The sequence below is a fragment of the Bombina bombina genome, chromosome 4 (assembly GCF_027579735.1).
Source record: "Bombina bombina isolate aBomBom1 chromosome 4, aBomBom1.pri, whole genome shotgun sequence".
In the NCBI taxonomy this organism is placed as follows: Eukaryota; Metazoa; Chordata; class Amphibia; order Anura; family Bombinatoridae; genus Bombina; species Bombina bombina.
Genome location: NC_069502.1, coordinates 347,891,389 through 348,035,567, shown reverse-complemented (window position 1 = coordinate 348,035,567; position 144,179 = coordinate 347,891,389). Strand labels below are relative to the sequence as shown.

General features: G+C 38.3%; 1 protein-coding gene across 1 annotated transcript; it reads right to left on the bottom strand.

Moving 5' to 3' along the window:
- Nucleotides 1–45,214: 45,214 nt before the first annotated feature.
- Nucleotides 45,215–127,312, bottom strand: LOC128656281 (otolin-1-like). Its single transcript, XM_053710108.1, is given in 4 exon segments — nt 45,215–46,229; nt 47,202–47,273; nt 114,449–114,538; nt 126,955–127,312. Coding segments are annotated over 4 exon segments (1,455 nt in total). The 3' UTR covers nt 45,215–45,294.
- Between the last annotated feature and the right edge of the window lie 16,867 nt (nt 127,313–144,179).

The following is a 144,179-nucleotide window of genomic DNA, read 5'->3' as shown; positions in this document are numbered from 1 at the left end:
TCAGTTCAAGTTATACTACAGGAGGGCGTTTATTCAGTGCAGAGCATGTTTTTTTAATTGCTTTATTAAGTTTATTATTAATTTATTTATTTTTTACTTATATGAAATGTATAATTAAAAGTGAAATTCTTCTGGTTTGATTTCATTACTTATAGAAATGGAACAAAGTTTAATTATAACGAAAAAATTTGCATGTTTTCCTAGTTACTTTGCAATTAGAACAACTCACAGTAATTACATGAAAGAGTCGACACCTTTTAAACATCTTTTGTAAATGAGCTGAGAATAGATTATAGCTAAATATACAGATACATGTGCATATAAATACAGGATATTTATTATTTTAAGGAGGAAACATTCTTACTGCACTTTAAAATTGGTTCATATCACAATATATATATTTTCACATACACACACACACACACACACACATATATATATATATATATATATATATATATATATATATATATATATATATATATATATATATATATGTAAAATAGTGTTCCTGGATTATAATCTTGATAATGTTGAGTTGTTAAATTAGTTTTATTTATTATTTAGTTGAGCAGTAAGAGTAAATATCAAACCAGAAGGTTGATCTACTGTATGTTGCAACCTTTTTTTAACCAAAAATAAATAGCATTCCCATGACTAGTTTCAAGGTGATGTATACCTTCAAAATCCTATTTCTAGTATGTTGTCAAAGAAACGGTTATATAATAGTAACTAAACACGTTCACTATGCTATATAGTTTCAATATTTTGTGGAATCCTTAATGTGTAACTAACTACAACATAATAAACAAATATTGCTTGAGATTAATCACATTGCTGTAAGGTTACACACAAATGCCTTAGTTATGTTCTCAAGCAGCAACAATAACAGGGTCTACAGTATTTATGACAAGACAAATGATCAGGTTTCCCAAGACTGACCTATCTGGGCATATATGAATAAATAAATAAATAAATAAATAAATATTGAACATGTGTCTTGCTTGTTTATTGTAAGGTAAGTTTTAAAGTCTGTTAATAAGGTATAGATGTTTTATTCATAAAATTCTATTACGTTTGCTCCTGAAAAGTTAAAACACCTGACTAGTTAGAACACCTGATTAAGAGGAACTAGACAGCATCTTATAAAACAACTATCTGGCTACAGATTGTTTTATTAAACATAAAATGCAGCTTGAAGTTCTATAAAGCTTTAAGCATTAAAGTGATAACAAACTCATAAAGTTAATAAGAGATATTCAAAATTTCCAGTGTAATAGATAGTGTCAAGATGAAACTGTTGCTTCAATTCTGGTCAGACTGGGCTGGGTTTACGTTCCACTGAATACTAAAATTAACTAAACAAAACATTTTAAATTAACATTAAAGGGACATAAAAGTCATATGCTAAATTACTTGAAAGTGATGCAGCATAACTGTAAAAAGCTGACAAGAAAATATCACATGTAAAAATATATTTTCCAAAAAAAATATTCTCAGCTCACCAGAGTAAATGCTGTGTAAACTATTATACTTCAGCTGCTATCCATCTGCAAGTTATAAAAACAAAACAAAAAAAAACAATAGCCAATCAGCATCAGCAGTGCTGAGGCAATGCTTTGCCTTTTCTGTGATCTTATGAGATTTCACTGAAATCTTATGTGATTTCATAGAACTTACTTAAAATGAATAGGCAAATAACATAAATGTGCACACTCCCTAGCTTGTCTTGGGACAAGCATCCTGACTGGCTGCTTAAAGTCTCTTTACAGTGGGGTGTGAATATTTTAGAAATTTGAGGTAAAATATCTTTGTTTTTTACCTAGAGATGTTCAAATTATATTTTCTAGTCAGCTTTTTACAGATATACTGCATCAGTTTCAAGTGCTTCAACATTTGGGTATCATGTCCCTTTACATTTTTATTGTTTAAAAAGATAGAGAATCCCTTTATTACCCATTCCCCAGTTTTGCATAACCAACATAGTTATATTACTATACTTTTTACTTCTGGGATTACCTTGTATCTAGCCTCTGCAGACTGCCCCCTAATTTCAGTTCTTTTGACAGACTTGCATTTTAGCCAATCAGTGCTGACTCATAAATAACTCCAAAGGAGTGAGCACAATGTTATCTATATGGCACACATGAACTAATACCCTCTAGTTGGGAACAAATGTCAAAATGCATTTAGATAAGAGGCGACCTTTAAGGGCTTAGAAATTATCATATGAGCCTACCTAGGTTTAGCTTTCAACTAATACCAATAGAACAAAGCAAATTTAATAATAAAAGTAAATTGGAAAGTTGTTTAAATTTGCTTGCCATATCTGAATCATGAAAGTTTAATTTTGACTAGACTGTCGCTTTAAATAATAATGACCTTAATGATAGTGACTGAAGACATCCAGTGGTGAGGTAATTTGGTTTTGACGTTTCATTTCTTTATTTTAGGGTGGAGTTGTAAGTGACAAAGTGATTAGGGGAACACTAAAAAAATTAATGAAATCTATATTTTATGAGATGCATTGATGGATTTATTATTCCAAGTCTATTTTGTTTAATATAGCAATATATCCTAAGAAATCTAAGCACATAGCATGTATAGATTATAAAGAAGGATAATCCTGAATCTGAAGGTTGAACCCTAATCTTGGTGTGACCATTAGTTTCTATGCTTTCATCAGGATAATGCACTGCATGAGTTCACTCTCTCTGTGATTAATGCATCTTGATAAGAGTTTGACTAAGGGTACCTAAAGAAACCTTGCACAATTTTCTTTATTTTCTACAGTGGGGCATTACCACATCAAACTGTTGTTTTTTTTTACAAGAAATTGATGGCAGGCACATATATTTATGACTTTAATCTTCCCTGTTAGTCATGTCTAATAGATAACTTTAAAAATAAAAAATGGTTTCTTGTTTGGGTGTTTTATCCATGAAACTCTATCACCAGCATGCTTTTTTCCAAGACAAATAGAGCAATCAATGCTTTTATACAGTATCATGGATTTTTTTTCTCTTTTGTAATAATTACAGTACATTTTGTTTCTCTCTGAGTCATGTATATTTGCGAAGCTAAATATATTGCAAATTAGCACGGATTTGTTGGTTTTAGGCAGAAATTAGAGGCACATTACTTTATAAATCAAGAGCCCGATGACCTATAGTTTACTTTATTAGAAAAAGTGATGATTCCAATGAAATGTCTTAACACCGCTGTAGCAATATGGTTTTTTTCTCCAGTCCGCTAACTGTCAGATAAGAATGCATATAATGGAATTTAGCTCTGAAATAAAAGTCGGTGAAATAAATACTCATGATGAAGCTGGCTATCACATTGAAGCATTTCATAGATAAGACATTTGGAAATAACAATGACACATTCAATCCTCGGGTTGAAAAGAAGCAAAAGTGTTTTACAATTTACAATGTGTGATATGTTCAATTTACACGGCTAGAAAGAAAACAAGAATCCGTGAGTTATTTCTTTAGCCAGGCAGTCTAAAGCATTTGCAACTGAGAAATATACTAAAGAAACATTAGAAATGGCTAAACACCATGGTCAGCACATTTAAAAATGCTATACATAGAGTTTAAGAAGCAAATCTTATTTTTTTTTTATTCCAAGATATAACCCAAATGCACTGAAACTCCTGATTTATTAATGGTTAGCAGTTTTCTTATTTGTGTTCAGGGTTTTAACAACAAACAATAGCCATGTAATACCTAATCAAAAAAATTATATTATAGCATTTTCCTACAGGAATATTATTGAAGATAATTGCTCTACAGTGCTATTTAAAGTGGGATTTGCAAAGCAAAGATTCAGTGACATGCTGCTCTTGTATATACAAAGCAATTAACCTACCACTCCCCTATTTTGATTACAGAGACTCTGCAAAACAACATTTTTCATAGTAAGCGGTATGGTCACAGCAAGGAGTCGGTAGACAAGATATACTGCCAAGCAATAGTTATTAATTCTATACTACTCCTTACTTTAAGGTATTATTTATATGTGTGATGAATGACATTACTGCTGATTCCTGTGGGGGCACTACCACAATATTCACAAAAGAGAACAGCGTAAATGTGAGAGTGCAGACAGTGAAATCAAAAGTTAATGTATTATTATATGAAATGACAAGAGAACAAGTGAAGACATCTGGTATTGTAGGTAAAAATTCCATCCCTGTCTGTTTTCTTTCCCATAAACACGCTTCTCTTTCTTAGCTGTAGACTTCTCTTTTTTATCTGTAGAAAGGTGATTCCCCATAGCAGACCCCATGACTTATTGGCAGTGTGAGGAGTCAGGGTGAGTGGAACTAAATTTACAGGAACTGATGAGCAGGACTAAGATCAAAGTCTTTTAAGGGCTTTAATAAAGTAATAGAAAACAGAACTAATGATTGGTCAATTTGATGGTTTAAACAACAGCAAAGTCCAGGAACAGACCAAGGGTCAGGTACCATGAGATTAGTCTAGAAAGGAGGAACCTAGGGAGCAAGAAATATCAGAGTCCAGTAGATTTAGATGGACATGCAGGTACAGGATACCCAGAGGGTACTGCTGGTGAGCATGCCATGGGATACTAAGTAAGTACAGCAGGATGAGGTAGGCTATCAGCAATCACAGAGTTCTAAGCAGGCACAGGATACCCAGCGGATATGTTGGTGAGGCTGACATGGGATGCCAGGTAGGTGCAGCAGGATTAAGGTAAGCTGTCACTGGTAAAGTAAGCACAGGAGACTTAGCAGGCACAGGATACCCAGCAGGTACTATTGGTTAGGCTTCCACGGGATACCAGGTAGGTACAGCAGGATTGAGCTAAGATGACACTGGTATAGCAAGCACTGGAGCAAGGTAAGCAACTAGCTTGGAAATATCAGACACAGAAACAAGGTAAGTATTCACAGAGCACAGGAACAGGTTGAAATAACAATAACTCAGCCCAGAGTGATGGGCTGAGTCGCTTTATATAGGATCTCCCACACCTGTAGCTGCTAGGTGGGAGTTCTTGTAATTAGTCTGTGGCCCCTTAAAATTTGATCTTCAGCTAATTCAGAAAAATTGTTAATCTATCTTCTAGGGACAATGCCATCTGTCACCCAAATGGTAAAGTGGGAAAAATTGCAAACAGGACCCTTGCAGAAATATCTTTCCATGAATCCAAGAACAAATTCCAGGCTTCCAAAGAAATTCCAGTTTCTAATATATCTAAGTACATCTAAGGTAACATTAGATTGGGGAAAAGAAAGACATCTCCCCTTATAAGACTATCCATCATTGTGTCAAGATCAAGGTCAATGGGAAGACTTGCTTCCAAGCTTTCTAACAAAATACTGGAAATAATAGACCTGATACCACAGAATTTCAAGCCCGTTGTTGGAAGGGATATCTGTAACGATTTACTCAGGCAACATGACTGTTGTATCATATCTCCAAATTCAAGGAGAAATATGAAGTATTCCAATGCTTTAAGAAATGCAGTAATATTCTCTTTGGTCCCCATACATCTAGAAAGTTTCAAAGTGGTACACAATCCAGGTTTTCAGAACAGTCAGACAGAATACCTCAGAAGACATTAGGTGTTTTCAACAGAAAGACAGTTTTACAGAACAGCTTTTCTCCAGTTGGTAGAGTTTTGGGGAGTGCCAGAAAAAAACACAATGGCTTCAGACAACTACAGTAAATTCAGCTAATTTTTGCTCCGAAAGGACATATGCTCTTCTCCATAGATGGCATATGGGGCTTGTCTACCATTGTCTTCCAATTGGAATGTTTCCAACATGACTTCAGGAACAGAACTAGAAAGTGATCGTAATCTTTCTATGTTGGCCCAAAAGGCTGTGGTTTTCTCCACTCAGAGGGTTAGCAACAGAACCTTCATAGAGGATTCCTATTTCTTCATTAATTTACATCAGAGAGCCTTTTTAGAGCCGATTCTTAATAATCTGCAGTCTACTGTCTGGCTATTGAATTATCTCTCCATCAGCTAAAAATTCCAGAGATGTTAATTCAGAATATGATTAACGCAAGAAAATATCAACATCTTCCGCTTTACATAGAATTTTGGACATCACTGGTCACAATATGTATCCTTTTCTGGGATACTTATTAAATTTTACTTCTGGGTCCTATTTTTTGGTGTATATATAAACACTAAGGCCCAGATGACAAGTGAAGCACTACTGATAGCACTGGGTATGATATTGATATCACTAGACCATGATAAAATTAGCATGCAAATTAATACTACAAGTCCATGGTAAAACTGAATTACCAGAGAAGGTTTTGTGGGGCCAACATACCTTTAGCACACCCTATACTTTCAATGGATATTGTGACCACGGTAAACATTACTCATATTACAAGTTGAAAGTTATGGGTTGCGCTCGAGCGAAAACCAAAATAACACTAGAAGAATTAGTGAAACATGAGACATGAAGTAAAGTGTTAGGGCTAAAATAAAAGTTTCTAAAAATAAGAAAACACAGGTAAAACATTAAAATAAAGTATTACACTCATATACATATGATATATTTAATAAAAACATATGTTTAATGTTGAGCAAAAATGTTTTACAAGGGTTAAAAAGGGTTATATGTTATACCTGATACAAAGACAATTGGGTGCTTCAAATATTATGGCAACAGTTTAGGGATGGCCCTTTTCTGTTCCAGCATGGCTGTTTGGATTGATGAGTTTGTTGTCGAGGAACTTGTGTGGCCTAAACAGAGTCCTGACCTCAACCTAACTGAAGAAAGAGAGAATTATTTTTTTTTCTATTTTAACTGATACGTTTATATAGAATTTATACATCACAGAAAAGAGGAGGTTCTAGAATGAACACTGCTAAAATCACCTATAAAGGAAGAAGAAAAAATGAGAGCAATATGAGGTGTTTATCACAGACATCTCCCCTTCTGTAATGGAATTTGCCAGTTCCTAAAAGAAAATGAGATAGCAACATTTATGTAGTGGCATATGCAGTGGTAATAAACAGGGTCAGCCCCCCCAAATGGAATGCTGTGCCCCCCAGGGCAAAATAAGTGATTTAAAAAAAAATATATATATTTTTTTAACATTTTAAAAGTGACGGAACGTCCAGGGTCCCAAATGTCGCATCAACCATTTGCAGCCACTGGACCCTGGAGATCCGCCACTGGAGGGCCCAGCTAATCTCTTTACTCTCCTCTATTTACAACCAGATAACAAATAAAGTTGCATTTCTCTGCTGGTGCTCTCACAGATAACCTAGGGCTTGCAATGCCCCTCCTCCTGCTAGCCCACTTACTACAGAGCTGAAGTGAGATGATGACATCATCAGACCTCTGCAGGAAGTGCTGGGAGAAGCTAACAGTCAGTGAGAGGGAAGGCAGAAGTAATTTTGTGAAAACAGCCGTATAACCAATGTGTGTGTGAGAGTAGTATCCCTTCCCTATTGTGCTTTATATCCTGGCAGCCACAGATAAAGAAGCAAATTGTGAATTCCTTGGTTTCCCCACTGCAGGTCACACAAAACAAGTGTGCATTGTGCCTGCTTTATCTGCAGTGATCAGTGTAAAATGTGTGTCAGATTATAGGTGCTCAAATACACACACTTCAAATGTAGCTGTGGGACAATGAGTGAAATAGCCTTATGTTTATTATTTACATGTTTCAAAACATCTCCTATTTGTCCCCAAGGTTGTTTTATTATATATATATATATATATATATATATATATATATATATATATATATATATATATATATATATATATATATATACACACACACAGTACACACACTGTGTGTATATATATATATATATATATATATTGTTTGTGTGTATATATATATATATATATATATATATATATATTTGTATATATATATATACCGTGTGTATGTGTGTATATATATATATAAATATATATATACATATATATATATATAAACACACAGTGTGTGTGTGTGTATATATATATACTGTGTGCATGTGTGTGTATATATGTGTGTGTGTGTATATATATATATATATATATATATATATATATATATATATATATAATTTGTGTGTATATACATACTGTATATACTGTGTGTGTGCTGGTAAATATCATTAATAATATCTGTACAAGTAATGTACTGCTTGGCACTCAAACTTATTGTCACGTAAAAGCTTATTTGATCATTATTAGGGTCATTGGTAGAGCTACACAGGCAAACAGTGTCCACTGGCTGTGTCATATGTGGGAGACATTCCTGAGATATGACAAATGTAACCCCTGCACTGCCATAAATCTGGTAAATTTAACTGCTGCGGCACTACCAGACATCTTATAAATGTAACCCCTATACTCCTTGAGATATGACACATGTAACCACTGCACTTCCAGAAATATAAACAAATCTAACTCCTGCACAGCCAGAGATCTGATAAATGTAACCCCTGGCCTGCCACAGTAGGTCTGCTCTTATTTTGACTCTCATACATGCTTTTTAAATGCGTGTCCCCTTGTGAAAAAAAAAATGCCCCCCCATTTCATTCGTTCTGGAGCCGACCCTGGTAATAAATTAATTGAATCATACAATATAATTTTGTGCTTTCTTCATTTAAGCTAACGGGACTTTTTGCTGCAGCTATGCACACATAGGGCTAGATTACAAGTGTTGTGCTATTGACTGCATGAAGTTAATGCACGTGTACACACCAGTATTACAAGTGGCAGTTAGATTATCGCAAACTAAGCTTTGCAAGCTTTTTAAAAATTACACTTCCAATCTTTTTAATGAACCAAGAAAAATGTTATTAAACAAACATCACAGCCAATATGTCCCAGATGACCAACAGGTCGTTTTTGCCTTTTTGATCACCGTTGTGTAGCACTACTGTTTTGATTGACTAATTGGCTTCGCTATTTGGCTATGCAAATATGGATCCCGAGTTTGCTTCTTTACTTGCTTGTGGACAACTATCTCAAAACAATCATACGTGCCAGACGTTTTGTCCACACGTGTGGGGTGTGTGCACTTACTGATGCTGAAGTTCATGACATCTACAGCATCTACAGTATATGAAGTGTATTATTAGTTTATACCATGTCATAAAGGATGACTTAAGAGCACTTTCACTGTCGTAATCGGGAAGTTTAGGCTGGCCATCCTTAACAAGTGACATCCTGTCATAGAATTCCTTCACACAGAGGATGATTGGCCTGATCTCAAGAGGGACTAATAGAATACAAGGGCCATACATAACGTGTTGGGAACAATACACTGCACCCATATTGCTCTGCGGCCACCGTGAAACCAGAAAATGGCATATCGCATCCACCAACACTTTCATTCTATCAATGTCCACTTTGTATGAAGTGACAACATGCACATTATGAGCGTGTTTGAGGAAAATCCTCGATCCACTCACAACTACCATATCCTCAGGCACTCGTCTATGTGGCCACATTTGGAGGCCACAAAGTGACATAGGATGAATCAGTGTTCAGTACTAATGCACAGCATGAATACATACATTTACAATAAAAAGTAAAGGATTGCAGGTCCCTTTTAAATGCACTCATATGTGTGTACTAAATATGTGCCAACCAAGGTTTATTTTGATCTTTAAAATGTCTCTAATGTTCTCTACGCCGATAAGCACAATGCCATGCAGTGTTCCTTGCTAGGTCCACAGCAGCACAGCTGGGCAGGGATTCTGTGCACTGACAAAAGAAGTCCACGCATGACACACCAAAAGTGCACTCAATCAGTGACAGCACAGAAGGCCGATAGCAGGTTTAGCAGCAACAGTGGCGGGATCTTCACAGGGAAACTCTAAACATAGGACACTAACATTGGCAAACCCGAAGAGTGTTGCTTCATCTTTATGAAACCAAAGACCTTTACAGGGTAAGCATACTCTATTTATGTGTTTCACATGCATGCTACTGTGTTAGTGACATGACAGAGGCAGATATTTGTACAGAGGAACTTAGCCCAGTTTTTTAGGGACTCTGTACTTTGTATTGGAAGATTAGTCATACATTATTTTTTACATGTATTGTGCATGTCTTACTTTACAATTATGGTCAGCCTTTTTGTGTAAATATAGTCACTGAGATCATCTGCAATGGATGGATCATATTACAGAATGAGATGAATCACACCATCTCAAACATTTTCAGCAGTATAATTCACTATCAGTTGTATCACACCATTTCACAAAAAAAACTATTTTTTTTCTCCTACTACATTTCATTTTTTGGCATATCACCCCACGTGGCATATCACATCATCTTACACATCTCATGCACTATATTTCACTATCAGTCACACCACACAATCTTATATAAACAATGCATTTTTCTCCTCTTCTATGTGTCAGTCACAATACCTATCAGACTCCATAGTAGGTATATATATATATATATATATATATATATATATATACTGTATATATACTATTTATATTGATTATGATTTCCAGTTACACTTTAAGTTCCATGATATATATATATATATATATATATATATTGTATATATTATTATTTTTTAATTAATCATTCTGTGGACAAGAGCAGTTTTTCATTGATTGTTAATTTAAAATTTTTTATTAGCTTGCTTTTTTTTTTAAATGTTCTCTATAGAAATGATATGCAAATGGTTTTGAAGTATTAGAGATAAACAAACATATGCACTGCTATACCATTTATATAGAGATTTAATACAAACCTCAATACTATTGGTCAGCATGCATTATTTAAACTCTTTTGAAGTAGGCCTGCTTTATTTCTGAGGAATTTCTGGAAACAGCACGAAACATGTAGGATCCACAGAATTATTTTAGGCTGGTCTTTTGGATGTGATGCTTTGGTCACTATTTACCACTTTAGCATCATAATTGTTCTCAATAAAAGTTTATTCGCATTGGCAATGTAATGAAATTATTGCCCACGTTATGTCTATCAGTAGTTTGTTTGCAAGCTACATAATGCCTCTGCCATGTTTTACACATAATCATAATATGTACACACTTTGGCATCTATTTATCATGCCGTCAACCGCAAATACGCTGGAATTCCGCAGCGTATTTGTGGCGAGCCTGATTCCCCTTAGTTATCAAACCCTACAGACCGGCAAAAGTAGAAATCTGTGACGTAACATACGATCCGCCGGACTCAGTCCGACACGGATCAATGCTTACGTCATTACAGACGTATGTAATGCAATGCAAATTCACAACAATCTGACTACTTTTGCTAGTTATCAATTTTCTACCAGGTACGCTCGCCACTATTCCGGCCCAGCGTACCTGGTTTTCAGATGCCATAGGAATCAATGAGAGTCTGAAAGCAGCGAAAGCTTATGTTCGCTGCTGCCCGATATCCCATTGATTTCCATGGGAACGTTTACACCTAACACCCTAACATGTACCCCGAGTCTAAACACCCCTAATCTGCCCCCCCTACACTGCCGCCACCAACATTATACTTATCAACCCCTAATCTGCCCCCCACTACACCGCCGCCACCTACATTATACTTATTAACCCCTAATCTGCCCCCCTCTACACCGCCGCCACCTACCTACATTTATTTACCCCTAATCTGCGGCCCCCTATACCGCCGCCACTATATTAAATTTATTAACCCCTAAACCTAAGTCTAACCCTAACCCCTAACTTAAATCTAATTTAAATAAATCTAAATAAATATTCCTAGAATTAAATAAATTATTCCTACTTAAAACTAAATACTTACCTATAAAATAAACCCTAAGCTAGCTACAATATAACTAATAGTTACATTGTAGCCATCTTAGGGTTTATTTATATTTTACAGGCAAGTTTGTATTTATTTTAACTAAGTACAATAGTTATTAAATAGTTATTAAATAGTTATTATTTAATAACTTCCTAGTTAAAATAAATACAAATATACCTGTATAATAAATCCTAACCTAATTTACAATTACACCTAACACTACACTATAATTAAATAAATTCCCTAAACTAAATACAATTAAATACAATTAAATAAAATTATCTAAAGTACAAAAAAAAACCCAGTAAATTACAGAAAATAATAAACAAATTACAAGATTTTTAAACTAATTACACCTAATCTAATCCCCCTAACAAAATAAAAAAGCCCCCCTAAAATAAAAAAGCCCTACCCTACACTAAATTACAAATAGCCCTTAAAAGGGCCTTTTGTGGGGCATTGCCCCAAAGTAATCAGCTCTTTTACCTGTAAAAAAAAAATTACAAACCCCCCCCAACATTAAAACCCACCACCCACACAACCAACCCTACTCTAAAACCCACCCAATCCACCTTAAAAAAACCTAGCACTAACCCCTTGAAGATCACCCTACCGTGAGAAGTCTTTACCCAACCTGGCTGAAGTCCTCAACGAAGCCGGCAGAAGTGGTCCTCCAGACGGGCAGAAGTGGTCCTCCAGATGGGCAGAAGTCTTCATCCAGACGACATCTTCTATCTTCATCCATCCGGCGCGGAGCGGCTCCATCTTCAAGACATCCGACGCGGAGCATCCTCTTCATCCGACGTCTTCTTCAACAATGACGGTTCCTTTAAGTGATGTCATCCAGGATGGCGTCCCTTCAATTCTGATTGGCTGATAGAATTCAATCAGCCAATCGGAATTAAGGTAGGAAAAATCCTATTGGCTGATGCAATCAGCCAATAGGATTGACGTTCAATCCTATTGGCTGATCCAATCAGCCAATAGGATTGAGCTCGCATTCTATTGGCTGATTGGAACAGCCAATAGGATTGAACTTCAATCCTATTGGCTGATTGCATCAGCCAATAGGATTTTTCCTACCTTAATTCCGATTGGCTGATAGAATTCTATCAGCCAATCAGAATTGAAGGGACGCCATCTTGGATGATGTCACTTAAATTAACCTTCATTATTAAAGAAGAAGTCATCAGATGAAGATGATGCTCCGCGTCGGATGTCTTGAAGATGGAGCCGCTCCGCTTGATGGATGAAGATAGAAGATGCCGTCTGGATGAAGACTTCTGCCTGTCTGGAGGACCACTTCTGCCGGCTTCGTTGAGGACTTCGGCCCGGTTGGGTGAAGACTTCTCACGGTAGAGTGATCTTCAAGGGGTTAGTGTTAGATTTTTTTAAGGGGGGATTGGGTGGGTTTTAGAGTAGGGTTGGTTGTGTTTAGTGGTGGGTTTTAATGTTGGGGGGGTTGTAATTTTTTTACAGGTAAAAGAGCTGATTACTTTGGGGCTTTGTAATTTAGTGTAGGGTAGGGCTTTTTTTTATTTTGGGGGTCTTTTTTATTTTGTTAGGGGGATTAGATTAGGTGTAATTAGTTTAAAAATCTTGCAATTTGTTTATTATTTTCTGTAATTTAGTGTTTGTTTTTTGTGTACTTTAGATAATTTTATTTAATTGTATTTAATTGTATTTAGTTTAGGGAATTCATTTAATTATAGTGTAGTGTTTGGTGTAATTGTAACGTAGGTTAGGTTTTATTTTGCAGGTATATTTGTATTTATTTTAACTAGGAAGTTATTAAATAGTTAATAACTATTTAATAACTATTGTACCTAGTTAAAATAAATACAAACTTGCCTGTAAAATAAAAATAAACCCTAAGATAGCTACAATGTAACTATTAATTATATTGTAGCTATCTTAGGGTTTATTTTATAGGTAAGTATTTAGTTTTAAATAGGAATAATTTATTTAATGATAGGAATATTTATTTATATTTATTTAAATTATATTTAAGTTAGGGGGTGTTAGGGTTAGGGTTAGACTTAGGTTTAGGGGTTAATAAATGTAATATAGTGGCGGTGACGTTGGGGACGGCAGATTAGGGGTTAATAAATGTAGGTAGGTGGCGGCAGTGTAGGGGGGGCAGATTAGGGGTTAATAAATATAATGTAGGTGGCGGCGGTGTAGGGGCGGCAGATTAGGGGTTAATAAGCATAATGTTGGTGGCGGCAGTGTAGGGGGTGGCAGATTAGGGGTTAATAAGTATAATGTAGGTGGCGGCGGTGTAGGTGGCGGCTGATTAGGGGTTAATAAGTATAATGTAGGTAGCGGTGGACTCTGGCAGCGGCGGTTTAGGGGTTAAACACTTTATTTAGTTGCGGCGGGGTCCGTGAGCGGGCGGTTTAGGGGTTAATACATTTATTAGAGTTGCGGTGGGTTCCGGGAGCGGCGGTATAGGGGGTAAAACAGTATAGTATAGTGTGGGTGTTTAGTGACAGGGTACCAAGAAAGCTGGGAAAAAGCCGAAGAGCAGCGAGATCGATGACTGTTAGTTAACAACAGTCTGCTGCTCATCGCACCGTACTTGGTGCGCGTCTTTTTGACAGCTTTTTTGGTAATTTTGGAGAACGTATTCAGGTCCGTGGCAGCAATGTTAGGCGATCTTAGGCGAGCGTATTGGTGCCGTCGAATGCAAGTAAGTTGACGGCTTGATAAATAGATGCCTTTATGTAGTAGTCTCGAATATGACGTTTGCTAAGTGTACTAGTTTCAGTAGCAGTGTTCTGAGTTACCCATGTTTCAGGGTGTGCATAAGGTAACATGCATTGAGGCCTAGGACAGAACACATATATTGAGGCTGGAGATCACTATTCCTGTTTTCCTCTGCACAACCTGTAGCATGTATAAGTCATAGGTGTCTATAAAATCAATTTCCATTGCTCAGATATTACAAGTCTTGAAAAATCGTGATTGCACACGCACATTCGCCTTTCACGCAACAATCCTTTTCCGCGCTTGAAGAGCTGTAGTTAACAATTTTGCGCAATATAAAAGTTTCACCAACACACTTCAAAAATACACTAGGAAGTACAGCTACACTCATATTAACACTGTTTAACCCCTTAACGACCGAGGACGTGCAGGGTACGTCCTCAAAAAAAAGGCAGTTAATGCCTGAGAACGTACCCTGCACGTCCTCGGTGTGGAAAGCAGCTGGAAGCGATCCTGCTCGCTTCCAGCTGCTTTCCGGTTATTGCAGTGATGCCTCGATATGGAGGCATCCTGCAATAACCCCCCTTGGCCATCCGATGCAGAGAGAGCCACTCTGTGGCCCTCTTTGCACCGGACATCGGTGGCCGGTATCGTTGGTGGGTGGGAGCAAGTCTGGGAGGCGGGTGGGCGGCCATCGATGTACCCAGTGGAGTGGAGGGGGGCTGGATCGGGGGAGGGAGGGGCGGGAGCGCGCACGGGAGCGCGCGCGTGCACGGGGGGCGGCGGGCGCGTGCACGGGGCGGGAGCGGGAGGGAACCGCTACACTACAGAAAAATCAAGTTTAAAAAGTACTTGAATTAAAGTGTAAATAACAGCTAATTGATGTGGAAGGGGTGGGGGGTTGATCTTGGGGGGGGGGGAAGCTACACTGCAGAAAAGGGTTTTTATTTTAAAAAAAAGGCACATTATTCACTAAACTGGGTACTGGCAGACAGCTGCCAGTACCCAAGATGGCGCCCATTAAGGCAGAGGGGGAGGGTTAGAGAGCTCTTTGGTGGGGGATCAGTAAGGCTGGGGGCTAAGGGGGGATCCTACACAGCAGCATATGTAAATATGCTAAAAAAAAAAAAAACCCAAATATAGCTTTTATTTTAGTACTGGCAGAGTTTCTGCCAGTACTTAAGATGGCGGGGACAATTGGGGGGTGGGGGAGGGAAGAGAGCTGTTTGGGAGAGATCAGGGGGTCTCATGTTTCAGGTGGGAGGCTGAGCTCTACACTAAAGCTAAAATTAACCCTGCAAGCTCCCTACAAGCTACATAATTAACCCCTTCACTGCTAGCCATAATACACGTGTGAAATGCAGCGGCATTTGGCGGCCTTCTAATTACCAAAAAGCAACGCCAAAGCCATATATGTCTGCTATTTCTGAACAAAGGGGATCCCAGAGAAGCATTTACAACCATTTGTGCCATAATTGCACAAGCTGTTTGTAAATGATTTCAGTGAGAAACCTAAAATTGTGAAAAATTTAATGTTTTTTTTAATTTGATCGCATTTGGCGGTGAAATGGTGGCATGAAATATACCAAAATGGGCCTAGATCAATACTTGGGGTTGTCTACTACACTACACTAAATCTAAAATTAACCCTAGAAGCTCCCTACATGCTCCATAATTAACCCCTTCACTGCTGGGCATAATATACGTGTAGTGCGCAGTGGCATTTAGCAGCCTTCTAATTACTAAAAAGCAACGCCAAAGCCATATATGTCTGCTATTTCTGAACAAAGGGGATCCCAGAGAAGAATTTACAACCATTTAAGCCATAATTGCACAAGCTGTTTGTAAATAATTTCAGTGAGAAACCAAAAGTTTGTGAAAAAATTTGTAAAAAAGTGAACGATTTTTTGTATTTAATCGCATTTGGCGGTGAAATGGTGGCATGAAATATACCAAAATGGGCCTAGATCAATACTTTGGGATGTCTACTAAAAAAAATTATATACATGTCAATGGATATTCAGAGATTCCTGAAAGATATTAGTGTTCTAATGTAACTAGCGCTAATTTTGAAAATAATGGTTTGGAAATAGCAAAGTGCAACTTGTATTTATGGCCCTATAACTTACAAAAAAAGCAAAGAAGATGTAAACATTGGGTATTTCTAAACTCAGGACAAAATTTAGAAACTATTTAGCACGGGTGTTTTTTGGTGGTTGTAGATGTGTAACAGATTTTGGGGGTCAAAGTTAGAAAAAGTGTGTTTTTTTCAATTTTTTCCTCATATTTTATAATTTTTTTTATAGTAAATTATAAGATATGATGAAAATAATGGTATCTTTAGAAAGTCCATTTAATGGCGAGAAAAACGGTATATAATATGTGTGGGTACAGTAAATGAGTAAGATGAAAATTACAGCTAAACACAAACACCGCAAAAATGTAAAAATAGCCTTGGTCCCAAACGGACAGAAAATGGAAAAGTGCTGTGGTCATTAAGGGGTTAATAAAAATTATATGAAAAAAAATATTGCACACAAAAGATCTTGGGTGTTAGAAAAAAAAATCAGACGCAGGGATTTTACATTGACATACATACACATACATAGAGAAACATGGATTTTCAAAGAGATATTCGCATATAGATCTCAAGATATCTAGACTATATATATTCATATACATATCTCGCTCTAAATAGATATATCAGTCCAAAAATCATTACATACAGTATATAGAGAAATATGTATTTATAAACAAATAGAACATTTTCCGCTGCAAAAACATTTTTTGCAACATGAAATATTCACTTTTCCTTCCTAAGATAGGGAGAGTCCACGGCTTCATTCCTTACTGTTGGGAAATACAACACCTGGCCACCAGGAGGAGGCAAAGACACCCCAGCCAAAGGCTTAAATATCCCTCCCACTTCCACATTACCCCAGTCATTTTTTGCCTTTCGTCACGATAGGAGGTGGCAGAGAAGAGTCAGAAGATTCAGAGAGTCCTGAAAAAGGGTATCTGCCCTTTGAGATAGGACTGGATTTTTAAAAAGTCATGTCAACCTCTCAGTGAGGGTATTGCTGAAAGTTAGAGTCTGGAGATGCAGGGAAAGTTTTTCTGTGAAACTATCCAGACTACTGCTAACAGCTCCTAAGCAATCAGTGTTGACGCGTTTCAATGCCTGCTTTCTCTCACTCAAGTCCATGTCAGGAGTGCTGCTATAAGACTGTTATACTTGAGAGGCTGCATTCTGTTCCACAGCATGGATCCTCGAGGTAAGATTGTGTAACATTTTTACACATAAAATGCTATAACAGGGTCACAGTGTGGCTCCTTTATACCTTGATGGGATCCAGAATTAATATCCTCTGAGGGGGGTTTATTGAACAGTTGGGGTTAATTAATCAGTGTATTAATTATTTACATGCGGCTTCGTGTGATTTATTTCCTGGGGTCATAAACTGTGTGTTTTTGGTTAGAACAAACAGGTTTCACTTTTTTTTTTTTAAAGTGTTGCACAGCTCCTATTAACTTGCTGTACTTTTCATAGCATGTGGTCTATGTTGATTTCCTCCATTCCGACTGAGACTTCAACCTGAAGAGAGTGTTTCCTCTGTTAACTGTCTGGGTCTAGGAGGAGGTGAGTGCCCCAGCCATTGGGAGTATATATAAAAAAAAAACATTTTTATTTGTGTCCTTCTGTGGGTATTACCTGAGCTATGGAGGACTCTGACATGTTAGAAGGTGCTTCTTCTGTACTAAATCATACCTGTTTATATTGTGAGGAGAAAAGGGAGAAAAGCCTGCTAAGGCTATTAGTCCCTCTGAGCCGTCTACCTCTCAGGACTCGGCATCCTGTGAGATTACTACTCTTGCTACATTATCCACTCCACATGCAGTTCCCAATAGCACATCTAATCCTCCCTCTGGAGGGGGCCTTCTTCTTGCAGAGTTTGCTATGCAGTTAAAAACGGCGGTGTCTGCGGCCCTCAGTGCATTACCTCGCTCTATCAAACACAAGAGAAAGGTTAAACATAGCTCTCCTGACCCGGAGTCATCTAAATATTTATCGGATTTAGCTATTATGTCCCAGTTATCCAATGATGAGTTAACCTCTGTAGCTTCAGAGGGTGAACTTTCTGGGTCGGAATCCTTAGTGTCTAAGCCTCCTGCTGTGGAGGAACCGTTCTTTAGATTTAAAATTGAGCATTTGTATTTTTTATTAAAGGAGGTTCTGTCTACATTAGAGGTTCCAGAGGCCGCGCTGCCAGAAGAAACTTGGGCCTAGATTTGGAGTTTGGCGTTAGCCGTGAAAACCAGCATTAGAGGCTCCTAACGCTGGTTTTAGGCTACCGCCGGTATTTGGAGTCACTCAAAATAGGGTCTATCGCTCACTTTTCAGCCGCAACTTTTCCATACCGCAGATCCCCTTACGTAAATTGCGTATCCTATCTTTTCAATGGGATCCGGTATTTAGAGTCGTGTCTGAAGTGAGCGTTAGACATCTAACGACAAAACTCCAGCCGCAGGAAAAAAGTCAGTAGTTAAGAGCTTTCTGGGCTAACGCCGGTTTCTAAAGCTCTTAACTACTGTACTCTAAAGTACACTAACACCCATAAACTACCTATGTACCCCTAAACCGAGGTCCCCCCACATCGCCGACACTCGCATACATTTTTTTAAACCCTAATCTGCCGACCGCCACCTACGTTATCCTTATGTACCCCTAATCTGCTGCCCCTAATACCGCCGACCCCTATATTATATTTATTAACCCCTAATCTGCCCCCCTCAACGTCGCCTCCATCTGCCTACACTTATTAACCCTTAATCTGCCGAGCGGACCGCACCTCTACTATAATAAAGTTATTAACCCCTAATCCGCCTCACTAACCCTATAATAAATAGTATTAACCCCTAATCTGCCCTCCCTAACATCGCCGACACCTAACTTCAATTATTAACCCCTAATCTGCCGACCGGAGCTCACCGCTACTCTAATAAATGTATTAACCCCTAAAGCTAAGTCTAACCCTAACACTAACACCCCCCTAAGTTAAATATAATTTTATTCTAACTAAATAAATTAACTCTTATTAAATAAATTATTCCTATTTAAAGCTAAATACTTACCTGTAAAATAAATCCTAATATAGCTACAATATAAATTATAATTATATTATAGCTATTTTAGGATTTATATTTATTTTACAGGTAACTTTGTATTTATTTTAACCAGGTACAATAGCTATTAAATAGTTAAGAACTAATTAATAGCTAAAATAGTTAAAATAATTACAAAATTACCTGTAAAATAAATACTAACCTAAGTTACAATTAAACCTAACACTACACTATCAATAAATTAATTAAATAAACTACCTACAATTACCTACAATTAACCTAACACTACACTATCAATAAATTAATTAAATACAATTCTTACAAATAAATACAATTAAATAAACTAGTTAAAGTACAAAAAATAAAAAAGAACTAAGTTACAAAAAATAAAAAAATATTTACAAACATAAGAAAAATATTACAACAATTTTAAACTAATTACACCTACTCTAAGCCCCCTAATAAAACAACAAAGCTCCCCAAAATAAAAAAATGCCCTACCCTATTCTAAATTATTAAAGTTAAAAGCTCTTTTACCTTACCAGCCCTGAACAGGGCCCTTTGCGGGGCATGCCCCAAGAAGTTCAGCTCTTTTGCCTGTAAAAAAAAAACATACACTACCCCCCCCAACAGTACAACCCACCACCCACATGCCCCTAATCTAACCCAAACCCCCCTTAAATAAACCTAACACTAAGCCCCTGAAGATCATCCTACCTTGTCTTCACCTCACCAGGTATCACCGATCCGTCCTGGCTCCAAAATCTTCATCCAACCCAAGTGGGGGTTGGCGATCCATCATCCGGTGGCTGAAGAGGTCCAGAAGAGGCTCCAAAGTCTTCATCCTATCCGGGAAGAAGAGGCGATCCGGACCGGCAACCATCTTGATCCAAGCGGCATCTTCTATCTTCATCCGATGACGACCGGCTCCATCCTGAAGACCTCCACCGCGGACCCATCTTCAGCCAATCAGATTGAGCTCGCATTCTATTGGCTGTTCCGATCAGCCAATAGAATGCGAGCTCAATCTGATTGGCTGATTGGATCAGCCAATTGGATTGAACTTGATTCTGATTGGCTGATTCCATCAGCCAATCAGAATATTCCTACCTTAATTCCGATTGGCTGATAGAATCCTATCAGCCAATCGGAATTCGAGGGACGCCATCTTGGATGACGTCCCTTAAAGGAACCGTCATTCTTCAGTTGGACGTCACCGGAAGAAGATGGGTCCGCGGTGGAGGTATTCAGGATGGAGCCGGTCGTCATTGGATGAAGATAGAAGATGCCGCTTGGATCAAGATGGTTGCCGGTCCGGATCGCCTCTTCTTCCCGGATAGGATGAAGACTTTGGAGCCTCTTCTGCACCTCTTCAGCCACCGGATGATGGATCGCCAACCCCCGCTTGGGTTGGATGAAGATTTTGGAGCCAGGACGGATCGGTGATACCTGGTGAGGTGAAGAAAAGGTAGGATGATCTTCAGGGGCTTAGTGTTAGGTTTATTTAAGGGGGGTTTGGGTTAGATTAGGGGTATGTGGGTGGTGGGTTGTAATGTTGGGGGGGGTATTGTATGGTTTTTTTTTACAGGCAAAAGAGCTGAACTTCTTGGGGCATGCCCCGCAAAGGGCCCTGTTCAGGGCTGGTAAGGTAAAAGAGCTTTTAACTTTATTCATTTAGAATAGGGTAGGGCATTTTTTATTTTGGGGGGCTTTGTTGTTTTATTAGGGGGCTTAGAGTAGGTGTAATTAGTTTAAAATTGTTGTAATATTTTTCTTATGTTTGTAAATATTTTTTTATTTTTTGTAACTTAGTTCTTTTTTATTTTTTGTACTTTAGCTAGTTTATTTAATTGTATTTATTTGTAGGAATTGTATTTAATTAATTTATTGATAGTGTAGTGTTAGGTTAATTGTAGGTAATTGTAGGTAGTTTATTTAATTAATTTATTGATAGTGTAGTGTTAGGTTTAATTGTAACTTAGGTTAGTATTTATTTTACAGGTAATTTTGTAATTATTTTAACTATTTTAGCTATTAAATAGTTCTTAACTATTTAATAGCTATTGTACCTGGTTAAAATAAATACAAAGTTACCTGTAAAATAAATATAAATCCTAAAATAGCTATAATATGAATATAATTTATATTGTAGCTATATTAGGATTTATTTTACAGGTAAGTATTTATCTTTAAATAGGAATAATTTATTTAATAAGAGTTAATTAATTTCGTTAGATGTAAATTATATTTAACTTAGGGGGGTGTTAGTGTTAGGGTTAGACTTAGCTTTAGGGGCTAATCCATTTATTAGAATAGCGGTGAGCTCCGGTCGGCAGATTAAGGGTTAATAATTGAAGTTAGGTGTCGGCGATGTTAGGGAGGGCAGATTAGGGGTTAATACTATTTATTATAGGGTTAGTGAGGTGGATTAGGGGTTAATAACTTTATTATAGTAGCGGTGCGGTCCGCTCGGCAGATTATGGGTTAATAAGTGTAGGCAGGTGTAGGCGACGTTGAGGGGGGCAGATTAGGGGTTAATAAATATAATATAGGGGTCGGCGGTGTTAGGGGCAGCAGATTAGGGGTACATAAGGATAACGTAGGTGGCAGCGCTTTGCGGTCGGCAGATTAGGGGTTAATAAGTGTAGGCAGATGGAGGCGACATTGAGGGGGGCAGATTAGGGGTTAATAAATATAATACAGGGGTCGGCGGTGTTAGGGGCAGCAGATTAGGGGTACATAGGGATAATGTAAGTAGCGGTGGTTTACGGAGCGGCAGATTAGGGGTTAAAAATAAAATGCAGGTGTCAGCGATAGCGGGGGCGGCAGATTAGGGGTTAATAAGTGTAAGGTTAGGGGTATTTAGACTCTGGGTACATGTTAGAGTGTTAGGTGCAGACGTAGGAAGTGTTTCCCCATAGCAAACAATGGGGCTGCGTTAAGAGCTGAACGCGGCTTTTTTGCAGGTGTTAGGTTTTTTTTTCAGCTCAAAAATTGTTTCCTATGGGAGAATCGTGCATGAGCACGTTTTTGAGGCTGGCCGCTTGCGTAAGCAACTCTGGCATTGAGAGTTGAAGCTGCGTTAAAAATGCTCTACGCTCCTTTTTTGGAGCCTAACGCAGCCTTTATGTGGACTCTCAATACCAGAGTTATTTTTATGGTGCGGCCAGAAAAAAGCCGGCGTTAGTTTTTCGGGTCGTTACCGACAAAACTCCAAATCTAGCCGTATGATACCTAAATTAGACAGAGGTAAAAAAACAAACAAATACTTAAACTGCGCTTCCCCATTCTTGATTGCAATTAGACTGATATATACAGTAAATATCTAAATGGTCTTGTGATAGTAACAACCAGTATCCTCCACTGAAAGAATATAATGCTTGTGGGTTCAGAGGTATATATTTATATACTCTTAATCATATATTGTACAATTTCCAACTTGTATCTGTATCAAAAATTAAAAGTATAATAAGAAGTATAATACAAGCACTTCCCAGATTAAAAAGGAAGAAAAAGTAGAGTGGATGCTGCTCTGAGGCGAATGCAAGGACTGTGATCCTGCTCCCAATGGAAACTACAAAGACACAAAAGAGACAGAACGCAAACCACTCTAAGAGTAAAACTGTTTTAATAAGGGGTACTATAGCGCACATAAAAACACACGTACAGTGTATAAAATCACAATAAGCATAAAAATAAATGTCACCCCGTCAGGTATCCTGCGCGGGCAAGTGAGAGTATGTGGAAAAAGTCTCCCAATTCTAATACTGGTTGGCAGGACTTCTGGAGAGACCTCTCACCATGCCAACTCCACCGACGCCTGGTTTGGCTTTAGAGCAGCCCCACACCTTCTTGTTCCCTGTGGCTATCCGGAAGCCCTGCAAACCAGAATTAGGATTTGGAGAATTTTTCTACATAATCTCACCTGCCCGTGGAGGATACCTGATGTGGTGACATTTATTTTTATGCTTATTGTGATTTTATACACTGTACGTGTGTTTTTATGTGCGCTATAGCACCCCTTATTAAAACAGTTTTACTCTTAGAGTGGTTTGCACTCTGTCTCTTTTGTGTCTTTGCTAAATTAGACAGAGTTTACGAAGACAGGAAAGCTCCTTTGACTTTTCCTGTGCCGGTAAAAATGGTGAACATTATTAGCAACAAATGGGAAAGAATTGGATCTTCCTTTTCCCCCTTGTCTACTTTTAAAAAAGTTGTTCCCGGTCCCGGACTTTCAACTTGATTTGTAGGGCTCCATTCCTAAGGTGGATGGTGTTATCTCTACGCTTGCTAAACATACTACTATACCTCTTCAGGATAGTTCTTCATTAAGAGAGCCGATGGATAGGAAAATGGAAACCTTTCTGCAAAAAAATGTTTCAACATACAGGATTTTTGTTTCAACCGGAGGCTGCTGTTGCCGCGGTTGCCAGAGCAGCTACCTACTGGTGCAACTCTTTGTCAGAACTCATTGAGGAGGAGTCTCCCCTTGAGGATATTCAAGACAGAATTAAAGCTCTGAGAATTGCTAAGTATTTTATCTGTGATGTGCAAAGGCCTATGGCTTTGTGGTCCTAGCCCGCCGGGCGCTCTGGTTGAAGTTTTAGTCTGTGGATATGACTTCTAAGTCCAGACTCCTTTCTCTTCCCTTTAAAGGAAAGATTTTATTTGGTCCAGGTCTGGACTCAATTATTTCTACGGTTACCGGAGGGAGCCTTCCTACCGCAAGATAAGAAGAAGAAGTCTAAGGGATGACAATCTTCTAATTTTTGTTCCTTTCATTCTGACAAATCCCAACGACAACAATCCTCCTCCAAGCCTGAGCAACCCAAGAGTACCTGGAGGCCAGCTTAGTCCTGGAATAAGTCCAAGCAGAATAAGAAACCCTCTGAAAACAAATCAGCACAAACCTGTCTACCAGACTAGAAAAGAGGGATGCCTTTCTATGGTGTGTTCAGGACCTATCCTCCTTAGGAGTTGTTGTCCCAGTGCCTATCGAAGAAAGAGGTTTGGCATTTTATTCAAACCTTTTTGTGGTCCCAAAGAAGGAGGGAACTTTCCACACAATTCTGTACATAAAGTGCTTAAAAAAATTCTCAGTGTCCCTTACTTCAAGATGGAGACGATAAGGTCCATCCTTCCTTTAGTTCAGGAAGGCCAGTTTATGACCACTATAGATCTGAAGGATGCTTACCTTCATGTTCCAATCCACAGGGAACACTTTCAGTTCCTGAGATTTGCATTCCTGGACCAGCACTTCCAGTTCATTGCCCTTCCGTTTGGCCTAGCTACTGATCCAAAAATCCTTACGAAGTTTCTGGGGGCTATTCTAGCCATTGCCAGAACTCAGGGTATTACAGTAGCCCCATACTTGGGCGATATTCTGGTGCAAGCACCAACTTTTCGTCTTTTAGAAGAATACTCGGAGTCCGTTCTCAGTCTTCTTTGATCACATGGATGGAAGATAAACTTGGAAAATAGTTCCCTTATCCCAAGTACCAGGGTGGAATACCTGGGTACTATAATAGACTCCATATCCATGAGGATATTTCTAACAGACCAGAGATGTTGCAAGCTTACTTCCGCATGTCTTGCCCTCTGGACATCCTTGAGTCCCTCTGTGGCTCAGTGTATGGAGGTGATTGGTTAGATTAAGATTGGATTTAGCAGCGCTAAAAGCACGGAAATTGTGAAGTTTAAAATAAGATATATTTATTCAGTATGGGAAAATAAATAAACAATTAATTCAAATATGTAAAAGTGAAGTAAAAACTAAAATCAATACAACAAATAAGGGACGTCTCCCAATCTAAAGCAGAGAAGGAAAAACTAAAATGTAAGTTTTCCACTGTTTATGGATATATGTAACAAGTAATACTCACAGCCTAAGCAGCTTATCACAATGTATCAGAAAGATATAATTTCAATAAAAACAATATAGCAATTTCCCACTGCAAATTTCTTAGTTTGCGGTGTCCTTTTTTGGCTTGTACTCAGAAAAGGAAGTCTCTAGATGTCAGGGGAAGGCTACTTTTTACCTTATAAGAAAGGGGATTTTGTATAACACAGTTCTTATTGTGTTGATTGTGGCAATTCAAAAACTCCTCAGGCGGGTATACCACTCTCTTTTCAAATATGGCAGTTTACAGTCCCCTCTGTGGCTTAACCGTGTCCAGGGGGATAATGTAGGAGGATGTATATTTCAGGATTTTCACCTCTACAGCAGATTAATGAACCCAGAGGGATTATATGTGAGATAGAGAAAGGTACCTTACTTTGGTTGCAAAAGCTTTCGGGTGCTGCTTATGCTTCTCTTCCTCGTTTGATCCGTTTAAACTGTGTGAGGTAGTTGGTCTGCAGGGCTCCAGTGGCGAGTTTCTTCTCCTGACTCTCCTCTGTGTGTTAGAGGTCGGAGGTCACGTCCTGATCCAACGATTACAAGTTGATATAGAGATTGATTGTGATGATATTCCTTTCGATATCCTAGGCACCTTAGGAAAAAGGAAGTAGGTAGCAACTCCGCTGTATATGTCACAGGAACAATTTTGATTCTTGATAAAGCCCTCTGGGATGAAATGCATTGAAGAGGACTTGCTGCCACATATTAAAGACTCATTGCTACTTTCTAGCCACTTTGCTTGGGCTTGTTTTAAAACATACCAAATTTTTCCTTTGACATATACAGCGGAGTTGCTACCTACTTCCTTTTTCCTAAGGCACCTAGGATATCGAAAGGAATATCAGCACAATCAATCTCTACATCAACTTGTAATCGTTGGATCAGGACGTGACCTCCGACCTTTAACACACAGAGGAGAGTCAGGTGACGAAACTCGCCACCGGAGCCCTGCAGACCAACTACCTCACACAGTTTAAAATGGATCGAACAAGGAAGAGAAGCATAAGCACCACCCGAAAGCTTTTGCAACCAAAGTAAGGTACCTTTCTCTATCTCACATAGAATCCCTCTGGGTTCATTAATCTGCTGTAGAGGTGAAAATCCAGAAATATACATCCTCCTACATTATCTCTGTGGACGCGGTTAAGCCGTTGAGGGGACTGTGAACTGCCATATTTGAAAAGAGAGCGGTATACCCGCCTGAGAAGTTTGTGAATTGCCACAATCAACACAATAAGTACTGTGTTATACAAAATCTCCTTTCTTATAAGGTTAAAAGTGGCCTTCCCCTGACATCTAGAGGCTTCCTTTTCTGAGTACGAGCCAAAAAAGGACACTGCAGACTAAGAAATTTGCTGTGGGAAATTGCTATATTGTTTTTATTGAAATTATATCTTTCTAATACATATATGTATGTATATATATTTTTTAGGCTGCGAGGATTACTTGTTACATATATCCATAAACAGTGGAAAACTTACATTTTAGTTTTTCCTTCTCTGTTTTAGATTGGGAGACGTCCCTTATTTGTTGTATTGATTTTAGTTTTTACTTCACTTCTACATATTTTAATTAATTGTTTATTTATGTTCCCATACTGAATAAATATATCTTATTTTAAACTTAACCATTTCTGTGCTTTTAGCACTGCTAAATCCAATCTTAATCTAACTTTGTATACTATTTGGTTTACCTTGAGGGATAAACTACATTAGCCGCAGGAAATTTTAATCCTTAGGCGCTCCTATCACACACACTTATACTGGAGGTGATTGGTCTCATGGTGTCCTGCATGGACATCATTCCTTTTGCCAGGTTCCATCTCAGACCTTTACAACTGTGCATGCTAAGACAGTGGAACAGCGATCATTCTGATCTGTCTCTACAGATTGTATTAGACAGCTGGTTGAGAGAATCGCTCTCTTGGTGGCTCTGTCCAGATCATCTGTCCTCAGGGACGTGCTTCTTAAGACCATCCTGGAAGATTGTGACTACGGACACAAGTATATCCGGATGGGGAGCTGTTTGGGGTGCCAGGAAAGCACAAGGGTTGTGGACTCAGGAGGAGTCCTCCCTCCCGATCAATTTTGGAACTATAGGCAATCTTCAATGCCTTGAAGGCTTGGCCACTTTTGGATTCATCCCAGTTTATCAGATTCCAATCCTCAGTGGCTTACATGAAGCATCAGGGGGAAACGAGAAGTTCCTTGGCGCTGAAGGAAGTATATCAGATTCTGGAGTGGGCGGAGGCCCACAGATGTTCACTGTCAGCCATCCACATTCCGGGTGTGGACAACTGGGAGGTGTATTTTTTCAGCAGGCAATCCTTCCACCCAGGGAATGGTCCCTCCATCCCGAGGTGTTTGCAGATATATGCAGCAAGTGGGGGATGCCAGATATAGATCTCATGGCATCCCATCTCAATACCAAGCTACCCTGGTAAGGGTCGAGGTTGAGGGATCCCCAAGCATATCTAATAGATGCACTAGCAGTGCCCTGGAGGTTCAAACTCATATATCTTTTTTCTCCATTACCCCTTCTTTTTCTAGTGGTAGCCGGCATCAAGCAGGAGCAGATATCAGTAATCCTGATTGCTCCATCATGGCCACGAAGGACGTGATTCTGGATCTAGTGGGGATGTCCTCATCTCCTCTGTGGAATTTACCTTGTCACAGAGACCTGCTGATACAAGGTCCATTTGTTCATCAAAATCTAGATTCTCTGAGGCTGACGGCGTGGAGATTGAACACTTAATTTTAGCCAAGAGAGGATTCTCTGAGAGTTTCATTGATACTCTTATTCAAGCTCGTAAACCAGTTACTCAGCGTATCTACCACAAAGGGTGGAGGACCTACTTATTCCGGCGTGAAGAGCGTGGTTTTTCCTGGCACAGAGTTAAGGTTGCCAGGATTTTATCATTTCTCCAGGATGGACTGGAGAAGGGCCTTTATGCTAGTTCCCTAAGGGGACAGATTTCGGCCCCTGACGTTTTTATTGCACAAGAGACTAGCTGAGATTCCAGACGTGCAGTCCTTTGTTAAGGCTCTGATTAGGATCAGACCTGTGTTTAGATCTGGGGCTCTTCATTGGAGCCTAAATCTTGTTCTTCATGTTTTGCAACAGGCTCCATTTGAACCTCTGCATTCCGTTGACATTAAATTGTTATCTTGGAAGGTTCTCTTTTTATTGGCTGTTAGCTCTGCGTGCAGAGTTTCTGAGATCCCTGCTTTGCAATGTGAGTTTCCTTATCTGATTTTTCATGCAGATAAGGCAGTTTTACGAACTAAATTAGGTTTTCTTCCTACGGTTGTGTCAGATCGCAACATCAATCAAGAGATTGTGGTTCCTTCCTTGTATCCTAATCCTTCTTCATCGAAGGAACCTTTACTTCACCATTTGGATGTGGTTCACGTCTTGAAGTTCTATCTTCAAGCTACTAAGGAGTTTAGACAATCTTCCTCTTTGTTTGTTGTCTATTCGGGGAAGCGTAAGGGGCAGAAGGCTACTTTGACTTCCCTATCTTTTTGGTTAAGGAGTGTCATCCACTTAGCTAGCTTATGAGACAGCGGGACATCATCCTCCTGAGAGGGTAACGGCTCATTCCTCTAGAGCATTGGCTTCCCCTTGGGCCTTTAAGAACAAGGCCTCTATGGATCAGATTTGTAAGGCGACTACCTGGTTCTCCTTACATACTTTTTCTAATTTTTACAAGTTTGATGTTTTTGCTTCGGCTGAAGCAGCTTTTGGGAGAAAAGTTTTGCAGGCTGTGGTGCCCTCAGAATAGGGTCCGTCTCTTCCTTTTTGTACCCTCCCGTTATTCATTCAGTGTCCGCTGGAGCTTGGGTATAGTTTTCCCAACAGTAAGGAATGAAGCCGTAGTCTCTCCCTATCTTAGGAAGGAAAACATAATTTATGCTTACCAGATAAATTCATATAATAGCTATAATATACGTTACCTCATAAATGGCACAAGCAAGCAATGTTTACTGCTTCACATATGTTATGCTCAAACTGTAATCTAGTCCATAGTGTGCTGGAAAGTTTGCATTAGTTTTTTCAATACCAACTTTGATACAATATACATTTCACCTGGCTTTTGAAGAGAGTATATACCTTACTTGATCTTTTTTTGCAAAACCTTTATATTAACAAAATGGTAACAAAAAGGGACAGTGTTAAAAACAGCATTTTTTTTTTACATTGTTGCTTAGCAGCAGCAGCAGCTACACAATTTTATTAACCTTTTATGTCCCATTAAGGTAGGCTTATATTAAAGGGTCAGTATACACCTTAGTCATCTTAAAGTCTTACTTTAGATTAAGCTGCAAATATCATCTGCACCCCTTTCTATATCAAGCAGCATTAACAATAAAACAGTTATTTTAAAATGAGTATTGTTTTTGGTCACTTTGAAATGGCTGCCAAGCTCCGCCCACTGATGACATCACAATTTGGGCTGCTTTATAGGCTTAACTAGTTGCAAAAGACTCATTAATTGGATTAAACAGACTGTCAATGCTAATCAGCAGAGTGCATATATGCAACCCAGATTGTGATGTAATCAGTGGGCAGAGCTTGGCAGCCATTTCAAAGTGACCAAAAACAATAGTCATTTTAAAATAACTTTTTTACTGTTACTGCTGCATGATATAGAATGGGGTGCTCAGGATATTTGCAGCTTAATATAAAGTAAGACTTTAAGATGACTAAGGTGTAGACTGTCCCTTTAAATAAACTAACCCCACCATTTCAGAAACAAACTGAGATTAAATTAATTTCTAGAGGGCATTTAGAAACAGTAGAATAGGAAAATGTGCACCGTGTGACATTTAAACTTGTGAGCATAAAGTTTGTCTTTACTGTGGGTGCGCTTCTTTATGTCAGGAGACCTCTGCATGTGAATTAAAGTTAGCTAAGTGGCTATAGCCCCATATATACTAATAGGTTTCCTTTTTCTCAGAGACTGTGTGTATGTGCTTTGGAGATAATTAGTTTGTGGTAATCAACTGCCATCTAGAGGCCAAATGTAATAGCTAGTTAGATGGCTATTGTGATGTTTCTTGCACTTTCTTGCATTGTGATTGGGAGAAGACTGCTAATTTATTTGCAGGTTTTGGAAGGATATAGGGTACAAGCAGATAAATGTGTTAAGTGAAATTAAATAAACTAATTCATGACAGGGAAAGGATAGTATTTTAAAGGCCTTGAGGGGATCAGAAATGAAAAGAAAATGTTGAACAAAAAAAAATGTGATATACAAATTGAAATATACAAATGAATAGTTCAGATAATACAATCTAACCCCCAGCAACCAATAAATATTTTTGTGATTAGAGACAATGCTGGTGTCTTTGATGACCATTTGTATTGCAGTGTTGGAATAATAGCCTAAGTGGATTAGCATAATTAGTCATTTAGACTTTGCTACATATGGAAATGTTAACTCTTAACTTTTAAGATAGACCTATCATAGTCTGTCTGTTCCAACTATGATATTTTAAGTGCCACAACATTTTTTATTGCAAATTTTTATCTGCAACATTCTGTGTGAAATATAACAATTGTAAATCATAGAGTATGTTTTCACAGCTATGAAACTGTGCTATTATTTTCAAGCTAAATGAGAATATTATTTTTCCAGTATCACAGAGAATAATGTCTGACTGACACTATCAGCTCTTCTCACTTTGTATAAATGACTGCATCATGATAAGCCTAATTTAAACATGTTGAAAAGATTTGCACTCAATATTTTCATTGTATATGTTAATCAGGTGATGCAGTTACAAATCAGCATTGTCTCATTTCTTATTCTTTTAATACAAATGTGGGAAAAGTGATGAGAAACCACAGGGAATGGAAAATAATCTAGAAGTAATAGAGGAAACTAGAAATATAGAGAGCCAGGGAGATAGATAGATAGATAGATAGATAGATAGATAGATGATAGATAGATCTATAGATAGATAGATAGATAGATAGATAGATAGATATAGATAGATAGATTTTAGATAGATAGATAGATAGATAGATAGATAGATAGATAGATAGATAGATAGATAGACAGACATACAGATAGATAGATAGATAGATAGATAGATAGAAAGATAGATAGATAGATAGATAGATAGATAGATAGATAGATAGATAGATAGATAGATAGATAGATAGATAGATAGATAGATACATAGATGGTTTTGCTTTTAGTATGATAAAACATATTATAGTAGTTTAGGAATATTTCAGATTTCTCTATTTCTTAGCTAGGACAAACATCATTGAGTCTCCAGCAACCAATTATTAGCAAGGTAAGGATAAGGTAAGGATTTAGTTATCATACGGAAGCTTATATGTGTCTTCTACACCTCCTCCATATAGAAATGATGCACGCTCTACAAGAAAGAAGAGCAAACGCTAACCTAATCACATGTGCTATACATTATTTGTGCCTTTCTTGTATGTTAATTCACTAATAGAAATGATTCTTGCAAGTGGTGTAGTCTGTGCTTGCTAAATGGTAAAATGCTGGACCTCTGTTGCTAGATGAGGTTTCTGGTAATGAATCAATGATGCAAAAGTGAACTAAGTTCACCATTTATTTTCAGCTGAAGGAAAGTGAGACACAGATGCATATAGAGAGTTTAGTAGTTGTAAAGGGGCGCTAGACTATTAGCCTCCATCAAATGGAAAAGAACAGTAAGGATAAGGCCTAGCCCCTCTTTAAAGCTCTCAAGTGTTTGTTTTATGCAGAGCAGTTGGGGTCCAGTCCTCACCTTGTGTAGGATGGTACTGTGTTAGATACTGCTCTAAAGGTGAGCTGACTTGATAACTAAAAATGTGGCCTGTAAATTTCTAGTACAGCTTTTAACATGGAACCCCAGCAAACATCTGACGACAAGACTCTGGACTGTACCACACACTATCCATGCCATGGGCACAGTCATTTACCAGTATGTAGTTTTTGTTGATGTTTTACATTTATCCAAATTTCCCTGTTAACTCCCCATCATATGTCACCTAACACCTCTATTCTCCACCTTTCTTCTCCCTCCCCTATATCATTCAGTTGTGAGCATAATATGTTCCCCATCTTCTGCTCTAATAATGACTGTATAATACTGAACTGAGCACAGTGTTTGCTTTTGTGCACTGGTATGGGGGTAGAATTTTGCTCCTTATCTCCAAGTGCTTACATCAATAATATTTCTAATAACAATGAAGCATTGCAAGAAAATTCTCCTATTGCGTTTATTGCTCTAACATTATTTTGTTTGATGCATTTTATTTTTTATTTTTTTGCCTGTCTGGAAATATTTCTGCAGATGCCCATGTATACTGGTGATAACTATAGTTCTTCACACTAAATAACGTGTTTTTAATATAATTCTTACATTGTATTATATCCTATTTAGATTGTCTCACACCTACCTCAGGTTTAATTTTTACTTGGGAATAAAATACTGTTGTAAAAGAAAATAGCTTAAGGATATAAATATAACGTGACTTGAATGCTAATTTGCTGCATTGTACAGTACTACAGAATATGGTTGTAGTCTATAAAAAAAAGATTAATAATAATAATTATCTTGCTGATGACCTTTCTTATTGCACAGTTGCCAGGAGATACACAAAAAATCTTTTATGATGCAGATGGATTCTAAATGTCAATGAAAATTTGCATTCCAGGCACTAAATTATCAGGTATAATTTATCCTTTTGATATTTTCTATACAGTCATGTTCATTTCATTCAATTACATGTTCTAGATGTGCCTATCAAGCTGTGTTTTATTAAGTTAAACGTTTTTGTTCCTCTATGCTATCCTTCTAAGCTACAATTAAATGTGTTTTACCATGCACACGCCACTTATTAATATAATTATATAGTCTTTAATTAATGATTTATATAGTGATTGACTATACCTACCACTATTTGTGTGACTTCAAATAATTACATCTTATAAACATGATGATTTTGTATCATATACACATAGATGATAGATAGCTAGATAGATAGATAGATAGATAGATAGATGATAGATAGATGAAAGAATTGTTTAAAGGGACTAGTCAAAATTAAACTATATGATTCAGATAGGGCAAGCAATTTTAAACAACGTTCCTATTTACTTTTATCATCAAATTTGCTTTGTTCTCTTGGTATTCTTTGTTAAAAAGCTAAACCTAAGTAGGCTCACATGCTAATTTCTAAGCCATTTAAGGCCACCTCTTATCTCAGTGCATTTTGACAGTTTTTCACAGCAAGACAGCGCTATTTCATGTGTGCCATATAGATAACATTGTGCTCACTCCCCTGGAGTCATTTATGAATCAGCACTGATTGGCTAACATACAAATCTGTCAAAAGAACTGAAATAAGGGGGCAGTCTGCAGAGTCTTAGATACAAGGAAATCTCAGGGGTGACTGTGTATTAATATAACTGTGTTGGTTATGCAAAACTGGGGAATGGATAATAAAGGAATCATCTATCTTTTTAAACAATAAACATTCTGGAGTAGACTGTTCTTTTAACTTTGAATATGTTTGCAGTTTTATAAATGGAAATCTATGTAAATACATTGCTGTGTTCTTCAAATTTATATATAATCAAGAAAAATACTTAACAGGGTTAATGTACCTTGCATAAAGTTCATGGAAATCACATCTTTCATTTCCATGACTGAATCTGATAACAGAACAAGCAACAAGTATAAGACAATATAATGATGTGGTGTGTATTGAATCATTTTATTAGAAAATAAATCACAGCATTACAATAATGAGAGTTATAAGGCTTGTTTATTAAAAATTCCCACTATACATGAATTTCAAGACTAGAGTACTTCCCTGATAATTTGTTAAAGGGATGTACAACTCAAAACTTAAAGTCACATGAATGTATTTTAGTTTTAGAAAGAAGTATTTTTCCAATACAAGAATATTAACAAAACTATATAAGTTAAAAGTATAACTGTCCCAGTAATATATGTACATAAGTCCCGTGCACTCTCATGCCAACATAGTAACTACTCATGGAGCCGGGTATGGCATGACGTTTGAGCCATTTGATGCAATTTGAGTGATTTGTGATGCAAAATGTGCTCTCAACAGGCACTGTGTTTAACCGCAGGTGCGCAAGGCTACATGTGCTCTGTGTGCAATAAAAGCTACCACATGAAACAGTGATTACTTTCAATAGAAGCATTTTTGCTTATATATGTATTATAAAAAAATGCTTTGATTCAAGATTGAAGAGCATTCATGTGCCTTTTGATTTTGAGTATATGTCCCTTTAAAGTGATTATATGTTTTTACAGCCTTTTTAGCATACTTTACTTCAACAAACTATACTTCATGTGGTTAGTTAAAGATCAGCAAATGACAAGAGGCATATATATTCAGCAAAAAATAAGCAGCTAGCTCACAATACTGCATTGTTTCTCCTGAGCCTACCTAAGTATGCTTTTCAAAAAAGGATACCAAGAAAACATAGCAAATTAGATAATAGAAGTAAATTGGAATGGTGTTTAAAATTGCATGCATGCTCTGTATGAATTATGACACAATTTTTTGGGGTTTTATGTCCATTTTAGTGTTGTGCTTAATTGAAGTTCAAAATACTGTTGTAAAATTCTATTAAGTATATATATACATGCATACAAAACATACTGGGATCTGATACTTAGCAAAATAACAAATTTCTGTTTTGATTTACAGTGTTGTAAGTTCTGTTTTATTTTTTAGTTTATAGATAATCTATACACACCATAGCAGTTGCCTCATTGTGCTTTTTGTGAAAGTGCAGAGCTTACTATCTATCTATCTATCTATCTATCTAGAGAGAAGAGAGAGAGACAGCGAGAAACAGAGAGGGTGAGATATGGATATGTGTACATGTGAGTGTAATTTTCCTAAGATTTTCTTCCCTTGTTGATCTAGTTACTACACTCATCCTCTCCCCCTTCTCTAACTAGAGCAGTGTGTCACATTATGGCTTAACATGTTGTAGGAGAAAAATGATCTGTGACAGCATGTCATGTAAATAAACACTCAAACACTGACATAAGAAATTCCGCACACAGGATTTAAATTAAACCTGCAAGTCCATGCACAGAAGCGCGTCACATAGGCCTCAGAGAATGCCTTTGTTAAGTACTATAAATCTAGCTTATAATTGCCATCATTGATTCCACATTTTAATTATTCAAGTTTGGAAATGTATATGAGCATTGCTTAATATTTATTCTATAACAGTAATATTGTTAAATGTTATTTTCTCTGCTTGGAATAAACAAATACTATCTCATCTGCTCAGGGAGGTACAGGACACGTGAATGTCTATAAAAACACTATTACCAAACAGCTAGATAACGAGTTTTGAGCGCTATAGGGAAATTAACGATCGCCACAAAAGTAGCCGTATTTAACCTCCCTATAGCGCTGCTATTACAGGTTTTTGTAAAACCTGGCTTGCGCGGTACGATATGGTGGCGTTGAGCTCCATACCTCACCCAAATACAAGCAGTGTTTTGACGTGCTCGTGCACGATTTTCCCATAGACATCAATAGGGAGAGTCGGCTAAAAAAAAGCCTAACACCTGCGATCGCAGAAACAAAAGCTCCGTAAAGTAGCTCCATTGATGTCTATGGGGAAAGAAAAAGTTATGTTTAAACCTAACACCCTAACATAAAAACCACGTCTAAACACCCCTAATTCTGCTGCCCCTAACATCGCCGCAACCTACATAATGTTATTAACCCCTAATCTGCTGCCCCTAACATCGCCGCCACCTAAATAAAACTATTAACCCCTAATCTGCCGCTCCGATATAGCCGCCACCTACATTACAGTTATTAACCCCTAATCGGCCACCCCAATGTCGCCGCCACTATACTAAAGTTATTAACGTCTAAACCTCTGGCCTCCCATATCACTGACACTAAATAAATATATTAACCCCTAAACCTAACCCTAACGTAACCCTAAGCCTAAGTCTAACCCTAACCTCCCTAACTTCAATATAATTAAAATAAATCTAAATAAAATTTTCAATTACCTAAATAATTCCTATTTAAAACTAAATACTTACCTATAAAATAAAACCTAAGCTAGCTACAATATAACTAATAGTTATATTGTAGCTAGTTTAGGTTTTATTTTTATTTTACAGCTAAGCTTGTATTTATTTTAACTAGGTAGACTAGTTAGTAAATAGATAATAGCTATTTAATAACTACCTAGTTAAAATAAATACAAAATTACCTGTAAAATAAAACCTAACCAGCCTTACACTAAAACCTAACATTACAATAAAATAAATTTAATGAATAAAATACAATTATCTAAATTACAAAAAAAATAAACACTAAATTACAAAAAAAAAATTTTTTTATCAAAAATAAAAATGAATTACTCCTAATCTAATAGCCCTATCAAAATACCCCCCCCCCAAAAAAAAAAAAACCTAGCCTACACTAAACTGCCAATAGCCCTTAAAGGGGCCTTTTGCGGGGCATTGCCCCAAAGAAATCAGCTCTTTTACCTGTAAAAAAAATACAAACAACCCCCAACAGTAAAACCCACCACCCACCCAACCAAACCCCCCAAATAAAAACCTATCTAAATAAACCTAAGCTAACCATTGCCCTAAAAAGGGCATTTGGATGGGCATTGCCCTTAAAAGGGCATTTAGCTCTTTTGCCATGCCCTGAAAAGGGCAATCAGCTCTTTTACGAAGTGCCCAAACCCTAAGCTAAAAATAAAACCCACCCAAAAAAAACCCTTAAAAAAAAACCTAACACTAACCCCCGAAGATCCACTTACAGTTTTTGAAGTCCGGACATCCATCCTCATCCAGCCGGCGAAGTCCTCATCGAAGCAGGCAGAAGTCTTCATCCAAGCGGGCAGAAGTCTTCATCCAAGCGGACAGAAGTCCTCATCGAAGCGGCCAAAAGTCTTCATCCAGACTGCATCTTCTATCTTCATCCATCCAGGGCGGAGCGGGTCCATCTTCCAGATATCCAGGGCAGAGCATCCTCTTCTTCCGATGGTCGCTGAAGAATGAAGTTTCCCTTTTAGTGATGTCATCCAAGATGGCATCCCTTACATTCCAATTGGCTGATTAGCCAATAGGCTTATCAGCCAATAGGAATTAAAGGTTAAAAAAATCCTATTGGCTGTTGCAATCAGCTAATAGGATTGAGCTTTCATCCTATTGGCTGATCCAATCAGCCAATAGGATTGAGCTCGTATTCTATTGGCTGATTGGAATAGCCAATAGAATGTGAGCTCAATCAAATTGGCTGATTGCAACAGCCAATAGGATTTTTTCACCTTTAATTCCTATTGCTGATAGACTTCTATCAGCCAATAGGAATGTAAGGGACGCCATCTTGGATGACGTCACTTAAAGGGAAACTTCATTCTTCAGCGACCATCGGAAGAAGAGGATGCTCCGCGCCAGATGTTTTAAAGATGGACCCGCTCCGAGCCGGATGGATGAAGATAGAAAATGCCGTCTGGATGAAGACTTCTGGCCGCATCGATGAGGACTTCTGCCTGCTTCGATGAGGACTTCACCGGCTGGATGAGGATGGATGTCCGGACTTCGAAAACTGTAAGTGGATCTTCGGAGGTTAGTGTTAGGTTTTTTAAGTTTTTTTTTGTATGGGTTTTATTTTTAGCTTAGGGTTTGGGCACTTCATAAAAAGAGATGATTGCCCTTTTCAGGGCATGGCAAAAGAGCTAAATGCCCTTTTAAGGCAATGCCCATCCAAATGCCCTTTTCAAGGCAATGGTTAGCTTAGGTTTATTTAGATAGGTTTTTATTTGGGGGGTTTGGTTGGGTGGGTTTTACTGTGTGGGGGTTGTTTGTATTTTTTGACAGGTAAAAAGAGCTGATTTCTTTGGGTCAATGCCCGCAAAAGGCCCTTTTATTGGCAGTTTAGTGTAGGCTAGGTTTTTTATTTTTATTTTGGGGGGCTTTTTTATTTTGAAAGGGCTATTAGATTAGGACTAATTCGTTTTTTTTTTTATAAATTAGTTTTTTATTTTTTGTAATTTAGTGGGGGGTTTTGTAATTTAGATAATGGTATTTTATTAATTTTATTTATTTTATTTTTTTGTAATGTTAGGTTTTTAGTGTAAGGCAGGTTAGGTTTTATTTTACAGGTAACTTTGTATATATTTTAACTAAGTAGTTATTAAATAGTTAATAACTATTTTCTAATTAGTCTACCTAGTTAAAATAAATACAAACTTACCTTTGAAATAAAAATAAAACCTAAGCTAGCTACAATGTAACTATTAGTTATATTGTAGCTAGCTTAGGTTTTAAATTTATAGGTAAGTATTTAGTTTTAAATAGGTTATTTAGGTAATAATTGTAAGTTTAATTTAGATTTATTTTAATTATATTTAAGTTAGGAGGTGTTAGGGTTAAGTTTAGGCTTAGGGTTACGTTAGGGTTAGGTTTAGGGGTTAATATATTTATGTAGTGATGCGGGAGGGCATCGGTTTAAGGGTTAATAGGTTTAATATAGTGGCGGAGTGGGCGGACGGCAGATTAGGGGTTAATAATATTTAAATAGTGTTTTGCGATGCGGGAGGGTGGCGGTTTTAGGGGTTAATAAGTTTATTATAGTGGCGACGATGTCGGGGAACGGCGGAATAGGGGTTAATACAATTTTAATGTCTGGAGCAGCAGATTAGGGGTTAATTAATTTATTATAGTGTTTGCGATGCGGGAGGGCCCTTGGTTTAGGGGGTTAATAGGTAGTTTATGGTGTTAGTGTACTTTTTAACATTTTAGTTATGAGTTTTTTGCTACAGCTTTGTAACGTAAAACTCATAACTCCTGACTTTAGATGGCAGTACGAATCTTGTCAGTATAGGGTATACCGCTCACTTTTTGACCTCCCAGGCAAACTTGTAATACCGGCGCTATGGGAGTCCCATTAAAAAGGACTTTTTTTTAAAGTGCGGTACTGACATTGCGTGACGGCCAAAAAGGTGTGCGGTACACCTATACCTACAAGACTCGTAATACCGGCGTTAGGGGAAAAGCAGCGTTATGAAGCATAACGATGCTTTTTCACTCATAACGCAAAACTCATAATCTAGCTGAGAGTACTGAACAACAAATGATGCATCTAAGCATTAAAATGAATGGATATTAGTGCAGCTTGACATCAAAGCTCCTTCTTCTAATAATTTGGTAAATAGCATTAATAATAGACTTGTTCATTGTGAAAATTTCAGACAAATCATTTTTTTTTCTTGTATTGCCTCAGATTCATCCACCCATGCAGTTGTTTAGGCTTTAGCTGATAGTATTCACAGCATTATAGCGAGCAGCGGCACAGCAACACAAATGAGTAAACAGGCACCCAGAGCAGTAGCGGAGCTGCAGTACAGCAGAGGAGCAGCAGGATATGGTGTACTAACAATTTGCAGAAGGGAGTGGGCCTAACACCATGGGAAGCACTGGAAAGGACACATGTTCAGAGTATTATCTCTTGGCAGTCACCCAGACCAGTGGCACCTAGAGTAAGAGTTTATATTTGACATTTTGGAGCATAATGGAAGGCAGGCCGAACACCCGGGGACAGCAGTACAGCAGCTGTGGCACATTGGCAGTACATAGAGTAAGAATGACATATTATGACAACATATGAGCAGCAGCACAAGTGCAGCCTTCACCACCTTCACACTAGAGGGATAGTACTATGGTCCTGATGAAGGTGGTGCACTAGGGCAAGTGGTAGTTAGCCTCTAATCAACTCAGGCTTATTGTCACTGTCCAGATCCTCTGCGTATTTCAGATCTGTAAATCAGTTCAGCAGAGATAGGACTTACAATATCCTCTGCTGCAATGCCAGGCAGGGGGGGCACAGATCTTGCTTCCTTTCCTCTCTTATACCAGTGCTGTTTCATCCCTAATCAGCTGACTCTTGGGGATGACCAGTGAACAAGAGAGAATTGTGTCTACTGCTTTTGATGCTATTTTTTCTGGCCAAAATGTGAAGTTTACTTGACAGTGAAGGACTGTATCTTAGCCTTTTCATTTCAGGACAGCACCACCTATTTTTCTGTAATGGTACACTTGTACATAGGCAACTCACTTGTAAGGCACTTTATCGGGCACCCCTGTGCATGATGTGAAGTGGGCAGTAGACCTCTTGCACCCACTGGTAGCAACAGCTAATAATAGCACAGTGTGTAATTTAAAATAGTAAGTTTCAGTGATTCAACACTTGAATTTATAGCCACAACATTTGAAATAATTGGAAAGATATGTTTGGGCACTTTATAGGGCACATTTGTATGCCAGCTGCAGAGTGAGCATTTGCCTTGTTCATCAACTGAAAAGAAAATAGTGAGCTCACGGTGTGTAACTTCTGTAATGTTAAAGTTTGGCACTTTTGTCAGCAGTCCTGTGTGAGTGTATGTGTGTGTGTGTTCGTATGTATGTATGTCTGTGTGTGTATGTATATGTGGTGGTATGTGTGAGTGTGTGTATGAGTGTGTGTATGAGTGTGTGTGTGAGTGTGTGTGTGAGTGTGTGTGTGAGTGTGTGTGTGAGTGTATGTGTGTGTGCGTGTTCGTATGTATGTCTGTGTGTGTATGTATATGTGTGTGTATGTGTGAGTGTGTGTATGAATGTGTGTATGAGTGTGTGTGTGAGTGTGTGTGTGAGTGTGTGTGTGCGTGTCTGTGTATGCGTGAGTATGTGTGTGTGTGTGTGTGTGTGTGTATGTGTGTGCATGTGTGAGTATGTGTGTATGTGCGTGTGTTGTGTGTGTGTATGTATGAGTGTAAATGTGTGTGTTCTTTATCATACTGAGGAATAAATCTTGGGTCATGTGTGTGTGTGTGTGTTTGTGCTGCTAACAACAGTGCAACAGTGTTTCTCAAAAGTTTGGTATTGCATATCTACAAGTGGGATGAATGAACCAATCATATATATCACTGTAAATGGAAAGAAAAACTGCCTGCAAACTTTGATCAGCTTTAATAATATAGATACAAAAAACATGATGTATATTTTAAAATGATTCTTCTCTTAGGGCCCAATCATCAAATACTTGCCTGGCATGAAGAGAAATCCAACAAATTCTTTGGGATTAATTTTAGACCCTATATTGTAATGTAGGGGTCGCTCCTTCATATAAAGAACTCTGCATAGTGAGATAAACATCTCTCAAGGCAAAGTACTGATTGGACTTCTAGATCATCTCACTTGAGCGGAGAGCTTTAGATCATCAGCTCTTTTTAACTAGGGATGTCTGTAGACATTTTAACAAAAGGTAAAACAATTAATAAATAAACATGACTGCTATTTTTCATAGATCTTTAGATATCTATGGGAATTAAATAACATATCATGTAAAAAAAGAGTATCTAATTCAAGGGAACATAAATTTTACATTATGGAGGGCTGGTCACTAATGATGGGATTGGCCAGAGGCCATTCTACATTTTACCTTTAATAATGATAAAGATAATTCCTCAAAATAAAAATTAGATTACAATAACATTTTTGTAGAAAATGACATAGAAAATCAATAACTATTAATGTATTTAATTTAACTATATATACTACTACAATGTACTAATTGTGGTAGTGGTACAAATAAAAGGACATAAAGGTGCTCAGATAAAAAGCTGTAATATATTTGACTAATGTTTTTTTTTTATTATAGCACTATTGTTTGCATAGATCTGTGTTTAACCCCTGCACAGGGAGGAAATACATATTTAAAATTACCTCTAGAGCAGCAATACTAGACACATATGAAGAGCCAATAACAAGAGACCAAATGAGTGTAGCAATAGCCACCAATCACCATCTAGCTCCCAGTAATGCATTGGTGCTAACTGGAGATATGTGCATATGTTTTTGAACAAATGACACCAAGAGGACACAATACATTTCATAATAAAAGTGAATTTAATATGTATATATATGTGGTGAATGCATGTATTTGTCTTACTGTGTATAAAAAGCCTTGTTTTACTATTTCACTTTGTAAAACATGCATTAAAGTGAAACCTGAATTTAGTTTTCTTTTGTATAGTGAGAACTCATTCTGAACCTGCCCTGGCGTTACAAGACTCATATTTAGTGTCAGTGCTAGTAGCCCATTTTCATTAAGTGGCTTATCCTTCAATAAATTAAACGGGCATGAAACCCAAATTTTTTTCTTTCATGATTAAGATAGAGAATACAGTTTTTAATAACATTCCCATTTACTTCTATTATCTAATTTGCTTCTTTCTTTAGATATCCTTTGTTGAAGAAATAGTAATACACATGGGTGAGCCAATCACACAAAGCATCTATCTGCAGCCTCCAATCAGCAGCTAGAAAATCTTGATATGCATTTAAAAAAGAATATCAAGATAATGAAGCAAATTAGATAAAAGAAGTAAATTAGAAAGTTGTTTAAAATTACATGATCTTTCTGAATCATTAAAGAAAAAAAATGTAGTTTCATGTCCCTTTAAGCTAAGATACATAAAAGTTGTAAAATCTCCCAAGAAAGCAACTAACAAAATAGCATATAAAAGTAATTTCCCACATATGTAATATATGTTACCTGAGTGATATCATACAATTATTATTTTTTTAATTCAGCAAGACATTCTGAGACTTTACTAGAAATTCTGTACTTTTTCTTCCTATTGGAGGTTGTGTACTGTATAGTAAAGCTAAACAATGGAACATTATGTTCAAACACACTTTATTTTTCAGTGAATAGATATTTCCTAGATATTATGTTGAATGCCTGTAATCTTAATATAAAGCAGTGCATGTTTACACCAGAAATTACAAGGAGAATGGTTTTGAATTATAGGAAAGTACACAGGGTTGCAACAGTCAAAGTCTAGAGAGAAAATACAAGAAAAAAGAGAATGGAAAGAACTATAGAGTTTTGTAATCAGTATAAGAATGAATCAGTTGTCACAGCTTTACCTTGGAACACATCTAGTTAGCTTTCTTTGTTATGCATTGCAATACCTAAGCTTGGCAGCAGAACAATTATACATAGCTGTTGTTTTACATTATCTTCGGGACCACATAGGTCCTTCTTTGGATGTGGCCTTAAAGGTGACCCTTGCCAATGAGAAATATTAAAGCAATGAATCATTGCAGTATTTGCAACGTTCCTAGATTAGACAATGAATCATTTTATGTGCATCCTAAGGCATTGCATGTTTCAGGTCTTCCCATGGGGTTTGTAGACTGCATCCTTTATCAGATGCACTTGAAAAATTGAGAAAAAAATCTGTCACATCCATCCCTCACTGACCACTGCAGTTCTACATCTGTTATTTTCTACCATATAAACTTTCACCTTCTTTCTTTGCATCCTAGTATCACTACAGAAAAATAGTCAATCATATTATTAACTATTTCATAGCCTGTTAAAAAGATGTAGGGCAATGATTTATCATGTGTGACTTTAATAGCAGTGGTAAAAATAAGAAAAGCAGATCAAATCACCACAAATGCATATTTTTTATTATTATTAATTCAGATTTACAATTGTATCATGAGCAGTAAACTTTTAGTAGTGTATTTAACATGAGTCAATTTATTTGATGCAAAGATTCTTCAAACCTGAAAAATAATCCTCATGGTAAAATAATATTGCACTTAGTAAAAGTGACTAGTTGACATCTATTCAGAATTCTTCAAAATGTTTATTAAAGACATCACTAATACAAACAGTCTAGCCATTATTTTAGTTAGCATATTTACTCTTGTCTTTATCTACCCACAGGTAAAATCAAATACATTTTTACCTCACACTAGTTTATAGCAATATTGTAATCAATTTATAAGATTCAATATCTAAAATGCTGTGCTTTTTTTCACCTACTTACATTTCAAATATAACATAACAGAAGTTTAGCATATATAGAGGATTAGCATTGTTTTAAGTAGATTTGAATTAAGTTTAATGCATTACTACTGTTTGTGTCTTTAGAATAGAATTTCAATATTTCTTTTTTTTTTGCTTTTCTTTTTGTGACTGAGCATGTGATCCTGGTTGTTTCTTACCAAAGGATATTCTCTCTTCTCCATGGTAACAAGCAATCAAAAGCACACTCCCATTCATACTAAGGGCTTTAATGATAAGGGTTCTGATTGGCTGTGTCCTGTACAGCTTTCCTTAGAAAAAGATGTATTATCAAGAGTGGTAGTGGCTAAAAGTTTTAAAAGCAGGTGTGATTTTATTTAAATTGTGCAAACATGTGTCTGACATATATAGTCTGGTATGTGTCTAAATATATATACAGTATATATAATATATATATATATATATATATATATATATATATATACAGTATATACACACAAACACACATATATATATATATATATATACACACACACACACACACACACACACACACATATATATATATATATATATATATAAATATACATACATATATATATATATATATATATATATATATATATATTATATATACTCAATATGTTTTTAGCAAAGCCCATCGATACATCCTCCACAGAAAACCAAAACTACCCATTTTTGTATAGGAGCAAAGAAATCTGGGAAATACTATGCATATGAGCTAAACAATATGACACCTTTTTTCTTCAAGTATCTGTTTAAACATGGATTCCCTCATGCTGCCTTGTACCATACTTATGAGACTGGAATTGACGCATTAAGCATCCAAGCCCCTTTAATTAGCCATAAATGTTAATGAAATTATATGAATGTATATATTTATTATTTTGTTTTTTACTTATTCATTTTGGCTTTAATGTTACATTGTAACCCAATCTGCTACCTTCCTTTGTTGCAGTAGTGGTACTTCAGTAGTATCCTCCGGATATAGAAGAAATCCTGTGAATATACAGTCATCATCATTACTTACATAGAGACCATTCCAGTCCCTTGCTACCTCAAGCCAAACCTGATCTCCAGCATTTAATCTCAGTAACAACATAGCAGATGCCTGATCTATTTCTTGACCATACAAGGTTTCACGACTTTTGAATATCTTTTTATTGTGGGCAAAAAGGCTGATTCGTGCTGGACGGCCTCTGACTGTCAGGTGATATGCAAATACGTAGGTACCAGGTGTCGTACAATTAAATTTTCCTGTAGTAGGATTGTAATCTTCCTGTTCATTGTAGAGAATTCTATCAAATTTAATAGGTGAGTTGGGTTGTGGGAAAGGCTTTGACAGGCCAACAGTGAAAGCAGATCTTACAGGCTTTGGGTACTCCCCTTTCGATCCCTTTAGACCTTTAGCTCCCTTTTTTCCTGGAGTTCCTCGAATACCTTTGCTGCCATAATTCCCTTTTGGCCCTGGTTGACCCATTAAGCCCATCTCTCCAACGTCACCTTTATCACCTTTCATTCCAGGTTCTCCCTTTTCTCCACGTTCACCTTCAAAGCCATTTAATCCATTTAATCCAGCATCCCCTTTAATACCCTTATCCCCTTTCAACCCTCTTTCTCCATTTTCTCCTCTGTCCCCTTTCTCTCCAATATCACCAGCATTTCCTTTGTCTCCCTATATCTCCTTCTCCCCCTTGTCTCCTTTTTCTCCATCCAGACCTGTGAAGCCCTGCTCCCCCCTTTCACCTCTATCTCCTTTTGTCCCATTTTCACATGTATCTCCTTTGACACCTTTTTGTCCTTTTATTCCAGAAAGTCCAGGATCTCCTCGTTCTCCTTTTGGTCCAATGTCTCCTGAAGGTGTGTAAATCAGAGAAAATATGATCATAGCAAGACTAAATAGACTGAATCATATGTAATTATGTATACAAAATAGGTTCTACTTCCAATGGTAATGGACAGAATGGGTTTTGGGAATGAGGAAATGGCCTACAGTGTAGGTACATTTTTGGTTCCTTCTGTGATCCAATAGATCTTGATCTGATCACATCATCTTAAGTCTATACATATAACATTAATGATGGGCATATGGGCTTAGTGAACAGCTACATTTAAAAACACAATTTGTTTATAAATCCAAACCTAAGCTGACTTTTAGATAGCATACTTTAAATTGTGTATTCTGTATACGAATAAATGCAATTATAAAACACATTGCTCATTTTTTATCTACTCCAGCCTGTTCATAGCATAATTTTCCCAGAAGCAGTTTGCAAGATGTGTAAGTGCCTTGTTTTCCATTAATTTTCCTCTTCATGGCAGAATCACATATTACTCATATTATCCACAATAACATATAACATTTTATTAGATTGGTTCTTTCACCCATGAAGAAGGATACATTTTCTGTAAGGCTGCAGTAATTAAAATACATGATAACATCGCATCATGCCCTGAAAGCATGTCTACTTCTATAATTGCTGTTCAGTTATCAAAAACATTGAGTGAGAATCACACCTTCTTTGCCAGAGGCACCAAGTATATCAAATTTTTACAGGCTCCCTAATGGCACCAAAGAGGTTAAATCAATTATTTAAACAGCAATCCTTAAGCAAATGCATAAGATTATGCCAGCATCACTCAGACATCTTGCAAGTATACCTGTCTGCTAGTAGCTGTATGTATGTATCTGACACAATTCCAGGGGGAGAATTTCCCGTTCAGCAAAATCAATTCAAACAGAGGTCATCAGAGCAGAGTTTCATTACAACAAAGGGAGAATGAGAAACAAACAAATCTAATTGTGCATTATTCAATATTATTTACCTGTTTCTCCTGGCCTCCCTTGTAATCCTGGTGTCCCGCTAGATCCTTGCTCTCCATGTTCTCCTTTCTCACCTAAAGGTAAGCAACCATTAATAAAGTCTACAGTAGTTAGGGTGCTGTGAGTATTTGGCATCTTTCTGAAACATATATTTACAATCTATACCAGTAATCCTTGTTTCTATTCATGTCAGCTTAACGAATCACTTGCTTAAAATGTTATTGTGCAGAATGTTTTATAAAGTGGGCAGAATGATCAAGAATGACATCAAAGACAACGTGATAGAAAGATAGGGGCAGACTCAGTTTTTTAATGGATAGATCATATCAAAACAGCATGAATCCAACACTTGGTACAGGGGTAGTGGTGGGTCATTCATAAAAAAAGCTCATCACTAGTTAAAATAAAATACTTTGAAATGCATTGCATTTTTGTAAAAAACGGTGTTCCTGAGCTAAACAGATAACATATTTTGTTTTTATGCTTTTGGACTTATCACTGATCACCAATAGGGCTGTAGGAGTTACCATTACCAGCAAGTGAGTAATCTGTCCTTAGGGATCACTGCAGAAACTTTATGTTATTTTCAAAGAACATTAAAAAAAACAATAAATACAGTAGATTTGCGTAATTAACAAATGCATGATAAACAAAAAAACCAATATAATAGCACTTGGTTTGAACATTAAATGAGTAGCAGTTTTTTTTCTGACAAATTTGTAAGTTATGTCTATTTCCACTCCTCCTGTTTCATGTGACAGCAATCAGCCAATCACAAATGCATATATGTATATTCTGTGAATTCTTGCACATGCTCAATAGGAGCTGGTAACTCAAAAAGTGTAAATATAAAAAATACTGTGCACATTTTGTTTTTGGAAGTAAATTGGAAAGTTGTTTAAAATTGCATGCTCTATCTGAATCATGAAAGTTTAAATTTGACGTAAGTGTCCCTTTAACCTTTACTTAAACAACAAAATAATTAAATGTTTAATAACTTCCTGCAGTGAATGGTAAAGTGATAACCTGCCCAAATTAGATAGCCATACTGTCTTTTAGAGCTCCTATTCTCCCCATAAAACAAAAAAGGGGTTGAGACCCCAGTTTAAAAAGAAGGTTACCCCCTCTTTCCACTATGGGGTCTTATGACCCTTATTATTAGACTGTAAATGTATTTACTTTATGGGGGAGCAGAGCCCCCAAAGGTGCCACTATCCCCTAAAGACAGCTACAACACACATACACACTGTACCCCTCACATGAAATAGAGGATTGCTAATATTCAAATGAGTGGTCTGATGCTTATTTAAATTGCAGGTAAATTCTATAAAAATAGTAGTCACCTGCATACTTAGTTCCTTTAACAGTACTCTGGGCTATAAAGGAACCCTTGCACCACAAATATGCTCTACAATGGGGCCAATTAACTCTTTTCAAAGAAGAGATCACATGCCCAGGTGGTTATCAGCTGACCACAATGTTAACAGCAATCACCTTTCAGAACCATAGGCATATGGAAAATATTAGGTGGGTGGGGTATCCTATATGTTGCACCCCACAATACATACATGAACTCGAGACTCCTTATTTAAAGCAGGAATTATGCTCTTTGAAACTAGTGTTCCTGTGTCTGCCAACTGATTATCATAACAATGAACAGATGTCTCAACTTAAGTTCTATTTTCAGAGCTCTGATTATTTTTAAGATACCTTTATTACCCCTCACCATAATAATAAATCATAATACACCACATTAGAAATAGTGAGGTTTCACAATTCAAATACGGGGCTTTATATATTTATAGCTATGAAGGGCTTGCCATAGTAAGACCGACAATCTGGCAGTAACCGCTAGCCTCATCTTTTTGTACTGTTGATGTTAGTGCACAAATATCAATGTTTGTTTGAACTATTGAAAAAATTAAGGAGACATAAAACCCAACATTTTTCTTTCATCATTCAGATAGTGAATACAATTTTAAAATGTTCCAGTTTACGTCTATTATCAAATTAGCTTTCTTCTCATATTATTGTTTGTTAAAGAGATACCTAGGTAGGTAGCATGCACATGTCTGTAGCACTACATGACCGGAAGTGCTGCCATCTAGTGCTCTTGCAAATGTATTGCATTGTTGCAAAACTGCTACCATATAGTACTGCAGACACATGCACACTCCTAAACTTACCTTCCTGCTTTTTTAACAAATGATAACAAGAAAACTGAAAAAAATCATAATAAAAGGACATTGGAAAGTTGTTTAAAATTGTATGTTCTTAATCATGACATTAAAAATGATGGGTTTTATGTCCCTTTAAGAATTAAAATAAATGAGAGAACTGGGGGAAGGTAAAAACTGGTGATATTTTGAGAAATTCTTTTAAGACTTTTTGTATAACTATTTTATATTTCTTTTTCATTTTATTTTTTTAATATGTTTTACTATATAGAGTGATTTTGGAAAGGGGGAAGAATGTGCAGAAAGAATTTTGAATAATTTTCAATATATGTCATATTTGTATGGTTAAATATTTTATATCTGGTCATTTTCATCAGAAATTGAAAGATGGTGAAAAAAAAAAAATATTGCTCCTTTTTCTTATTCTTAATTCTTAATTTTAATTGACCATTTAAGTAAAAAAATACATATTTGTTTTCTGTTTTAAGAAATGAAATTATACTAAATGTGAGGCAGTAAAATATGTTTTTGTAATATTTAGAAAATAATTACTCCCATTATGCACTCTAGAAAATGACGCAAACAATGTATTTTTGCATTTCATATGTTGGTGCTTTCTCGTATTATGATATTTTTAGGCAAGTGACCATTAAATTGTTTTTATGTCTTTAACTGTAATCTTTAAAATTGTTTCTGTCCCTTTAACGTTTTTACTTATTACTTTTGCCATGCATCAAAATGTTCAAAGTTATGTGCAATTGTGTGTACTCTGGGCTTATATCTTAAAGGGACAGTCTACACTTTTTTTTTTTTACTGTTTAAAAAGATATATAATCCCTTTATTACCCCGTTCCCTAGTTTTGCACAACCAACACAGTTATATAAATACATTTTTTACCTCTGTGATTACATTGTATCTAAGCCTCTGCAAACTGCCCCCTTATTTCAGTACGTTTGACAGACACCCTATAGTGGTGAAAAACTGTCAAAAATGCCCTGACAGAAGAGGAGGCCTTCAAGGGCTTAGAAATTAGCATATGAACCTCCTAGGTTTAGCTTTCAACTAAGAATACCAAGAAAACAAAGCAAAATTGGTGATAAAAGTAAATTGGAATTTTTTTTAAAAATTACATTCTCTATCTGAATTATGAAAGTTTATTTTGGACTAGACTTTCCCTTTTGTCCCATATCAGTTTGTGTGATTGATGGCAATCCCTATTTCTTTCATGTAATTGGCAAGAGTCCATGAGCTAGTGACGTATGGGTTATACAATCCTACCAGGAGGGGCAAAGTTTCCCAAACCTCAAAATGCCTATAAATACACCCCTCATCACACCCACAATTCAGTTTTACAAACTTTGCCTCCTATGGAGGTGGTGAAGTAAGTTTGTGCTAAGATTTTTACGTTGATATGCGCTTCTCAGCATTTTGAAGCCCGATTCCTCAGTACAGTGAATGTCAGAGGCATGTGAAGGGAGTATCACCAATTGAATGCAATGGTTTTCCGCACGGAAAAGGTTCTCTGTTATCGGTCGTAGAGATTCATCTCCAACCTCCCTTTTCAGATCGACAATATACTCTCATATTCCATTACCTCTACTGATAACCGTTTCAGTACTGGTTTGGCTATCTGCTATATGTGGATGGGTGTCTTTTGGTAAGCATGTTTTCATTACTTAAGACACTCTCAGCTATGGTTTGGCATTTTATGTATTTATATAAATTTCTAAATATATGTATTGTACTTATATTTGCCATGATTCAGGTTTTCAGTATATTTCCTTTTGCAAACTGTCAGTTTCATATCTGGGAAATGCTTTTTTTAGGAAAAATGTATTTCTTACCTGGGGTATAGTCTCTTTTTCAAATTGACTGTCTTTTAAATTCGCGGGGAGAATTAGGCTCGCGAGGGCGCAAAATGCCAAAGTTTATTGCATCATTCTTGGCGCAAGATTTTTTTGGCGCGAAGTTACGTTCGTTGATGCAAATTCATAATTTCCGGCGTCTTAGTCGATGCCGAGTCCTTCACAAGGTTGCGTCATCTGTGGCGCGAGTGTGTCATTTCTGGACCAAATATTTTCATTATTTAAGACCCCATTCCTATATGTCTCTTGCCTTTTTTCTCTATCAGAGGGCTATGCTGTTTGCATTTTTTCCCCATTCCTGAAACTGCCATATAAGGAAATTGATAATTTTGCTTTATATGTTGTTTGTTTCTCTTACATTTGCAAGATGTCTCAATCTGATCCTGTCTCAGAAATCACTGTTGGAACCCTGCTGCCTGATAACAGTTCTACCAAAGCTAAGTGCATTTGTTGTAAACTTGTGGAGGTTATATCTCCTGCTGTGGTTTGTAATAGTTGTCATGATAAACTTTTACATGCAGAGAATGTATCCATCAGTAGTAGTTCATTACCTGTTGCTGTCCCCTCAACATCTAATGCACAAGATATACCTGTAAATTTAAAAGAATTTATTTCTGATTCTATTCAGAAGCCTTTGTCTGCCATCCCGCCTTCTAATAAATATAAAAGGTCTTTTGAAACTTCTCATAAAGTTGATGAAATATTAAATGACTGGCAACTTGCTGAATTATGCTTCTCTGATGAGGATTTATCTGGTTCAGATGTTCCTGCCTCAGATATTGACACTGACAAATCTTCTTATTTATTTAAAATGGAGTATATTTGTTCTTTGTTAAAAGAAGTGTTGATTACATTGGATATGGAGGAAACTAGTACTCTTGATATTAAAACTATTAAACGTTTAAATTCTGTTTATAAACCTCCTGTGGTTATTCCAGAGGTTTTTCCAGTTCCTGATGCTATTTCTGATATGATTTCTAAGGAATGGAATAGGCCTAGTACTTCTTTTATTCCTTCTTCAAGGTTTAAAAAATTGTATCCTTTGCCAGCAGTTACTTTAGAGTTTTGGGAAAAGATCCCCAAAGTTGATGGGGCTATCTCTACTCTTGCTAAATGTACTACTATTCCTCCTTTAGATAGGAAACTTGAATCTTTTCTAAGGAAAAGCCTATTTATATTCAGGTCATCTTCTCAGGCCTGCAATTTCTTTGTCTGATGTTGCAGCTACTTCAACTTTTTGGTTGGAAACTTTAGTGCAACAAGTATTGGATCATAATTTGTCTAGCATTGTTAACTTGATTCAACATGCTAATAATTTTATTTGTGATGCCATTTTTGAGATAATCAAAATTGATGTTAAATCTATGTCTTTAGCTATTTTAGCTAGAAGAGCTTTGTGACTTAAATCTTGGAATGATAACATGACTTCTAGTCCAGATTGCTATCTCTTTCTTTCAAGGTAATAAGTTATTTGGTTCTCAGTTGGATTCAATAATTTCAACTGTCACTGGGGGTTCGGGAGCTTTTTGCCTCAGGATAAAAGACCTAAGGGTAAATCTAAAGCTTCTAACCGTTTTCGTTCCTTTCGACAAAATAAGGAACAGAAACCTAATTCCCTCCCCCAAGGAATCTGTTTCCAATTGGAAGCCTTCCTCAAATTGGAATAATCCAAGCCATTTAAGAGATCAAAGCCAGCCCCCAAGTCTGCATGAAATTGCGGCCCTCATTCCAGCTCAGCTGGTAGGGGGCAGATTAAGATTTTTCAAAGATGTTTGGACCAATTCGGTTCAAAATCAATGGATTCAGAGTATTGTCTCTCAGGGGTACAGAATAGGATTCCGAGTAAGACCGCCTGTGAGAAGATTTTTTCTCTGACGCATCCCTGCAAACCAAGTAAAGGCTCAGGCTTTCCTGAAGTGTGTTTTAGACCCGGAGTTTTCAGGGCTAATCATGCCAGTTCCATTTCAGGAATAGGTCTGGGGTTTATTCAAATCTAGGTTAGAAAGAAAATGGGCGCCTCATAGTGAAATCCATATGTGAAATATAATAAAGAAGGTAAATAGTAAAACTCACAATTTTTGAAGGCACTAGCTAGTGCAAACAGGCAGGCTGTCACTTGAAGTAGTCAGCTAACTGGATACTGATCCTGTATCAAGGTAGAGGCCAGTTCTCAGGTCACAGGTAAGATCACAGGGGAAGTTTGAATCCAAGTATCAAGCAACAGGCTGAAGATATGGTGCAGGCAAACGAATTATGATGTAATGGTTTGTATAGTTCTTTGTAATCTTATTTTTATGCCTGAAGAAACAACCGTGTTGTGTGGTTGAGAAACGCGTTGCAGCAACATTAAACTTGTCATCACAATTGGTTTGCCTGCACAATATCTTCAGCCTGTTTTTTGATACTTGAATTCAAACTTCCCTGTGATCTTACCTGTGACCTGAGAACTGGTCTCTACCTTGATTCAGGATCAGTATCCAGTTAGCTGACTACTGCAAGTGGTCAGCCTGCCTGTTTGCACTATCTAGTGACTTCAAAAGTTGTGAGGTTTACTATTTACCTTCCTTTATTATATATCACATATGGATTTCACTATGAGGTGCTCATTTTCTTTCTAACCTAGATCATTGAGGTGAACGGAGATCATTCCCCCAAGTGGAGCTGCCTGATACACTCCTTTTTTTACTTGGATTGAAAAAAAATTCAGCAATTGAACTTTTGTTTCTTTAACATGAACACTATTTCTGTCATTTATTAAGGTTAACCAATTTCACATTTGTTACCAGAATTTATTAATTTATTACTTTATCATGTTAAATAATATCTTACCATTTCACAAATATTTACTCATTCCTGAGAGTCCACTTACCTTTCATACACCTTTTAAAACCAAAATATTTTTTTAACAATTTTTCACATTACAAACATTTCTAACCAAATTCCCCTTTTTTTTCACTAGTTATTTTTAGTGCGCCACCTCCTGGGTGTTTCATCACCTTCACTTTTATTCAAATCTATTCATTGTCCCAAAGAAAGAAAATTCATTTAGACCAGTTTTGGATCTAAAATTTTTGAATCGATATGTAAGAGTACCAACTTTCAAAATGGTGACTAAGGACTATTCTGCCTTTTGTTCAGCAAGGGCATTATATGTCCACAATAGACTTACAGGATGCATATCTTCATATTCCGATTTATCCATATCACTATCAGTTCCTGAGATTCTCTTTTCTAGACAAGCATTACCAATTTGTTGCTCTTCCTTTTGGCCTAGCAACAGCTCCAAGAATCTTTCAAAGGTTCTCGGTGCCCTGCTCTCTGTAATCAGAGAGTGTGGTATTGCAGTGTTTCCTTATTTGGACGATATCTTGGTACTTGCCTCAGTCTTTACGTTCTGCAGAATTTCACATGAATCAACTAGTGTTGTTTCTTCAAAAACATGGTTGGAGGATCAATTTACCAAAAAGTTCTATGATTCCTCAGACAAGGGTAACCTTTTTAGGTTTCCAGATAGATTCAGTGTCCATGACTTTGTCTCTAACGGACAAGAGACATTTGAAATGGGTTGTAGCCTGTCGGAACCTTCAGTCTCAGTCATTCCCTACAGTAGCTATGTGCATGGGAGTTTTAGGTCTCATGACAGCAGCATCGGATGTGATGCCCTTTTGCTCGTTTTCATATGAGACCTCTCCAGCTTTTTATGCTGAACCAATGGTGCAGGGATTATACAAAGATATCCCAATTAATATCCTTAAATCCAATGTTTGACTATCTCTGACTTGGTGGTTAGATCCCCATCGTATTGTTCTAGGGGCCTCTTTCGTTCGTCCAACCTGGACTGTGATTACAACAGATGCAAGTCTTTCAGGTTGGGGAGCTGTTTGGGGATCTCTGACAGCACAAGGGGTTTGGAAATCTCAAGAGGCGAGAATTACCAATAAATATTTTAGAACTCCGTTGCAATTCTCAGGCCTCTTCAGTTTTGGCCTCTATTGAAGAGAGAACTGTTCATTTGTTTCAGACAGACAATATCACAACTGTGGCATATGTCAATAATCAGGATGGGACTCACAGTCCTCAAGCTATGAAAGAAGTATCCTGGATACTTGTTTTGGCGGAATCCAGCTCCTGTCTAATTCTGCGGTTCATATCCCAGGTATAGACAATTGGGAAGCGGATTATCTCAGTCTTCAGACTTAACATCCGGGAGAGTGGTCTCTCCACCCAGATGTGGTTCTTCCTCAAATTGTTCAGATGTGGGGGTCTTTCCAGAAATAGATCTGATGGCCATCTCATCTAAACAAGAAACTTCCCAGGTACCTGTCCAGGTTCAGGGATCCACAGGCGGAAGCAGTGGATGCGTTGACACTTCCTTGGTATTATCAACCTGATTATATTTTCCCGCCAATCGTTTGTGATGCTGGTAGCTCCAGCATGGCTTCACAGGTTTTTGGTATGTGGATCTTGTTCGGATGTCCAGATGCCCAACCTTGGCCACTTCCATTAAGACTAGACTTCTGCCTCAAGGTCTGTTTTTTTTCCATCAGGATCTCAAATCATTAAATTTGAAGGTTATGGTAATTGAACGCCTAGTGCATAGTCATAGAGGTTTCTCTGATTCAGTGATTAATACTATGTTACAGACTCGTAAATATGTTTCTAGAAATATTTATTATTGAGTTTGGAAGACTTACATTTCATGGTGTTCCTCTCATAAATTCTCTTGGCATTCTTTTAGAATTCCCTAGAATTTAACAGTTTCTTCAGGATGGTTTGGATAAAGGTCTGTCTGCAAGTTCCTTGAAGGACAAATCTCTGCTCTTTCTGACCTAGATTGGGGTTTGGCGGTAGCCGTGAAAACCAGCGTTAGAGGCTCCTAACGCTGGTTTTAGGCTACCGCCGGTTATTTAGAGTCACTCAAAATAGGGTCTAACGCTCACTTTTCAGCCGCGACTTTTCCATACCGCAGATCCCCTTACGTCAATTGCGTATCCTATCTTTTTCAATGGGGATCTTCCTAACTCCGGTATTTAGAGTCGTTTCTGAAGTGTAGCGTTAGACATCTAACGACAAAACTCCAGCCGCAGGAAAAAAGTCAGTAGTTAAGAGCTTTCTGGGCTAACGCCGGTTCATAAAGCTCTTAACTACTGTACTCTAAAAGTACACTAACACCCATAAACTACCTATGTACCCCTAAACCGAGGTCCCCCCACATCGCCGCCACTCGATTAAATTTTTTTAACCCCTAATCTGCCGACCGCCACCTACGTTATCCTTATGTACCCCTAATCTGCTGCCCCTAACACCGCCGACCCCTGTATATATATTTATAACCCCTAATCTGCCCCCCCACCAACGTCGCCGCCAGCTACCTACACTTATTAACCCCTAATCTGACGGTCCGCACGCCGCCGCCGACTACATTATCCCTATGTACCCCTAATCTGCTGCCCCTAACACGTCCGACCCCTATATTATATTTATTAACCCCTAATCTGCCCCCACAACGTCGCCCTCCACCTGCCTACACTTATTAACCCCTAATCTGCCGAGCGGACCTGAGCGCTACTATAATAAAGTTATTAACCCTAATCCGCCTCACTAACCCTATAATAAATAGTATTAACCCCTAATCTGCCCTCCCTAACATCGCCGACACCTAACTTCAATTATTAACCCCTAATCTGCCGACCGGAGCTCACCGCTATTTTAATAAATGTATTAACCCCTAAAGCTAAGTCTAACCCTAATACTAACACCCCCCCTAAGTTAAATATAATTTAAATCTAACGAAATTAATTAACTCTTATTAAATAAATTATTCCTATTTAAAGCTAAATACTTACCTATAAAATAAATCCTAATATAGCTACAATATAAATTATATTTATATTTATAGCTATTTTAGGATTTATATTTATTTTACAGGTAACTTTGTATTTATTTCAACCAGGTACAATAGCTATTAAATAGTTAAGAACTATTTAATAGCTAAACTAGTTAAAATAATTACAAATTTACCTGTAAAAGAAATCCTAACCTAAGTTACAAATAAACCTAACACTAGACTATCAATAAATTAATTAAATAAACTACCTACAATTACCTACAATTAACCTAACACTACACTATCAATAATTAATTAAATACAATTCCTACAAATAAATACAATTAAATAAACTTGCTAAAGTACAAAATATAAAAAAGAACTAAGTTACAAAAAATAATAAAATATACAAACATAAGAAAAATATTACAACAATTTTAAACTAATTACACCTACTCTAAAGCCCCCTAATAAAACAACAAAGCCCCCCAAAATAATAAAATGCCCTACCCTATTCTAAATTACTAAAGTTAAAAGCTCTTTTACCTTACCAGCCCTGAACAGGGCCCTTTGCGGGGCATGCCCCAAGAAGTTCAGCTCTTTTGCCTGTAAAAAAAAAACATACAATACCCCCCCCCAACATTACAACCCACCACCCACATACCCCTAATCTAACCCAAACCCCCCCTTAAATAACCCTAACACTAAGCCCCTGAAGATCATCCTACCTTGTCTTCACCTCACCAGGTAATCACCGATCCGTCCCTGGCTCCAAAATCTTCATCCAACCCAAGCGGGGGTTGGCGATCCATCATCCGGTGCTCTGAAGAGGTCCAGAAGAGGCTCCAAAGTCTTCATCCTATCCGGGAAGAAGAGGCGATCCGGACCGGCATCCATCTTGATCCAAGCGGCATCTTCTATCTTCATCTGATGACGACCGGCCTCCATCCTGAAGACCCTCCACCGCGGACCCATCTTCTTCCGGCGACGTCCAACTGCAGAATGACGGTTCCTTTAAGGGACGTCATCCACGATGGCGTCCCTCGAATTCCGATAGGCTGATAGGATTCTATCAGCCAATCGGAATTAAGGTAGGAATAATTCTGATTTGGCTGATGGAATCAGCCAATCAGAATCAAGTTCAATCCGATTGAATATTCCTACTTTAATTCCGATTGGCTGATAGAATCCTATCAGCCAATCGGAATTCGAGGGACGCCATCTTGGATGACGTCATTTAAAGGAACCATCATTCGTCGTTCAGTCGTCGGCCAGGATGGATGTTCCCGCGGTGGAGGTCTTCAGGATGCTGCCGCTTCGCTCCGGATGCCGCTTGGATGAAGACTTCAAATCGGATGGAAGAACTCTTCTGCCCCGCTTGGATGAAGACTTCAGCCGGATCATGGACCTCTTCCGCCCCCCCGCTTGAGCTTGGATCAGGACATCGGAGGAGCTCTTCTGGACCCGATCGGTGAACCTGGTATGGTGAAGACAAGGTAGGATGATCTTCAGGGGCTTAGTGTTAGGTTTATTTAAGGGGGGTTTGGGTTAGATTAGGGGTATGTGGGTGGTGGGTTGTAATGTTGGGGGGCTTGGGTATTGTATGTTTTTTTTTACAGGCAAAAGAGCTGTATTTCTTGGGGCATGCCCCCGCAAAGGGCCCTGTTCAGGGCTGGTAAGGTAAAAGAGCTTTGAACTGTAGTAATTTAGAATAGGGTAGGGCATTTTTTTATTTTTGGGGGGCTTTGTTATTTTATTAGGGGGCTTAGAGTAGGTGTAATTAGTTTAAAATTGTTGTAATATTTTTCTTATGTTTTGTAAATATTTTTTTATTTTTTGTAACTTAGTTCTTTTTTATTTTTTGTACTTTAGCTAGTTTATTTAATTGTATTTATTTGTAGCAATTGTATTTAATTAATTTATTGATAGTGTAGTGTTAGGTTAATTGTAGGTAATTGTAGGTAGTTTTATTTAATTAATTTATTGATAGTCTAGTGTTAGGTTTATTTGTAACTTAGGTTAGGATTTCTTTTACAGGTAAATTTGTAATTATTTTAACTATTTTAGCTATTAAATAGTTCTTAACTATTTAATAGCTATTGTACCTGGTTAAAATAAATACAAAGTTACCTGTAAAATAAATATAAAATCCTAAAATAGCTATAATATAATTATAATTTATATTGTAGCTATATTAGGATTTATTTTACAGGAAAGTATTTAGCTTTAAATAGGAATAATTTTATTTAATAAGAGTTAATTAATTTCGTTTGATTTAAATTATATTTAACTTAGGGGGGTGTTAGTATTAGGGTTAGACTTAGCTTTAGGGGTTAATACATTTATTAGAATAGTGGCGAGATTCGGTCGGCAGATTAAGGGTTAATAATTGAAGTTAGGTGTCGGCGATGTAGGGAGGGCAGATTAGGGGTTAATACTATTTATGATATGGTTAGTGAGGCGGATTAGGGGTTAATATCTTTATTAAGAATAGCGTGCGGTTCCGGTCGGCAGATTAGGGGTTAATAAGTGTAGGCAGGTGGAGGCGACGTTGTGGGGGGCAGATTAGGGTTAATAAATATAATATAGGGGTTGGCGATGTTAGGGCAGCAGATTAGGGGGTACATAGGGATAATGTAAGTAGCGTCGGTTTACGGAGCGGCAGATTAGGGGTTAATAATTATATGCAGGGGTCAGCGATAGCGGGGGGCGGCAGAATAGGGGTTAATAAGTGTAGGTTTAGGGGTGTTTAGACTCGGGGGTACATGTTAGAGTGTTAAGTGCAGACGTCGGAAGGGTTACCGCATAGCAAACAATGGGCTGCGTTAGGAGCTGAACGCGGCTTTTTTTGCAGGTGTTAGGTTTTTTTTCAGCTCAAACAGCCCCATTGTTTCCTATGGGAGAATCGTGCACAAGCACGTTTTTGAGGCTGGCCGCGTCCGTAAGCAACTCTGGTATCGAGAGTTGAAGCTGCGTTTAAAAATGCTCTACGCTCCTTTTTTGGATCCTAAACGCAGCCTTTATGTGGACTCTCGATACCAGAGTTATTTTTATGGTGCGGCCAGTAAAACGCGGGCGTTAGTTTTTCGGGTCGTTACCGACAAAACTCCAAATCTAGCCGTCTGTTTTATTCCACAGAAAAATTGCTAAACTTCCTGATATTCACTGTTTATGTACAGGCTTTGGTTCGTATCAAGCCTGTCATTAAAATCAATTTCTCCTCCTTGGTGTCTTAATTTGGTTTTGAAGGCTATACAGGCTCCTTCATTTGAGCCTATGCATTCTTTGGACATTAAACTACTTTCTTGGAAAATGTTGTCCTTTTGGCCATCTCTTCTGCTAGAAGATATTCTGAATTATCTGCTCTCTCTTGTGAATCTCCTTTTCTGATTTTTCATCAGGATAAAGCAGTTTTGCGGACTTCATTTAAATTCTTACCTAAGGTTGTGAATTCTAAAAACATTAAAAGAGAAATTGTTGTCCCTTCTTTGTGTCCTAATCCTAGAATTCTTTTGGAGAGATCTTCACATTCTTTGGATGTTGTTGAGAGCTCTGAAATATTATGTTGAAGCTACTAAAGATTTCAGGAAGACTTCTAGTCTATTTGCTCAGTTTCCACTTCTTGGGCTTTTAAGAATGAAGCTTCAGTTGATCAGATTTGCAAAGCAGCAACTTGGTCTTCTTTGCATACATTTACTAATTCTACCATTTTTATGTATTTGCTTCTTCGGAAGCAGTTTTTGGAAGAAAAGTTATTTCAGGCAGCTGTTTCAGTTTGATTCTTCTGCTAATGGTTTAAGTTTTTTCCTTTTATTTATGAGAATAAACTTATATTTGGGTTGTGGATTAATTTTTTTCAGCGAAATGGCTGTTTTTATTTTGTCTCTCCCTCGACACTTCTTGGGTATTGCTATCCCATACGTCACTAGCTCATGGACTCTTGCCAATTACATGAAAAAAAACATTATTTATGTGAGAACTTACCTGATAAATTAATTTCCTTCATATTGGCAAGAGTCCATGAGGCCCCACCTCTTTTTTTATGGTTATGATTTTTTGTATAAAGCACAATTATTTCCAAATTCCTGTGTTGATGCTTTTTACTCTTTCTTTATCACCCCACTACTTGGCTATTCGTTAAACTGAATTGTGGGTGTGGTGAGGTGTGTATTAATAGACATTTTGAGGTTTGGAAAACTTTGCCCCTACCTGGTAGGATTGTATATCCCATACGTCAATAAGCTCATGGACTCTTACCAATATGGAAAAAATGAATTTATCAGGAAAGTTCTCACATAAATTATGTTTTTTTATTCTCTTCTATAGAAAATACAGAGAAGATATAAATTAAAGCTATTAAATATTTGTATTCAGACATGAAGACATCAAGAAAATCGCTCTTGCATTCCATTCCACTGGCAGCAATGAGTTAAATGTTTCTTTATTGAGAAGCAGATTTCATTTTCCAATTCCTCACATATACAACTTGCCAAGCAAATGTACCCAGCTTTGAAGAATTCAGTTGAATTATTAATAAGCTTGTGTATTGTACTGAATCTATTATGAAAAACTGTACAATAAAATACAAAATCATTGCTGATAGATGTATTGCATGAACCCAATGTATGAACACTGCCTCCTTTCTAAATACAATTATTTCAGTAAGAGTTTTTATAGTGGTGTCTGTATCAAAAAAAGAAAAATGTATTGTCGAGTCCAATTGTGTTGATGTCTGGGCTTTTAGGAAAACCTTATACCTGCTTTGCAAAGATTGTTTTCTTCTCGTCTCCACAAAATAATACTTGTTAGATACTCTTTATCTCTGGTATCAAGCCTTAGGCATTGTAGAAAACACAGTATAATTTGAGAAAAATATGTGAGAAAATATTCTCAGCAAATACAATTCTTAAAAGAATTTACACCATCACTTTACACTAGGCAGTTTTGGGGCTTTAAAATTGGCGGGTGTGGGGTGTTAAAAGAAAAACGGCACTGAAAAGTGCCATTACATTGGGGTCTATGGGAACTGTGTGTTCCCAGTAAATATATATGCTTCTATACATATATATTTTCAAAAAAAGCGATATTTAGCGCTCCACTTGTAATCTGGCCCAAAATGTTTTTGTAGATTGGCTTTACTATTCCATATTGGAAAACAAGGCAAATCATTATTTTGTTAAACTGCATATTAAGGCAGAATAAGGCGCAACATTTATATATTTCATTACATTTCACTGCATCATTTATTAATCCTGTAGTCATTAAGACTGGAAACATCTTTATTCCGTTTAAAAGGATATGTTACCCAAATGCTGAATCACTTCAAAGTAATGCAGCATATCTGTAAAAGCATATTAGAAAATATCAAATCAGCATATCTTTGTGAAAAAAGAAAGATAAGTTTGCTCTCAAAAGTCCCTCAGTAGTGACATGACATATTAGAATGTTAGTCACAGGGGGCGAGATTACATATGCGGCACAAGCTTCAGCGCACCTGCTGAAATCCACGCCACCCGTAATTTCACCCTCGCATATCGGGGTATCACATAAACCCTGTCGGCAGTTCATAAAGCGCCATAAGTCAGATAAACTAGCAATGTCCAGAAATGAGCGTAAATACAAATTTTTGGAGTCGCCAGTGACTTACAGCACTTTAGAAACCGCCAGCGCCTAAGAAAATAAAAAACAAACAAATCTCCAATAAAAGTCTAACCCACATCACCAAAAATAAACCTGACACGTAAAACCCCTATATCAGTCATCAAACCCTCATCGGAACTAATAATAAAAAGTATTAACCCCTAAATTTACAGCCCCCTCAATGCAATAGGCCTAATTAAACTATTAACCCCTAATCCCGCCATTCACCCACATCGCGATCTACCTAATAAATGTATTAACCCCTAATCCGCCATTTACCCAATCGCAAAGTCCCTATTAAAAACTATTAACCCCTAATCTGCCAATAACCCACATTGCAAAGTACTTATTAAAACTATTAACCCATAATCCACCATTAACCCACATCGCAACAAACCTTATAAATCTATTAACCCCTAATCCGCCAAACCTACACAACGCAATAATCCTAACAAAACTATCAAACCGCTAAACCTCTAAACCCACAGAACGCAAAAATCCTAATAAAACTATTAACCTCTAAACCGCCGAACCCCCAGCAACGCAAATAACTAATTAAATTACTAATCCCCCTTACCTAACACCCCCTAACATAACACACCCTAAATAACCCCAATTACCTAAATTAAAAAAATACTAAATTGCAAAAAATTAAAATAAAAAGCTAACATTACTTAAAATAAAAAAACTAAGATTAAATTAATCTAAGATTACAAAAAAATAAAAACTTCTAACAATGCATAATAATAAACCAAATTATCAAAAATAAAAAATAAACCTAATGCCTATGAAAATTAAAAAAGCCCCCCAAAATAAAAACACCCCCTAATCTAATGCCAAACTACCAATAGCCCTTAAAAGGGCCTTTTGTAGGGCATGTGCCCTAAGTTAAACAGCTCTTTTATCTTAAAAAAATACTAAGTTCCCCCCCTCTAACAGTAAAACCCCCCACCCACCAAGCCCCCCAAAATAAAAAGTTACACTAAAAAATCCTAAACTCTCCATTGCCTCTAAAGGGCATTCAACTCTTTTTCAAAGGCCTTATTAAATCCCTAATCTAAAAAAATAAAGCCTAAGTCTAACCCCCAGATAGGTACTCACGGTTCCTGAAGTCCGGCGGTGACGTCTTCTTCCAAGCTGCGTATCTTGTATCTTCTTCCAGAAACAAGCCGGCACGGAGTGGAGTGGGGAACTGAAGATCGGTAAACCGCGGAACTGAAGACCGGCGACCGCGGAGCCATGGAGCGTGGAGATCCTCTTCATACGATCACCGCTGCACACTGAGGATTGAATTCAAGGTACGTGTTTAAATATGGGGTACCTTGCATTCCTATTGGCTGTCCAAATCAGCCAATAGGATTTCAGTAGATCTCATCCTATTGGCTGATTTGAATTTGAAGACTCAAATCAGCCAACAGGAATGCAAGGTACCCCATATTTAAACGCGTACCGTGAATTCAATCCTCAGTGAGCGGCGGTGATCACACGAAGAGGATCTCCACGCAAAATGGCTCAGTGGTAGCCGGTCTTCAGTTCCGCCACTACAGGTCTTCATTCCACGGTCACCGGTCTTCAGTTCCGTGTTCGCCCGCGCCGGCTTGTTCCTGGAAGAAGATATTGCCGCTTGTAAGAAGACTTCACCGCCTGACTTCAGGAACCGTGAGTACCTATCTGGGGGCTAGAGTAAGGCTTTTTTTTTATTTTTTGGGGGTTTGTTTATTTTTAGATTAGGGATTTAATGGGCCTTGGAAAAAAAGAGCTGAATGCCCTTTAAGGGCAATGCCCATACAAATGCCCCTTTAAAGACAATGGGGTAGTTTAGGATTTTGTTAGTGTTAGGTTTTTTATTTTGGGGGGTTTGGTAGGTGGGAGGTTTACTGTTAGAGGGGGGCACTTAGTATTTATTTAATGTAAAAGAGCTGTTTAACTTAGGGCAAATGCCCTACAAAGGGCAATTTTAAGGGCTATTGGTAGTTTAGCATTAGATTAGGGGGTGTTTTTATTTTGGGGGGACCTTTTATTTTCATAGCGATTAGGTTTAATTTTTTAATTTTTTTAATTTGGTTAATTATTTTATGTATTGTTAGAATTTATTATTTTTTGTAATGTTAGATTAATTTAATCTTTTTTTTTTTTTTTTTAAGTAATGTTAGCTTTTTTATTTTAATTGTTTGTAACTTAGTATTTTTTAATTTAGGTAAATGGGGTTAATTTAGGGGTGTCGGGTTAGGGGGTGTTAGGTTAGAGGGCTTAGTAATTTAATTAGTTTATTTTGATTGTGGGGGTTTGGCGGATTAGGCATTAATAGATTTATTAGGTTTGTTGCAATGTGGGTTAATGGTGGATTCAGGGTTAATAGTTTATTATGCTATATTGTGTTGTAGGGTGATGGCAGTTTAGGGGTTAATCACTTTATTAGATATATAGCGTTGTGGGGAGTTGGCAGATTAGGGGTTAATAGGTTAATTAGATGTTTTGCGATGTGGGAGTTGGCAGATTAGGGGTTAATATAGTTTATTAGTTATTGCAGTGGGGGTTGGCAATTGACAGATAGATAGATATTGCGCATGTATTAGGTGTTAGTTATTTTCAGGAGGTAAATAGATATTGCGCATGCGTTAGGTGTTAGTTACTATTTTAGGAGGTTACGGTGCTCACATACTCAGCGCAAGTCTTGCTACACCTGCCTATGTGTGGCGAGGTGAAAATGGAGTAAAGTTTCTCCATTTTTGACGTGTAAGTCCTTGCGCTGAATATGTGATACCGATTTGTGACAGGGTTCTATGTTAGCTTATGGGAGTAAAAATTGTGGGCGACGGGTGAAATATATGCGCCGCATTTATATTAAGCGCTGTATATGTGATACCAAAACCACGTAAAAACCAGAATCGCTGGCTTTTGCTGGCGATGCCGCATATGCAATCTTGCCCAGGATGTTTACTATTAAATCCAAATAGATTATTACAAGATAACAGTAAAGCAACCGTGCAGGTGACAGCAAAAACAGTAGATAAAGGTTAACCGCTCACAGAGCACTTATTCTGGTGAGCTGAGAAAAGTTTGAAGTAAAATATCTTCCTTTTTTCATAGAGATATGCATGTTATAATTTCTAGTTTTTTTACAATGTGCTGCATCATTACAGGTTATTTTCTTAATGGGCAATTTCCTTTTAATACAAAAAAATAATAATAATTCAATGGAGTAACTGAGGTATTTGGAAGAGAGGGAGAGATTTATAGTAGCCAAGATACATAGACTATAGACAGTAGTGGAAGTCTTGAATTCTAGGACACTCTGCAAGCCAAGCCTCAACAAAATGATTGCAAACACGGCATTAAAGTGCCGGGTGACGGGCCTGCAAAGTGGGGGATGTTAGTGTGAGTGATTTTATTTTTAATCAATTATTAAACATTAATCATATATTAAAATTAAAATAATGTATGCTCATTTAAAATACATAGAGGGAAGAGGCGAGGCTTGGACTGCTCATACTGCCTGTATAGGCACAGCCAGGGTTAAAGAGACAGTCAAAACAAAAATTGTTATTATTTAAAAAGATAGATAATCCCTTTATTACCAATTTCTCAGTTTGGCATAGAAAACATGGTTATATTAATACACTTTTTACCTCTGTAATTACCTTGTATCAAAGCCTCTTCTGACGGTCCCTGATCACATGACTTTTTATTTATTATCTATTGACTTGCATTTAAGCCAAATTAATGCTGTGCTGTGCTGACTCAATGTGCGTGAGCACGTTATTTATATGGCTCACATGAACTAGCACTCCCCTGTTGTGAGAAGCTAATAAAAAAACATGTGATCAGGGGGCTGTCTTTAGTAGCTTAGAAACAGAGAGAAATTTAGAAGTTTAAAGGTTATAACGTACATTAAAGGGACAGTCTAGTCCAAAACAAACTTTCATTATTCAGATAGGGCATGTAATATTAAACAATTTTCCAATTTACTTTTATCACTAATTTTGCTTTGTTCTCTTGGTATTCTTAGTTGAAATCTTAAACTAGGAGGTTCATATGCTAATTTCTTAGACCTTGAAGGCCGCCTCTTAAGAATGCATTTTAACAGGTTTTTCACCACTAGAGGGTGTTAGTTTTTTTCATATAGATAACACTGTGCTGCTCATGCACGTGAAGTTACCTGGGAGCTATCACTGATTGGCTAAACTGCAAGTCTGTCAAAATAACTGAAAAAGGGATTATCTATCTTTTAAAACAATAACAATTCTGGTGTAGACTGTCCCTTTAATATAACCATTTTGATTGTGCAAAGCTGAGGAATGGGTAGTAAAGGCATTATTTATCTTTTTAAACAGTAACAATTTTTGCGTTGACTGTTTCTTTAAGCTTAATAACAGCTCCGCCATTCCTTCCCATCATTTTATTACCATTCTACAAAACAATAACCCATAAGCACAACAAACTAATCAAAGGATAAATCCATTCACTGCATTTTCAAGTAATTGTAGTGCCATTGCACACACTACATAGCATACACATATACATGTATTACAACAAACATAACATACACACGTGCACATACACTAGAAATCATACACATACATGTATCCACACAGCAACACACACTACACAGTACACACAGATATATGTACATATACAACAACACACTCTACACAGCATACACACACATTACACAGCATACACAAACATTATACAGCACATTACACAGCATACACACATATATGAACAGGGCCGCCATCAGGGGAAGTTAGGGGTGACTCCTGTCAGGGGGCCCAATGGACCAGGGGGCCCCATAAGGCAAGAACAAACTATTATTTAATATATATATTATTTTTTTTTTTGGCAGCCACCAGAGGGTACTACAGCAGAGTGCTATTGATCGTGGGAAATGTTATTAAAAGGAGTAAAGTATTAGCATTTGAGAGGATTTCAGAGTGTGCACTAAACCACTATGCATAGTGTGAGACAGACTTGGCACTTAAGTTTGTACAGTGTGTGCCTGAGTCACACGGCAGATCACTTTCATTTGCAGAGGAGGTAGGAATTACTTAGAAATGTTTTTTATTTCTTTGTGCAGTTTCGGATTGTAACTTCAGTGTGGTAGTTGTGTGGTGGGGACCAGGGGTCCATAAAAAACACATTTTGTAAGCAATATGCAGCAGTGTATTTATGATCATTTGACAATGCTGTAGAAATTATAAATTTAAAGCCATGCAGAAATGTTTCCTCCTCAATACACAAATGGTAGGTGCCCTTTTTTTTATTAATATATATATATAATTACATTCCAGTTTACTTCTCTTTATGCAAGGACTTTCCAGATGCAAGGAGGCATTTTATCTAAGATTTTTACATCTGCATAAAATGTTATACTCTCAGACTAAGATTGCGCAGTGTTTGAAATGAGACAGGTTAACTTAACACTGTTCAATTTACTCTATAGCTGCCTTAATTTTGAAATACATACAAACAAGCCTAATCCTGCATTTAACCAGATCTAATGGTATGAGACTGAGTACCACAGCTTATGGTTCCACCAAGACCATATAGAGTACAGCATTTTCAAAATCCATAAGTACAGGTGACAGATGGAACATTTGTACACTATATTTGAAGTGGTGCTCTTGGTTGGGAAAAATGGGTAAAAACAAACACATGTCAACCTTTCAAAAGTACTTTTCTTAATCTATGCCATCTACCCAGATCATTAATGTACAATTTTGAATTCACAGAATTATTTTTATTTGCACATTTACAAATATGGGCCTCCATTACATATGCAGCGTCGCCCGCAAAATCCTCCGCCGCCAGTTTTTACGCGATTTTGGTATTACATATACGTGTAGCATACAAGTTACGCGCGTATATTTCACTCGTCGCTCGCAATTTTTACTCCCATAGGCTAACATGGGACCGCGTCGTAAATCGGTATCCAATATCTAGTGCAAGGCCTTACATGGCGAAAATGGAGAAATCTTACTCCATTTTTACCTCGCCATAAAAGGCAGCCGTAGCATGCCTTGCGCTGAGTATGGGAGCACCGTAACTCCCGAAAATGCCTGCAAAAATAAACTAACACCTAACGCATGCGCAATGTCTATCTACCTGTCAACCGCAATCCCCCACCGCAATAACTAATAAAGTCTATTAACCCCTATATCCACCATCAAACCCACACTGCAAGTAATAACTAAATTATTAACCCCTAAATCCGCAATCCCCAACATCGAAAACTACCTCTTAAAACGATTAACCCTTAATCCGCCATTAACCCACAACACAATAAACCTATTCAAGTTTTAACCCCTAAACCGCCATAGCCCACATAGCCTATTAAATGTATTAACCCCTAATCTGCCACCGCCAACATCGCTCCCACTATAATAAAGTTATTAACCCCTAAACCTGTCTAACCCTAACCCTAACACCCCCCCTAACTTAAATATTATTTAAATAAATCTAAATATAATTACTATTATTAACTAAATTATTCCTATTTAAAATTAAATACTTACCTATAAAATAAACCCTAAGATAGCTACCATATAATTAATAATTACATTGTAGCTATTTTAGGATTTATTTTTATTTTACAGGCAACTTTGTATTTATTTTAACTAGGTACAATAGTTATTAAATAGTTATTAACTTATTTTTTATGAGGCTAGTGGTGGCCCTGTGTACTCACATACATAGACACAACATACACATTCTAAACAGCATACACACATTACACAGCTTACACACTTTTATGTACACACACATACATAGATACAACATACACACACTACACAGCATAAACACACATTACACAGTGTACACACATATATGTACACACATACATACACACAACATTCACACACTACACAGCATAAACACACATTACACATCATACACACATATATGTACACACATACATACACACAACATTCACACACTACACAGCACATGCATATACATGTACACACACAGCAACCCACAATACACAGCACACACTAGGCATCGCATACAGAAGACACATACATACATGTGTCTAATATTCTGTGCCCGCAACCTAATTTTCCTGATTCAAATTATACTGGGTGCAGAAACCACAGAGACCAAATCATGCAATGAGGATCCTTTTAACACTTTAATGCAGTGGCGGCTGGTGACTTTTAAAGATGGGGGAGCACTAGCCCCGCCCCTCAGATGGCTCCACCCATTATATATATATATATATATATATATATATATATATATATATATATATACTGGGTACAAGAGTCCTGTCACTGGAGCAGTATAAGGACATTATATATATATCATATATATATACATAGAGATACACAAGTAAAGTCAGGCCCATGGTTAAGTTGTACATGACAATAGATAAATGGCACATACTAGATTAATATAAAAAATGAATATAAAAAACAAATGGCACATACTAAATGAATATAAAAAACAACACAAGGTCAGAAAGAGGAGTAAAAAAAAAAAAAAAAAAATCAAAAAAGTTAAACACATAGGTAAATCACATCTCATCATGGGTGGATGTTAAATACATAAGCATCAGAAATAGTCAAAAGAATAGACAAACATAATGAATGTACATGTGTCAAAAATGTATACAATTGTGTATATGCAGTCCTGGAATTGCGATTAAAGAATTCCAAAATAACGCAATAAGCTGGGATCTAACAATATAACCCAATACATATAACAGTGTAATGCAATCAAAACTATGCAATCAAAACTATTAAATGGGCAAACAAGGGCTGAATAATCACATAAACGTACCGGCATATAAGTTCAAAGTAATGACCAAACAGTAGGAACATTATAAGGGGTCAAACAGCTTACAGAAAAAAAACGGGAAAAATAGTATATTAAAAAAATAGAGCGCAAACTGGCCGGTTGCCATGGCAACCCGGTATACACAAGAGAATATGTAAAAATGCAAATGGCTGAGGCAAAAATACAAGCGGCATATGTACACATCACAAAGTGAGGACCGGAAGGCAACCACTAGAGCATATGATAAAGCCAGTATAAAACACAAATAAAGGCGAGTGCAGTAACAGTGTCTATAAATAACCGGGAGCCCTGTTTTTAGGTGACCCAATAAAACATTTAGCCCACAGCTCGCCAAAGTGGGTAAACTAATGAACATTCATTCAAGCTCACCAGACACAATTACACTGGCACACCTCTCCAGCAGCACCAGCTTAATCTTGCTGCTTCCCTCCACAACACAGTTGAACAGGGCAGAGCTCTCCTCTCAGCTCAATGGCTATCTCCACAATGAGATTTTCACGCCGTTGAGCCGGGAGGAGCCTCGTGGGGGCCATCACATGCACCGTGCAGCCTATCAGACTCAGAGCCGATCACAGAGGCTGGGGGAGGAGACAGAGAGCACAGGCTGAAATGAACTAGTCGCACAGTTCAGCCTGTGCGATTAAGCCTCTATAGGCAGGAGGCTGGGGAGGAGCTATGCCTGCACAGTGAGTGCATAGAGATCACTGTGCAGGCATAGGGCTCTCTTTATTGCACGTGTGATCAGATCTGGCGGTCTGGCAGAGACAGTGCACAGCAGCCTGAGGAGGAGTGGCTAACCCAGCACAACACAGCGTGAGCGTGGTGGTGCGGTGGACAGGACTGTGATGTCAGCAAGCTGTCAGTCAGTGTCTTAGCTCAGGCTGAGAGTGTCAACCCTGTCCTAGCTCCTGCCTCCTGCTGCACAGTGCATCAGTTAACGTTGCCAACTTGCCTGGGCTTGTTATTTATTAATAAATTATGTGTGTTTCTTTGTCAATAAAATAATAAAAAAAATGTAATAAAAATATATTTTATTCAAAAAAAAATTTAAACTTTTTTTCTCTTTTTTTTTTCCTCATTTTTTTCCCCCTCCTTGCCCCTGGCTGGGGGTTCACGTGTGACAGTGCACATATGGAGGAGCCTCCACTGCCTTAATGACAGTATGTGAATGACTCTGGCAACTCATAAATATAAAATTTAAATTAGTTTATAAACAACTAAATAAAATAGTGAAAGGGGGAAATACATTTACAAGTCAAAGCAAATAAAGAAAAAAGTACTTAGCAACCTTAAAAAATATATAACTGAAAATGTAGCTCATTGCAAGCATATTAAATTGAAATTTTCATTTTTGTAAACACCTGCACAAGTTCTATATAACAATAAATAATGATTTGTACCTATATACACAAACATTAGTACAATAATACATATAAATGTCTAAACAGCATACCTTACATTGCCGTGGCACTTAGTACTCAAACAGCTAATTATCTATTAAAAATGCACTAGGGAGACTCTGGCAGGTGATGCCCCTCTTACCTGCAGGCCATCCCGCTTTGCCGTGCCAGGATTGCCGCCACTGACTATAGACTAATAAGAACTAGATTATTATTATCAGGTATTTGTAGAGCACCAACAGATTCCCCAGCGCTATAAACATAGGTGGTATACAAGATAACATTTATAGGGATCAAATTGGTAGAGGGCACTGTTGTAGTCGGCTCTTATGAAGGCGATCTACAAACAGCTGGGCTCATAGGCTTACATGCTAAGGTGTTCAAAGGGAAAGCAATGGAGTTAGGGAAGGTTAGTGTAGGTTGTATGCATCCCTGAATAGTAGAGTCTTTAGGGAGCGCTTGAAGCTTTTAAAACTAGGAGAGTCTTGTGGAGTGAGGCAGAGAGTTCCACAAGATATGCCAGTCTGGAGAAGATCTGTAAATGGGAATGTGAGGAAGTAACAAGAGAGAAGGAGAGTAGGAGATTTTGAGCAGAGTGAAGGGGAAGGGATGGATAGTATCTGGAGACAAGGTCTGACATGTAGGGGGAGCAGTGCAGTTGAGGGCTTTGTATGTCAGAGTGAGAATTTTGTGTTTAATCCTGGAGGCAATAGGAAGCCAGTGAAGGGATTAGCAGAGAGGTGCAGCAGATGAAGAGCGACGTGTAAGGAAGATAAGAATGGCAGAGGATTGTAAAGGAGCTAGGCAACAGCTAGGGAGACCATAGAGAATGGAGTTGCAGTAGTCGAGGTGGAAAAGGATAACAGAGTGGATTAAAATCTTAGTTGTGTCTTGTGTAAGAAAATGTCTAATTTTAGAGATGTTTTTAAGGTGGAAGAGGCAGGCTTTAGCCAAGGACTGAATGTGATGAGTGAAAGAAAGTTCTGAGTTAAGTGTGACCCCAAGACATCGTGCATGCGGGGTAGAGGTAATGATGGAGTTATCAACAGTTATATAGAAATGGGGGTGGAGATTTTGGAAGAAGGGGGAAATTAAGGAGCTCAGTTTTGGAGAGATTTAGCTTAAGGTAGTGAAAGGACATCCAAGATGAGATATGAGAAAGAGAGTTAGTGACACTGGTTAGCAAGGAAGGAGATAGGTCTGGGCTAGATTTGGGTGTCTTCAGCATGCAAGTGATAATAAAACCCATAGGACTTTATTAAGGAACCTAATGATGACGTGTAGATTGAAAAGAGAAGGGGACCGAGGACAGAGCCTTGAGGTTCCCCAAAAGAAAGTGGTAATGGGGCAGAGGATGCCCCAGAGAAGGCTACACTAAAGGTACAGTTAGACAGATAGGAAGAGAACCACGAGAGAGCTGTGTCGCAAATGTCGAAGGATTGGAGGATTTGGAGCAAAAGAGGGTGGTTGACAGTATCATAGACTTTCTTATTGAAACATGCCAATTTTTCCAGATAGCCAACAGGAATAAGGGAGGGGCCATTATGAAGCTAAATCATCACCCAAATCTCATAGGGACAGACTTCAATCAATTCTCTAATAGGGCATTGAATGTGAAAGTGCTGGTGAGTGGTCAGCTGCCTCCCATAGAAAGCAATGAAAGTTTCCGAAATAGAGAATCTATCAGTGGAAAGCTAATGTAACAGGGATTATCTGGTATTGGTCATTTATAATCTATTGAAGCAAATGCAAATCATTTTGTATTGTTTTCATCATGCTTTAAAGGGATATGAATCCCTTTGAGTGCTAAGCACTTTCCCACCTGGGTGCTAAGCTGATTTGAGTTTTTTTTTATTTTTTTAAATATATATGTTATAGATCCCCAAGACTTATACATTGTAAAGGTTAGGCGATAACCTTTCCAAATTTGTGGGCCGACATCATCACATCATTGCACGTGATGTGACCGCGCAAAACGTGATGCCCCGGCGATGCCTGTCACTATACAGGTCTGATCACCGGAGTAGGAGCAAGTGGGAGCCCCCAGATCTCCCTCAACGTGGGAAAGTGCTAGCACCTGACTGAGACAATTTGCGACGGCTCAGAGCCGTCGTTAGCACTCAAGGTGTCAAAAAAGTTTCTGATTTATTTATATTATCAAATTTGCTTTGTTTCCATGATATTCTGTGTTAAAGAAATACCTAAGTAAGCATCTGGAGCACTATATGGAAGTATTGCTGCCCTCTAGTGCTCTTGCAAATGAATAACATTCTTGCAAAACTGTTGCAATATAGTGCTCCAGAAATGGACAGGTTCCTAAGCATGCATCCCTACTTTTCAACAAAAGATACCAAGAGAACAAAGAACATTTGATAATAGAAGTTAATTAGGAAGTTGTTTAAAATTGCATGTTCTATATGAATCATGAAAGAAAAAATGTGGGTTTCATATCTTTTTTAACTTGCATTTGCATCTAGATTCACATACATGTCTTTTTCTATCAGTTTAATAAGTGAACAGCATATTTTGAGATAAATTTTTCAGCTTTGGCATGAGAAATACCTGCAAGATGTTCATGCTTAGAGAATACTATGAGGCCTGTGATAGAACTGCAGACACACATAAGGACTGCCTCAGTTCAACCTAATTGCTAAGGCTGCAGGAAAATTTTTATGATAGAAAAATAAAGTTTGAATTTTGGACATTTTTGGCAAGATTTTATGAAATACATTATACCTAAAATATGCTTTTACTCTGAACATTTAAATTCACTTTTCCTTCTTACCTTAATAAAGTTGTTAAAGCTTACAATGAATATGATTTGTAATGCATACTTTAACTATAATTTTTTTTTTTAATAATTGTCTTTGAATTTTAAACTTCTTATTTTATGGAGCAGTATTTTGTATTGTATGTGTCATTCCTTCGCATACAGTAATGTTGGGACCCCCGTAGCATGAAACACAGCTCTCAATTTAAAATGTCCATTTCCAAAACCCTTGAAACATTGTAGCACTGAGAGATCTTTTTAGATAGTGTTTGCTGAGCAGACAGCTTTAGAGAATTGGCCCTAATTGTCACACGTGCACAAATGCTAGAGCGCATGACCATTTAGAAACCCAGATACTCTGATTATATCTATAGAATGTCTGCTGTTTGATAATATATTATTCATCCCCAAAATATAGGATTTTTTAATTATTTCTGCATAATATATTCCAAAGTCTGTTCTCCTGTTTTTGCCTTGGTTTCCTAATTCCATTACCCAGGGCCCACTAACAAGCCATTTTATTAGGATGCCTGACGTATAGCACTTTGAATATAATAAGATGTTCTCATTAAATATTATTCTGAAAAAATGGCATGAGGCCTTAAAATAGGAAACTCTCTTTTAGAGATGATAGCAATGCCTGCTTACTCACAGCTAGTAATGATGACATTAGGCTTTGTCTGTACAGTTTTTAGATGTTTATGTGCTAGTTCTATGAATTTTTAGCTATCCTCATTCCTGGGTTGTCTCCAAGACTAGGAAGCTAAGAGCTAAGTCAAGGAGACCCACTGCAGTTAAATGTTTTGTACTTGGGGTGGAGTGTGAAGACATGTCAAGACATTCTGCAATGAATATGTGCTAAAGAAAGGAAACCCGGACAATTATTAGATAGGAAAAGCTATGATGGAAAGTGGGACAGAATTACTAAACCCCGTGGGATGGTTAGGAGCTCTGGATCAATTAAAAACAAATTATATCATGTTCACCTCCCTCCTGAGAACATAATGCTATAGGAAACTTTTGACTCTTTTTTGATATAAAGAAACTCCTTATTCAGTTCCATATATGTTTAAGAATATAGGGCTTTGTGCTCATGGGTAAATGTAATAAGCAGACACATCCTACAAATCATAAGAAATAAAATAGGACCTCTATAATATAATTTTCTGGGAAACATCCTCTACCACATTCTACAGTATAAAGGTGTCAAGAGATCAGGGAACTTAATCAATGAGTAAAGGCATGGTGCAAGAAGAATGTTTTTTTTTTTTTTTTTAAGGACTGTATTTGGGTACAATCATGATGGATAGCACCTGAATGAAAGAAGACTTGCTGTGCTTGTGGAGAGGATGGCTAGATGCTTGGAGGAGATTTTAAACTAAGCAAAGGGTGGAGCAACAAAGAAGCTTAAAGGGACATTATACACTCATTTTTTCTTTGCATAAATGTTTTGTAGATGATCTATTTATATAGCCCATAAAGTTTTTTTTTAAAATAAATGTATAGTTTTGCTTATTTTTAAATAACATTGCTCTGATTTTCAGACTCCTAACCAAGCCCCAAAGATTTATGTGAATACGGTCAGCTACCTTCTCCAGCTTGCTGCTGTTTGTGTAAAGGGTCTTTTCATTTGCAAAAGAAGGGGGAGGGGGGGAGTGTCTTATTTGCCACTCACAGTGGGCTTTCCAGCTACCTTTTCAACAGAGCCAAACTGACAGCTTCTAAGTAAGTTTTTAAACAGTTTCATACTGGATTTTTATATCAGTTTCTGTGCATCTTATTCTTTATACTAGTGTCTATTACATGCAGTTATATGAAAATGAGTGTATACTGTCCCTTTAAATGGGATAGAAAGTAGTAGTAGAGATAGGGCGTAACTCAGTGGAGACCAAGAGGGTGGAGATGAGGAGGTTAGTTCAGATAACATGAAGGTGCCTATGCGTCAAATCAGTTTATCAACCCTGACAACAATGTAAAATGATGGCTGCTTCTTTACTAGTATTGCAAATTAAGAACTAGATTATGAGTGGTGCACTATTTATTGCTCACTCTCACACGGTAACATCACTAGACGGAGGCTTTTTGCACGCGTTGAGTTGTGCTCGTATTACAAGTTGAAAGTAAAAAGTTTGTAGGCGAGTGTAAACCTGACGAGGACAAAAAGTAATCACAACAGCGTTAACTTCTTTTTTTATAAGACTTCAATGGAGTGTGAAGACGTAAAAAAAACTAACACCCATACTCGCGCACTAACCCAACCGTGTATATTCAAGAGCGCTAAACTCAACATAAAATATTAATATTTCACATTCCAATGTTCTTCTCATAGAAGAATATGTTCTATTTATTCTTAAATATATATATATATATATATATATATATAAATACAGTATATATACTGTAGATATATATATATATATATACCTATATTCCAATAGCTACTGTATATAGGTATATATGTATATTTTACATGAACAGTATCATATATATATATATATATATATATATATATATATATATATATATATATACACACAAATACAATATGGTTTTTTACCACACCTTACAATAAGTTTATATAGACATCTTTTGGGAGTGTTGCCAATATGACCCAGTAATTATACAACAGAAAGGTATTGGCGCACCTCCATTATCAAAAGCACAACATTTTTTAAACTGCTGCAAAGAAATGCCTGCAAACTATTCTTTTTAAATAAAATTGGGATCTTAGTCACAATATGGCCATATTTTGCTTAGCCAGTCACCATTTACACGGTGTCCCAATATAGAGGCCCATTTATCAAGCTCCGAGTGGAGCTTGAAGGGCAATGTTTCTGGCGAGTCTTCAGACTCGCCAGAAACCGCAGTTACGAAGCATAACCCTGTCCACCTGCTCTGATGAGGCGGACAGGAATCGCCACAAATCAACCCGATCGAGTACGATCGGGTTAATTGACACCTCCCTGCTGGCGACTGATTGGCCGCGAGTCAGCAGGGGGCGGCATTGCACCAGCAGCTCTTGTGAACTTCTGGTGCAATGCTGAATACGGAGAGCATATTGCTCTCCGCATTCAGCGAGGTCTTGCGGACCTGATCCACACTGTCGGATCAGGTCCGCAAGACCTTTGATAATTCGGCCCCATAGACTGGTCCTAACACTACAGTTCTTTTGCCACAGAGGGCTGAATTCATTTAACTCCAAATAATAGAATGAGACTCCCTGGCTTAATATTCACAACTCTGTTACACAGTCATGAGCTCACCTGAACTTGGTTGGGGTGCTTAAATGGGAGATGGTCAGTCTCCCTAATTAAATACAAATATATTGGGACACCTTGTAATTGGTGACTGGCTAAGCAAAATATGGCCATATTGTGTGACTAAGATCCCAATTTTATTTAAAAAGAATAGTTGTTTGCAGGCAATTCTTTGCAGCAGTTTAAAAAATATGTTGTGCTTTTGATAATGGATGTGCGCCAATACCTTTTTGTTGTATAATTACTGGGTCATATTGGCAGCACTCCCAAAAGATGTGTATATAAACTTTTTGTAAGGTGTGCTAAAAAACCATATTGTATTTGTATTTAATTAGGGAGACTGACCATCTCCCATTTGTTTAAGCACCCCTCAAAGTTCAGGTGTGCTCATGACTGTGTAACAGAGTTGTGAATATTAAGCCAGGGAGTCTCATTCTATTATGAGGAGTTAAAGCAGGAATGATTCAGCCCTCTGTGGCAAAAGAACTGTAGTGTTAGGACCAGTCTATATTGGGGCACCTTGTAAGTGGTGACTGGCTAAGCAAAATATAGCCATATTGTGTGACTAAGATCCCAATTTTATTTAAAAAGAATAGTTGTTTGCAGGCATTTCTTTGCAGCAGTTTAAAAAATATGTTGTGCTTTTGATAATGGAGGTGACCATCTCCCATTTATTTATTTATTTATTTATTTATTTATAAAATATTTTACCAGGAAGGATACATTGAGATTTCTCTCGTTTTCAAGTATGTCCTGGGATCACAAAACATTGCATTGATACAATAGGGTACAATAAAATACAAAAACAATAATAAAAATACACATTATATGCAAACATTTAACATAGAGCAGGTATGAAATATTTAACCATGACAGGAGCATTCTGTTTTGAGATATGTATAGAGGGATCTCTTAAAGGATTTTAGGCTTGGGGAAGTTTTTAAAGTGTGAGGGAGGTCATTCCATAATTGTGGCGCTCTGTAGGAAAAGGAGGATCGAGCTGCTTTTTTTTTGTATTGAGGCAAGCTAAATAATGTGCTGTTATTGGATCGGAGGTTATAGGAGGTGGGAATAGCAGGGGAGAGCATTCTGCTCAGGTAGGGTGGGAGCTTCCCAGAAAGGCTCTTAAAGACAAGGCAGGAAAGATGGAGGGTGCGTCTGGATTCTAGCGACAGCCAGTTTAGTTCTTTTAGCATGTCACAATGGTGGGTCCTGTAGTTACATTGTAGCACAAAGCGGCAGAGCGAGTTATATAACGTATTTAGTTTATTAAGGTGAGTTTGCGGAGCAGGTGCATATACTATGTCCCCATAATCCAAGATAGGCATCAGCATTTGCTGTACAATCTTTTCCTTTACTGTAGGGCTGAGGCAAGATTTGTTTCTGTACAGGGCACCTAGTTTTGGATAAAGTTTAGAGGCAATTTTTTCTATGTGGAGTCCAAAAGATAGATTGGGGTCTAACAACATACCTAAGTATTTAAAAGAGTGGACTGCGGTCAGCGTGCAATTGGATTTTGTTTTGATGCGAAGATGGGAATTTTGTAATTTATGTATTTTAGGTCCCATTCCAAAGATCATTGTGACCGTTTTGTCAGTGTTTAGGAAGAGTTTGTTTTTCGAGATCCACTTTTCTACCTCTGTGAACTGGTCTTGGAGCACTGTTTCAAGCTGCAGCAGATCAGATTTGTTTGCATAGATTACTGTGTCGTCTGCGTACATGTGTACAGTTGAGGATTTGCAGACATTAGGCAAATCATTTATAAATAATGTGAATAGTAGGGGGCCGAGAATGGAACCTTGGGGAACACCACACGTGACTGGGAGAGGGAGGGAGTCAATGTTAGAGACAGAGACATATTGTGATCGATCCGATACATATGATTTAAACCAGGTTAACGGGTGATCAGCAATACCAGAGTTTTTTAGTTTGAGAAGTAGTAGGTCATGGTCCACTGTGTCAAAAGCCTTTGCAAAATCAAGGAAAATAGCTCCAGTTAGGTCTCCTTGTTCCATGGCAGTTTGGATGTCGTTGCAAACTTTTAGGAGGGCAGTTGTAGTGGAGTGATTCGGTCTGAAACCTGATTGATCAGGGGTCAGATAGTTAGAAAGTTGGTAATACTCGCATAATTGCGTATGGACGCATTTTTCTAGGATTTTTGACAATACAGGGAGCAGTGATATAGGACGATAGTTAGAAACCAAGGTTAACTCCCCACTTTTATGAATAGGCACTACTCTTGCAGTTTTCCAGAGTTTGGGTATGTATCCAGACACCAAGGATTCGTTAATTAGGGTTGCAACAGGCTTAGCAATTGCCGGCGCACTGAGCTTCAACAGCATTGCTGGGATTTGATCAGGTCCTGACTGGTTTTTCATTTTTAGATTATCGAGGTGTTTCTTAATGACATTGAAGGGTACAGGTCTAAAATTGAACTTTTCTATATTGGGTCTTTGCTGTTTTAGTGGGGCCTGATCCACATTTGTAGCTTCAGGATGCGTGCCATTTATTAGTTTGTCAATCAGGGTGGTGGAGCATCCTACAAAATAATTGTTAAAGGCATCATTTGTTTAAGCACCCCTCAAAGTTCAGGTGTGCTCATGACTGTGTAACAGAGTTGTGAATATTAAGCCAGGGAGTCTCATTCTATTATGAGGAATTAAAGCAGGAATGATTCAGCCCTCTGTGGCAAAAGAACTGTAGTGTTAGGACCAGTCTATATTGGGGCACCTTGTAAGTGGTGACTGGCTAAGCAAAATATAGCCATATTGTGTGACTAAGATCCCAATTTTATTTAAAAAGAATAGTTGTTTGCAGGCATTTCTTTGCAGCAGTTTAAAAAATATGTTGTGCTTTTGATAATGGAGGTGTGCCAATACCTTTTTGTTGTATAATTACTAGGTCATATTGGCAGCACTCCCAAAAGATGTGTATATAAACTTTTTGTAAGGTGTGCTTAAAAACCATATTGTATTTATATATATATATTATAATGAAGAGGGTTTTTAACGAACGCAACAAAAGTTGCGTTATTTCACCCTCCATAGTGCTGCCATTACAGGTTTTGAAACAGCCGGCTTGTGTGTGCGATATGGTTGCGTTGAGCTCCATACCGCACAAAATACATGCGCTGTTTTGACGTTCTTCTGCGTGTTTTTCCCATAAACATCAATAGGGAGAGCGGGTTAGAAAAAAAACTAAAACCTGTGATCGCGGAATGAAAAGCTCCGTAATGCAGCCCCAAAGTTAAGTTTAAACCTAACACCCTAACATAAACCCCACATCTAAACACCCCTAATCTGCTGCCCCTGACATCGCCGACACAGTCATGAGCTCACCTGAACTTGGTTGGGGTGCTTAAATGGGAGATGGTCAGTCTCCCTAATTAAATACAAATATATTGGGACACCTTGTAATTGGTGACTGGCTAAGCAAAATATGGCCATATTGTGTGACTAAGATCCCAATGTTATTTAAAAAGAATAGTTGTTTGCAGGCAATTCTTTGCAGCAGTTTAAAAAATATGTTGTGCTTTTGATAATGGATGTGCGCCAATACCTTTTTGTTGTATAATTACTGGGTCATATTGGCAGTACTCCCAAAAGATGTGTATATAAACTTTTTGTAAGGTGTGCTTAAAAACCATATTGTATTTGTATTTAATTAGGGAGACTGACCATCTCCCATTTGTTTAAGCACCCCACCAAAGTTCAGGTGTGCTCATGACTGTGTAACAGAGTTGTGAATATTAAGCCAGGGAGTCTCATTCTATTATGAGGAGTTAAAGCAGGAATGATTCAGCCCTCTGTGGCAAAAGAACTGTAGTGTTAGGACCAGTCTATATTGGGGCACCTTGTAAGTGGTGACTGGCTAAGCAAAATATAGCCATATTGTGTGACTAAGATCCCAATTTTATTTAAAAAGAATAGTTGTTTGCAGGCATTTCTTTGCAGCAGTTTAAAAAATATGTTGTGCTTTTGATAATGGAGGTGTGCCAATACCTTTTTGTTGTATAATTACTAGGTCATATTGGCAGCACTCCCAAAAGATGTGTATATAAACTTTTTGTAAGGTGTGCTTAAAAACCATATTGTATTTATATATATATATTATAATGAAGAGGGTTTTTAACGAACGCAACAAAAGTTGCGTTATTTCACCCTCCATAGTGCTGCCATTACAAGTTTTGAAACAGCCGGCTTGTGTGTGCGATATGGTTGCGTTGAGCTCCATACCGCACAAAATACATGCGCTGTTTTGACGTTCTTCTGCGTGTTTTCCCCATAGACATCAATAGGGAGAGCGGGTTAGAAAAAAACTAAAACCTGCGATCGCGGAATGAAAAGCTCCGTAATGCAGCCCCAAAGTTAAGTTTAAACCTAACACCCTAACATAAAACCCGCGTCTAAACACCCCTAATCTGCTGCCCCTGACATCGCCGACACAGTCATGAGCTCACCTGAACTTGGTTGGGGTGCTTAAATGGGAGATGGTCAGTCTCCCTAATTAAATACAAATATATTGGGACACCTTGTAATTTGTGACAGGCTAAGCAAAATATATCCATATTGTGTGACTAAGATCCCAATTTTATTTAAAAAGAATAGTTGTTTGCAGGCAATTCTTTGCAGCAGTTTAAAAAATATGTTGTGCTTTTGATAATGGATGTGCGCCAATACCTTTTTGTTGTATAATTACTGGGTCATATTGGCAGCACTCCCAAAAGATGTGTATATAAACTTTTTGGAAGGTGTGCTAAAAAACCATATTGTATTTGTATTTAATTAGGGAGACTGACCATCTCCCATTTGTTTAAGCACCCCACCAAAGTTCAGGTGTGCTCATGACTGTGTAACAGAGTTGTGAATATTAAGCCAGGGAGTATCATTTTATTATGAGGAGTTAAAGCAGGAATGATTCAGCCCTCTGTGGCAAAAGAACTGTAATGTTAGGACCAGTCTATATTGGGGCACCTTGTAAGTGGTGACTGGCTATTGTGTGACTAAGATCCCAATTTTATTTAAAAAGAATAGTTGTTTGCAGACATTTCTTTGCAGCAGTTTAAAAAATATGTTGTGCTTTTGATAATGGAGGTGTGCCAATACCTTTTTGTTGTATAATTACTAGGTCATATTGGCAGCACTCCCAAAAGATGTGTATATAAACTTTTTGTAAGGTGTGCTAAAAAACCATATTGTATTTATATATATATATTATAACGAAGAGGGTTTTTAACGAACGCAACAAAGGTTGCGTTATTTCACCCTCCATAGTGCTGCCATTACAAGTTTTGAAACAGCCGGCTTGTGTGTGCGATATGGTTGCGTTGAGCTCCATACCGCACAAAATACATGCGCTGTTTTGACGTTCTCCTGCGCGTTTTCCCCATAGACATCAATAGGGAGAGCGGGTTAGAAAAAAACTAAAACCTCTGATCGTGGAATGAAAAGCTCCGTAATGCAGCCAGAAAGTTAAGTTTAAACCTAACACCCTAACATTAACCCCACGTCTAAACACCCCTAATCTGCTGCCCCTGACATCGCCGACACCTACATAATGTTATTAACCCCTAATCTGCTGCTCCCAATATCGCCGCCACCAAAATAAAACTATTAACCCCTAATCTGTCGCTCCTGATATCGCCACCACTATACTAAAATTATTAACCCTATTCCCCTGCACCCCAACATCACCTACACTATAATCAATCTATTAACCCCTATCCCGCCGCTCCCCGACATCGCCACCAATAAATAAAGTTATTAACCCCTAAACCTCTGGTCTCCCACATCACTACCACTAAATAAACCTATTAACCCCTAAACTGCCAGCCCCCCACATTGCAACAACCTAAATTAAACTATATTAACCCCTAAACCTAACCTAAACCTAACCGTAACCCTAACCCCAACCGTAACCCTAACACCCCCTAACTTTAACATAATTAAAATAAAGCTAAATTAAAGTTACAATTATTAACTAAATAATACCTATTTAAAACTAAATACATACTTACCTGTGAAATAAAACCTAAGCTAGCTACAATATAACTAATAGTTATATTGTAGCTAGCTTAGGTTTTATTTTTATTTCACAGGTAAGTTTGTATTTATTTTAACTAGGTAGACTAGTTATTAAATAGTTATTAACTATTTACTAATTACCTGTGAAATAAAACCTAAGCTTCCTTACACTAAAACCTAACGTTACAAAAAATAAAAAACACTAAAATTACAAAAAATAAAAAACCTACCATTACAAAAAAAAAACGAAATTATCCAAAACAATAAAAATTAAATCTATTCTAATACCCTTTAAAAAAAAAAAAAAAAACACCCTAAAATAAAACCCTCTAATCTATAATAAACTACCAAGGGCCCTTAAAAGGGCCTTTTGTAGGGCATTGCCCTAAAGATATCAGCTCAGGGCATTTGTATGGGCATTGCCCTTAAAAGGGCATTCAGCTCGTTTGCAGCCCATTAAAAATAATAAATGGCTATTCTGTTCAAAACAGCCAATAGGATGAGAGCTACTGAAATTCTATTGGCTGTTCAAATCAGCCAATAGAATTTCAGTAGCTCTCATCCTATTGGCTGATTTGAACAGCCAATAGGATTTCAGTAGCTCTCATTCTATTGGCTGATTTGAATTTCCAAAATCAAATCAGCCAATAGGAATGCAAGGGATGCCATTTTGAAAAAGCTCCCTTGCATTGAAGATTCAGTGTACGGTGGCGATTGTATGAAGAGGGTGCTCCGTGCCAGATGTCTTCCGGATGGACCCACTCTGTGCTGCCGGGATGAAGATAGAAGACATCGCCGGGATCAAGATAGAAGATGCCGACTGGATGAAGATAGAAGACGCCTCCTGGATGTATGAAGACCTTGCCCCCTGGATGAAGACTTCTCGCTGCCTGGATGTCCGAACTTCAGAAACTCTAAGTGGATCTTTGGGGGTTAGTGTTAGGATTTTTTAAAACTTTTTTGGGTGGGTTTTTTTTTTTTAGTTTAGGGTTTGGGCTTTTCTTAATAGAATAATTGTCTGGAGTTATAACAATACTCAATCAAACAAAGTGTGGATTACTCTAGAGCAAGATTTAATGTCCACCACCCAATTGGGCAGCACTGTTTGGCTCCCAGCCAACCATAGACCACCCAACATACACCAATATCCTATTATCAAAGAAACTTTTGATACATGCAATCTTCTCCTAAAGAAATGCCCTACCTTTTCCTCTAACCCATCTCCTTTAACACCTATCTTTCTAAACCCTGATTTTATAATGGGACAGGCACACCTAAAAAAAGTCAATCCAGATATAAACGACCTTCTCCGAATATACCTCTTTACAGATGGTACTAAATTGTTGCTGCACGCCCATACACAAACAATAGGAGATGGTATTTTCTCCTCATGGCTGGGACACCACCAGTTAGCACACTTCTTAAAAATGCACAAATATAAAACTCAAATCATAAGATCCCAAACTACATTTGAACTCTTATGTAGTGCCTCAAACCCACCCAAACATGCCATCTCTTTACTTTATACGATTTTGATTAACCCCCCCACACGACTTCCTGCCCTCATACACCCAAAAATGGCAAAAGGAGTTTTCTATAAAGAATGGAACATAATATTTTCTAGAATAACTAAGTCTTCCCATGCTAGTTCACATCTGGAGACTAATTACAAACTTCTTACAAGGTGGTATCTCACTCCCCAGAGACTCAAACACATGTTCCCTCAAGCCTCAGATCATTGTTTCAGACTAGTTAGGGGATGTGCATTGCACAGGGGTTTGTGCATTGGTAACAGGGCTGTGTACTTTTTAACAATAGCATATGTTCACATTTTCAAAGTGAACATTTTATAAGTGAGGCATTAATTTTTAAGAATTATACAAGAATTACTCTCAATACTCTCCACACTGCTGGTTACTAACTATCAAACTGCCTACTGACATCTGCTAAGGAATGCTGAGTTAACCTACTGTCTCTTCTGCTTTCAGGTACGTGAACTCAGGCCCTGCACTGATATCTTGCTATTCCCTGCATTTCTGTCATTTTACAACAAATCCCTCTTTTTGGTACGTGAACTCAGGCCCTGCACTGATATCTTGCTATTCCCTGCATTTCTGTCATTTTACAACAAATCCCTCTTTTTGGTACGTGAACTCAGGCCCTGCACTGATATCTTGCTATTCCCTGCATTTCTGTCATTTTACAACAAATCCCTCTTTTTGGTACGTGAACTCAGGCCCTGCACTGATATCTTGCTATTCCCTGCATTTCTGTCATTTTACAACAAATCCCTCTTTTTGGTACGTGAACTCAGGCCCTGCACTGATATCTTGCTATTCCCTGCATTTCTGTCATTTTACAACAAATCCCTCTTTTTGGTACGTGAACTCAGGCCCTGCACTGATATCTTGCTATTCCCTGCATTTCTGTCATTTTACAACAAATCCCTCTGTGTTTGAGCAATTGAATTTAGTCTGTTAAAATAAAGTCCTGCATTTTTTTTAAATGAGTTTTCCCAATGTCTCAATTCTAATGTCTAGTTAATTGCCATGTGATGCTCACTCCTTATCAATACTTGCTATAACTCTAAAATTTATAGTTTTCTTATGTCACAGTTTTAACCCCCTCCAAATTTTATTGTCTGTTTACCTAACTCATCTCACCCTGACCAGACTCTAACATTCCAATTGGCCTTACCAACTGTCTTTGATTAGCAATTAAGTAAATTTAGTGGACTCAGCTGACTGCCCTACCTGTATATATTTCAGACTAGTTAGGGGATGTGCATTGCACAGGGGTTTGTGCATTGGTAACAGGGCTGTGTACTTTTTAACAATAGCATATGTTCACATTTTCAAAGTGAACATTTTATAAGTGAGGCATTAATTTTTAAGAATTATACAAGAATTACTCTCAATACTCTCCACACTGCTGGTTACTAACTATCAAACTGCCTACTGACATCTGCTAAGGAATGCTGAGTTAACCTACTGTCTCTTCTGCTTTCAGGTACGTGAACTCAGGCCCTGCACTGATATCTTGCTATTCCCTGCATTTCTGTCATTTTACAACAAATCCCTCTTTTTGGTACGTGAACTCAGGCCCTGCACTGATATCTTGCTATTCCCTGCATTTCTGTCATTTTACAACAAATCCCTCTTTTTGGTACGTGAACTCAGGCCCTGCACTGATATCTTGCTATTCCCTGCATTTCTGTCATTTTACAACAAATCCCTCTTTTTGGTACGTGAACTCAGGCCCTGCACTGATATCTTGCTATTCCCTGCATTTCTGTCATTTTACAACAAATCCCTCTGTGTTTGAGCAATTGAATTTAGTCTGTTAAAATAAAGTCCTGCATTTTTTTTAAATGATTTTTCCCAATGTCTCAATTCTAATGTCTAGTTAATTGCCATGTGATGCTCACTCCTTATCAATACTTGCTATAACTCTAAAATTTATAGTTTTCTTATGTCACAGTTTTAACCCCCTCCAAATTTTATTGTCTGTTTACCTAACTCATCTCACCCTGACCAGACTCTAACATTCCAATTGGCCTTACCAACTGTCTTTGATTAGCAATTAAGTAAATTTAGTGGACTCAGCTGACTGCCCTACCTGTATATATTTCAGACTAGTTAGGGGATGTGCATTGCACAGGGGTTTGTGCATTGGTAACAGGGCTGTGTACTTTTTAACAATAGCATATGTTCACATTTTCAAAGTGAACATTTTATAAGTGAGGCATTAATTTTTAAGAATTATACAAGAATTACTCTCAATACTCTCCACACTGCTGGTTACTAACTATCAAACTGCCTACTGACATCTGCTAAGGAATGCTGAGTTAACCTACTGTCTCTTCTGCTTTCAGGTACGTGAACTCAGGCCCTGCACTGATATCTTGCTATTCCCTGCATTTCTGTCATTTTACAACAAATCCCTCTTTTTGGTACGTGAACTCAGGCCCTGCACTGATATCTTGCTATTCCCTGCATTTCTGTCATTTTACAACAAATCCCTCTGTTTGGTACGTGAACTCAGGCCCTGCACTGATATCTTGCTATTCCCTGCATTTCTGTCATTTTACAACAAATCCCTCTTTTTGGTACGTGAACTCAGGCCCTGCACTGATATCTTGCTATTCCCTGCATTTCTGTCATTTTACAACAAATCCCTCTGTGTTTGAGCAATTGAATTTAGTCTGTTAAAATAAAGTCCTGCATTTTTTTTAAATGATTTTTCCCAATGTCTCAATTCTAATGTCTAGTTAATTGCCATGTGATGCTCACTCCTTATCAATACTTGCTATAACTCTAAAATTTATAGTTTTCTTATGTCACAGTTTTAACCCCCTCCAAATTTTATTGTCTGTTTACCTAACTCATCTCACCCTGACCAGACTCTAACATTCCAATTGGCCTTACCAACTGTCTTTGATTAGCAATTAAGTAAATTTAGTGGACTCAGCTGACTGCCCTACCTGTATATATTTCAGACTAGTTAGGGGATGTGCATTGCACAGGGGTTTGTGCATTGGTAACAGGGCTGTGTACTTTTTAACAATAGCATATGTTCACATTTTCAAAGTGAACATTTTATAAGTGAGGCATTAATTTTTAAGAATTATACAAGAATTACTCTCAATACTCTCCACACTGCTGGTTACTAACTATCAAACTGCCTACTGACATCTGCTAAGGAATGCTGAGTTAACCTACTGTCTCTTCTGCTTTCAGGTACGTGAACTCAGGCCCTGCACTGATATCTTGCTATTCCCTGCATTTCTGTCATTTTACAACAAATCCCTCTTTTTGGTACGTGAACTCAGGCCCTGCACTGATATCTTGCTATTCCCTGCATTTCTGTCATTTTACAACAAATCCCTCTTTTTGGTACGTGAACTCAGGCCCTGCACTGATATCTTGCTATTCCCTGCATTTCTGTCATTTTACAACAAATCCCTCTTTTTGGTACGTGAACTCAGGCCCTGCACTGATATCTTGCTATTCCCTGCATTTCTGTCATTTTACAACAAATCCCTCTGTGTTTGAGCAATTGAATTTAGTCTGTTAAAATAAAGTCCTGCATTTTTTTTAAATGATTTTTCCCAATGTCTCAATTCTAATGTCTAGTTAATTGCCATGTGATGCTCACTCCTTATCAATACTTGCTATAACTCTAAAATTTATAGTTTTCTTATGTCACAGTTTTAACCCCCTCCAAATTTTATTGTCTGTTTACCTAACTCATCTCACCCTGACCAGACTCTAACATTCCAATTGGCCTTACCAACTGTCTTTGATTAGCAATTAAGTAAATTTAGTGGACTCAGCTGACTGCCCTACCTGTATATATTTCAGACTAGTTAGGGGATGTGCATTGCACAGGGGTTTGTGCATTGGTAACAGGGCTGTGTACTTTTTAACAATAGCATATGTTCACATTTTCAAAGTGAACATTTTATAAGTGAGGCATTAATTTTTAAGAATTATACAAGAATTACTCTCAATACTCTCCACACTGCTGGTTACTAACTATCAAACTGCCTACTGACATCTGCTAAGGAATGCTGAGTTAACCTACTGTCTCTTCTGCTTTCAGGTACGTGAACTCAGGCCCTGCACTGATATCTTGCTATTCCCTGCATTTCTGTCATTTTACAACAAATCCCTCTTTTTGGTACGTGAACTCAGGCCCTGCACTGATATCTTGCTATTCCCTGCATTTCTGTCATTTTACAACAAATCCCTCTTTTTGGTACGTGAACTCAGGCCCTGCACTGATATCTTGCTATTCCCTGCATTTCTGTCATTTTACAACAAATCCCTCTTTTTGGTACGTGAACTCAGGCCCTGCACTGATATCTTGCTATTCCCTGCATTTCTGTCATTTTACAACAAATCCCTCTGTGTTTGAGCAATTGAATTTAGTCTGTTAAAATAAAGTCCTGCATTTTTTTTAAATGATTTTTCCCAATGTCTCAATTCTAATGTCTAGTTAATTGCCATGTGATGCTCACTCCTTATCAATACTTGCTATAACTCTAAAATTTATAGTTTTCTTATGTCACAGTTTTAACCCCCTCCAAATTTTATTGTCTGTTTACCTAACTCATCTCACCCTGACCAGACTCTAACATTCCAATTGGCCTTACCAACTGTCTTTGATTAGCAATTAAGTAAATTTAGTGGACTCAGCTGACTGCCCTACCTGTATATATTTCAGACTAGTTAGGGGATGTGCATTGCACAGGGGTTTGTGCATTGGTAACAGGGCTGTGTACTTTTTAACAATAGCATATGTTCACATTTTCAAAGTGAACATTTTATAAGTGAGGCATTAATTTTTAAGAATTATACAAGAATTACTCTCAATACTCTCCACACTGCTGGTTACTAACTATCAAACTGCCTACTGACATCTGCTAAGGAATGCTGAGTTAACCTACTGTCTCTTCTGCTTTCAGGTACGTGAACTCAGGCCCTGCACTGATATCTTGCTATTCCCTGCATTTCTGTCATTTTACAACAAATCCCTCTTTTTGGTACGTGAACTCAGGCCCTGCACTGATATCTTGCTATTCCCTGCATTTCTGTCATTTTACAACAAATCCCTCTTTTTGGTACGTGAACTCAGGCCCTGCACTGATATCTTGCTATTCCCTGCATTTCTGTCATTTTACAACAAATCCCTCTTTTTGGTACGTGAACTCAGGCCCTGCACTGATATCTTGCTATTCCCTGCATTTCTGTCATTTTACAACAAATCCCTCTGTGTTTGAGCAATTGAATTTAGTCTGTTAAAATAAAGTCCTGCATTTTTTTTAAATGATTTTTCCCAATGTCTCAATTCTAATGTCTAGTTAATTGCCATGTGATGCTCACTCCTTATCAATACTTGCTATAACTCTAAAATTTATAGTTTTCTTATGTCACAGTTTTAACCCCCTCCAAATTTTATTGTCTGTTTACCTAACTCATCTCACCCTGACCAGACTCTAACATTCCAATTGGCCTTACCAACTGTCTTTGATTAGCAATTAAGTAAATTTAGTGGACTCAGCTGACTGCCCTACCTGTATATATTTCAGACTAGTTAGGGGATGTGCATTGCACAGGGGTTTGTGCATTGGTAACAGGGCTGTGTACTTTTTAACAATAGCATATGTTCACATTTTCAAAGTGAACATTTTATAAGTGAGGCATTAATTTTTAAGAATTATACAAGAATTACTCTCAATACTCTCCACACTGCTGGTTACTAACTATCAAACTGCCTACTGACATCTGCTAAGGAATGCTGAGTTAACCTACTGTCTCTTCTGCTTTCAGGTACGTGAACTCAGGCCCTGCACTGATATCTTGCTATTCCCTGCATTTCTGTCATTTTACAACAAATCCCTCTTTTTGGTACGTGAACTCAGGCCCTGCACTGATATCTTGCTATTCCCTGCATTTCTGTCATTTTACAACAAATCCCTCTTTTTGGTACGTGAACTCAGGCCCTGCACTGATATCTTGCTATTCCCTGCATTTCTGTCATTTTACAACAAATCCCTCTTTTTGGTACGTGAACTCAGGCCCTGCACTGATATCTTGCTATTCCCTGCATTTCTGTCATTTTACAACAAATCCCTCTGTGTTTGAGCAATTGAATTTAGTCTGTTAAAATAAAGTCCTGCATTTTTTTTAAATGATTTTTCCCAATGTCTCAATTCTAATGTCTAGTTAATTGCCATGTGATGCTCACTCCTTATCAATACTTGCTATAACTCTAAAATTTATAGTTTTCTTATGTCACAGTTTTAACCCCCTCCAAATTTTATTGTCTGTTTACCTAACTCATCTCACCCTGACCAGACTCTAACATTCCAATTGGCCTTACCAACTGTCTTTGATTAGCAATTAAGTAAATTTAGTGGACTCAGCTGACTGCCCTACCTGTATATATTTCAGACTAGTTAGGGGATGTGCATTGCACAGGGGTTTGTGCATTGGTAACAGGGCTGTGTACTTTTTAACAATAGCATATGTTCACATTTTCAAAGTGAACATTTTATAAGTGAGGCATTAATTTTTAAGAATTATACAAGAATTACTCTCAATACTCTCCACACTGCTGGTTACTAACTATCAAACTGCCTACTGACATCTGCTAAGGAATGCTGAGTTAACCTACTGTCTCTTCTGCTTTCAGGTACGTGAACTCAGGCCCTGCACTGATATCTTGCTATTCCCTGCATTTCTGTCATTTTACAACAAATCCCTCTTTTTGGTACGTGAACTCAGGCCCTGCACTGATATCTTGCTATTCCCTGCATTTCTGTCATTTTACAACAAATCCCTCTTTTTGGTACGTGAACTCAGGCCCTGCACTGATATCTTGCTATTCCCTGCATTTCTGTCATTTTACAACAAATCCCTCTTTTTGGTACGTGAACTCAGGCCCTGCACTGATATCTTGCTATTCCCTGCATTTCTGTCATTTTACAACAAATCCCTCTGTGTTTGAGCAATTGAATTTAGTCTGTTAAAATAAAGTCCTGCATTTTTTTTAAATGATTTTTCCCAATGTCTCAATTCTAATGTCTAGTTAATTGCCATGTGATGCTCACTCCTTATCAATACTTGCTATAACTCTAAAATTTATAGTTTTCTTATGTCACAGTTTTAACCCCCTCCAAATTTTATTGTCTGTTTACCTAACTCATCTCACCCTGACCAGACTCTAACATTCCAATTGGCCTTACCAACTGTCTTTGATTAGCAATTAAGTAAATTTAGTGGACTCAGCTGACTGCCCTACCTGTATATATTTCAGACTAGTTAGGGGATGTGCATTGCACAGGGGTTTGTGCATTGGTAACAGGGCTGTGTACTTTTTAACAATAGCATATGTTCACATTTTCAAAGTGAACATTTTATAAGTGAGGCATTAATTTTTAAGAATTATACAAGAATTGAACAAGGATTGGGCAAGGGGCAAGACACAAGGCAAGTACTCTTGTATTACTATGTTTTATTTATATCATTGTATCCTCTTGCAAGTGCTGCTGTAACACTGTGTCTTATGTGTTTACTTGGTTCCCACTTTCAGAATAATGCTCAATATCTTCATATTCCTTTTTGCTACCTCTTGTCTCTACAACAAACTACATTACTCAGTTACTCCTTCTCCCTCTCCACCTGCACTGTTCATTAGCCCATCTCTCTTATACTCACCTTACTTTTGTGCTCATGAACTCTACTTATTCCTAAATACTCTCTCTCCCCCCTGCACTTCAGTTAAACAACAGTCTCATTACTACAAATCTGCTTCTCATCTCATGTCACTCTCCCTCTTGCTCATACTAGCTGCTGGCGACATCTCCCCTAATCCTGGTCCCTCACAACCTCCTAACCTTTCACATCCTTGTGTGCCTTTCAATAGACTTCAAAAACTAAACTCTGGTAACCTTAATCGCATTCCTCTTACATCTAAAACCCCCTCCCCCTTCATTTGTGCACTCTGGAACTCTCGCTCTGTTTGCAACAAGCTAACTTCTATCCATGATCTCTTCATCTCCCACTCTCTTAACCTTCTGGCTCTTACAGAAACCTGGCTCTCTGCTTCAGACACAGCATCCACTGCTGCACTGTCACATGGGGGTCTCCATTTCAGCCACACTCCTAGGTCTGGCAATAGACAAGGAGGTGGTGTCGGTATTTTACTTTCCTCTCGTTGCACCTTCCAACAAATACAGCCCTTCTCTTCACTCACATTTTCTTCATTTGAAGCACACATGATTCGGTTATTCTCTCCCCTCTCTATACGTGTTGCAGTCATATACCGCCCCCCTGGCTCCCCAACTCAATTTTTAGATCACTTTGCTGCCTGGCTTCCTTATTTCCTTTCCTCAGACACCCCTGCCCTCATTCTTGGCGACTTCAACATCCCCATTAACAATCCCACTGCCTCATCTGCTAAACAACTTCTGCAACTCACTTCCTCTTTCGGTCTGTCACAATGGACTGATTCTCCCACTCACAAAGACGGTCACTCCCTTGACCTGATGTTTAGCTATCGATGCACTCTCTCAAACTTCTCAAACTCCCCTTTTCCTCTTTCTGACCACCATCTCCTTACCTGCAACATATCATCCCTTCCTACAACTCTCCCACCTTCTACTCCTCATACCAAACTTCACAGAAGCATTAGGTCTTTAGATCAGCAACAACTTGCTAATTCCCTTCAACCGCTCCTCTCAACCTTCTCCTCCTTTTCCTGCCCTGAACAATCTATCTGCCACTATAATTCCACCCTTATATCCGTCCTTGACAATCTCGCCCCTCTTACCACTGCTAGGAAATCACACACTCATCCCCAGCCCTGGCATACTCCTCTGACACGGTACCTACGCAGATGTTCCCGTACTGCTGAACGGCATTGGAGAAAATCACGGAGTTCAGCTGATTTTCTTCATTACAAATTCATCTTGAACTCCTACTACTCTGCCCTTAATCTCCACAAGCAACACTACTTCTCTACTCTTATCTCTAATCTTTCTTCAAATCCAAAACGTCTGTTCTCCACTTTCAATAGTCTCCTCCGCCCTCCCCCACTTCCTAATACAACTTCTCTGTCAGCTCAAGACTTTGCCAGTCACTTCATTAACAAAATTGATTCCATCAGACATGAAATCAGCTCTCAACACAATTCCATTCTCTCCCCCCCTCAAATACTCTCACTCAACCACAACCCTCATAACCTGAAACTTAGTTCATTCTCCCCTGTTACTGAGGACGAAGTTTCAGCACTTATACTGCGCTCTCACCTCACTACCTGTCCCCTTGACCCTATCCCCTCACAGCTGCTCCCCTCTCTCTCTGATACCCTTACCCCTATACTAACACACATTTTCAACCTCTCCCTCAGCACTGGTACATTTCCCTCATCATTGAAACATGCACTGGTCACACCTATCCTCAAAAAACCTTCCCTTGATCCTACCTCCCCATCCAACTACCGCCCAATTTCCCTCCTCCCTCTTGCTTCAAAGCTTCTCGAAAAACTAGTATATGCACGCCTATCCCATTTCCTTACGTTAAACTCCCTTCTTGACCCGCTGCAATCTGGATTTCGTCCCTATCACTCCACAGAGACAGCTATTGTTAAGGTCACCAACGACCTACTTACAGCTAAATCAAAAGGCCACTTCTCTCTGCTTATCCTCCTTGATCTGTCCGCAGCCTTTGACACTGTCGACCACCCTCTTTTGCTCCAAACCCTCCAATCCTTCGGCATCTGTGACACAGCCCTTTCGTGGCTCTCTTCCTACCTGTCAAACCGTACCTTCAGTGTAGCCTTCTCTGGGGCCTCCTCTGCCCCATCACCCCTTTCTGTCGGAGTACCGCAAGGCTCTGTCCTCGGTCCCCTTCTCTTCTCAATCTATACGTCATCACTAGGTTCCCTTATTAAGTCCCACAGTTTCCAATATCATCTGTATGCCGATGACACCCAAATCTACTTCTCTGCACCAGAACTATCTCCTTCCTTGCTAACCCGTGTCACTAACTGTCTTTCTCACATCTCTTCCTGGATGTCCTCTCACTACCTCAAGCTAAATCTCTCCAAAACTGAGCTCCTCATTTTCCCCCCTTCTTCCAAAATCTCCACCCCCAATATCTCTATAACTGTCGACAACTCCATCATTACCCCTACCCCGCATGCCCGATGTCTCGGGGTCACATTTGACTCAAATCTTTCCTTCACTCCTCACATTCAGTCCTTGGCCACAGCCTGCCGCTTCCACCTTAAAAACATCTCTAAAATTAGACACTTCCTTACACAAGACACAACTAAGATTTTAATCCACTCTCTCATTCTTTCCCGCCTTGATTACTGCAACTCTGTCCTCTCTGGTCTCCCCTCCTACCGCCTAGCTCCTTTACAATCCATAATCAATGCCTCTGCCAGACTCATCTTCCTTACACGTCGCTCTTCATCTGCTGCGCCTCTCTGCCAATCCCTTCACTGGCTTCCTCTTGCCTCTAGGATCAAACACAAAACTCTCACTCTTACATACAAAGCCCTCAACTGCACTGCTCCCCGCTACATCTCAGACCTTGTCTCCAGATACTCTCCCTCCCGTCCCCTTCGCTCTGCTCATGACCTCCTACTCTCCTCCTCTCTTGTCACCTCATCACACTCCCGTTTACAGGACTTCTCCAGACTGGCTCCCATCTTATGGAACTCTCTGCCTCGCTCCACAAGACTCTCTTCTAGTTTTAAAAGCTTCAAGTGCTCCCTAAAGACTCTACTGTTCAGGGACGCATACAACCTACGCTAACCTTTCCTAATACCAGTTCCTCTCCTCCACTGCAATCCCCTGAACCCTCTTAGCATGTAAGCCTAAAAGTCCAGCTGTCTGTAGATCACCTTCTTAAGAGCTGACTACAACAGTGCAACTCTTGGCAGGGCCCTCTACCCTATAATTGTTTTGTTGTACTCCCCCTTTGTTTATAGCGCTGCGGAATCTGTTGGCGCTCTACAAATAACCGATAATAATAATAATAATAATTGTTGGAAACTCTGTAAACAAATAGGCTCACTATACCACATTTGGTGGTCATGCCCTTTAATTCAACGATTTTTGGAATCGGTAAAAAATCAAATTAACCTAATTTTAAATTGCGATTTTCCACTAGATCCCCTAATTTTCCTATTTGATGACATCCCCAAATTACAATCTAAATTGCAAGCAGCACTATTACATCTAGCAATAAATAGTGCAAAACAACTAATCCCAAGATTGTAGAAGCAGACACATGTCCCTACAGTCTCGGACTGGATAACACAATTCTCTCTAAATTTGACTCTAGAGAGATATTTCTATTTCTCTGTCAACTGACTGGACTTCTATCACGACAAGAGGTTTATATGGGAAACGAGCCCACAAAACCCAGATAACATTTCCCCTAATACTATCGAAGGAAGCCATTAATCAAAAAAAGAACTGAGTAATATAGGTCATTCTAAACAAAAATTGTTAATTGCACATATGAGAGGTTACTACCTCCTCTTTCTTTTCTTTCTTTCCTATTTCCATTTGTTGTATTGCTGTGCATCTGTTATATTTACTTAACTATACATCAGCTTTATTATGGTATAATATACATGCACATTTTGACCAACTGTAACTGATTTATGTACCTTTTATTTGCACCAATATTGTATTATTATTCAAAATTTCAATAAAAAATCATTTAAAAAAAAAAAAAAGATGATAAATGGATAACATTTAAAACTTTGTTAAATAAATATACATATCAACAAATACCATATGGTTATAAAAATAAAAAATAAAAAAGCCAAGCCAATGTTGCTAAATAAAAATGTGTTAAGAGATCCCAGATAGGCTTTATGATTGACCTATTGGAAGCTATTTTGACTCAGAACTATTTTCTTTTTGACAAGATGTTTTATATGCAGAAGACAGGCACAGTGATGGGGTCCAATGTGGCCCCATCCTATGCCTGTCTTGTTATGGATCATATAGAGGAATCTATTGTTTACAACCATCCTCTATTTCAAAAACACTGTTTGGCATGGCATAGGTATATAGATGACCTATTTATTATCTGGCAGGGTACCCCTGAATGTTTAATTCAATTGAAAAATGATATTGAAAGGTCTGTATCATTTATAAAATTTACAGCTAAATATGACAACACCCAAATTGAATTCCTTGACACCCTAGTGTATAAAGATAATGGTCATTTAAAAACTGACCTTTATGTTAAGGCAACAGACAGAAACACACTATTGCATAGAAATAGCTTTCATCCACCTGCTATATTCAAATCAGTACCTAAATCACAATTTTTGAGTAGATAGAATTGTTTCTGACCCTATTGTAAAGGAAAATAGACTTAATGAGATACAATCAAAATTCAAACAGAGAGGATACTCAGATAAAGAATTGATGGAAGTGAGGTCTAATTTTCATTTTAAAAAGAATAACCATGATAATGACAGACATACTTTTGTCAGTACATATAATACTCTTAGCTATAAGATACAAGGTATTCTTAAGCACAATTGGCATATCTTAAAGGACTCATGTCCTGACATTAAGGAGTTTAGTCAAATTCCCAGAGCAGCATACCGCAAGGGGTACACCTGTGGAAAAGGATCACTAGGGCTATTGTAAATTCGGACACTAAGAAGTCCCCCTTCTTTGGTAAACCAAAGAATGGTACTTTCCCTTGCCTGGGATGCCCCCATTGCAACAGTGTCATGAAAGGGGGTGAAATTTGTCACTCCTACTCTGGTTGTAAATTCAAAATACTTGCAATTCATCTTATGTTGTATACGCCCTTAAGTGCCCATGTGGGCTGTTATATATAGGTGAGACCACCCAAAGGATAAGGGATCGTATAGGGCAACATAATCTACTATCAGAAATATAGGTACTAAGGTTCTCCCTGTGCCAGCCCACTTCTTGGAAATGGGACATCAAGTTAATCAACTTCGCTTTATGGTGTTAGATCAAATTTAAAGGAAACCCGGGGGGGGGGGGGGGTGATAGACACAAAGAGCTCTTATATAGAGAGGCTAAGTGGATATGGAAACTTGATACACTCTATCCTAAGGGTATGAACAGGGAATTTGACCTTAACCCATTATTATGATTAATACTCATTTAGTTATTTCTTGTATATTTGCCTTTATTAATCTGTTATTTTTAAGATGGTTATGTTTTATGTATGCTCCCTCTTCGGCTGTGTTTTTAACTTTGGCCCTTTAGGATCCACAATATGGCAACATAGGGTTTATAATGTCAGTGTTGCTTTATGTGAAAAAAGAAAAAATCCTTTTTTGTAACCCCGCCTTTCATGTGTGTTCCCATTGGTCCTTGTTTTAATTAGCATTGCTATAAACTGTTTGTATGTGCATTGCTTGTTTAGCTTGACAAAGGGGCAGAAGCCCCGAAACGTTGCTGTCCACTTAATAAAGTTCTTTCACATTTAAGAGTGCAACATTTTCTGTTCTGAAAAATGTGTTAAGAGAAATTTGGAAAAAAATTAGGCATTTAAATTATTCAAAGAAAATAGTACAGACTCAACATACCATATTTATAAGGAATATAACAAAGCATGCAAAAAAGCAATCAAAGCAAGCCAAAATTGAAAATGAAAAATTAATTGCAAAGGATTCTAAGTCTAACCCTAAAAGGTTCTTTAAGTACATAAATAGCAAAACATCTAAGAAGGACAATATAGGTACATTAAAATGCGTTGAGGGTTGCATGGTTAGCAGTGACAGGGAGAAGGCTGAGGTATTAAACCAGTTTTTTTCTTCATTATACAGAGGAACCAATGGGCGATACTTTAGAACAAACTAGAACATGCCAGCCCATACCATTAACTGGGTTATGTATAGAGGATATCAGGAAAAAACTGGATAATATTAAGGTAAATAAAACTCCAGGCCCAGATGGAATACACCCAAGGGTGTTAAGGGAATTTAGCCCTGTTATAGACAAACCTCTACTCTTGATTTTTTAAGACTCATTATCCTCAGGCATGGTACCCCAGGATTGGTGTAAAGCTGATGTGGTGCCACTCTTCAAAAAGGGAAGCAGGGATGACCCAGGAAGCTATAGACCAAGCTATAGACCAGTTAGTCTAACATGAATAGTGGGGAAGATATTTGAAGGGATTATAAGGGATTATATTGATTAGCACATTTGTGTAAACAAGATTATGAAAAATAGATCATGTCAAACTAATCTAATTAGATTCTAAGAGGAAATAAGTAAAAAAAAATAGATATCAGGGGAATCAGTTGATGTGATATACTTAGATTTTGCAAAGGCATTTGATACAGTGCCACATGAGAGATTAATGCACAAAAGGAAGGGACTGGGAATAGCTGAAAATGTTAGCTAATTGATAAATAACTGGAAAAAAGATAAGAGCAATGAGTAGCAATGAATGGATCATACTCAGATTGGACAAAGGTAATCAGTGGAGTCACCCAGGGATCAGTACTGGGCCCTGTTCTTTTTAATATTTTTATAAATGACTTGTAGCAAGGATTAAATAGCGACATCTCTATTTTTGCAGATGATACTAAGTTAAGTAAGGTCATTAGGTCAGAGCAGGATGAACTTTCGTTACAAAGGGATCTGCAAAAATTAGAAGTATGGGCAGGTAAATGGTAAATTAAATTTAATATGGGAAAATGCAAAGTTTTACATTTTGGAAGTAAAAATAAGCAGGCAACATATTATTTAAATGGGACAAGACTTAGCCAACCAGAGGAGGAAATGGATTTGGGAGTAGTAATAGATAACAAGCTAAAGATGGATGCACAAAGCAGGGCAGCGGCTTCAAATGCTAATAAGATGCTAGCATGTATTAAAAGAGGCATTGATTCAAGGGAGGAAAGCATAATTCTGTCACTATATAAATCCCTGTTAAGACCTCACCTTGAGTATGGAGTGCAGTTCTGAGGACCGATCGCAAAAAAGATATTGCAAAACTAGATAAAGTTCAGAGCCACAAAGCTATATGAATGGAAAATTTAAGCTATGAGGAGAAGCTAGCCAAACTGGGTCTGTGTTCTTTAGAAAAAAGGCGCTTGAGAGGATTACTTTAAATAAATATATTCAAGGCCCATATACAGAAATGGCAGAAGTTCTGTTTATTCCAAGAAAAATTGTTTGTGACAAGAGGTCACAATTTAAGGTTGGAGGAAAGGAGATTTAATCTCCTGCAAAGGAAACGTTTTTTCACTGTAAGAGCAATAAAATTGTGGAATTCATTATCAAAGGAGGTAGTGAATGCCAATACCCTAGATAGATTTAAAAATTGTTTGGATACATTTTTGTTTAGAAACAAAATTCATGGATATGATTGCTAGTATTGGTAAATGGGTCAACTTTTAGTGTGAAAATGTAAGCTTAACTGGAGCTTTTTGTAACGATTTTAGATTTGTATAGGTTAAACGCGATGGACTTCGATCTTTTTTCAACCTCATCTACTATGTTACTATGTTACTAAATAATTCATAGATATACATCATGTTTAATACTGTAGTTTTTAAAAAAAAATGTTTTTTAATATTTTATATGTAAAATTTCAATAAATATGTACAGTAAATATACAGTAAAGCACAAATACATAAATACATCTGTACACACACATATATAAACATACATATACATATTTAGACATGTATATGTATGCATCTATATGATAAAGCCCCTTGCCTGACTTTTTTTTCAAACACATGAGACCTCATATCTTTGAGCCCTTATAACATTTGAGTGCAATATTTATTGTTATTATGAGTGTAAATGTACTTTTAAATGTATTTTCTTTCCTAAGACATGGAGGGTCCAATTACTAGTGGGAAATTCACTCCTGGCAAGCAGGAGGAGGCAAAGAGCACCACAGCAAAGCTGTTAAGTGTCATTTCCCTTACCCATAACCCCCTGTCATTTTTTTGCCTCTGTCAATGGAGGAGGTGAAGCTTGGTGTCTGAATTTTTTTCCTTTTTTGGGTACTTTTCCCTGCAAGCAAGGATTTGGGTTTAGCTGTGTCCACGTCAATCTCTTGAGTAAGACTAGTGGCGGCTTTTAAGCAGTTAGGAAGTGGTGAGGTGGTCCTTACTTTGTTTTCCTAACATATTTGCTGCCCTAGTCACAGAAAGCAACAGTTGGTTACTCTGGGGCCTAGTTATCAAGCCGTCAACCTCAAATACGCTGGAATTCCGCAGCGTATTTGTGGCGAGGCTGATACGCCTTAGTTATCAAAGGCTCGAGACCGGCAAAAGTAGAATTTTGTGACGTAAGCATCGATCCGCCGGACTCCGTCCGACACAGATCGATTCTTACGTCACTCCAGATGTTCCGCACACAAGTGCGGCACATTCTCACTACTTTTGCTAGTTATCAAAAAACTAGCAGGTACGCTCGGCACTTTTACGGCCCAGCGTACCTGGTTTTCAATCCGCCACCCCTGGAGGCGGCGGATCCCATAGGAATCAATGGGAGTCTGACCATAGCGAAAGTACAAGTTCGCTGCTGACAGACATCCCATTGATTCCTATGGGAGCTGTCTACACCTAACACCCTAACATGTACCCCGAGTCTAAACACCGCTAATCTGACCCCCCCTACACCGCCGCAACTAAATAAAGTTATTACCCCCTAAACCGCCGCTCCCGGAGCCCACCGCAAGCTACTCTATACATATTAACCCCTAAACCGCCGCTCCCAGAGCCCACCGCAACTATAATAAATGTATTAACCCCTAAACCGCCGCTCCCTGAACCCGCCGCAACCTATATTAAATGTATTAACCCCTATCCTGCCCCCCCTACACCGTCGCCACCTATAATAAATTTATTAACCCCTAATCTGCCCCCCCTACACCGTCGCCACCTATAATAAATTTATTAACCCCTATCCTGCCCCCCACTACGCCGCCGCCACTGTAATAAAATTATTAACCCCTAAACCTAAGTCTAACCCTAACCCTAACGCCCCCCTAACTTAAATATTAATTAAATAAATCTAAATAAATTAACTCTTATTAACTAAATGAATCCTATTTAAAACTAAATACTTACCTTTAAAATAAACCCTAATATAGCTACAATATAAATAATAATTATATTCTAGCTATCTTAGGATTTATATTTATTTTACAGGTAACTTTCAATTTATTTTAACCATGTACAATAACTATTAAATAGTTATTAACTATGTAATAGCTTACCTAGCTAAAATAAAGAGAAATGTACCTGTGAAATAAATCCTAACCTAAGTTACAATTACACCTAACACTACACTATACTTTAATAAATTATTCCTATTTAAAAATAAATACTTACCTGTAAAATAAACCCTAAGATAGCTACAATATAATTAATAATTATATTATAGCTATCTTAGGATTTATATTTATTTTACAGGTAACTTTGTATTTATTTTAGCTAGTTAGAATAGTTATTAAATAGTTATTAACTATTTAATAACTACCTAGCTAAAAGAAATACAAAATTACCTGTAAAATAAATCCTAACCTAAGTTACAATTAAACCTAATACTACACTATCATTAAATTAATTAAATAAACTACCTATAAATAACTACAATTAAATAAAATTAAATAAACTAACTAAAGTACAAAAAATAAAAAAAGCTAAGTTACAAAAAATAAAAAAATAAGTTACAAACATGTTAAAAATATTACAACAATTTTAAGCTACTTACACCTAATCTAAGCCCCCTAATAAAATAACAAACCCCCCCAAAATAAAAAAAATCCCTACCCTATTCTAAAATAAATAAATTTCAAAGCTCTTTTACCTTACCAGCCCTTAAAAGGGCCATTTGTGGGGGCATGCCCCAAAAAGTTCAGCTCTTTTGCCTGTAAAAGAAAAATACAACCCCCCCCAACATTAAAACCCACCACCCACATACCCCTAATCTAACCCAAACCCCCCTTACAAAAACCTAACACTAATCCCCTGAAGATCATCCTACCTTGAGTCGTCTTCACTCAGCCGAGCCACCGATGGAACTGAAGAGGACATCCGGAGCGGAAGAAGTTAATCCTCCAAGCGGCGCTGAAGAAATCTTCCATCCGATGAAGTCATCATCCAGGCGGCGCTGAAGAAGTCTTCGATCCGGCCGATGTCATCTTCAAAGAGGCGCTGAAGAGGTCTTCTATACGGGCGAAGTCATCTTCCAAGCCGGGTCTTGAATCTTCCTTCCGCCGACGCGGAACCACCTTCTTCACCGACGGACTACGACGAATGACGGCTCCTTTAAGGGACGTCATCCAAGATGGCGTCCCCTCAATTCCGATTGGCTGATAGGATTCTATCAGCCAATCGGAATTAAGGTAGGAAAAATCTGATTGGCTGATGGAATCAGCCAATCAGATTGAGCTCGCATTCTATTGGCTGTTCCGATCAGCCAATAGAATGCGAGCTCAATCTGATTGGCTGATTGGATCAGCCAATCGGATTGAACTTGAATCTGATTGGCTGATTCCATCAGCCAATCAGATTTTCCTACCTTAATTCCGATTGGCTGATAGAATCCTATCAGCCAATCAGAATTGAGGGGACGCCATCTTGGATGACGTCCCTTAAAGGAGCCGTCATTCGTCGTAGTCCGTCGGTGAAGAAGGTGGTTCCGCGTCGGCGGAAGGAAGATTCAAGACCCGGCTTGGAAGAGGACTTCGCCCGGATAGAAGACCTCTTCAGCGCCTCTTTGAAGATGACATCGGCCGGATCGAAGACTTCTTCAGCGCCGCCTGGATGATGACTTCATCGGATGGAAGATTTCTTCAGCGCCGCTTGGAGGATTAACTTCTTCCGCTCCGGATGTCCTCTTCAGTTCCATCGGTGGCTCGGCTGAGTGAAGACGACTCAAGGTAGGATGATCTTCAGGGGATTAGTGTTAGGTTTTTGTAAGGGGGGTTTGGGTTAGATTAGGGGTATGTGGGTGGTGGGTTTTAATGTTGGGGGGGTTGTATTTTTCTTTTACAGGCAAAAGAGCTGAACTTTTTGGGGCATGCCCCCACAAATGGCCCTTTTAAGGGCTGGTAAGGTAAAAGAGCTTTGAAATTTATTTAATTTAGAATAGGGTAGGGATTTTTTTATTTTGGGGGGGTTTGTTACTTTATTAGGGGGCTTAGATTAGGTGTAAGTAGCTTAAAATTGTTGTAATATTTTTAACATGTTTGTAACTTATTTTTTTATTTTTTGTAACTTAGCTTTTTTTATTTTTTGTACTTTAGTTAGTTTATGTAATTTTATTTAATTGTAGTTATTTGTAGGTAGTTTATTTAGTTAATTTAATGATAGTGTAGTATTAGGTTTAATTGTAACTTAAGTTAGGATTTATTTTACAGGTAATTTTGTATTTCTTTTAGCTAGGTAGTTATTAAATAGTTAATAACTATTTAATAACTATTCTAACTAGCTAAAATAAATACAAAGTTACCTGTAAAATAAATATAAATCCTAAGATAGCTATAATATAATTATTAATTACATTGTAGCTATCTTAGGGTTTATTTTACAGGTAAGTATTTATTTTTAAATAGGAATAATTTATTAAAGTATAGTGTAGTGTTAGGTGTAATTGTAACTTAGGTTAGGATTTATTTTAGGGGTAAATTTCAGTTTATTTTAGCTAGGTAAGCTATTAAATAGTTAATAACTATTTAATAGCTATTGTACCTAGTTAAAATAAATTGAAAGGTACCTGTAAAATAAAAATAAATCCTAAGATAGCTAGAATATAATTATTATTTATATTGTAGCTATATTAGGGTTTATTTTATAGGTAAGTATTTAGTTTTAAATAGGATTCATTTAGTTAATAAGAGTTAATTTATTTAGATTTATTTAATTAATATTTAAGTTAGGGGGGCGTTAGGGTTAGGGTTAGACTTAGGTTTAGGGGTTAATAATTTTATTACAGTGGCGGCGGCGTAGTGGGGGGCAGGATAGGGGTTAATAAATTTATTATAGGTGGCGACGGTGTAGGGGGGGCAGGATAGGGGTTAATAGGTTTAATATAGGTGGCGGCGGGTTCATGGAGCGGCGGTTTAGGGGTTAAACTATTTATTTAGTTGCGGAGAGGTGCGGGATCAGCAGGATAGGGGTTAATAATTTTATAATAGAGGGCGACGGTGTAGGGGGGGCAGGATAGGGGTTACTAGGTATACTGTAGGTGGCAGCGGTGTCCGGGAGCGGCGGTTTAGGGGTTAATACATTTATAAGAGTTGCGGCGGGGTCTAGGAGCGGCGGTTTAGGGGTTAGTAACTTTATTTAGTTGCGGGGGGCTCCGGGGGCGCCGGTATAGGGGGTAGAACAGTGCAGTTTAGTGTGAGTGCTTAGTGACAGGCTAGCAATAAAGCTGGGGAAAAGCCGAAGGGCAGCGAGATCGGATGAGTGATAACTGTCACAGTCTGCTGCTCATCGCCCCGCGGCTTTTTGACAGCTTTATTTGATAACTCAGGTCCGCGGCAGCGAAGGTAGGCGAGCTTAGGCGGGCGTATTGGGCCGGCGAAGCCAGAAAAGTAGACGGCTTGATAACTACCCCCCTCTGTTCTCTTTTTCCACAGGTCACTAGCAGTCCCTGTACTACCAACGAATTGGGATTCCTCTGAATTGCGGTAGGGCACCTCAAACTGTCTGAGGCATAGAGGTCCTGGATTTTTTTTTGCCTTCGGCAGTTTTGTTTTTATTTTCTTAGCGTATTAACGCTTAAGAGGAATGTAGAGCACCTTCTTAAAGTGACAGTAGTTTTTATATTTTGCCAGTAATCTTTATTTTAGAAATTTAAATTACTCTTTTAATTTTGGGGTATTTTTATTTTTTTGCAGCTATGGACATGGATCAAGAAGCTGTTTCATTTGATAAATGTCTTTTATGTCTAGAGGCCCAAATTGTTTTGCCTATGCAATTTTGTGCTACATTTTTAGCTAGAACACTAGAATGTAAAGATAAATTATTGCCCTCTGAGCCTAATGTTTCCCAGGATAATGCTGTTAAGGTTATGCCTCAGCTTTCTCCTCAAACGTGCCAAGTCTCAATGGCGTCACATACAGTGCCCTGCGCTTCCTCTCAGCCTCCTGGAGGCGTATATTTGCCTGTAGATTTTGCGGCACAGATATATTCTGCAGTATCTGCATCATTATCTGCTTTTCCCGTGTATGGGAAGCGCAAGAGGAAATCTAAAAAAAATTCTGATAGTATGGTGGCTGTCGCCCCTTCTGCTCAGAAGGTTGACCTCCATCCTAAGTCTGATGAGGAGGATACCTCTGTAGCTTCTGAGGGTGAAATCTCAGATTCGGACAGTATAATTCTTTTGACTGACTATGAAGAGGTAAACTTCAGATATAAGCTTGAACACCTCTATGTACTGTTAAAGAAGGTACTGGCTACTTTGGATGACTCCAATTCTTCAGTCGCTGTCAACCCTAAGAAATCGAGTAAACTTAACAAATACTATGATATTCCTTCCCCTGTGGAATTGTTTCCTGTTCCAGATCGTGTCTCGGAGATCATTGCACAGGAGTGGGATAAGCCAGGATATCTTTCTCCCCGTCTCCCATTTTTAAGCAGATGTTTCCTGTTGCTGACTCCATTCGAGACTCATGGCGCACAGTGCCTAAGGTAGAAGGGGCTATTTCTACTCTGGCCAAGAGAACCACAATTCCTATTGAGGATAGCTGTTCCTTTAAGGATCCCATAGACAAAAATCTGGAGGCTTATTTAAAGAAAATGTATGTTCATCAGGGTCTACAATGGCAACATCCAGTCTGTATTGCCACAGTGGCAAGTGCAGCATCTTATTGGTGCAATGCTTTGTCAGAGTTGGTTTTAGAGGAAACTCCATTGGAGGAGATGCAAGATAGGATTAAGCCCCTCAAACTAGCCAATTCCTTTATTTCTGACACGAACATGCTAGTCATTTGACTGGGAGCCAAAATATCTGGCTTCACTGTTTTAGCCCACAGGGCTTTGTGGCTAAAATCTTGGTCAGCTGATGTTACCTCCAAGTCCAAGCTTCTGTCACTACCTTTCAAGGGTAAGACCCTGTTTGGTCCTAGTCTGGCAGAGATCATTTCTGAAATTACGGGTGGAAAGGGGTCTTTTCTACCACAAGACAAGAAGAATAGACCTAAGGGGCATCAAAATTCTACTTTTCGCTCCTTTTATAACTTCAAAGGTCAGAAGTCTTTCTCTTCCAAGCCAGAGCAGTCCAAGTCCTCTTGGAGACCCAATCAGTCTTGGAATAAGGGGAAACAATCAAAGAAGCCCTCATCTGAGACTAAGTCAGCATGAAGGGACCGCCCCCAGTCTGGTACTGGATTGAATGGGGGGCAGACTTTCCTTTTTTCTACAAGCTTGGATACACGATGTCCCAGATCCTTTAGCTGTGGACATAGTATCCCAGGGTTACAAAATAGACTTCAAGACGTCCTCCCAGGGGCAGATATCTCCTCTCAAGATTATCTGTAGACCAGGTAAAAAGAGAGGCATTCTTGAACTGCGTTCAGGACCTTTCTCCTTAGCAGTGATTGTTCCAGCTCTAATAAGGGAACAGGGCTTAGGATTTTATTCAAATCTGTTTGTTGTTCCCAAAAAAGAGGGAACTTTTCGTTCCATTTTAGACCTGAAGTGTCTCAACAAATTTCTCAGGGTACCGTCCTTCAAAATGGAAACCATTCATTCTATTCTCCCTTTGGTCCATGAGGGTCAGTTCATGATGATCATAGACCTGAAGGACATGTATCTTCATTTTCCTATCCACAGTCATCATCACAAATTTCTGAGATTCGCTTTTCTGTACAAGCACTTTCAGTTTGTAGCTCTTCCGTTTGGCCTTGCCACAGTTCTCAGAATTTTTTCAAAGGTTCTGGGGGCTCTTTTGGCAGTTGTTAGCTCTCAGGGAATTGCGGTGGCGCCTTATCTGGAAGACATCTTGGTTCAGGCACCATCTTTTCATCTAGCAGAATCTCATATGCAGATCGTGTTGTCTTTTCTTCATTCCCACTGATGGAAAGTGAATCTGGAAAAGAGTTCCCTTGTTCCAGCTACAAGAGTGGTTTTCTTAGGAACCATCATAGATTCCCTATCTATGAAGATTATTCTGACGGAGGTCAGAAAAGCAAAGATTATCTCTTCTTGCCTTTCTCTTCAGTATACTGTCCAGCCTTCAGTAGCTCAATGTCTGGAGGTAATTGATCTGATGGTCTCCTCCATGGACATCATTCCCTTAGCTTGATTCCATTTGAGAGCTTTACAACTCTGCATGCTCAGACAATGGAATGGAAACCATTCAGATCTGTCCCAGAGGATAGATCTGGACCAGTTGACAATCGACTCTCTGTCATGGTGGATATATCTCAGGATCATTTGTCTCAGGGAACTTGCTTCCAGAGACTCTCCTGGTTGATTGTGACCACGGACACCAGCCTGCTAGGTCACTAAAGGCTCAGGGCCTATGGACTCGAGAGGAGTCTTCTCTTCCGATAAATATCTTGGAGTTGAGAGTGATCTTCAATGCTCTAGTGGCCTGGCCTCAGTTGTCTTTAGCCCCATTTATCAGATTTTATTAGGACAACATCACCTCAGTGACCTACATCAACCATAAGGGAGGAACTCAGAGTTCCTTGGCCATGAAGGAGGTGACTCGCATTCTGCAGTGGGCGGAAGCTCACAATTGTTTTCTATCTGCCATCCACATTCCAGGAGTGGACAACTGGGATGCGGATTTCCTGAGCAGACAGACCTTTCATCCAGGGAAGAGGTGTTCTCCAGTTTAACCCTCAAGTGGGGAGGTGCTGGAGTTGAATCTGATGGTGTCTCGTCTGAGCGCCAAGCTTCCAAGGTACAGTTCAAGGTCAAGAGATCCTCAGGCCCCCTTATAGATGCTCTAGCAGTTCCTTGGGATTTCTGTCTACCAAACCTGGTTCCTCTGTTTGCTCTCCTTTCACGAGTCATTGCTCTTATTAAGCAGGAGATAGCGTCTGTAATTATAATCGCTCCTGCATGGCCTCGCAGGATCTGGTTTGCGGACCTAGTGAAGATGTCATCTCTTCCACCTTGGAGGTTAACTCTGAGGAAGGACCTTCTAACTCAGGGTCTGTTCCTCCATCTAAATCTCGTTTCTCTGAAGCTGACTGCTTGGAGATGGAATGCTAAGTTCTGGCTAAGCATGGGTTTTCTGAGTCTGTCATTGATACTATGATTCAGGCTTGCAAGCCTGTTACTCGTAAGATTTATCATAAGGTATGGCATAAATATCTTTATTGGTGGAAATCAAAGGGCTACTCTTGGAGTAGGGTCAGGATTCCTAGAATTTTGTCTTTTCTATTGGATGGTCTGGAGAAAGGGTTGTCAGTCAGTTCTCTAAAAGGTCAGATTTCTGCATTATCTATTCTTTTACATAAGCGTCAGGTGGATGTGCCAGATGTTCAATCTTTTTCTCAGGCCCTGGTTAGAATCAGGCCTGTGTTTAAACCTGTTGCTCTTCCTTTGAGCATTAACCTAGTTCTAAGAGTATTGCAGTAGGCTCGGTTTGAGCCAATGCATTCCATAGATATTAAGCTGTTATCTTGGAAGGTTTTGTTTCTTATTGCTATTTCTTCTGCTCGGATAGTTTTCGAACTCTCGGCTTTGCAGTGCGATTCGCCTTACCTTATTTTTCATGCAGATAAGGCGGTCCTTCGTACTAAATTGGGGTTTCTCCCTAAGGTGGTTTCGGATAGAAATATTAATCATGAAATTGTTGTTCCTTCTCTCTGTCCTAATCTTTCCTCTCATAAGGAATGTCTGTTGCACAACTTGGATGTTGTGCACACTCTAAAATTCTTCCTACAGGCTACTAAGGATTTTCGATAGTATTCTGCCCTGTTTGTTTGTTTCTCTGGAAAGCGTAAGGGTCAGAAGGCTACTTCTACTTCTCTTCCCCTCTGGTTGAGAAGTATGATTTGTTTTGCTTATGAGACTGCTGGTCAGCAGCCTCCTGAGAGACTTACAGCTCATTCTACTAGGGTTGTCTCCTCTTCTTGGGCTTTCAAAAATGAAACTTCTGTGGAACAGATTTGCAAGGCTGCAACTTGGTCCTCTTTGCATAGTTTTTCCAAATTCTACAAATTTGATACTTTTGCCTCAGCTGAGGCTTCCTTTGGGAGAAAGGTTCTTCAAGTGGTGGTGCCTTCTATTTAGGTCTGCCTATCTTATTCTCTCTCCCTATTCATTCCGTGTCCTCTTGCTTGGGTATTGGTTCCCACTGTCTTAGGAAAGAAAACAAAATGTATGCTTACCTGATAAATTTTATTCTTTCCAGACATGGAGAGTCCATGACCCCACCCTTAGATAAGACAGTCATTTTTTTACTACACCTCAGGCACCTCTACACCTTTGTGTTATCTTCTTTTTCCATTTCACTTCGGCTGAATAACTTGGGGTTATGGGTAAGGGAAGTGACACTTAACAGCTTTGCTATGGTGCGCTTTGCCTCCTCCTGCTGGCCAGGAGTGAATTTCCCACTAGTAAATGAAATTATGCCATGTCCGGAAAGAAATAAATTTATCGGATAAGCATAAATTTAGTTTTTGATCTGTTTTGTGACACTTTTTTTCGTCTCATGTAACAGTTAACCGGAGCTCTGAAATTGAGCAAACCAGATGTTTGTTATGTTTGATTATGCACAAGCAAACACATTTTCAACTTGTAACTTGCGTGCAAAATACTCTTTATCACTCTCGTATTACACTTAGTGCTACACTTTTAATCTAGTTCTCAGCATGTATAATTGTTAACAAAAGGGAACTGGGCTTGGAAGCTACGAATAACCAGGATGCTATTATATACATTAAAAATCAAAATAGAAATGTTAGTGGGGAAGGTAGATTAGCAAGCACAGACTTCAAGAGAATTGGTGGAGGAAGGGCAGGAAAAAGCACAGATAAAAAAGAGGTACCTGCTAAATGTTGTTTAAACAAGATACTGAGGCGTGGTAGTAACCTTAGATGTCTGCTTGTAAATGCAAGAAGCTAGAGTTATTGGCACATGAGGAACATTATGGCATAACTGGTATCACAGAAACCTGGTGGTAAGAAACAAATTACATTTAGGAAGGATAGAGTGAACAGAAAAGGGGAGGGTGTGTTTATATGTTAAACCTAAATTCAAGCCTAGCATTATTTAAAGTGCCATAAAACAGGTTGAGATCTGTGCATATCCTAAAAGGGCAAATTAATTTACAATAGTTTGAATAAAAACATTGTTTAAAAATTGCTGTCAAGTATTTTAAAATAATTTTCAAAAATAAGGGTAAATTTATTACATAGCTAAGCTGCCTGGAGCAGCTAACTCCACCCTTCTTATCAGTTTTATTCATAGGCATTGTATTTCATCTGAGCTCACAGCTTCTAGGCATGCTCCAGCAGATAATCCCTATTCACCATTTTACCAAAAGAACAATAAACACAGACACAGCCATAAAAGAAATTGTGTGGGGGGAGTTAGAGCTTTACAATTCAGAAACTAAAAAGAAAGGGTTAATAGCGTGGCACTGCAGTTGTTTTATGTCCCTTTAATTATCATAGCCTAATACTGGTGATAATGTGGAAGCATTGTGGGTAAACATTAGCACTGGAGCTAGGAATGCCAATACATTAATTGTAGGAATATGCTACACACTACCAAATAATGATATTGATGAGGAAGATCAAGGTTTTGTGCAGGACATAAAACCCCCAAAAAATCTTTAACAATTCAGATACAGGATGAATTAAAAAACAACTTTCCAGTTGACTTCTTTTATCAAATGTATCTTGTTCTCATGGTATTTTTTGTTAAAGAAAAATATTAATGGTCATGTGCACATTTCTAGAGCGCTGTATGTTAGCAGTTTTGCAAGAATGCTATTAATCACTAGATGGCAGCAGAGATACCACAATTTTAAACACTGAACCCACATTTTTTTTTCTTTCGTGATTCAGATAGAGCATGCAATTTTAAGCAGCTTTCTAATTTATTCCTATTATCAATTTTTCTTCGTTCACTTGCTATCTTTATTTGAAAAAGAAGGCATCTAAGCTTTTTTTTTTATTATTCAGGACTCTGGACAGCACTTTTTTATTGGTGGATGAATTTATCCACCAATCAGCATGAACAACCCAGGTTGTTCACCAAAAATGGGCCGGCATCTAAACTTACATACTTGCATTTCAAATAAAGATCTGAATCACGAAAAAAAAAAAATTGGGTTCAGTGTCCCTTTAAAAGCATTCTTGTAAAACTGCTGACATATAGGGGAAGATGTATCACTGGTGTGTATTAGGGCAGTTAATTTGCCACACATCACCAATATGAAAGTGTATATGCACATACCTGTATATCACAAAAAAGAGCTCCTGGCACCTCCACGCACCTGATCCTTCCTACCTGCTTCTCAACAAAGAATACCATGAAAACAAAGTTTGGTAATATAATTAAATGGAAAGTTGAAAACTGTATGCTCTCTCTCACTGGTTTTCTAACCTGTTCTAAGGCCTCCCTAACAGGCCACATTTTGAGGTAATCTGAATCACAGGTGACAATCAGCTGATTAGAAAACCATGATTATTTTACCTGCTCTCATACAAGGTAATCCTGAAAACCTGGCCTGTTGGGGAGACCCGAGGACAGGTTTGAAAACCAGTGCTCTATCTGAATCATGAAAGAAAAAAATTGGGTTTCGAAGGCAGGTGGAGGTTAGAGAATAATAATATAATATAATGTAGAATCATGTTAACTTCAAAATGAAGTCAAGTAGTTTTAATGCATTTGCCTTACTTGAAACTGGCAAATATCCATTACCTTAGAACTTAATTAAAAGTTATCTTTTCTTGTATGACTAATCTTTTGTGTTTACCATTTTAAAACTAGGGTGGTTCCATAGAATAAATATTGTATAAAGCTACAGTCACACAGGAACTTGCCATTCAGATTAAACTTACTTTTAGCAGTGCCTTAGAAATATATAAAAGTAAAAATATAAAAAAAGATATATGCATCATTTATGAAATTGAACAGTGATATTTAGAAATGATGGATCTGAATATCTGCTTTTTGTGCTAAGTGAGCGGAGGTGATGAAATGTGTGAATTATTTCTGAATATAGCGTACAGTTATATGTTAAAGGGCAGCATAGAAAAACAGAAAAATTGCTTCTCAGAATCAGAGAATCTAATATAAAGCTACAAAGATATATATGTGATCCTATTTAGGAAATGAGACAATGGTTGGAAGTAGTTACATATAATAACATACTTACAAAATGTTTATTTAGAGAACAAAGTACATTTCCTGCTCCAAATAGATTATTAAAGGATAGTCACTGTGATCGTACTATGAGAAGAAATGTAAAATGATTTTATATTATATGGCCTAGCTATTGGAAAAATCCTTTCTGCACTAGCTGTAACAATGCAAAATCCATAGTGTGGGCATATCTCATTTGTTATTTGGTTCCTTATCTGCTCCACTCAACAAAACAGATATCAAGACAAATAAAACAGTGTATATTAAAAGAGAAATAAAGTCAAAATGTATCTATAATGATTCAGACAGAGCATGTCATTTTAATCTACTTTTCTAATTTACTTATGTTATGACATTTGCTTTGTTCTTTTGGTATCCTTTGTTGAAGAACACACCTAGGTAGTCTCAGGAGCTAGCTGGTCATTGATGGATGCACGCGCATGTCTCTTGTCATTGGCTTATCAGATTTGTTCAGCTATCTCCCAGTAGTATATTTCTGCTCCTGAGTCTGCACTTCAAAAGAGGATACCAAGAAAATGAAGCAAATTTGATAATAAAAGTAAATTGGAAAGTTGTTTAAACTTGCATGCTCTATCTGAATCATGAAAGTTTCATTTTGACTTCACTGTCACTTTAATCCTTACATACCTTTGTCACCCTTATGACCTTTAATGCCTGGTAGGCCAATAGGTCCATGAGGACCTGGTAATCCCATGTCTCCAGTATCTCCTTTAATACCTACAAAATAAAATGTATTACATTAAATATTGCACATAATATTTTTTTTTATATAAAAAAAAATGTAATTTATTTCCTTGTCATCATCAATGCTTGAAGAACCATTCAGCATTAAAATTAACGTAGTGATTTTCAATGATAGAAAATTCACAGTCTGTCTCCTTAGTCTTAATAATGTAATTTGATCTAGCAAAATGCAATCAATGCTTTGTCAAGATCACCTTACTCTCCACATATGGCAGTCACCTTAAATAAAATAAAACTTCTGTAATGACTTAGCTTGACAAGTATTGTATTGTTTTTTTATATAGCGTTATCATATAGTGGGGATCTTTGCAATTAGATTTTAATGAATTTACTGTACTATTTCATCATAACATCATAGTTACATTCACATTATCGGGTATATTATTCAAAGTGCGAGCGGACATGATACAATGTAGCGTATCATGTTCGCTGAACATTGATAAATGCCGACAGCATATAGTGTCGGCATTTATCATTTCACCAGCAGTTCACCAGAAGTGTTTGTGCAAATCCGCCCCCTGCAGATTCGCAACAAATCGGCTGCTAGCAGGGGTGTCAATCAACCCGATCGTATTCGATCTGGTTGATTTCTATACGCCTCCTCAGAGCAGGCGGACAAGTTATGGAGCAGCAGTTTTTAGGAAACGGAAATTTTTTTTTAAAAAAAAATATACTTTGTTCCAAACTAGAATTTTAATTTTGTATTTCCTGTGTGTCAACCACCATCTAAAAACCCTTTTTGCCAAATATGTTATGAGTTTTTGCAATCAATCTTTATATTTAAAGATGATATTAATTGATTTCCCACCTGAAAAGAGGCCAAGATATTGGCCCATATTTATCAAGCTCTGTACAGATCTTGTGGGCCCGTGTTTCTGGCGAGTCTTCAGACTCGCCAGAAACACAAGTTATGAAGCTGCGGTCTAAAGGTCGTTGCTCCATAACCCTGTCCGCCTGCTCTGAGCAGGCGGACAGGAATCATCAGAAATCAACCCGATCGAGTACGATCGGGTTGATTGACACCTCCCTGCTGGCGGCCGATTGGCCGCGAGTCAGCAGGGGGCAGTGTTGCACCAGCAGCTCTTGTGAGCTGCTGGTGCAATGTTAAAAGTCGGAGAGTGTATTGCTCTCCGCATTTAGCGAGGTCTTGCGGACCTGATACGCACTGACGTATCAGGTCCGCAAAGACCTTTGATAAATAGGGACCATTGTGTCATTGCCTTTTTAAGATTGACTTTGTAAATGTTCTGCAGAAAAAGAACATTTTAATTTCTTGAAGTGGAAAATGTGTTATCCAGACTATTTGCACTTAGTAGAATGTTGCTAAGTGAATAGGAACAAAACTGTTATATTAGCTTTCAACATTCAATAGCCCTGAATAGTTCAGGAACTCATATTGGTATAAGCCCAACGGTGAAGTCAAAATTGAACTTTCATGACTCAGAATCAATTTTAAACAACTTTCCAATGTATTTCTATTACCTAATTTGTTTTGTTCACTCTATATCCTTTGTTGAAGAGCACTACTAGGAGCTAAATAAACACATTGGTGAGCCAATGAGAAGAGGCATATATGTGCAGTCACCAATTGCTAGCTAGTGCACTGTTACTCCTGAGCCTACTTAGGTATGCTTTTCAACAAATAATACAAAGAGAATGAGGTAAATTTCACAATAGAAGTACATTGGAAAGCTGTTTAAAACTGCATTTTCTATCCATATTACACCTGGAGGGGGGACTTCCAAAAGCCAACAGATAATTTGTGGGCTGGGTCACAACTGGAGTGGGGGAGGGTTTTGGCATGTTGTGGGCAGAGCTGGGGCAGGCCTGGGCAGAGTGGTGGGAAAACCTAGGGATTGCAACAGTTGCGAGGGGGCACATGGGGGGCCAGTCATTGTCCTGGGGATGCTCCCTAGCCCCCTGGTGATACTACTGGTTCTATCTGAATCATAAACATGTCATTTTTTACTTTACTGTCCCTTTAACTTTATAAATAATTCATGTTGAGACTATTGCTAATTTGTGATTGAGCCTCAATGACTTTATTGATAACCATAAAATAGTTGTGCTTACTCTATAATGCCATTGTAACTTATATTGTTTGCAATTAATTTGCTGTTTTATTTTGCAAGAAATGACAGTGAAGAACGTTCATTAAAATATGAGCCTACTTTATCTTCTGCTCATGGTTCCTTTGGCTGTAGCACATTGCATATTGTTGGTTTCGGGGGTATCGCCTTACTATTTCATATATAGATATTCTGCCACTTTTCACCCCTATTCTCATACTGCTCCTTCCACAAACTGTTCTCAAGCTTTCCCTACTTTCTCTTGTTTTATGCTGCCTATGCTGCTTTATAATCATATTTACCATGTGCTGTAGTTGCCGCTACATGTGCAGCCATTGCCATGGCACTTTTTAGGAGGCGTTTTGTTTGCGGAACTATACATGTGAAACACTTGCTGCACGGTTCTGCTTGCAAAATAGCTAGGCTAGAATTATTTAACCTATGTAGTCCCTCACCCACTTCCCATCACTGCAGATATTGGATATGGCTGTACCTGTTGAACTCTTTTTCCCTTATGTGCTCACAATGATGGTCGCACTAGATGATCTCTCTTTCCCCTGAACTGTAGGCATTATGTGAGACTACACTTGATGATCTCTCACCAGCAATACTGGTACTTCTTATGCCTACACTCTTCCTTGGCAGATATCAGGAGAATGGGCTAGGACATAGGCATAACTTCCAATTCCCGATAGTACAGCAGGTACTGGGTTCCTGATCTTCATTATGTGTTTACACTAAAACCCTGTTATTTACTGTGTTGTTGCTACTCCACATGATCAAGCTCTGTTTCATGTTTAAAACTAAGATGTTGTGTTGCTCCATATTGAGCTCGATTTATCATCTTCAGGCTGACAGGGGCGTACATATTCACCCCTGTCCGCCTAGCTTCTTCTCTGGTGGGCAGCAATGGGCTGCTCGCATTTACCTTTGCTCATGAGCACTCCTGTGCACTTGCATACAAACCCATCCCCTGTCCACGCACAGCCAATAACGTGCGGGTAGGAGCTGTCAATCACCGGGAGATTTAATTTCTCCAGCTAAGAGGTGGAGAATAGTGATGTCGCAAACCTAAAATTTTGCGTTCCCAAACAGCGAACGCGAACTTCCGCAAACGTTCGTGAACGGGCGAACCGGGCGAACCGCCATAGACTTCAATAGGCAGGCGAATTTTAAAACCCACAGGGACTCTTTCTGGCCACAAAAGTGATGGAAAAGTTGTTTCAAGGGGACTAACACCTGGACTGTGGCATGCCGGAGGGGGATCCATGGCAAAACTCCCATGGAAAATTACATAGTTGATGCAGAGTCTGTTTTTAATCCATAAAGGGCATAAATCACCTAAAATTCCTAAATTGTTTGGAATAACGTGCTTTAAAACATCAGGTATGATGTTGTATCGTTCAGGTAGTGTAAGGGTTACGCCCGCTTCACAGTGACAGACCAAACTCCCCGTTTAACGCACCCCAAACAACCACAAACAGTCCATTTGCACAACCGCAAACTCCCCATTTGCACAAGGTTGGATACCAAGCTAGCCATGTCCCGTTCCTTGTCCTCACTGATGTCACTGCGCGTGCAATCACTTCATGGGGTAACAGAAAATGCTCCACCCACAAGATGCTCCTATTATATTACTGCACTGAGGATGCTGCCTGTATCTGTGTGTCCTGCTCCCTGGCTGGAGAGCACAGGGGACACCAGGTCGAGCTGCTGAATGAGGCTTCTGAGAAGAAGAAAAATAAACTGAGAAATGTTCTGCAGAAACTGACTACAAAGAGAGAGGAGACTGAGAAAAGAGTCCAGAGTCTGCAGAAGCACAGGAGAGGGGTGCAAGAGAAAGCAGCTGGTGTAACAGAGAGACTGACTGCCCTGATTAGGGACATCAGGAAACAGCTGGAAGACCTAGAGAAGCGAGTCCTGAGTGAGATCACCCGGCAGCAGGAGTAGGTTTTACTCACAATCTCTGATCTGATCCAGCAGCTGGGAAAAAGAGAACGACGAGCTAACCAGGAATATTTGTCACATTGAGGAGCTGTGCAACATGACTGATCCATTAACTGTCCTACAAGAACAGGAATCACACAGAGATGAGATGCTTGGTCGGTCCTCCTACTTCCAATTTGGGGAACTGCGCGTGCAATCTAATGTGCCACCAGATAGGAGTGGTGTGTTAACTAGTACTATTCTTATCAGTTTAATCCCTGTTACATCCCCTATCAGGGGACGTGTATATGGCACCGATTTTAGGAACCCGGAGATGATTTTAGGAACCGGGAGATGGAAAAAGATGCTTGGTCGGTCCGGCCACGAGATAGATAGATAGATAGATAGATAGATAGATAGATAGATAGATAGATACATAGATTAGATAGATAGATCAATAGAAGCAATAGATACATTTGATGATAGATACGATAGATAGATAGATAGATAGATAGATAGATAGATAGATAGATTGATAGATAGATAGATAGATAGATAGATAGATAGATTTGATAGATAAATAGATAGATAATTTCCCAGACAGAGAATTACAAGACGGGCGGTCTGGGACCCATGGTAAGGTTCCCAGAGGCAGTTGCAGCACCCGAGGCTCTGATTAGAACAGAGCACTCTGTGTATCTGCCCTCGGCCGAAATCGGAACATTCTTTAGCTTTCTGCCTGTCGGCCAAATGTCCGTCTGCCAAATGTCCGTCTGCCAAATGTCCGTCTGCCAAATGTCCTTCTATATTTTGTCAAAGCACCGCGTGCAATCTACTGTGCCACCAGATAGGAGTCGTGTGTTAACTAGTACTATTCTTATCAGTTTAATCCCTGTTACGTCCCCTATCAGGGGACGTGTATATGGCATCGATTTTAGGAACCCGCAGATGATTTTAGGAACCGGGAGATGGAAAAAGATGCTTGGACACTTAGTACAGGTCATTCTCCTTCAGCCTTTTTATACGAGGGTCCCTCAACAGGCATGACAGCATGAAAGACCCCATATGCCATTACTTCCTTTTGCACAATCGAGTACAGGTATGGCATCGATTTTAGGAACCCGGAGATGATTTTAGGAACCGGGAGATGGAAAAAGATGCTTGGACACCCAGTACAGGTCGTTCTCCTTCAGCCATTTTATACGAGGGTCCCTCAACAGGCACGACAGCATAAAAGACCCCATATGCCATTACTTCCTTTTGCACAATCGAGTACAGGTTTGGCATCGATTTTAGGAACCCGGAGATGATTTTAGGAACCGGGAGATGGAAAAAGATGCTTGGACACCCAGTACAGGTCGTTCTCCTTCAGCCATTTTATACGAAGGTCCCTCAACAGGCACGACAGCATGAAAGACCCCATATGCCATTAGTTCCTTTTGCACAATCGAGTACAGGTATGGCATAGATTTTAGGAACCCGGAGATGATTTTAGGAACCTGGAGTTGGAAAAAGATGCTTGGACACCCAGTACAGGTCGTTCTCCTTCAGCCTTTTTATACAAGGGTCCCTCAACAGGCACGACAGCATGAAAGACCCCATATGCCATTACTTCCTTTTGCACAATCGAGTACAGGTATGGCATCGATTTTAGGAACCCGGAGATGATTTTAGGAACTGGGAGATGGAAAAAGATGCTTGGACACCCAGTACAGGTCGTTCTCCTTCAGCCTTTTTATACGAGGGTCCCTCAACAGGCATGAGAGCATGAAAGACCCCATATGCCATTACTTCCTTTTGCACAATCGAGTACAGGTATGGCATCGATTTTAGGAACCTGGAAATGATTTTAGGAACTGGGAGATGGAAAAAGATGCTTGGACACCCAGTACAGGTAGTTCTCCTTCACCCTTTTTATACGAGGGTCCCTCAACAGGCACGACAGCATGAAAGACCCCATATGCCATTACTTCCTTTTGCACAATCTAGTACAGGTATGGCATCGATTTTAGGAACCCGGAGATGATTTTAGGGACCGGGAGATGGAAAAAGATGCTTGGACACCCAGTACAGGTCGTTCTCCTTCAGCCATTTTTTATACGAGGGTCCCTCAACAGGCACGACAGCATGAAAGACCCCATATGCCATTACTTCCTTTTGAACAATCGAGTACAGGTATGGCATCGATTTTAGGAACCCAGAGATGATTTTAGGAACCGGGAGATGGAAAAAGATGCTTGGACACCCAATACAGGTCATTCTCCTTCAGCCTTTTTATACGAGGGTCCCTAAACAGGCACGACAGCATGAAAGACCCCATATGCCATTACTTCCTTTTGCACAATCGAGTTTCACAGTCAAAATATTTTTTTTATTTTTAAAATGTACACTTACACTACTATTAAACAAGATATGAGTAGTGGCACTGGGCAAGTGGGCACAGTATACGCTGTGAGCCTGACACAAAAAAGCAGACTGATGTTTCACAGTCAAAATAGTTTTTTTATTTTTAAAATGTACACTTACACTACTATTAAACAAGATAATATGAGTGGCTGCACTGGACAAGTGGGCACAGTATACATTGTGAGCCTGACACAAAAAAGCAGACTGATGTTTCACAGTCAAAATAGTTTTTTTTTTATTTTTAAATGTACACTTACACTACTATTAAACAAGATAATATGAGTGGTGGCACTGGGCAAGTGGGCACAGTATACGCTGTGAGCCTGACACAAAAAAGCAGACTGATGTTTCACAGTCAAAATAGTTTTTTTATTTTTAAAATGTACACTTACACTACTATTAAACAAGATAATATGAGTGGTGGCACTGGGCAAGTGGGCACAGTATACGCTGTGAGCCTGACACAAAAAAGCAGACTGATGTTTCACAGTCCAAAAAGTTTTTATTTTTTTAAATGTACACTTACACTACTATTAAACAAGATATGAGTGGTGCCACTGGGCAAGTGGGCACAGTATACGCTGTGAGCCTGGCACACACGCTGGCAGGCAGGCAACTGCAATTAGATTACACTAGCAGACTGATGTTTCACAGTCAAAAAAGTTGTTTTTTTAAATTTACACTACTGTTACAACAGATATGAGTGGTGGCACTAGTTGGCAAGTGGGCCTGGCACACACGCTGGGAGGCAGGCAGGCAACTGCTATTAGATTACACTAGCAGACTGATGTTTCACAGTCAAAAAAGTTTTTTTTTTTTAATTTACACTACTGTTACAACAGATATGAGTGGTGGCACTTAGCAAGTGGGCCTGGCACACATGCTGGCAGGCAGGCAACTGCAATTCGATTACACTAGCAGACTGATGTTTCACAGTCAAAAACGTTTTTTTTTTTAAATGTACACTACTGTTACAACAGATATGAGTGGTGGCACTAGTTGGCAAGTGGGCTTGGCACACACGCTGGCAGGCAGGCAACTGCTATTAGATTACACTAGCAGACTGACGTTTCACAGTCAAAAAAGTTTTTTTTAAATTTACACTACTGTTACAACAGATATGAGTGGTGGCACTAGTTGGCAAGTGGGTCTGGCACACACGCTGGCAGGCAGGCAACTGCAATTAGATTACACTAGCAGACTGACGTTTCACAGTCAAAAAAGTTTTTTTTAAAATTACACTACTGTTACAACAGATATGAGTGGTGGCACTAGTTGGCAAGTGGGACTGGCACACACGCTGGCAGGCAGGCAACTGCGATTCGATTACACTAGCAGACTGATGTTTCACAGTCAAAAAAGTTTTTTTTTTTTAAATTTACACTACTGTTACAACAGATATGAGTGGTGGTACTTAGCAAGTAGGCCTGGCACACATGCTGGCAGGCAGGCAGGCAGGCAACTGCAATTAGATTACACTAGCAGACTGATGTTTCACAGTAAAAAAAAAATTAACAAAAAATTTTACACTACTGTTACAACAGATATGAGTGGTGGCACTAGTTGGCAAGTTGGTCTGGCACACACGCTGGCAGGCAGGCAACTGCAATTAGATTACACTAGCAGACTGATGTTTCACAGTCAAAAAAGTTTTTTTTAAAAAAAATTTACACTACTGTTACAACAGATATGAGTGGTGGCACTAGTTGGCAAGTGGGCCTGGCACACACGCTGGCAGGCAGGCAACTGGCTTATAGATTACACTAGCAGACTGATGTTTCACAGTCAAAAAAGTTTTTTTTTACAAAATTTACACTACTGTTACAACAGATATGAGTGGTGGCACTAGTTGGCAAGTGGGCCTGGCACACACTCTGGCAGGCAGGCAACTGCAATTAGATTACACTAGCAGACTGATGTTTCACAGTCAAAAAAGTTTTTTTTTTTTAAATTTACACTACTGTTACAACATATATGAGTGGTGGCACTTAGCAAGTGGGCCTGGCACACACGCTGGCAGGCAGGCAACTGCAATTAGATTACACTAGCAGACTGATGTTTCACAGTCAAAAACGCTTTTTTTTTTAAATGTACACTACTGTTACAACAGATATGAGTGGTGGCACTAGTTGGCAAGTGGGCTTGGCACACACGCTGGCAGGCAGGCAACTGCAATTAGATTACACTAGCAGACTGATTTTTCACTGTCAAAAAAGTTTTTTTTTAAAAAATTACACTACTGTTACAACAGATATGAGTGGTGGCACTAGTTGGCAAGTGGGACTGGCACACACGCTGGCAGGCAGGCAGGCAACTGCAATTCGATTACACTAGCAGACTGATGTTTCACAGTCAAAAATTTTTTTTTTTTTAAATTTACACTACTGTTACAACAGATATGAGTGGTGGTACTTAGCAAGTAGGCCTGGCACACATGCTGGCAGGCAGGCAGGCAACTGCAATTAGATTACACTAGCAGACTGATGTTTCACAGTAAAAAAAAAATTAACAAAAAATTTTACACTACTGTTACAACAGATATGAGTGGTGGCACTAGTTGTCAAGTGGGCCTGGCATACATGCTGGCAGGCAGGCAACTGCTATTAGATTACACTAGCAGACTGATGTTTCACAGTCAAAAAAGTTTTTTTAAAAAAAAATTTACACTACTGTTACAACAGATATGAGTGGTGGCACTAGTTGGCAAGTGGGCCTGGCACACACGCTGGCAGGCAGGCAACTGGCTTATAGATTACACTAGCAGACTGATGTTTCACAGTCAAAAAAGTTTTTTTTTACAAAATTTACACTACTGTTACAACAGATATGAGTGGTGGCACTTAGCAAGTGGGCCTGGCACACACGCTGGCAGGCAGGCAACTGCAATTAGATTACACTAGCAGACTGATGTTTCACAGTCAAAAAAGTTTTTTTAAAAAAAATGTACACTACTGTTACAACAGATATGAGTGGTGACACTAGTTGGCAAGTGTGCCTGGCACACACGCTGGCAGGCAGGCAACTGCAATTAGATTACACTAGCAGACTAATGTTTCACAGTCAAAATTACACAGGCAAAAAAAAAAAAAGATGTTCTAGCCCTTTTTGGGGTGCTGTCCTTACAGCAGAGATCAGATGAGTCCTTCAGAACTGTAGTGGACACTGAATACACTAGCCTAGCTATCAATTTCCCTATAAAATCAGCAGCAGCTACACTATCCCTCCTCTCACTAAGAATGCAGGATCAAAATGAATCTAAAATGGCTGCTGTCCAGGAGCTGGGAGGGTCTGGGAGGGAGTGTCTGCTGCTGATTGGCTGAAATGTGTCTGCAGACTGTGAGATACAGGGTCAAAGTTTACTGAATGATGACGAATAGGGGGCGGATCGAACATCGCATATGTTCGCCCACTGCGGCTAACGCGAACAAGCTATGTTCACTGGGAACTATTCGCCGGCGAACTATTCGCGACATCACTAGTGGAGAATAGGGCATGGAAGCAGCAGTCTGATGACTGCTGCTTAATAAATCCTGACTGCAGGAAAGAAGGGCTTGATAAATCCGAGGACTCTTATCCCTATTCAAGCTGTCTGTTATCCCCTGTTATGAATCTGCTTGTACACTATCAAAAGTATTTATCTGTAGTGCAAATATTATAAAATTATAGATATTCAGTACAGATTATAACAGGATTAGATGACATTTTGTCTTTTATTTTGACCTCAATTGTTAAAGCAGAGCATTTGACTAGCACTACTGGGTGCCTCTAACTTTCTCTAACAAAAGCCCGTTCCAGAGGTTCATCTCTGCTCCCAATCTGGAGCACCACAAGTGTACAGCTACTCTTACTGTCCCAAGCTCAGAAACAGAAGTGTATTACAGAGCAGACTAAAGGACAAAAAAGTATAAAAAGAAAACGCTCTAATGTCAGGTTTTTTTTATTATTGCACAGTTACCTGCAAAGGTTATACAGTACATATACTGTATATATAAAGTCATCTAGAGGACAGCAACTACTGGCACATACTGTAGATGAATACATCTGGTGAGGGAATGACAAGAGGCATATTTGTATCCATCAATCAGCAGCTAGGTCTCAATAGTGCATATCTGCTCCTGAGTCTGTTTTTTTAACAATGGATATTAAGAGAAAAAAATAAGTTTGAAAACAAAAGTAAATTGAAAAGTCTATTAAAACTACATGCCCTAACCATTTTGACTTTTATGTACCTTTTATTATAAGTAAAACCCTTTTGTTAAATACATAGGTAAAGGCATGCTGTGGTGTGATAAGATAGTAAAATGCTCTAGCGCCTTATAGCATTTTTAATTTCAGACCATTCCCTTGAGCTTTTGTGCAATGGTTGGTGTTTATCGATTTTCTACTTCTTAACAGGTCTTTTTATAATTCAGGTATTTGCCTTTATTTTTATTCATTGTATGTTATGTTTGCTTTTTCTCTTACCAAGTAGAATGACATTGAGATTTGTTTACCAGTCAGCAACAAATAATGAAGACATTTCTACAGAATACCTTGTAAGACTGATATATTGGTCCATTAAAAAGTATCACAACCTATTAAATAACTTGCTGTAAAACTGCTGAAAACAAATTAGTAGTCTGTAATTTTCTATGAATAGAAAAGAAGAGAGTATAACCTTGAGTAATTTATTTTAGACCATTGTGTAGTTTATTGTGTACAAGATTTTAAAACCTTACAGAATGTGAGTTCAAAAGCATGTACACTATACGTGATTTGTGACTCCAATAAAAACTATTACAGTTTCCTCTTTAGTCTTTATTTTTTCTTTTGTCTTGGAACTGTTAAAACAATGCAACACCCGGTACAGACAGAATTATTGAGCAATAAGCAAATGCAAAAAGTGACTAAGTTGCTAAAGAGAAAAGAACAAAGACAAATTATAGATGGATAGATAGATAGATAGATAGATAGATAGATAGATAGATAGATAGATAGATAGATAGATAGATAGATAGACAGACAGGCAGATAGATAGATAGATAGACAGACAGGCAGAGATACAGATATAGATAGATAGATAGATAGATAGATAGATAGATAGATAGATAGAAAGATAGATAGATCGATAGATAGATAGATAGATAGATAGATAGATAGATAGATAGATAGACAGACAGGCAGATAGATAGATAGACAGACAGGCAGAGATACAGATATAGATAGATAGATAGATAGATAGATAGATAGATAGATAGAAAGATAGATAGATCGATAGATAGATAGATAGATAGACAGACAGACAGACAGACAGAGAGACAGAGATAGATAGGTAGATGATAGATAGATAGATAGATAGATAGATAGATAGATAGATAGATAGATAGATAGACAGTCTCTGCATTGATTATAACAGACTAATGGACCAAATTTGCAATAATAATAACAATAATATAACACTTTTTTCCAGGATGTGTCATTGAGAATTAGAGGCTATAACCAAGCACTTTACATTTTTATGTAAACATATGGACAAAATTAAACTATTTACTAATTTCTACTACGATTTTTACTACGATTTATAAATCATGATATTTTGTCAATTTTATACCAATTTAGGGCAAGATTACAAGTGGCGCGCCAACAAATTCAAAGTAAACTTTTAGCGTGTGTTAGTGAAATTAAAAAGTTAGCGTGAGAGTGAAACCCGATCCGCGCTAACTTCAGTACTTAGCATATCGCAACCACATTAACTTCTTCTCCCCATAGACTTCAATGGAGCTCACTGTTAAAAAAAAAAAAAAAAAAAACACTTTTCCCTTGCGCACTTACCCGACACACATTAGACCAACTGCACTAAACCCAAAGGTAGTTTTGCATATTTTACGTTGCTTTTCGTGTCCCACACTAACAATAGCACGCCACTTGTAATCTAGTCATTAATTAGTATTAACTGAAAAGTATTTGAAAATGTATCTTATTTCTAAACTATTGAAAAAAAATATTTACCTGGGAATCCTGTTGCTCCCTGATCCCCTTTTGGCCCGGCCATAGGTGTGCAACAGTCACAGCAGTTAAAAAAGAAATCTGCTGATTCTAGGGTAAAATTATCAAATGGATACATAGTAGTCGAGGTCCTAAATTCTGAGTTTAAGGTTGCTACCTCACTGGTGGTGTCACCGGTTTCTGGTACATCAGTGAAAACGGTCTCCTCTGTTGGGGGAGCCACAGATACATCAAAACCATGAGCCATGTCCATATGATATGCTTTCTTAGTATACTTTGTTGGCTGTGTGGTTTTTGCTTCCAAGTACACAGTAGCAACAACAGTTATAAAAGTAGCTGTCGGCCAAGATAAAGTTCCCATTTTTGTACCTGTGAAAAGGAGAGAAATATGCATTATGCATGCCTCGCTATTTTATTAAACTGTATTTCTTTACAACAATATAGTATTATGGACTCTAAGCTTAAACATGCAGACAATATGCATAGTCTTTGTGTCATTGCTTTGGTGTGCCGTCATGTGACATTTCCAACTAAGCAACTTTTTGTTAGACAGATTTATGAGCTAGAGTAGTTAGAGTAATGTGGACAGATGTGTCTACTTAGAATTACAGTAAAGCAGAAAATATATCCTTACCCTGCCATTACACAGCTGATTGAATGGCAATGCTTCTAAATCTACACAAAAGACATCAAAGGTACATTGAATATTGCATTGAAAAGGAGAAAAGAATCCCCACTGTTTGCATATACTTTCATCAAGCAACATTATTTGAAGAGATGTATTGAACATGCCTAAGGTTAATACTCTATAACTCATATTGTTGTTAAATCAACATTAAAATACTTTAATTTCACAGCCCTGATTACCATTTCATTTTTGTACCTATTGTGATCTACCACAAGAGATTGTTGTACCTTTGGGATTTTTGCAACTGGACTTGATAAAATAAAAAATAAGCAAATTAAAGTAAAGAATTTTTGTAGTTGTGGGCCACAATGTTGAATACGAATTCTCCCAAGAGCAGTATACTAAGTATTATACACATTAAATTGTATTATAAGAGTTGTTATATACTTTAGTGCCTGGCTCAAAATTTCAGGTCGTAAGCTACTACTAGCCAGACCAAAATGATACTCGCCACTTCTGATCCTACCCACTACCTGGCCGCACCACACCCACTATTCCACCCCCTCTTTGCATATGTTAAGCCATTGTGAAACACATTATCGGGCAATCGTTTTTAATATTTTTGATTTCATACCGTAACAAATTAAATAATGCTACATACAGCAATAGATGGACAAAAAATAGTGCATAGCAGTTAGCAACATAAACTTGGTGGTTATAGTTAAGACAACAGCTGGAAAGAAGTAGGAAGTTGTTGAAGTGGGAGAATGGAAAAAAGATTGCTGACAGTCATGGAAGGTTTAAGCAGACTTTAATACTTATCATCTTTCCCTTCTCGCTCCCTCCTCTTTACAATCTTTCTTTTGACACTTTCCCTTATCTTGCAGGCCATATTTTCTCTTTGCACTCTTTATTTCCACTCTCTCATATCTCTTTAGTCTGTTTTTTCTCCACTTTCTTGTAAAGCTCCACTTTTTCCTCTCCAATCTCTCTCACTCACTCTCTCTGCCCTCGTTTACCCACTCAGTCTAAGCACTAATGGTGTTCTTACAGCCTTAGGGGAATAACATATCCTTGCACTTAGCACATAGCGCAAAATGTGTATTTGTCAATGCTGCAATATGAGTGTACATTTTGTAAATATTATAACTTTGCTACTTAGAACTCGACCCCAAGCGTTGGACTGTGAGTGAATGTTGATTCAACATTAACTCACTAACTTTCACTCGTCACCATTAAATTTTCACTCGCCAATGACTAGTGAAGAGTGGAAATTTTAAGCCCTGCTTTAGTGCATAATTTCATATTCGTGACTACTGAGTGTTCTATTGGATCTATTTCAATTCATTAGAATTCCCTTGTAAAGAGCATTGTGCAGGCTTTTTGTACCGGTTTCCAGTTCAAACCCATTCCAAATTGTATGGAAAACCTGTGATAAGCCATTTATCCTTTAGCTTTTCAAATGCATTAATGCCACAAAAACCACTTCTATACCCCACATAATTCAACACTTTTCAAAGGATTTTTCTACATTTTGGACATGATAAAAAAATATATTTTTGACTGGGGCATTTATTGACTGTTACATTCCCTGAGCATATGCAATTCAAATTTTAATAAAGCATATGTATATTTTTTTGTTTAAAGGGACATTAAACACTGACATTGTTACATAAAATGTTAATTATCTCAAGTAAAAAAACAAAACTTTGCAATGTACTTTCCTTATTTATTTTGTCTTTTTTTCCCTGTAATTTAATTCTGAAAGGTGCAAGCTACAGATTTAACAATGCTATACTTCATAAAAGTCATTGGTTGCATTTATACGTGTTCTTAATTGGCCTTAGGAAAAGAACCCTAGGTTACAAAATGGCAACACCCTTTGCTCTAGGGACATTGATTTCTTCAATATTTAAAATTATGTCATTAAAAAAAAAATTGCGTATTATTCTCAGGCTAATATTTGCTTTGAATACATACAATTCTATCCAACATTTATTTAGGGCTAGATTACAAGTGGAGCGCTAAAATTATCGCATGCCAAATTTGCCGTTTGCGGGTGCACGATAATTAACCAGCCATTAAAAGTAGCTGGTTATTGCTACAGCGGGCTTGTGGTAGCATTTAGTGTTTATAAAAGTGAACAACAGATTAGATCACTGGTTAATTGTCTTAAAGTGCCCCAAATGCCTTTTAAAAAGAGGGCATTATAGCTTTTTATATTAAAAAGGTAGCTTTTTTAATAAAAAAAAAACTGCACTAGGCAGTTTTAGGGCTTTAAAGTTGGTGGGAGTGGGGTGTTAGAAAAAAAAGGCACTGAAAAGTGCCTTTACATTGCGGTCTACGGGAACTGTGTGTTATATATTTGCATACGAAGAGAGAAGTGATCTACCAGGAACGAACAACAGCTCATCAGCTAGTTCTATGGCGATTTACCACCCGGAAGCAGCCTCTTTTAGACCAGTGTGCTTTTCACAGAGGAAAACTTTCCTGAAGTATATCAGTCTGATCCCTCCAAGTAAGGTCAGTCCAGCCCTGAAATACCGGGCAATTCTCCTCTGAACAAGGAACATGACAACCACAGACGATCGCTGGTAGAGCGCTTCTCTCTTCGTATGCAAATTAATATGACCCTTAGGAAGTCTCCTTATGGCTGATGGGGGAAACCAGACATGGACTCCTTGCCCAGTGTGCTTAGAGGAATGTGGCTGCACCTCACTAACGAGGCCCAAAGGAGGTCGAAACGATCGTCTGGGGTTGTCATGTTCCTTGTACAGAGGAGAATTGCATGGTATTTCGGGGTTGGACTGACCTTACTTGGCGGCATCAGACTGATATACTTTAGGAAAGTTTTCCTCTGTGAAAAGCACACTGGTTTAAAAGAGGATTCTTCCCGGGTGGTAAATCACCATAGAACTAGCTGATGAGCTGTTGTTTGTTCCTGGTAGAGCGCTTCTCTCTTCGTATGCAAATTAATATGACTCTTGGGAAGTCTCCCTATGGGTGATGGGGGAAACCAGATGTGGACTCCTTGCCCAGTGTGCTTAGAGGAATGTGACTGCCCCTCACTGACGAGGCCCATAGGAGGCTAAAACGATCGACTGGGGTTGTCATGTTATTGCCTGGTATTTCGGGGCTGGACTGACGTTACTTGGCGGGATCAGCCTGATATACTTCAGGAAAGTTTTCCTCTGTGAAAAGCACACTGGTCTAAAAGAGGCTGCTTCCGGGTGATAAATCACCATAGAAATAGCTGATAAGCTGTTTTTCGTTCCTAGTAGAGCATTTCTTTCTTCATTTGCAAATTAATATGACTCTTGGGAAGTGTCCCTATGGGTGATGGGGGAAACCAGATGTGGACTCCTTGCCCAGTGTGCTTAGAGGAATGTGGCTGACCCTCACTGACGAGGCCCATAGGAGTCCAAAATGATTGTCTGGTGTTGTCATGTTCCTTGTTCAGAGGAGAATTGCCTGGTATTTCGGGGCTGGACTGACCTTACTTGGCGGGATCAGACTCATATACTTCAGGAAAGTTTTCCTCTGTGAAAAGCACACTGGTCTAAAAGAGGCTGCTTCCGGGTGGTAAATCACCATAGAACTAGCTGATGAGCTGTTGTTCATTCCTGGTAGAGCGCTTCTCTCTTCATATGCAAATTAATATGACCCTGGGGAAGTCTCCCTATGGGTGATGGGGGAAACCAGACGTGGACTCCTTGCCCAGTGTGATTAGAGGAATGTGGCTGCCCCTCACTGAAAAGGCCCATAGGAGGCCAAAACAATCATCTGGGGTTGTCATGTTCCTTGTTCAGAGGAGAATTTCCTGGTATTTCGGGGCTGGACTGACCTTACTTGGCAGGATCAGACTGATATACTTCTGGAAAGATTTCCTCTGTGAAAATCACACTGGTCTAAAAGAGGCTGCTTCCGGGTGGTAAATCGCATTAGAACTAGCTGATGAGCTGTTGTTCGTTCCTGGTAGAGCACTTCTCTCTTCGTATGCAAATTATTATGACCCTTGGGAAGTCTCCCTATGGGTGATGGGGGAAACCAGACATGGACTCCTTTCCCAGTGTGCTTAGAGGAATGTGGCTGCACCTCACTAACGAGGCCCATAGGAGGCCAAAGCGATCGTCTGGGGTTGTCATGTTCCTTGTTCAGAGGAGAATTGTCTGGTATTTCGGGGCTGGACTGACCTTACTTGGCAGGATCAGACTGATATACTTCAGGAAAGTGTTCCTCTGTGAAAAGCACACTGGTCTAAAAGATACATATATATTTAAAAATGCTGTCCATCGCTGTGCAACTTATCCCCTTCGCTGTGCAAGGTCCTGATGCCATCTCTGACTCCCATAGGAGCCTATGGAAACGTGCTCTCTTGAGTGCAATGCTTCCTAGCAACGTGAACGTGAGCTTGCGTTTGCATTGTGATTTACTTGTAATACTAGCACACATTATCATGCTGTGGTATTACAAAGCGATATTTAGTGCACCACTTGTAATCTAGCCCTTAATGTTTAATTTCCCTTTAATGAAAAAAAGGTTAAAAATAAAGTTTAAAAATCATTTTTACACTAGGAAACTTGTACACAAATTATATTTACACATCAAATGTTTAGTTTTTTTAAGAATGCAATGGAGCACCCACTTGAAATATCCACTGTGGTACTTCTGTAGATGTATTTCAGACATGGGGAGAATATGTACTGCTCATCATACCTCATAAAATCCTGACACAGTTCAACTAAACATGTGATTGAACTAGTTGTAAACTCATTACTTGTAGCGATAGGTGAATTTTAAATTAAAAGTTACTAATTATTATACTAATAATTATATAATAAATGGTTTACTGATCAATGGCTTTCTGCCATTAAGGAAAATGAAAGCCCAACTTTTTCTTTCATGAGCAGACGATTTCCAACTTACTTCTATTATCAAATTTGTTTCATTCTCTTGGTATCCTTTGTTGATGGAGAAGCTCATCATACCTCATAAAATCCTAGCACAGTTCAACTAAACATGTGATTGAACTAGTTGCAAACTCATTACTTGTAGCGATAGGTGAATTTTAAATTAAAAGTTACTAATTATTATACTAATAATTATATAATAAATGGTTTACTGATCAATGGCTTTCTGCCATTAAGGAAAATGAAAGCCCAACTTTTTCTTTCATGAGCAGACGATTTCCAACTTACTTCTATTATCAAATTTGTTTCATTCTCTTGGTATCCTTTGTTGATGGAGAAGCAATGCACTAGCTGAACACATATATGCAGCCATCAATCAGTAGAGAGCTACCAATGCATTGCTGCGCCTAAACCTACCTAGATATGTTTTAAAAATGATTATTATTATTATTATTATTATTGAAGATAATTAAGCACTTCAATAATAGAAGTTAATTTAAAATGTGTTTAAAATTGTATGCTGTATCTGAGCCATGGAAGTTTTTACTTTACCATCCTTTTAAATTTTTCTAGAGAGTGACACTGTCTATATCAAATAGCATCATTAAAGGACCATTAAATACAGTAGAATTGCATAATCATCAAGCACATAATACAAAGTCATAGCAATAGCAATATAATTTTAAATGAGCAGATTGTTGTTCCTGAAAATTAAAAAAATTACTTACATTTTCTGGCCCATATGACAGCTATCAGCGAATAACAGACTCATATATGTACACACTGTGAACTCTTGCACATGTCTCCAAAATTGTGTATATATATATATATATATATATATATATATAAATGCACAATTTGATAATGGAAGTGTGACACAGGCCCACTGTCATTTTGCATAGACACATACAAAACACAGAAATGGACTGTACTCTCAAATCGGACTGGGTACACATGCATGCGAAACTCAGAGTCCTGGGTGCTCATCAGCACTCACAGACAGCTGCACAGCTTGCAATCCCATAGGAAAAATTACAAAACAAAATTATTAACACAACACATAGAATGTCTGTCACTCTCTTATTAGCAAACAGCTAGATTAAAAGCAAAATTGAAGAGTTAGTTACAGCATTTGGCCTAGGACCACATCAATGTCTCTTCCTCTCTGGGTCCCTAACCTAGAGCCACACAATGTGTGCCTTTATTTGAACACACTGAGATACAAGCACGAGTTACACAGGCTTTCTATGTGTTGTGTAGTGTTAATAATTTTATTTTGTATTTTTTCCAATAAGCTTTTCACCCAGGCTTGTCTGGGGTGAACTGCCTGAGTCCCTGAAAGCTGTGCAGCTGTCTGTGAGTACCAGTGAGTCCTGGGTCTATGACCATTTTGCCAAATGCTGTAACCAACTCTTCCATTTTTAATCTAGCTGTGTGCTGGCAAGAGAGTACCTTACATTCTATGTGACAGATTACAAGTAGAGTGCAAACATGTTTGCACGCAATTGATATCAGGTTTTAGCGTTCGTTTGTGCACAAGTTAAATTTAACGCTTGTCGAGTACAGTGTTCTCAGAGCTATGGTTAACTGTTTCGTAAAACAAGACAGTGTCACAAAAATACATTACACAATACAGTTACACTCATAATAACACCATCTAATAAGGGTTAGGGAAAAAAGGCAGACAAAGGCCTAGATTTAGAGTTTGGCGGTAGCCGTGAAAACCAGCGTTAGAGGCTCCTAACGCTGGTTTTAGGCTACCACCGGTATTTGGAGTCAGTCAGGAAAGGGTCTAACGCTCACTTTCCAGCTGCGACTTTTCCATACCGCAGATCCCCTTATGTCAATTGCGTATCCTATCTTTTCAATGGGATCTTTCTAACTCCGGTATTTAGAGTCGTGTCTGAAGTGAGCGTTAGAATTCTAACGACAAAACTCCAGCCGCAGAAAAAAGTCAGTAGTTAAGAGCTTTCTGGGCTAACGCCGGTTCATAAAGGTCTTAACTACTGTGCTCTAAAGTACACTAACACCCATAAACTACCTATGTACCCCTAAACTGAGGTCCCCCCACATCGCCGCCAGTCGATTAAATTTTTTTAACCCCTAATCTGCCGACAGCCACCTACGTTATACTTATGTACCCCTAATCTGCTGCCCCTAACACCGCCGACCCCTATATTATATTTATTAACCCCTAATCTGCCGCCCCCGCTATCGCTGACCCCTGCATATTATTATTAACCCCTAATCTGCCGTCCACACGCCGCCGCCAGCTACATTATAGCCATGTACCCCTAATCTGCTGCCCCTAACACCGCCGACCCCTATATTATATTTATTAACCCCTAATCTGCCCCCCTCAACGTCGCCTCCACCTGCCTACACTTATTAACCCCTAATCTGCCGAGCGGACCGCACCGCTACTATAATAAAGTTATTAACCCCTAATCCGCCTCACTCCCGCCTCAATAACCCTATAATAAATAGTATTAACCCCTAATCTGCCCTCCCTAACATCGCCGACACCTAACTTCAAGTATTAACCCCTAATCTGCCGATCGGAGCTCACCGCTACTCTAATAAATTTTTTAACCCCTAAAGCTAATTTTAAACCTAACACCCCCCTAAGTTAAATATAATTTTATTCTAACAAAATAAATTAACTCGGAGGAGCTCTTCTGGATCGATCGGTGAACCTGGTATGGCGAAGATAAGGTAGGAAGATCTTCAGGGGCTTAGTGTTAGGTTTATTTAAGGGGGGTTTGGGTTAGATTAGGGGTATGTGGGTGGTGGGTTGTAATGTTGGGGGGGTATTGTATGTGTTTTTTTACAGGCAAAAGAGCTGAATTCTTTGGGGCATGCCCCGCAAAGGGCCCTGTTCAGGGCTGGTAAGGTAAAAGAGCTTTGAACTTTAGTAATTTAGAATAGGGTAGGGCATTTTTTTATTTTGGGGGGCTTTGTTATTTTATTAGGGGGCTTAGAGTAGGTGTAATTAGTTTAAAATTGTTGTAATATTTTTCTGATGTTTGTAAATATTTTTTTATTTTTTGTAACTTAGTTCTTTTTTATTTTTTGTACTTTAGTTAGTTTATTTCATTGTATTTATTTGTAGATATTGTATTTAATTAATTTATTGATAGTGTAGTGTTAGGTTTAATTGTAGGTAAGTGTAGGTATTTTATTTAATTAATTTATTGATAGTGTAGTGTTAGGTTTAATTGTAACTTAGGTTAGGATTTATTTTACAGGTAATTTTGTAATTATTTTAACTATTTTAGCTATTAAATAGTTCTTAACTATTTAATAGCTATTGTACCTGGTTAAAATAAATACAAAGTTACCTGTAAAATAAATATAAATCCTAAAATAGCTATAATATAATTATAATTTATATTGTAGCTATATTAGGGTTTATTTTACAGGTAAGTATTTAGCTTTAAATAGGAATAATTTATTTAATAAGAGTTAATTTATTTCGTTAGATTTAAATTATATTTAATTTAGGGGGGTGTTAGGGTTAAAGTTAGACTTAGCTTTAGGGGTTAATAAATTTATTAGAGTAGCGGTGAGCTCCTGTCGGCAGATTAGGGGTTAATACTTGAAGTTAGGTGTCGGCAATGTTAGGGAGGGCAGATTAGGGGTTAATACTATTTATTATAGGGTTATTGAGGCGGGAGTGAGGCAGATTAGGGGTTAATACATTTATTATAGTAGCGCTCAGGTCCGGTCGGTAGATTAGGGGTTAATAAGTGTAGTTAGGTGGAGGCGACGTTGGGGGCGGCAGATTAGGGGTTAATAAATATAATATAGGGGTCGGCGATGTTAGGGCAGCAGATTAGGGGTACATAGGGATAATGTAGGTGGCGGGGGTGTACGGAGCGGCAGATTAGGGGTTAAAAATAATATGCAGGGGTCAGCGATAGCGGGGGCGGCAGATTAGGGGTTAATAAGTGTAAGGTTAGGGGTGTTTAGACTCGGGGTACATGTTAGAGTGTTAGGTGCAGACGTAGGAAGTGTTTCCCCATAGGAAACAATGGGGCTGCGCTAGGAGCTGAACGCGGCTTTTTTGCAGGTGTTAGGTTTTTTTTTCAGCTCAAACAGCCCCATTGTTTTCTATGGGGGAATCGTGCACGAGCACGTTTTTGAAGCTGGCCGCGTCCGTAAGCAACTCTGGTATCGAGAGTTGCAGTGGTGGTAAATATGCCTGTACGCTCCCTTTTTGGAGCCTAACGCAGCCATTCTGTGAACTCTCAATACCAGAGGTATTTAAAAGGTGCGGCCAGAAAAAAGCCAGCATTAGCTACGCGGGTCGTTACCGTCAAAACTCTAAATCTAGGCGAAAGAGATTTAACATTGAGATACATACATATACATATCTAAAGATGTATGTATATATATATATATATATATATATATATATATATTTATATACAGTTGCAAGAAAAAGTAAGTGAACCCTTTGGAATGATATGGATCTCTGCACAAATTGGTCATAAAATGTGATCTGATCATCATCTAAGTCACAACAATAGACAATCACAGTCTGCTTAAACTAACATACAAAGAATGAAATGTTGCCATGTTTTTATTGAACACACCATGTAAACATTCACAGTGCAAGGGGAAAAAGTATGCGAACCCTTGGATTTAATAACTGGTTGAACCTCCTTTGGCAGCAATAACTTCAACCAAATGTTTCCTGTAGTTGCAGATCAGACGTGCACAACGGTCAGGAGTAATTCTTGACCATTCCTCTTTACAGAACTGTTTCAGTTCAGCAATATTCTTGGGATGTCTGGTGTGAATCGCTTTCTTGAGGTCATGCCACAGCATCTCAATCGGGTTGAGGTCAGGACTCTGACTGGGTCACTTCAGAAGGCGTATTTTCTTCTGTTTAAGCCATTCTGTTGTTTATTTACTTCTATGCTTTGGGTCATTGTCCTGTTGCAACACCAATCTTCTGTTGAGCTTCAGCTGGTAGACAGATGGCCTTAAGTTCTCCTGCAAAATGTCTTGATAAACTTGGGAATTAATTTTTCCTTCGATGATAGCAATCCGTCCAGGCCCTGATGCAGCAAAGCAGCCCCAAACCATGATGCCCCCACCACCATACTTCACAGTTGGGATGAGGTTTTGATGTTGGTGTGCTGTGCCTCTTTTTCACCACACATAGTGTTGTGTGTTTCTTCCAAACAACTCAACTTTGGTTTCATCTGTCCACAGAATATTTTGCCAGTACTGCTGTCGAACATCCAGGTGCTCTTGTGCAAACTGTTAACGTGCAGCAATGTTTTGTTTGGACAGCAGTGGCTTCCTCTGTGGTATCCTCCCATGAAATCCATTCTTGTTTAGTGTTTTACGTATTGTAGATTCGCTAACAGGGATGTTAGCATTTGCCAGTGACTTTTATAAGTCTTTAGCTGACACTCTAGGATTCTTCTTCACCTCATTGAGCTGTCTGCACTGTGCTCTTGCAGTCATGTTTACAGGACGGCCACTTCTAGGGAGAGTAGCAGCAGTGCTGAACTTTCTCCATTTATAGACAATTTGTCTTACCGTGGACTGATGAACAGCAAGGCTTTTGGAGATACTTTTATAACCCTTTCCAGCTTTATGCAAGTCAACTATTCTTAATCGTAGGTTTTCTGAGAGCTCTTTTGTGCAAGGCATCATTCACATCAGGCAATGCTTCTTGTGAAAAGCAAACGCAGAACTGGTGTGTGTTTTTTATAGGGCAGGGCAGCTGTAACCAACACCTCCAATCTCATCTAATTGATTGGACTCCAGTTGACTGACATCTCACTCCAATTAGCTCTTGGAGATATCATTAGTCTAGGGGTTCACATACTTTTTCTACCTGCACTGTGAATGTTTACATAGTGTGTTAAATAAAAACATGGCAACATTTCATTCTTTGTGTGTTATTAGTTTAAGCAGACTGTGATTGTCTATTGTTGTGACTTAGATGATGATCAGATCACATTTTATGACCAATTTGTGCGGAAATCCATATCATTCCAAAGGGTTCACATACTTTTTCTTGCAACTGTATATATTAGCGAAATGAGAACTAAAGGGAATTGGTGAGCGCTGTTTCTATAGAAAAAATGCATCAATGGAACCTATATATAACCATAGATAATCAAAAAATGAAAAAGAAAAATAAAAAATAAGGATGTTAAATGTAAAACTGGGCACATGTATATAGAACAAAGTATTAACAATGTAGTTAAAAAATGAACTTGAAGTAGATGAATATTCAATGTAAGTATAAAATGTAAGTATGAAGTCTAATAAGAATCCTCCATGTAATATTCTGGACGATATATCCAATTGTCACTCCTATGTGAACCTATGAGCTTGCTTCATGTATAAATATCCAAATTTCCTACTTACAAGATGAAACCTCAATCCTATGAGGTAAGATGTTAGCACTGCAGGGGGGCACTTTCGTGGTATATCCTGATATCCGAATAGATGTAACCGACTCCCCTCTTGGTATTTGGTAGGCTTTTTAAGGGTTTGCTGCATTGATACTCTGTTAAAAAAATTCCCTAGGAGCTCTACCATACTCTGGAATTAAGGATTCCATATTCAAGAAGCAGGAAAGACATTGATCCATACGGATAAACTAGAAGCCTACCATATCCCACAAGCATTACATTATACTTGGGCCATGGAGCCAGATGAGGTGGCACGAGCAGTTTATCTTCAGGAACAGATGTTGGGAACCCATACCACAAAATTACAGAATATGGATTCCAAGCTAGGCTATAACCGCTCAACTGTCTTTACTAGTTACAGCGAGGAATACCGCTCCTGTTGTTGTACTGCCAGTCTCTGTTCCGGGTACTGCAGCTTCTTCCTCTGCTGCTGGAAATATACCCTGGATACCATTGCCTGACAAGTATGAAGGTACTACTGATTGCAGGGGTTTTCTTAACCAATGCAGGCTGCACTTCCGCAATGATCCTCACACCTTTCAGTCTCACCAGTCAAGGGTCACCTTTATCATTTCCTTACTGAAAGACAAGGCCCTAGCCTGGGTCTCTCCCCTTTTGGAACAGAACGCTCCACTCCTGAACGATGCAGATGCATTCATTTCTGCACTTACTTCTGACCGTACTTCTGCTGCAGAATTTTCTCTCCTAGATCTCCCCCAGGGCAATAGAACTGTGGCACAATTTGCCATTGATTTTCACACCTTGGCACAAGAGACCAGTTGGGATGGAAGTGCCCTCAAGGCAGCCTTTAGAAGGGTAAAATTTGAGAGATGAGCAATGGCACCACTCTTATTACCTTGAGGGAACACTTTATTTAAATGTATAGAATATAATCTAATATAGTAGGTAATTGTGTATAGGTGCTGCGTATCAGAGAGAAACATATACAAGAACAATTCCAGCAAGAGAGCTGGACAGGATACTAACCAGAAAAGCACTCTGCCCTCACATGTATGGGCTTACTGTATATAGGTTTTAAAATATATCAACTATATTAGTTTTATTTAAAAAGGGTTACACACAATAAAAACATTTGCAGCAAGTAAAAGTGGTTTTCAAACTAATGTAGGGAAAATGGTGGATAGTTACAAATTCTTATCCTGAATTGATATCATGGATAGTAACTCCAACCTAAAGAGGATTTGTGGTAAACCTTAATGGTAAAGGTATGTTTATAATCTGCTGTGGGCTAACATACCTGCAAAATTGAGGCCAACCTGTTAGGGGCCAATAATCAGTCAAAGTATGTACTCATAAATTGTATACCTCACTGGGTGTTATGTGGATACTAAAATAAATTGTACCCATATGTACTCTGTGGTAGAGTACTGCAACAGTAGTAGTATGGATAGGTATTGATACCTTGTAAGTTACGTGTAGTTTGCACTTATATATACAAATTACTTATTAGTGTGCCCGTGGGTCACGATTAAAATATTAGTTGCTCCACAGATTAGCGATATATCTCCGCCGTCATTTGTACAGCCCAATATCTAGAATGGAGCGTGTGTATAAAAATAAAACCACAGTAATTACCATGTATTCAAACGTTAAGTTACAGTGTAACCGATGACGCGCAACTAGCTTTGTATCGGTTGCTATTGATTAATTATAAAGTTATACTTTTATTATATAATTTTCAGCAACCTCCAAAGGAGTGTAATACTTAGCGAGGAGGCTTATACAAATTACTTGTTAGTGTGCCCATGGGTCACCGTTAGAATATTCATTGCTCCACAGATTAGATTAGAGGTATATCTCCACCGTCATATGTACAGCCCAATATCTAAAATGGAGCGTATGCATATAAATAAAACCAGTGTAATACTTAGCGAGGAGGCTTATACAGATTACTTGTTAGTGTGCCAGTGGGTCACAATTAGAATATTCATTGCTCCAAAGACTAGAGGTATATCTCCGCCGTCATATGTACAGCCCAATATCTGAAATGAAGCGTGTGTATAAATGAAACCACAGGAGTTACCGTGTATTCAAACGTTAAGTTACAGTGTAACCAATGACTCGCAACTAACTTTGTATTGGTTGCTATTGATTAATTAAAAAGTTACATATCGGGGGGCGGAGCCGGCCATCAAACCTAATGGCCGCACAAGAGTAGAGCTCCGCAGCAAATAGCTCATTTGGGCATGATTTTACAGCTCAAAGTGCCATAAAAATGAGACACTAATACAGTTCCTAACCAGATACCAGCTGGGGATCTTTTTCGCTGAAAATCTGAGCAGCTCATCTTAAACACCACTCCCGGGGACAGAAGTAGGCCCTGCATACCTCCTCTAACGAGGCGCACCACGCAACAAGTGCTGAATCGGGACTCCGGAAAAACAACGGCGTATTCATCAGCACGATACCGGAGAAGCACTTGCTTGAATCAGCTACTCAGATAAAGGTATAGTGGATCTACATTATTTTATTGTCACACACAAGGGACTTAATTAAAACAGCACTAATTTGGGACACGCTACTCCCGGACCCTGAGGCCTCTGTCTATAACGACACATCCTTTGGCAGACATAGAAGAGTAAACACAGCAGACTCGAGGCAGCAGGGCTACAAGCACACGAATAACACGCCAGAACAACGCTAACTGCACACAGGCAAAACCCTCAAACCCTCATTACACTGAGGGAGGGAAAGAGAAAGCAATTCACAGCTGGCCATCTAAGGATACCAGATAAAGGGCAAACTTGTTATATATTAAACATGGCGTCTAAAAGCAAAAATAAGTCTGATAAAACCCCTAAAGCCACCATAACTCAGACTGGAAAGTTGAACTTTTTCAGACACTTAGAAACACAGGTTGATAAAGAGACTGATGCGCAATCAGAGGCCTCTGAAAGTGAACTAGTGACGCAGCAAGAAAACAATGGCCTACACGATGAGAGGCCACTTACAAGAGCATATTTAAAATTGCTCCCTACTAAAGCAGATATCAGTGCCCTAGTACAACAAGTCAGCAAAGCAGTCAAAGATGGCTTGGCAGGAGTAAAGAAGGAGTTAGGAGAACTTGGAAATAGAGTCCTAGAATTAGAAGATCAGATGGAAGAGGTACAAAAGTCTGCAGATAATGCTGCTACAGCCATGGAACACCAATATACGGATCTGGAGCATTTACAAAATCAAATGGAAGACTTAGACAACAGAGGGCACCGCCAAAATTTAAGAATACGCGGCATACCTGAAAAAATCTTGTCTACACAACTCCTTTCCTATCTACAAAACCTGTTTAAATATCTACTTGAAAAGGAAGGAGAAAATATACACATTGAACGAGCTCATAGAGCGCTACGACCCAAGCCACAAGAGACATCACCTCCTAGAGATGTGATCCTATGTTGTCATAAATTTACAGAAAAAGAAAAAATCCTGCAAGCAGCCAGACAAAAATCACCGTTACACTTTGGAGAAGACCAGCTGCAAATCTATACAGACTTAAGCCCATAACCCTATCTAAAAGGAGAGAAGCAAGGTACTTAACTTTACATTTATGGGATTTAGGAATACAATACAGATGGGGCTTTCCCTTTTCAATTAGAGTAATGAAAGGAGATAAAATTATCCAATATCGAGGCCCTGAAGATTTGGAACATTTTTGCAAACAATTAAGCATAGCACAACCCACCCTACCAAGGCTAAACAGTGAAAATGAGGAAACAAGAAAACAGCAAAATGCAGCACCCAAGCCACAAAGACCAGAATGGTCCACAGCGACAAAGAAAAGAAAAACTTTCACAAAGGGACACTCATCTTCAACGACCGCTACAGGAGATTAGACGTGATTAGAGACTAATCCAAGTGAACTAAAATGCTTGTTTGTATCGTAACCGCTCAAATGGTGAGCTAAACCACAGCCTTCACCATTTGACATCCAGCAGAGATTCTTCCTAATTAGAAGACACCATACAAACGAAATAGGACCTGTAATGGAACTGTCACAAAGCTAAGTAAACTGCTAAATGGACTTTGATAATTATTAGTTACAGAAGCCCAAATTGAGTAATAAGGCTTACCAAACGCCTTTATTTTCTTTCCCCCTAATCTCTACATTCTCGCTCTCTAGTTAGTAGAATGAGAAACCCCTTTTTTTTAAGTAGAGGAAGAATAAGTTTTCTAATTTTGTTTTTCTATAGAGTTCACATTGTTTATGTACTTTTATTAATCACCCAATGTTTAAATATATGGTTACCAAACGTTCTGATGAGATGTACTAATGTGTCTACCTTTCGCAGCACTGTTACAAGTAATGTTTCCCGTCTAGATAATGATCTGGGCTACTTCCACTCTACACTGCTGGTAAACAGTAAAAAAGTCACACGCATCACGAACTCCAGCCGCCAGGTAAGAGTGAGACTTTACAGAGCTCCTGACACCATAGAGACCTTATCATGACACCCTTTAAAAAACATATACTCACGCAAAACGCTAAGGGCCTTAACTCCCTGACTAAGAGATCGGTGGCGCTACGAAACTTAGCTAGTCCCACAAACTCAATAATTTTTATGCAAGAAACCCATTTTGTTGCTGGAGCAGAGCCTAGCTTCAGATCAAGGGACTTCCCAGAGGGATACCATAATGCCTACTCAGTTAAGAAACACAGAGTTAGTATACTTTTTCACAGAAACCTACACTTCCAACTCCATAACAAGGTCACTGACCAAGAGGGCAGGATCTTGATCCTGACTGGCCTCTTGCAAAATGTACCGGTAACTCTAGTTAACGTATATGCCCAACATAACTCTAAACACAAATTTTTCCAACAACTACATACACTGATATCAATGCACCAAAAAGGTATTTTAATATTAGGGGGAGACTTGAACACCACTCTGGACCCCACGTTAGACACCTCTGCTAAGACACTTAAGCTCGGAAGTAGAGCCCCGCATAAGTTATACCACTGCTTAGAACAATTAGGACTCATAGATGGGTGGAGAGTGCAACACCCCAGGCAACGTAATTACACCTTTTATTCCCATCCTTGGTCGACATACACAAGAATTGACTATCTATTCATAGATAGGAATCACTTATCTATTTTAGCAGACTCAAATATACACTCAACCTCCTGGTCAGACCACTCGGCAGTTAGCCTATATCTCCAGTGGCCAGACAAACCAGTAACACCGTACATTTGGAAATTAGATGAATCCTTATTACACTACCCAGACA